Source organism: Triticum aestivum, chromosome 2B, assembly GCF_018294505.1.
Source record: "Triticum aestivum cultivar Chinese Spring chromosome 2B, IWGSC CS RefSeq v2.1, whole genome shotgun sequence".
In the NCBI taxonomy this organism is placed as follows: domain Eukaryota; kingdom Viridiplantae; phylum Streptophyta; class Magnoliopsida; order Poales; family Poaceae; genus Triticum; species Triticum aestivum.
Window position 1 is genome coordinate 19,991,119 of NC_057798.1, and position 122,291 is coordinate 20,113,409.

Genomic DNA, 122,291 nt, shown 5'->3' on the forward strand with positions numbered 1-122,291 from the left:
AATCTCGAAATACGCCAACTCAATATGTACCTTTGGATACACCTGTAGAGCTCCTTTATAATCACCCAGTTACGTTGTGACGTTTAGTAGCACACAAAGTGTTCCTCCGGTAAACGGGAGTTGCATAATCTCATAGTTATAGGAACTTGTATAAGTCATGAAGAAAGCAATAGCAACATACTAAACGATCAAGTGCTAAGCTAACGGAATGAGTCAAGTCAATCACATCATTCTCCTAATGATGTGATCCCGTTAATCAAATGACAACACATGTCTATGGTTAGGAAACATAACCATCTTTGATTAATGAGCTAGTCAAGTAGAGGCATACTGGTGACATTAAGTTTGTCTATGTATTCACACATGTATCATGTTTCCGGTTAATACAATTCTAGCATGAATAATAAACATTTATCATGATATGAGGAAATAAATAATAACTTTATTATTGCCTCTAGGGCATATTTCCTTCATCCACTCCCGCCATGAAAATCATAACAACATCAGTAGTTCAGTACTAACTGTAAATCAAACAATGCAACACAATTTAACTGAAAATTCACAACAAAAAAGGTCCTATAGAAGTACTAATTCAACATATTAGCGCTTAGTGAGTTTTTTGAAACAGGTTTCACCTTTACTGAAAATTCACAACAAAAAAGGTCCTATAGAAGTACTTTCACTACACAATTTAACTGTGCTAATTTTGTTAATAACCCAGGAAGAACTTACACTAACATTACATACTGCATATAGGTATAAATTAACCATTTGTAAAAACCCATGGAAAGTGACCAATTGACATCTATAGCGGCACGAGAAATAAATTTGCACATAGTCTGTCTCCCTCATTAACGAAAATAGAGAATGGACAATTAATAGTAAATCTGATGAAACTATTATGTTTTAGCAATAATAAATAATCCAATAAATAGCACGGTCGAATGGATTTACTGAAAGATTTGCTACATATACTATCAGGCGCACGCGCGCGCACACACAGAGTTAGCTTGCATATTTAACAGTGCTAGGAGAAATTATAGTCGGAGAACCGGCAGAGCACTCACCGGCAGCTGTCGAGGTGTTGTTATCTTTTCTCTTGGTGTGGAAGGCAATGCAGCCAAAGACGGCTTGCAAGTTTGGAACCATCTCCCCTCCTTTGCTCTTCCTCTGCAATTTCTCTCTGGCATAAGCTTTTTCAAACTTTGATTGTTGATCTTCTACCAATGATGTTATAAAATGCTCCATAATCCTGCAAAATACACACTCAAAACTGTACAAATGACAGACTAACAATGAAAACCTAACAAATTTGGTGCCTTTGAAACAGTACGATGGAGATGTGTGTCAATGTAATGACAACCCTATCAAAACAGAAATGAGCAATAGGATAAGAAAAAAAACGCCAGTATTAAAGAGTCATCATTTTTTTGGTTAAACACAAAGTATATATGGTTGGACCCTCCTCCTTTATCCGGGCTTGGGACCGGCTATGAATAATGTTATTAAGCATAAGCATAACATCAGTATCATAGGCAGAGTTCCCCCACCTCCCACGCCCCTAAAAAAAATCCACCCACAGGCCAAAACCCAAATAAAATAAAACTACAAATTGCATAAAACCTAAAACCTATATATTTTTGGATTTTCTTTGCTTGAAGCGATATGACACCAGGGGTTACAAAGCAAAAAAAAATACATTTTGGCTTACAAGATATTTAAAAAACAACCAGTAATAATTCAGCAAAATAAAATAGATAGAAGTATATATATTCTGAAAAATGCAAGCTCCTCTTAAGCGAGAAAAAAAGGAACACGTAGAACTATAAAAGATCTTTATTTTGTTTTTTCACACACTCCCCGCCCCCCTCCCACTACCTTTTTTTTGTGTAAGAAAAGAAGCAAGCTCAACAAAAAGTGCGTGAATTTTTTTTGTTTGTTTGTAACTTTCCCCTTTTTTTGTATTTTTTTTGTTTTGCCCCTCTGAGCCAAGAAAGAAGCGCAAGGAATAGCAAGTATCGTCGATCGATGTTGCCGTCAGCCAGATTCCAGACGCACTGCGCAAGTCTCCAGTAAACAATGACAGCCTAAAAAGAACACGTCACAAAGTATAAGCATGGATTTATGAACAAGACAGGGAAACAAAATATTTGCATGGGGTACGTATATATACATAGTCTGAGATCTTTAAATGAGTTATTTTCTAACAGGAAAACACACTGTATGTAACAACCTGCATACAGGTTCTTCACTCCCACTCATCGTCGTCGTCACTGTCGTCATCTTGGGAAGAAGAAAGAAAGAAAGAGGGAGTAAAGGTTGATCAGTATATATGAAGACAAGCATTAAGGAAAACTAGCAAAAGCATCATGGACCTCTCTAGTTACGTACCTTGTACGGAGGCGTAAGAGGGTCTGTTAGGATGGGCACGGAGTGCAGTCCCCAGTGCAGAATTCGCTTTCTTGACGTCCCGTCGTGGCAGCGAAGGGCAGAATTTGAATTTGACATTGACACTCCGAAGGGACGGAAGGTTCCCGATACCCATGTCAAACAAATCACCATCGTCGCCAGCTGCTTCCTGTTTTGAAACCTGTAGACCGACATGGAGCAGAACCATTACCGCCTTGGGCAATGCTCCTGGCTGGAATATGACTTGGCCCGGCGAATTGGACCACAAGCAGAATATTGTTACACAACGGAACCCATCAGCATTGACAAGTAGCAGCCCTTGGCGAAGGCTCTGCAATGCAAGAGTATGAAGAGCCGGCAATCTTCCAAGCAGTCCCACATCCACCTGTTGCACCTCCTTCACACAAATTTGTAAGTTTGAGAGATGTGAAAGGTGCGAGGGGTTCTCTCTTATCCATGCTGGCAGCCTAGAGAATTTACATCCTTTTTTACCATGTGATATCAATTCCCGGAGACCTTGAGGGGGAACCCACTTTTCCCCCAAGAGATCCATCATCTTAGATCCACCATTTTTTATACGAATGGTTACACTTTGGACGTTGGACATTTCCTCTAGTGATTTCGCAAAAGCTTCCTCCAACTCCAAGCTCATTTGCTCAAACAAAATTTCAAACTTCCTCAATCTTTTCATGTTGCCTATCTCTTTCACAATGCTTAGAGAGTCAGCATGGATACAACTCAACTCTTCCATTGCTGTCAGGTTTCCAATACCATCTGGAAGCTGATTGCATCTTTCCTCATAAAGTAGGCACATCAATCTTCTCAGTTTAGTAACACTCGATGGCAGTCGTTCTATACCACGGTTTCGACTCACATCCAACACCTGTAAAAACTGCAACTTTCCAACCTCTTCCGGGAGCTCACAAAGTCCTGTATTGGATAGGCCTAGGTACCTCAGGTGAACTAAACTCCATAACCCCTGAAGATTATGATCACCAAGTGCACATGTACTCAAATTCAGTACACGTAAAACAGCAAAGCTTGAGAGGCGAGACATTAGACTAATAGCAGGTTCAAATGTTGCAATGGACCTCAGTTGTAGCATATTCACAGATTCGAGCGGTGTGGTTTCATGTTCTTCTTCGGTAATCTTCTGGAGGGACAGCCGGCGGACATTGCCCTGAGATGAAATGCTACCATTCAATACACTGACAAAGTTCTCTTCCCTTGACAAAAGACAAATTAGATCCAACACACTATCGTGTACACGGCAGGCATGTACAATGCCATGACCATCGTATACCGGCTGGAGAAGGCTTCTATTCACAATCTCATTAAAGTAAGTTTCTCCAATCTGAAACATACTAGATGTTGTTGTTTCACATTGGATGAACCTTTCGGCAATCCACATCCATATCAACTGATCTTTCTCGATCCTAGTATCTTCTGGAAACATGCTTAGATATAATAAGCATGTCTTGAGATGACTAGGCAGGTCATAATAGCTGAACGATAGTATCCTCAACATCTCCTCTATACTGGGGTGTTCGATAAGTCCACGCCCAATAGACTCTAGCAAAATATGCCACTCATCATGTGAATTTACTTTCTGATCACTAGCCAAAACACTAGCTATTGTAATGATGGCTAATGGCACACCACCACATTTCTTCAATATATCTCTAGATACTTCTTCAAAATCACGAGGACATCCATTCTCTTGAGAAAATATCCGTTTATGGAAGAGCCTTTTGGAATCGTCATCACTAAGAGGTTCCATTTGATAAACTGAATCATTAGTAGATGAGCAACATAATTTAGATACATCCACTATACGAGTTGTCGTGATTAGCCGACTACCAGCATTGTTACCCTTGGAGAATGCGTAGTTGATGACTGTCCATAATTTTGCATCCCATATATCATCAATTACAACGAGGTACCTATATATGACCACATTAATGTTATTCGTGTGTAATGGTAAGGCTACAAGTGTCCCATTAAAGATAATCTGGCTTTATGAACGGGAGATATGATTCTGGAAGAAACAATTCTAAATAGTTAAGATGCAATGAAAAAATATGAACTAATTGATGGATTAACTCTCATGTCTCGATAAAAGTACATTTAGGTACATATTTTTTCATATCGCCACAATGATAAGACCAATCCTCAAGCTACAATGATGTCTAGATTATTATAGTTTCCTTCTACAATGAGAGAATATCTGGATATTTTTATGGATTGTTGTGCATATATATATAGAATATCCTACCAATTATTTGTATTAATATATAAATGTTTTTGTATACTCTTTGTTATTTTATATCCTTTATAATAAAATATTTGCACGTGCAAGGTTTGTATTGCCGTAAAGGCCATATGGTAGGGAATTTTCCCGTGCAATTCACTTTGTAGTATCTTATAATATGTAATATAATATAATCAAAGTGATAAAATTGGTACAACTGATGCATTTTTTGCAAGGGGGATATTCATTTATTGATCAACTATCATGGCAGTACAAAGAACACCAAAAGTAAAAAAATACATCCAGGTCCATAAATCACTTAGCGATGACTACAAGCACTGGAGCGAGCCGAAAGAGAATATGTGAGGACACGACAAGGAGAAAAAAGAGTTGAAAGGGGATCAGTGTGGTAGGTGTTCTACTTAAGGTGCGTGTATCAATACATGATATAAGGGCAGTCCCAGTGTTCCATCCTAGACTATATCTTAGTTATGATGCATAAACCCAGAAAATTATTTAATGAGTAAGAGCATCACCAACCGGAGCCCTCAAATGTCTCACCGGACAGCCCGATAACTGTATGGACATGAGATAGAATAAAAAAAGCCACCCAACCATATTCCTCACTTTGTCCGGGCGTGTCCGGTCCGTCTACAAATCCTCATATCCAAACCATATATGGGAAGGATATGGGTATGTCTAGGCGTGTCTGGGTAGGGTGCCACGTAGGATTTGGCCCGGCGTGGACCACCTTTTTCTCTCTCTTCATTCTTTCTTTCTTTTCTCATTCTTCCTCTCCACCACTCATATGCTGGTGACTGGACAATATGAGGATAATGTGAGATGTGCGGTTGTTTTGCATGGAAAGTTAGGGTCCAAAACGGACCGGTGGACATATGGGGAACCGAATTAAGCAATTATGGTTGTAGATGCTCTAAAGAGAGAGTTGCCATATCTTAATCTGATACAGTTCTTAGTGCCAAAAGCAAGACAACTCAAACGCTTTCACTCATGAAATAAATGAAATGAGAGATTTTCTAGATATAATGCATTGGATGCCATATTTCATTCATATGGTATAATCTAAGACATAATGCATCGGGAATGCTCTAATACAAGGTATTTTTTCAGGTTAATTACGTGACACAAAGGAATCAGCTACTCTAAAATCTTTGACATTATGTACTCCATCAGCCTTACACTTGATTACTTCATATAAAACATATAGTCAAACATCTCTATTCTCTAACACTATTCAATAAAAATTACTACCCTGGAAAAAATATTTCAATTCATATGGTAGGGATTACGCTATCAGATTTTTCATGAAAAATACTATTTTTATACGATTACTCACTTACATGTTAATGAAAAAATTAACCGTCAAAGCTGGTCATCAGAGAGTATGCAAAATATTAACTGGCATACATCTGATCGGAACATCGGGAGTAACTTCATGATTAATTTACACATTATTCCCAACCTACCGTAGGAAACGAATTATATAGTTACCATCTTTAAGCAGGAGAGAGCTGAATATGAGCATACCTTTTTCTGTCGAGATATTCTCGGAGTTTCTTGATGAGCTGTGTTTCATCCAACAGTGTGAGTTGACTTCCTCCCACATCAAGATCAATAAGGATGTCCATCAAAACTTTTCTTGGCTCAGCCTTTCGCCCGACAGAAACAAAAGCCCTGCAATCGAAATCCCCCTTGATCTTGTCATAAACTGCTTTGACAAGAGTAGTCTTGCCCAATCCTCCAAATCCAACAACAGAGACAATCTTCAACTTTTGCTTGGACACATTGTCCTCGTTTGAGAGCAACTTCATTAGCACTTGGTCCCTTTTCCCATCAATGCCAACGAGCTCTGTCATTTCCGTGTACAGAGCCTGAAGGAGAGGATTGACTGTGACGGCTGCAGGCCTGATGACAATATTGTCGAGATTGTACCTTGCACGCCTTTCAGCAATCACTTTGACTTGCTTGTTGATGTCAGTGATCGCATGTGCAATATCGTGGCGATCCTTCCCCTTGGTGAACAAGCTGGCCATCTTCTTGGTGAGCCGTTTGAGCTTGTTCAACTTGCCGGCAGGCTGAGAACCGTCATCGACATGTACCAGGAACTTGTCAACAACGTCTTCCATTTTGAAGGAAAGCTCCCTCACCTCCCCTGCCCAGAGCTTGACCTGGACATCGAGCTGGTCCCGTGGCACCTCGCCCACCACTTGGAGGACAGCTTGCATGCTTCTCATCTCTTCCTCAAGAGATCTAACACCTTCCTTGACGCCCTTCTGCAGCTTGTACTCCTTGCTGAGGAGCTCGGCCAGCTTGGGCAGCAGGGTGCCCATGGCGCCCGTTGCCAGATCCATGGCTCCCTTTCACGTAATTGTTTGGTGTGTTGTTTGATTGATAAGGGCCCAGTGGTTGATGTACGTTTGGGTGTGCAGGGTTGCTGTTCTTTATAGGAACTCGGCCGGCCAGCCAAGTTCACAATTTTTTTAACGCATTTCGTCTTGCCAGGCCGCTCCGTAGCGTGCGGTGATAATATTCCTGTAAACAGATACTCCAAGTGCAGGCTTAGCGGGCAGTTGTCTCTTTGTGCAAAACTTCTGTAATTAATGTAGGAGAGTACGACTTGGTTAGGGCCAAAAACCATACATTGTTTAGTTAACACCCAACGACTGATTGCTTAGCAACAGGATAAGATCAAATCAATTTCTTTTACCTGTTAGTTGTTACTGCCAGATAAAATAAATCCACGTCTGCTACCCCAGCATGACAGGGACATGTGAATTGAGATTGTGCGCTACAGCGGACATTCGAGTGCAATATATCTTTGCATCAAAATTCCACATAAAAAGTAAAAAAAGTTGCACATATATTGAAACTTTTTGATACGATAAATTTTTCCCTTTCCCTGCAAGATATTTTGCCCACATGATAATAATAGAATTCTGTGTTCACGCACTCCTCCCACTCGCCCCCCTTCATCCTGAATTTTACTGTGTGGCTCAAACTTCCTCTCTTCCTTCAGCTCCCTCTTTTTTTTTCCTTCGTCTCCACTCTTTGTTCTAGCAATTGTGTGTCTAATGACCATTCTGTATGAGGGCGCGAAGACCTCTGAATTAGTGCACTACTCGATGATAACTAACGTGCATAATCCCTTTCGTTCCCTTTCATGAGGCTTTGGTTTTGCAACCGTTGTGCAATTACTCAGTAATCATGACCATAAAGCGCTCCAATAATTATCCCAGATCAGAAAAATATATGCAAGTGCAGCTTTAGTTTGTCTGACGGCCCAACAAACAAGACGACACATTTGCATACGACGGCGGTAGGTAAACCCATCGTGATGCCAGCCTATTTGTTTACTTTGGGAGGCGAGCTGTTAAGCTGTCCATGTGAATAAAAGACCAGGACTCTACATTGGTCTTCGAAATATACATGCACTTGCTAATATATTAGGGTGCCACTACTAAACAAGTACTAATACTCAATCATGCAAGTTTGTTGTATTGTGTTTGTCGTGGCTCATGACGCAATTGACATGTGTTCGTCAACACAAATCGAACGAGTGTAAAATAATCAATGTATCAAGATCTTTTCATACGTACCAAGATCTGTATATTCATAATAGTCTTGATTCGTAGGCACACCTAGAAGGCGATGTTTCAGTGATTGAAACAAATAAGCGAAGACGTCTGACCTAGCAAGGAAGCTGACTTGTTCAAGTGTAGAGACTTCTTCCCAACATACTACTCCTTCTATCCCACAAATAATGTAAGATGTTTTGTGACACTAGTGTAGTATCAAAAAAGTCTTATATTATAGGACGGAGGGTGTAGCATAATCCTGGACTCCGGTGTTGCCATTTTCTAGAACAAAGCGAAAAATATATCAGTAAGTTTTGTAATTTTAAGAGAAATAAAATTGATGCACTCGTATTGGTTAGAAAGTTGACCATGCCAATTTTTGTAGAACACAATATGACCCTATGTGACTTACATGTGAATGAGACCTACAGTTTGAGTCTGGAAAACATAGATTTGCCGTAATTTTTTTACATGAGTAGGTTCTAACCTATAGATATTTGACGTGATTTTTTTTTAATTTTTGAAACTTATAAAAAATTGTTATGTTTAAGAAGAGGGGTCGGTAGCCTCTAGGATCCACAAATCCTCTCTCCTTTCTTTCTCATATTTTATTTACAAATGATGTCGTGGCACGTGACCCTCGAATGTTGGTCGCCGGATTTTGTGTTTGTAGCAGCGCCCGTAGGCAGGCCCCGAGGATGTAGCCATGATGGTGAACCTCGTTAATAAATCCCGCTGTTGTGTTCGTGTGATTGCTTGATCCTCGGTAGATCGATGGAGTGCCTCGGATTTATTCTAACACAATCACATGTCGGTCTATTCGCCAAGGTTCGACAGCATGGACGAACATCCTGTAGTGCTCTCCATCCAAATAATCTTGTGTATTGGAGATACAAAACGAGTGCACAAGAAAAAAGGAACTGAGTCAGACTTAGGGAAGGCAAGTTAGTTATCACATGAGAGCCATCAGAGCTCTCCCTGGAGAGTGATTGCCGGTGGTGTGACTGATCCAATTTAGAGAGCGATTTCCGTAGTAGCGGCAAGCCAAATGGGAGCAGCCTAAACGGTGAAAACAGGGTTGTGGGAGATCAATACAAGCATTGTGCTGCTAGGCAAAGCGGTTGAACTCGCGCCGCACCTATGGCTAAACTGCAGTAGCCGAAAGCATCACTAGCTTACGCCCCCGTGGCTTTCTATTCTCTCGGTGCTAGCGGAGCCTAAATATATGTGACCAAATGTCTAACCTTGCCTACTTATTCGGCTGAGATGCTAATCTCGCTTGATTAGGCACAACATATTTCCATAAATGCTGATATTTAAATAAAGTGGTTGTTCTCCTCAAAAAAGGGGAATAAGAGCAGAGTAGAGCAGAGCAGTTGCCCTGGACCCCAGCCTCGTCCATCTAAGACCTCGCCCCAACAAACTACACACCCCCCTACTATCCGTGGCCAGGGTACAACGAGAGCTTCATCAACGACATCATTGCGGAGCCGATGTAGAATGTGAGCTGCGACGTCGGGGAACAACCAAGGCAAGGACCTGAACCACCCAGTCGTTCATGGCGACCCTTACACCGGCCGCGCTGGAAAGCATGGCCTTTGAGGCGAAGCTCAAGAGAAGCGCCAATGGAACCGCAAAGACAGTCTACGGTGGGTCCGCAGCCCGACCGTTGTCCTCTTGCCGAACTGACTGATTAGCATGGTACTTGTGTGTCGGAAAATAAATTCAGGCTTGGGTGAATCACGGTTTATATACCTGCAAGAGATCACCGATGTTCAAGATAAATTCTCCAGCTGTTGGCATGGCATCCACCGAATGGAGAGTTCAAGCTGAGGGCAGGGAGGGTAGCAGTGGCAGAGTATGATCTGTCCTTGGTTGCACTCTATATCTGTCAGGTAGCAATAAAAGCTTTTTGAGCCCAGGAGTTTCTGAGTGCAGCTAGAACAAAGTGTTCCTGAAGTTCTCCACTTGTTGGGCATATTCAAACAACGGATCACTGCACATCAACATATTAGTGCCGAGTGATTATTTTTGGAACAGGTGATTTAAGTAACCTTTCCTGAAATTCATGACAAAAAAGAACTAAGTAAATCTATATTCATTGCAAAATTTTGCTCGTCATGTTGTCAATAACCAAGGAAGAACTCACACTAACAATTACATGTATATTGTTCGAAAAAAAAATTACATGTGTATGGCTCATGTCAGCATGTGGTGTAACCGTATAAGTCTGAAATTACCAGGTGTATTTATAGGACTAACCAAGATATCATGGCTATATATAGGAATATGAGAAGAAAACAAAATCATTGTTTGTACGTATACAACTATACATACTATGGAATCTTTAACGCTGGATGACGGAAATCGAACTGTGTGTAACCTGCAGCTTCTTCACCCCGAATCGGTCGTCTGATGGCTTCCTCGTCACGAGAACCAACCTGATGAAAGAGAGACTAAAGATCGATCAGAACATAAAGAAGACAAAGAAGACATGCATGCATAAAAGCATCATAGTTTTTAGTTACCTACCTCAGTAGTGACAGCCTGATGGCTCTGCGTAAATGGAGACGTAAACTTTGGGATGATTAGGATGGGCACGGAGTGCGTTTTCCAAAGTAGCCTTCCCTTGCTCGGCCCCGGCGTCGCCGCTTATCACTCCCGGCGACAATCTGATTTGGACTATGACCCTCCGAAGGGACTGCAGGTTCTCCAAGCCCAGCTCAAACCAATCACGACCGTTGGCAGCACGGAAATATATCAAGATATCAACATGTTCAGTCTTGGGCAAAGCTTCTGGCTGGAACACAATTCGGCCAGCCCAATTGCAAATCAGCTTGAGTCTTGTCAGGCAACGGAAACCGTCAGCACCGACGAGTAACGGATCTTGGCGCATTGTCTCCAAGGAGAGGTCACGGAGGGCTGGTAACCTTCCAAGGAAGTCCAGATCCTCCTGTCAAACTTTGTCGACAAAAATATCTAACCTGGAGAGCTGTGACAGATGCGAGGGGTTCCTCCTTAACCATGTTGGCAGTTTGCTGAAGACGAACTTGAACTTTGCAGCAAATTCTCGAAGACTTTGAGGGGGCACCCAATCGCTCCCTAGGAGATCCATGAATACATAATGATTATGATAACCAAGGGACCAAATATGTACACTCTGGATGTTGCGTAGTTTCCCTAGTGACTCCACAAAAGCTTGCTCCAACTTCAAGCTCATAACATTAAAGCAGATATTGAGGTGCCTTAGTCTTTCCACGTTGCCCAAATCTTTCACGGTGCCTAGACAGTCACCACAGATAGAACTGAGATTTTCCATTGATATCATGTTTCCAATTCCATCTGGTATCCGACTGCAGGAAAAATCAATTTGTAGGCACATCAATCTTCTGAGCTTAGTAATTGCTGATGGGAGTTCTGTTATATCATAATTCCCTCTCAAATCCAGCACCTGCAAAAACTGCAACTTTCCAACTTCTTCTGGGACCTCAGAAATTCCTGATTTGTATAGGCCTAGGTACCTCAGCTGAAGTAAACTCCACAACTCCCAAAGGTTAAGATGGTTATGATCACTAACATCACATTCAGTCAAATCCAATACACGCAAAAAAAGAAACCTTGAGAAAGGAGGCATGAGACCAATATCAACATCATCAAATGTAGCAATAGACCTTGCAGATTTGAGATGTGTATTTTGATGTTCTTCCTTGATACTATTTTGGAGGGACAGCCTACGGACCTTTCTTTTAGAAGAAATGCTATCCCGAGTATCATTCAATATAGTAGTAAAGTTCTCTTCAGTTGACAATGTGCAAATTAAATCAAGAACACTATTGTGTACACGACAAGCAATTACAAACCCATCAAAATATTCCGGCTGGATTAAGCTTCTATTCACAAGCTCATTGAAGTAATTTTCTCCGATCTCAAATAGACTAGTTTGTGGATCTTCACACTGGATAAAACTTTCAGCAATCCACATCCATATCAATTGATCTTTCGTAATATAGTGATATTCCGGAAACATGCTTAGGTATAGCAAACATGTCTTCAAATGAGAAGGCAGGTTATAATAGCTAAGCGTTAGTATCCTCAACATCTCCTCTACACTGGGGTCTTTGGTATGTCCATGACCAATGGAATCTAGCAAAACATGCCACTCATCCTTCGGTTTTGGGTGATGATTAATAACTAAGATACCAGCTATAATAATGATGGCTAATGGTACTCCACCACATTTCTTCAATATATCTATGGACACTTCTTCAAATTCAAGAGGACAACCACTCTCGTGAGAAAATATCCTTTTATAGAAGAGCCTTTTGGAATCATCATCACTAAGTGGCTCCATTTGATAGATTGAATCGTCAGCACATGAGCAACATAATTTAGCTACACTGACTATATGAGTTGTCATGATTAACCGACTACCACAATTGTTGCTATTAGAGAATGCCCTTTTGATTATTTTCCATGGTTTTTCATCCCTTATATCATCAATTACAATGAGGTACCTATATCAATTATGAAATCATTAGCAAAATGCAGGTGCAGATGATAATATAATCTAGCATAATGAGCAAGAGATAAGATTCCTGAGAAAATAATTAAGTATAATTAATTTGCAAGGAATAAACATGGACAGATTTTGTGGATATTAGGGCATGTACAATCGTTCTACATTAGGAGTGCCATGTAGGATAAATGTTGAGGTGGGGGAAAGAGAAACCTAAGAAAAAGCTTGCCTGGTTCTAATTAAATGATGATATCTTAACAACAATATCTCTCACACATATTTAGGGATATTTGGGTAGTAGAGATAACACTAAGAGATGACCCATTATACATCATGTTTTTGTTGCCATCTCTATATATATTACGTGGCAGATTTAAGATACAACTATCTTATCAACCACTAATACATCCTTAATGATCCTGTTTTAATCAAAGTACCTTTATGCACTCATTTTCTTGCTATCTATCTATCTACATGAATTGGTAGAGTGCATGCCTTTCGCTGTAAAAAAGTATACTATAGAGGCGACATGAAGTACGCCTTCCGTTTTCATAATGTAGTGCATTTCTCAAATGTCAAACTTTGCAAAGTTTGACCAAGTTTAGAGATAAAATTATTTGTACCTACAATACCAAACATTTACAATATAAAAATAATTCTCAAGATGTATCTAATGAACCCCTATGTATGTTAGTGGTACACCGTACCTAATTAATACGCACTGTTACAAAATTGCCGAACCAAAGACGACGAACTTTAGGATATTATATTTTTCTTCTAAACCATTTCAATATTTGAAAACTTTATGGATTGACAAATAGATAAATATTCTACCAATTATCAATATTAAAACTGTAGATAGATACTCTCTATATCCTATATCTAAGTTGGTGATCCCATTTTCAAGGAGATGCAAGGCCTCCACATCATCAAGTATAGGAAAATCATCCACTTTTTATTTTTCAGAATATTGCAACACTTCAAATCAGCAAGCACATGCAAGCACTCAAAATTATAAATTTTTATTTCCATTATTCCAATAACAAATAATTTAACCATAGCAGAAAATCATACGACACTATAAAATGTTCATTCAGTGCTAGGTATTTTTCCATTCGTATGGCGAGAATGTGAAGGAGTCTTATTCTCATATATTATGTTATATTCCCAATTTTGTTAGTATAAATTCCCATAGAAACGCATGGGGGGTATTATCTACTTATATTAAACACACATGTGTAATTACACCTGGTAGTAGCCCAAGAAATATACTTGGGCTAGTATGTATGCTACATTTATCATTGTGAGTATTCTGAGTACATGCATATACTCTTTTAATGCAAAGATACCACAAATAATATACCACAAAGCCAATAACATGAGACAATTGCAAGTAAGTCCATATTTTTAGCATATTTTCAAATGACGTCATATTTTAAAAAGTAGTACTCCACATATATATATGAATAATACCTAGGTGGCCTCATATTCCTAGTTATGATAGATGATACATCCTAGAATGCATCAAATGTACGTGGAAGTAGCAAGAATTGTTCCTATATATCTGATTCTATTTTGCTCTACATGCGGCCACCCTATCATTGTTACACTCCTTAGCTTTTTTTTGCTGGTGGAAAAAATACACGATATAAAATGCGGTGATTTTTTTAACACGATATAACATATCACCCTATAGTGTTAGTGTGATATGTCATATCGTGCTTAGAAATAGCATCACATTTCATACTATGTCTATGACCTATCACAATTTACAAATTATACCATAACATATATAGACACGTACCTCGTGTTTTCGAGAGTTTCCTTGAGTTTGTCGATCAGTTGTCTTACATCCAACATGGTGATCAGACCTACGTACGTGTCAAGATCACAAAGAATGTTCAGGAGAATCTTCTTTGCGTCACCATTTCGACCGACAGGAACAAACGCACTGCAATCGAAATCTTCTTTGATCTTGTCATAAACCATTTTGACAAGAGTGGTCTTGCCCAATCCTCCAGATCCGACAACAGAGATAATCTTCAACTTTTTCTTGGAAACATTGTCTCCCTCCGAGAGCAACTTCATTAGATCTTGATCCCTTTTTCCAGCAATGCCAACAAGCTCTGTGACTTCTGTGTACAAAGCCCGAAGACGAGGGTCGATGGGAGCCACCGCTGCAGGACTAGAGACAATATTGTCAACGGGGTACCTTCCGTGCATGTTAGCAACCTCTTGGAGTTGCTTATTGATCTCCTCGATCGCACCAATGATCTCATGGTGAGCCTTCCACTTGGTGAACAAGCCGGCCATCATCTTCGTGAGCTGTTTGAGCTTCTTCGAGTTGGGTGCAGGCTTGGAGCCGTCATCGACACGCACCAGGAACTTGTCGACGACGTCCTCCATGTCAAAGGATAGCTCCCTCACCTCCCCTGCCCAGAGCTTGACCTGCTCGTCAAGCCGGTCCCACGGCACCTCCGCCACCTTGCGGAGGGCAGCGTGCATGCTCCTCATCTCTCTCTCAAGAGACAGGACGCCTTCCCTGACATTCTCCTTCAGCTTGTACTCCCCCTTGAGGAGCTCGACCAGCTTGGGGAGCAGGTCGCCAATGGCGCCGGTTGCCAGATCCATTGATATGGGTTGAGTAGTATAGTTGCTTTGTTGCTTGGTTGTGGGGCGAACAGTGGTTGATGTACGTTTGGGTGCTTGCACCGCTACTCTTTATGTATGTACTACATCTGGTTTTGCTGATAATACACTATTCAGCAATAGTACAATCACATTGATCTAGGCGTTGAACGCACATGGATTCCTGTAATCACATGCACTTAGATCGGGGCCGGCGTTATGTGCGGTTGGCTCTCTCTGCAAAAAATTTATACAGAGACTGCGTCAATTAATTTGGATCAGAGGGAGTTACGACTTGGTTATAGTCTAAAAGCCATTATCAAACGGTCAAGTGACTGGTGATATTGGACTCTCTAAAAACGGGCGAGATTGCCGCCTAAACATTTGATAATAAGCACTTCTCGTAATGTTAATGTTAAATACCTAACCATTTGATTTTGACTATCACGAGAAAGAGTTAATAAAGTTCTTCATTTTTTGTTTTTGCAGTCATCATCTAGATGCCTGAGCGTGAAACTTCAAAGTGCATGCATTCTAGGCGTTCACAATCATCTGCATGCAGTGTATGCATTCAAACTTCAAAGTGGTCGGCCGGGGTACGCTGAGCTTGCAGAGATAATATCCAGTTATATAATCGCACTGATCTAGGCGTTGAATGCACATGGAATGACGTGCAATGATTCCAGAAATCACATACTCCCTCTGTCCTTTTTACTCTGCATATTAGATTTACTTTGCAAGTTTGATCTAATTTATATTAAAAATTATCAACATCTACAACACCAAATATATAATACTATGGAACTACATTTTATAATGAATCTATCAATATTGATTTGGCAATATGAATATTGATACTCTTTTTTTATAAGTATGGTCAAAATAAAGATAGTTTGACTTCAGACAAAACTTACATGCAGACTAAAAAGGACTGGAGGGAGTACTAGTACATCAGGGCCAGCTTACCACGAACTTTAAAATAATGCTCACATCGCACCATCATGACCTCCCATACATTCAAAATAATATCAACCACTGCAACGACTGATTAATTAGCAGTGAGACTGGAATAAATCAATTTTGTTTGGAGCCTGTCAATCTACTGTATTTAAGAAACTAATCTTTGTTACATATGTCACAACTGCGTATGAGTGGTTAGAATTATGATTATTATATAACATGATTTTTGTTATCGTAGATAAAGTGAAGGGCGAAAGAGATATACTAGCCTTTTAACAGGTCATTGCCCTAGTGATTTCTTGGTCGTGTTTGAGTAGCAACCAGACAAATCTAGAGCTCTGCAGGGATTAACGTTTTGTTTTCTGCAATCAATTCCCACCTTACGAAGATTCGTGAATTCAAAATTAAAGTAACTGAACTCAAATGCAACCATTTAAACGTTTTCAGGAGAATAAATGACTATACTTTTTTCTTCTTTTCGGGTTGTCATGTCGAGTGAAAATCGGCATCATCTACATCAGCAAGCCTCTATATATTATTTTTTTCCGGATAAGCAAGCCTCTATATCTAATCACCCTCTTATTTTTTCTTCATTTTGGGTTGTCGTGTCTGATTGTCGATGTGTTTTCGATGGGGGCTCCTTTGGGATGTTGTGCTCCATGGGCCGGGGGTTGTGCTTGTAGCGGGTCGGGGGTGTTTGTTGTCAGCTGGTGTGGAGTAAACGGTTGAGTATCCTTTAGGGGACTATGTTTACTCCACTAAAAATGATCATTTCTAGCCGATTTTCTGAACTTCGGCTTGTGTATTTCGTCGAACACTTACTGTGCAGCACACAAAACACACCGAAGCACCGGAATCTCAACACGCACTGGAGCACAGGCACATCCAGCCAGCCTAGTCCTGTACCCTCCGTCGGTCCGTCCCATTGTCTCAAATTCAGGAAACTAATCAAATTGTCGGACGTGTATAAAACGTCGCAGCCGGGCCAGCTCACAGCATGAGACGACGGGCGGCCGGCTTCTTGCACAGGCCGACGAGCTTGGTGTCGTCGATGATGGCCCCGCAGAGCGTGCTGTGCTATTGGCCTTCAGCGTGCGGTCCCTGACGGCCACGAGGTCCTCGGCTTTAAGTGGATGCTGGCCTGGTGCCTAGCCCAGCCACACACAACACACGCACAGGGAGAAATCAAAGCGAGTCAATTAATTTTTTTTAAAGTTCGGCGAAGTTCGGTTAAACCAGGCTAAATTTCGGTAAATTTCGGCATATATTAGACATGTTCACGACGCGTTACATAAAACTAAAAAAAGAAATCGCCGAACGCGGAGTAGTCGCCATCCTCGCCGCCGTCGTCGTCGACGGCCTTCTCCTCCTTGACGCGGCCGTCCCTGCTGCACCCCTGCTCGGCGTCGTCATGGCGGACAGGTGCCGCCGCCGGCGGCCCGTCGTCATCGCTGTCGTCGAGGACGACCACTCCTCCATCTTCGCGGCCCCGGCGGCACTGCTCGAAGCGCCGCAGTGCGGCGACCTAGCGCTCCCTCTCCATCCCGAGGAAGTCCTTGCGCGCCCATTTCAGGGCCGCGTCGTCGTCGAGCTCCACCTCGCCGGGCTCCGCCTTCACGGCGGGGAGCCCCGGCTCCGTTTTCACCAGCGCGAGCCCCGACTACGTCTTTGGGTTGACGAAGCGCGGAGGAGCAGACGAGGGGGTGCGCCGTCCGCCTTCGTTGATGACGATGCCGGCGCTGCGAGTGCGCCGGCCGAGCGGCGTCTTCGTCGTGGGCTCGGCCTTGATGCCGAGCAGCACTGGAGAGCCAGAGGAGTGGGAAGAGGATCGCGACGAGGAGGAGGAAGACGATGAAGAGACGAACCTCCTAGGCGGCCATTGCCCGGCACGTCGGCGGTGGGCCAGGGCCGCCGGGGGAGGGTATGCCAGTGGCGGCTCGTTGCCACCCTCAAGGTGCGCCAGCACGCCGTCGAGCGTGCGACCGCGGACGCCCCACCACACGCGGCGCCCCTCGCTGTTCTTTATGCCGCCCACCACCGACGCCTCATTGGTGGACGCCAGCCTCTGCTCCTGTCGGCGCTCGAAGTATGCCGCCCACGCGAGTGGTTGTCGGCGGCGTATTGGGGGAGGGCGCGCTGCTCATCGGTGAGGTAGGTGCACGCGAGCTCGACCTCGTCGACGAAGTAGGCGGGCCGCGCCGCGGCGTCGGGCAACGGGGAAACGAGCACTCCCTCGTTGCTGAGCCGCCACCCCGACGGCCCGGCGCGCATGTCCGGCGGCGCCGGGATGTTGGCCTCGAATAGGAGCCAGGACTTCTATTCGCGGAGCGAGCGGCGGACGAAGCCGCTGGGCCGCCGCCTCGTCGCCGGGGAAGCGTTCGGCCATTGAGGGGCTGGCGGAGTGAGGGAGGGCTCGGAGGCGGTGCACAGGAGAGGGAAAGGGAGGGATCGGCAACGGCGGTGCACGGCAGGGAGAGAGCTCGGCGGCTAGGGCTAGTGTGGCCTGAGGCGAGGGAGGGCACCGGCTTATATAGCCGTGTCGCGCCCGTGTGTACGCGTGGAGGGAGGAGGGGAGGCGTCGCCGCGCCGCCCCGTGACGCGCCGCCCGTGAGGAATCAATGGCAAGGCTGACCGGCGGTGGCAGCGCAGCAGCCTTGGCATTGATTCCCGCGGGAACCGAGGAGATGAGGGCAACGAAGCGCCCGTCTCGCTGACGTGGCGGGCCCACGGTTGCTTCGCGCCAAAACCACTCGCCCCGGTGCCCCCGGGCGCCCCCAGCGCGCCGGGTTTAGCCTGGGTCCGCCGGCGCTAATTTCGGCCCAGGCCGGCAAAAATCGGGCTCCTGGGGGCACGATTGGGCCGTTTTTCGGCGCCGGCCCGAAAAAATCGCCTGGGGAGGCCGTTCTGGGGGCGCGGCTGGAGATGCTCTAAGGAGTGCTTCTTCGGAGCCTCCCCAACGATTACTTCAGGTGGGCTGAGAGCTTGCCACTCTGGCCGCTCTCAGCCGCCGCCACGTGCTACGCTCTGGACGTTTCCTCGGGATTTTGTTTTTTTGCACGTGTTTTCGGCTTTTAAATGATTTTTTCTTTTTTTTGGCTTTTTGGTTTTCCACTTTTTTTTTTCCACCAGAGGCATGATTTTGCTTCCGTGAGAGGCACGGTTTTTCTTTCAGAAAAGGCATGGTCATGCCTCTTTCAAAAAGGGAAAAAATGGCTTACGGTCCAGTTTTTTTGTCCGTTTTTTCTCGTGAAAAAAAAGTTCGTCAAAACCTATCAACATGGGATCGAATTTTAAAGATGTCGACGGAATGAATCCAATAATGAAAACTGTTTGTGATTTGGACGCAAGGTTTGAAAGATAAAACATTTTAAATAAATAGATCTACGAAAAAGGAAAAACTCTTAGGCTGTGACAAGTGGCGCGTATGCAGTGCGCCACTTGTCGCAACCTGGGTGGGAGTGATCTTTGGAATGAGTACTCTGATGTCGACCTCGTGGCAACGATCCAAAAAGGCCCCATGTTCATACTTCTTATTGAGTGCCTGCTGCGGCGTTTTCTTTGTTATGCGTACGCGGGGCTCACCCTCTCAATTACTGGGCCGGCCTATTAGTCCTGCAGCTAGCTTCCTATACAGAAGCTACTAGATGTTTCCAGTGTGGTTTTTTTCTAAGTTTTTTCCATGTTTTTTTCTTACTGTTATGTTTGTTTTTTCCTCGTTTTTGTATTTTTTATTTACATTTTTTGTTTTTCTATACTTTCCATTTTCATTATTTTTTAAACAGTCTTCTATTCATGAACATTTTCAATATTCTTGAACTTTTTGCAAATATGTAAACTTTTTCCATGTTCTGATTTTCAAATGCATAAACTTTTTACACATACGGGAAGTTTTCTCAAATATGTGAACTTTTGTTCAAATCCATGAAATTTTTTAAATTCTTGAATATTTGCCAAGTTCCTTAACATATTTTGGAATTTTTGAACATTTTTGAATTCCTGATTTGCTTCAAATTCAATAATACATTTTAAATCCATGAGCATTTCTTGAATCAATTAATTTGTTTTGAACTTGCAAAAAAAAGTCAGGACTGAATTTTTCATTTCCAAAATGTCAACTGTCAATAATTGAATAGTCAACCGCGATCCGAGAGAGTGCTATCTTGCTATCTTGCAAACTTAGCGAATGGCCATTCTTTGTGCGACCTATCTGATGGGTCGCCCAAGCGCTGCCAAACTAAGTGGCGCATCGAGCGCTTACTAGGAGGTCTTGTCTATGTCTGGCTTGCTATTTTTTTGAGAAAAGTTTATGTCTGGCTTGGGTGCCCCTAGTCCCCGCGCGTTCGGCACCGCGTAGGTCAACCGGTGCCCACTGCAATGTCTAGTGGGCCGGCCCATGAATGCACCAATGCAGTAAACTATTTCGCGAAAAAAGCCCTGAAAAAATGCCAATACGAAGACTCAAACTCGTGATGGTTCAGCTAACCACTATAGCTTCTGAATGATAGTGATTGACTGCAACTTGAATTCTTTAAGAACTATCGTAGCCACGCTATTTATTACGCAGTATCACTTAGATTCTTTTATTACTTTTATAGAAAAAAGTTCATCAAATTTTGAGAAAAGTTCACGAATTGAAAAGCTTTCATTGGTTCTGAAAAAAGATCATCAAATTGGAAAAGAAAACTCATCGATTTGAAAAAGAATCATCAAATTTGAAAAAAGGTCATCAATTTTTGAAAAAGGTCATTGAATTTGAAAAAAGTTCATCCATTTTGAAAAAGTTCACCGTGTTAGAGAAACAAGTTCATTGACTTGAAAAAAGCCTCATCAAATTTGAAAATAAAATCACTGGATTTATAAAAATAAGTTCATCAATTGAAAAAAAGTTCATAAATTCTGAAAATGTTCATCAAATTTGGAAAAGGTTCATCGATTTAAGAAACTTCATCAATTTAAAAGAAGGTCATTGAATTTGAAAAAATAATCTCTGAAGTTGAAAAGATCATCAATTTTGAAAAATGTTCATGCATTTAATAAAAAAAAGAAAAAAAATGAAAAGAACAAGAAAAAAAAGTTTGTCGGTCTGAAGAGAATAAAAGGGAAAAACGAAGTACATTGGCACATTCATTCTAGCTGGCAAGTGGTTACAACACTATGCATTAGTCGAGGGGTCTCAAGTTCGAAACCTGCCATCCGACCGCGGAGGGGGTGTTTCAACAGAAAAAGGAATTAAAATTAATTTATAATGTGTGCGAATATAGCCATTAAAAACATATATTGAAATAAGTTATACGTGTATTTCAAAAAATATTAAATGTGTATGAAAAATGTTTCACTGTATAGGAAAAATCAACATGTATGAAAAAAATTAGACATCCATCCATAAAAAATAAAATGAAAATAAAAGACGGAAGAATATCAAAGCAAGAAACAAGGAAAACCAATGAAAAATAAAAAATAAAAAGGAAAACTGAAGAAAAGAGAAAACCCAAGAAAACAATGCCAAAACATTGGAATACCGACAATAAAACTAAAAAACAATAACTTGCTCTGAATTACAATGTTGGACCGGCCCCGCTCTAGGCAATTCCAAATTGGAATCAACACAGGAGAAACATTGCTCTTATGGAGAAATCCATCCCCAAATCGAGCGAGATACCAAATCGGCCAATCACCAAATACCAGGAATTTGAGATGAAATGAGAAGGCCAGAAATGTCAAGAGATTTGGCTCGTTGAAATCATTTTTCTCATCGTACAAAAAGGGAGGGCATTCAAGGAATCATGGCATAAAGACTATGATTGGTTAAAGTAGCGATGACAAGGATGCCACATATTGCTTGCACAACTACAACTTAAATGCTTTGAAGAACTGTCGAAATCATTTACCACGAGAACCTCGTCTTATTTTTTCAACTACATCTTAAAGATATACTTCCATCTTATGAAAAGCTACAACCATTATCACATTTGTGCTAAGATCTACATTCATAATTCATCGTTTCACATGTTGTAGGTGTGACTTGGTTTTGTGGAGTTCTATTATGGCATCAAGTTCACATTGCAAGGAAAATACGATTTTATTAGTTCTGAAGAACATCTTTTTTTTGTTTTACCCGTTGTTACTAATTGATCCCATGAGTTTTAGTTATATAAGCTTGCATTTGTACAAAAAGATTTTAGACCCTAAATGTTCGCCCCGACCATGTTCAATCCCTGGATCCACCACTGGCCACGACACAAGTTCTTGGAAAACTGCAATTCCTCGCATGTATGCAAGTTTACTATCCATTTCTTAGCATTGCATATTGCTCAATTCTTCATATTATACGTATACATGGTTGTCGTTTGCACCAACAGAGCACAAACTCTCCTTCACATACCACGATTCATAACTGGTAATGAGAAATAGCAGCTTTCGCATCTAACCCAATGGAGTAGTAATGTTTGATGTAATCACTAGCGAGAGTTTCCCTATATAACGGTGGGTTCTCGTCAAACAACAACTCCTTAATTGGACTGTAAATCCTTGTCGAGGTTGGATCGATGTGTGTTACAAAGAAGTACGCGATTGAGACCCGTGGAGCAACGTTCTTCGCTAAAATCCTATGTTCAATGCTACTAAACCCATCATTGGAGATCAACTGCACATTTTTATAACATAAAAGGGGGAACTCTTAGAGCTAGACGTCCGGATACTAACAAATCATCAGATTAGTGCTGGTCCGTTGATTTATTTCCAATACCATGGCTGAGAGGCTCCAACATATCCGTACCAACCACCCATTTATTCCCTCATAAATTAAGCATGTACATTATCTTCCCCTAATCCCGCACCTTCCTCCCCCTTGTTTGGTTTCTTTCCTCCCAAAATTGCTACAGATTGATGTTCCCTCCTCCGCCTGAGACCACGACTCTCTAACATTCTCCACCACTCCACCTCTGGGATCGTAAATGACATATCAGCTTCTTCATCAGCCTTGATCCACATACAACAGCACCCTCGGTGAGGTAAGGCGGCCATGTGCTCTTCACCCGCAGGTAATAGGCACACCGACGAATCGCCTCTGGTACATACTCACCCGACTTAATGTTTTCAGTTCTCTTACGTTGATACACTTTTAATCTGAAGCATTTGAGTTGATCTGGGTTACTTCTGTTCATATCCTGCTTCAGTATCCAATGTGTATTTGATCACCGTAAAATCTATGAATTTTGGTTAAGTACGTACGCATATCACAATAATATCAGTTTTCTGTACAATTTCAATTTTCCATGTTTCCATCTAAGACTAGTTCGATTCCCAAAGTACCATGTTCATGTTTCTTTGTTGTGTCGCATCTAAATTGCAATACATATGCTTCTGAACTATATTAATTTTGCTTCCATAGGTTATAAATTTTTGATCCATTTGTATATTCGATACACATAATATCCATCCTTTGTTGCCCACAATATTAGTTTGCTTAAATTTTCGTTGTTTTGTGCTTCCACTGGAGCTCCTGTACATAACACATGTTCTATGTCGCCTATAAATAGCTTATTGTCATGCATCTTGCAATTGGAGCTTCCTGTGTTACACTTGATTTGCTTCTATGGTTGCTGATCCAAGCTACCTTGTTTGCTGCTACTTAATTATTTAATTTGCAGTACAACTTTGAATTTTTTTGTAGGTTATTTGCTTCCGTGCATCCTTGGAAAATGAATGTTGAGCCGTGCTTTGCCGATAATGTTTATTTCTGATTATTTGCTCAACATCCAGATTATTAGTTTTGTTGTAGCTTGCTACCCTTCTTATGTTTTTCAGTGGACCTGGGATAATGAAGCAGCCCAAAGCATAGTGGACATTGAACAGTCATTATGCGGCTCTCAGTTAAAAGAAGGCCTCTTAAATTTGCTTGGAAGGATCCCGTCCGAGAGAAAGGCTGGGCTAATCTTTTGAATGTCGTTTGTTGTTGTCATGGATGCAGTGCTTCAGGGTTTTATGTATTGAGTTTACTAGTTTATCTCAAATAAAATGTATTAAGTTTACTAGTGCCTATATATATGCTTCATTTGGTTTAGACTACATACGTGCTTCGATATCATATGCGACATGTATCCTATGTATGTACAATATGTTTCCAAGTACATACATGCCCATGGCAATGCTTCGATACTATTCTGTACATGCTTCAACAATTTGCAAACTATGTACTGATGGCTCACTGTTGACATAAGATGCATTAGTTGGAAGCAACATTTATTCCCGATGTAGCAATTATCTCCATTTGTTTGGTCGCACAATATATTTCTTCCGAAGCAAAATATTTTTTCTTTGGAAGCAAATTATATAATCTGTTTGAAGCACCGTTGATAGTAGGGGAAAACAATGGGAGCATAACTCCATGTTAAACGAAAACACCGCTTGACCGTTCAAAGCACATTTTTCCATGTTGGAAAACAAAAATACTAATCAAAATAATCTTGAGTTCGAAGCAATCTCGTTATGACATGGTAACAAATATTCTTCGTAGGAAGCATGATTAATTTGCGCTGGGAATAAATTCACCCAGTTGGGAACAAACTTCTTGGTATGTAAGCAAATTTTATTCGTACGAAGCATGATTAGTTTGCGCTGGGAATAAATTCACCCAATTGGAAACAAACATCATGGTATGGAAGCGCTAGAAGTTAGGCCTGGAGATATTTACGGGAATGGTTTATTACCAAAAAAGTTGCCATTAATAGGCCGTTGCATGGAAACTAATTAGGCACCTTTTTTCTGTCCCATTGCATGTTCCAGATGATTCCAATCCTACGGTGGAACACTAGTATGATGGGAAGCTAAGAATAAGTAGTCTGATTCCTAGCGGTTCCCAAAGAAATAGTTAATGATCAGCCAAAGCTCTTGTGCTGAACAAAAAACAAATAATTACGGGTGGTTAACCATGATTTAAATACCTGCAAGAGATTACCGATATTCAAAATGAATGCTCGAGGCGTTGGTGTGACGTCTACCCACTGATCCTCATTGAAGATCTGGAGGCTGTCGTTTTCACCTTGGAGGAGTATGGTCAGGAAACCACCGTCCGAATGTCGGCCTGTCCCGATGGCGAGTTCAGACTGGGGGCAAGGAGGGTAGTAGTGGCATAGTAAGACTTGCCCTTGGTTGCACTCTATATCTGTCAGGTGGCTTGGTTTGAGCCCAAGAGCTTCCAAGAGCTTCCAAGAGCAGCTTGAACAAAGTATTCCCCAAATTCTTCACTTGGTGGGCATATTCAAACAATGCGTTGTTGCAAATGAACATTTAAGTGTTGAGTGGTTTACTTCAAGCAAGTGATTTATGAAGAATTCCTAAAAAATCACAACAGAAAGATGTCCTATGGAATTTGACTACACAATTTTGCTCAAATAAATTAGTCAACAACCAACTATGAACTCACACAAACAATGCATACTTCATATAGGTATAAATTATGTTACATATCTATTGTATACTAATAAAAGGGGAAGAAAAAAATAAAGATGTGCTATAGAGCAAAACATCCGATCGAGGATTTGGCGGGCCTATTACAATCATTAGATCTACGCAAATGTAACTAAACAGATTAAATCCATTAGATCAACATAATTGATACATATTGTATCCGCTAGGTCTTCATAATTGTAGCACACATCTCATAACCGTTAGTTCTATATAATTGTACTTAAACAGATTGTACCTTTTTGATCTATATAACGGTGCCTAAATATCAGAAATAATTTGCTACCCATGGTGGTAGCTTTTTTTTGAGGGGGACCCATGGTGGTAGCTACGCACGGCCCCGAGTTTTATCTTTAATTATTTTGATAAATTATTTTGGACTATCAAAAATAACTGTGCAATGAAAATATCGTGACTTTGGACCAGCCGGGCAAGCAAACGGGCAAGTATGCCAAAAAGGCAAGCAAAACGGCGGAGATAACTGAGAAAAGTCCCTTTCTACGCAACGATAATGCACTTGTGTCAAAAAGGTATTAAAAAAGACCAACGTAAGTGAGAAAAGGTCATTTCTATACAACAAAAATGCACTTGTGCCAATGCCATAAGAAACCCGACACCTCATATATATAAAAAGGCACTTATGACAAAGGGTGTGTAGTTGACACCATGCATAGGAAATCGCCTCTCACCTAAATATATCGTATCTGTTACATCTACATAACCATACCTAAATAGCTTGCATATGTTATATCTTCATAACATATAGATCTTCGTATCTAAAAAAATCACGATTGTAGATCATCATACTTGCACTTAGTTAGATCTCACACAATTATTTAAGTGGACATGTTAACTATTAGTTGAAGTATAAATGGCGAGTACATATATGATTTAACCATGTTAGTCATCACCCTGAATATCTTGTAAAAAACTACCAACAATGAAAATATCTCTTACCACAGGCGCTACGGCTAAAATATCATGTATTAGAGAATCTAGATGAGCTCCTAAAAGGCTTTTAACTCCTCAAAAGATTCCTTTTGGTTCTATTTGGAGGAGTTAATAAAGATAATTTTTACATGCACGTGAACTTCCAATGTTAGTGTATGTGTAATTCGTGTGTTAGTGTTTGTACTTTTCATATTATTGCATTTGTGTACTTCCATGATTAGTCTATATACTTCACATGTTAGTTTTCCTGATACAATACAAATAGCAAAAGGAATATAGATATTGCCTGTGGTTCTTCGTTCCAGTGTTTTTTATTTATTCAATAAAAATCTCCGTAAAGTTTCTGGTCATTTGGAGCTCCGGAGAATAGCTTTCTTTTGGGTCCAGAATTATAGCTGCCTGCAATCTCCCTCTTCATGTAGAATGATACGTCCAATTTGCATCATGTTTTTCTATTAATATTTATAATGTATTTGGTCATTATTTCACTTTATGGTGCAATTCTTATACCTTTTCACTCTTAATTTGCAATATTTATATGAAGGGGGAGATTACCGACAGCTGGAATTCTGGACCTGAAATAACTACAGCAGATATACCTATTCTAAAGAGCTCCAAATGAACCGAAACTTTATGAGGATTTTTTATTCAATATATAAGAAATATTGGAGGAAAGAAATATCAGAGGGGGCCCACTAGTTGCTGCTACCTCTTGAGCTTGCGTTGGTTTTTCCCTTGAAGAGGAAAGGGTGATGCAGCAAAGTAGCGTAAGTATTTCTCTTAGTTTGAGAACCAAGGTATCAATCCAGTACGAGACAAGGCACAAGTCACCAAATACCTGCACAAACAATCAACAATTTTCACACAACGCGATAAAGGGGTTGTCAATCCCTTCACGATCACTTGCAAAAGTGAGATCTGATAGAGATAGATAAATGGTAAAGTAAATATTTTTGGTATTTTTGGTTTATAGATTGGAAAGTAAATATTGCAAAATAGGGAACGGCAACAGAAATTGGCAAGTTGAATAAGATGTAAACGAGATTCAATATAATGTAAAAGAGACACAGGGGCCATAGGTTTCACTAGTGGCTTGTCTCAAGATAGCAAATACTATGGTGGGTGAACAAATTACTGCCGAGCAATTGATAGAAAAGCGCATAGTTATGATGATATCTAAGGCAATGATCATGAACATAGGCATCACGTCCGTGTCAAGTAGACTGAAGAAGAAGCCCTCCATGATCGAATCCCCCTTCGGCAGGACACATGAAAGGCCCCTAGATGGGATCTCATGGGTACAGAAGGTTACGGCGGTGGAAAAGTGGTTTCATGGTTTCCCTGGATGTTTTTAGGGTATAAGAGTATATATAGGCGAAGGAGCTAGGTCAGGAGACCGACGAAGGGCCCATGAGGTAGGGGGCGTGCCCTACCCCCTGGGGCGCGCCATACTGTTGGGGTTTCATAGTAATTTCAAAAAATTTCCTACGCGCACACAGGATCATGTGATGCATAGCAACGAGAGGAGAGTGTTGTCTACGTACCCAACGCAGACCGACTGCGGAAGCGATGACACGACGTAGAGGAAGTAGTCGTACGTCTTCACGATCCAACCGATCAAGCACCGAAACTACGGCACCTCCGAGTTCGAGCACACGTTCAGCTCGATGACGATCCCCGGACTCCGATCCAGCAAAGTGTCGGGGAAGAGTTCCGTCAGCACGACGGCGTGGTGACGATCTTGATGAACTACAGCAGCAGGGCTTCGCCTAAACTCCGCTACAGTATTATCGAGGAATATGGTGGCAGGGGGCACCGCACACGGCTAAGGAATCGATCACGAGGATCAACTTGTGTCAACTTGTGTGTTTAGAGGTGCCCCTGCCTCAGTATATAAAGGAGGAGAGGAGGGGAGGCTGGCCGGCCAAGGGGGGAGGCGCAGGAGAGTCCTACTCCCACTGGGAGTAGGATTCCCCCTCCAATCCTAGTCCAACTAGGATTCCTCGGAGGGGAAAAGAGGAGGAGGGGGCCGGCCACCTCTCCTAGTCCTAATAGGACTAGGGGAAGGGGGGGGGGGGCGCAGCCCATCTAGGGCAGCCCCTTCTCTTTTCCACTAAGGCCCACTATGGCCCAAATAGCTCCCGGGGGGTTCCGGTAACCCTCTCGGTATTCCGGTAAAATCCCGATTTTACCCGGAACACTTCCGATATCCAAATATAGGCTTCCAATATATCAATCTTTACGTCTCGACCATTTCGAGACTCCTCGTCATGTCCGTGATCACATCCGGGACTCCGAACAACCTTCGGTACATCAAAATGCATAAACTCATAATATAACTGTCATCGTAACCTTAAGCGTGCGGACCCTACGGGTTCGAGAACAATGTAGACATGACCGAGACATGTCTCTGGTCAATAACCAATAGCGGGACCTGGATGCCCATATTGGCTCCTACATATTCTACGAAGATCTTTATCGGTCAGACCGCATAACAACATACGTTGTTCCCTTTGTCATCGGTATGTTACTTGCCCGAGATTCGATCGTCGGTATCCAATACCTAGTTCAATCTCGTTACCGGCAAGTCTCTTTACTCGTTCCGTAATACATCATCTCACAACTAACATATTAGTTGTAATGCTTGCAAGGCTTATGTGATGTGTATTACCGAGAGGGCCCAGAGATACCTCTCCGACAATCGGAGTGACAAATCCTAATCTCGAAATACGCCAACCCAACATCGACCATTGGAGACACCTGTAGTACTCCTTTATAATCACCCATTTACGTTGTGACGTTTGGTAGTACCCAAAGTGTTCCTCCGGTAAACGGGAGTTGCATAATCTCATAGTCATAGGAACATGTATAAGTCATGAAGAAAGCAATAGCAACATACTAAACGATCAGGTGCTAAGCTAATGGACTGGGTCATGTCAATCAGATCATTCTACTAATGATGTGACCTCGTTAATCAAATAACAACTCATTGTTCATGGTTAGGAAACATAACCATCTTTGATTAACGAGCTAGTCAAGTAGAGGCATACTAGTGACACTCTGTTTGTCTATGTATTCACACATGTATTATGTTTCCGGAAAATACAATTCTAGCATGAATAATAAACATTTATCATGATTATAAGGAAATAAATAATAACTTTATTATTGCCTCTAGGGCATATTTCCTTCAGTCTCCCACTTGCACTAGAGTCAATAATCTAGATTACACTGTAATGAATCTAACACCCATGGAGCTTTGGTGCTGATCATGTTTTGCTCGTGGAAGAGGCTTAGTCAACGGGTCTGCAACATTCAGATCCGTATGTATCTTGCAAATCTCTATGTCTCCCACCTGGACTAGATCCCGGATGGAGTTGAAGCGTCTCTTGATGTGTTTGGTCCTTTTGTGAAATCTGGATTCCTTTGCCAAGGCAATTGCACCAGTATTGTCACAAAAGATTTTCATTGGACCTGATGCACTAGGTATGACACCTAGATCGGATATGAACTCTTTCATCCAGACTCCTTCATTTGCTGCTTCCGAAGCAGCTATGTATTCCGCTTCACATGTAGATCCCGCTACGACGCTTTGTTTAGAACTGCACCAACTGACAGCTCCACCGTTTAATGTAAACACGTATCCGGTTTGCGATTTAGAATCGTCCGGATCAGTGTCAAAGCTTGCATCAACGTAACCTTTTACGATGAGCTCTTTGTCACTTCCATATACGAGAAACATATCCTTAGTCCTTTTCAGGTATTTCAGGATGTTCTTGACCGCTGTCCAGTGATCCACTCCTGGATTACTTTGGTACCTCCCTGCTAAACTTATAGCAAGGCACACATCAGGTCTGGTACACAGCATTGCATACATGATAGAGCCTATGGCTGATGCATAGGGAACATCTTTCATATTCTCTCTATCTTCTGCAGTGGTCGGGCATTGAGTCTTACTCAATTTCACACCTTGTAACACAGGCAAGAACCCTTTCTTTGCTTGATCCATTTTGAATTTCTTCAAAATTTTGTCAAGGTATGTGCTTTGTGAAAGTCCAATTAAGCGTCTTGATCTATCTCTATAGATCTTAATGCCTAATATGTAAGCAGCTTCACCGAGGTCTTTCATTGAAAAACTTTTATTCAAGTATCCCTTTATGCTATCCAGAAATTCTATATCATTTCCAATCAGTAATATGTCATCCACATATAATATCAGAAATGCTACAGAGCTCCCACTCACTTTCTTGTAAATACAGGCTTCTCCAAAAGTTTGTATAAAACCAAATGCTTTGATCACACTATCAAAACGTTTATTCCAACTCCGAGAGGCTTGCACCAGTCCATAAATGGATCGCTGGAGCTTGCACACTTTGTTAGCTCCCTTTGGATCGACAAAACCTTCTGGTTGCATCATATACAACTCTTCTTCCAGGAATCCATTCAGGAATGCAGTTTTGACATCCATTTGCCAAATTTCATAATCATAAAATGCGGCAATTGCTAACATGATTCGGACGGACTTAAGCATCGCTACGGGTGAGAAGGTCTCATCGTAGTCAATTCCTTGAACTTGCCGAAAACCTTTTGCGACAAGTCGAGCTTTGTAGACAGTAACATTACCATCAGCGTCAGTCTTCTTCTTAAAGATCCATTTATTCTCAATCGCTTGCCGATCATCGGGCAAGTCAACCAAAGTCCATACTTTGTTCTCATACATGGATCCCATCTCAGATTTCATGGCTTCTAGCCACTTTGCGGAATCTGGGCTCACCATCGTTTCTTCATAGTTCGTAGGTTCATCATGATCTAGTAGCATGACCTCCAGAACAGAATTACCGTACCACTCTGGTGCGGATCTTACTCTGGTTGATCTACGAAGTTCAGTAGTATCTTGATCTGAAGTTTCATGATCATTATCATTGGCTTCCTCACTAACTGGTGTAGGTGTCACTGAAACAGTTTTCTGTGATGAACTACTTTCCAGTAAGGGAGCAGGTATAGTTACCTCGTCAAGTTCTACTTTCCTCCCACTCACTTCTTTCGAGAGAAACTCCTTCTCTAGAAATGATCCATTCTTAGCAACGAATGTTTTGCCTTCGGATCTGTGATAGAAGGTGTACCCAACAGTTTCCTTTGGGTATCCTATGAAGACACATTTCTCCGATTTGGGTTCGAGCTTATCAGGTTGAAGGTTTTTTACATAAGCATCGCAGCCCCAAACTTTAAGAAACGACAACTTTGGTTTCTTGCCAAACCACAGTTCATAAGGCGTCGTCTCAACGGATTTTGATGGTGCCCTATTTAACGTGAATGCGGCCGTCTCTAAAGCATATCCCCAAAATGATAGCGGTAAATCAGTAAGAGACATCATAGATCGCACCATATCTAGTAAAGTACGATTACGACGTTCGGACACACCATTACGTTGTGGTGTTCCGGGTGGCGTGAGTTGCGAAACTATTCCACAATTTTTCAAATGTACACCAAACTCGTAACTCAAATATTCTCCTCCACGATCAGATCGTAGAAACTTTATTTTCTTGTTACGATGATTTTCAACTTCACTCTGAAATTCTTTGAACTTTTCAAATGTTTCAGACTTATGTTTCATTAAGTAAATATACCCATATCTGCTTAAATCATCTGTGAAGGTGAGAAAATAACGATATCCGCCACGAGCCTCAATATTCATCGGGCCACATACATCGGTATGTATGATTTCCAACAAATCTGTTGCTCTCTCCATAGTACCGGAGAACGGTGTTTTAGTCATCTTGCCCATGAGGCACGGTTCGCAAGTACCAAGTGATTCATAATCAAGTGGTTCCAAAAGTCCATTAGTATGGAGTTTCTTCATGCGTTTTACACCGATATGACCTAAACGACAGTGCCACAAATAAGTTGCACTTTCATTATCAACTCTGCATCTTTTGGTTTCAACATTATGAATATGTGTATTACTACTATCGAGATTTAGTAAGAATAGACCACTCTTCAAGGGTGCATGACCATAAAAGATATTACTCATATAAATAGAACAACCATTATTCTCTGATTTAAATGAATAACCGTCTCGCATTAAAAAAGATCCAGATATAATGTTCATGCTCAACGCTGGCACCAAATAACAATTATTTAGGTCTAATATTAATCCCGAAGGTAGATGTAGAGGTAGCGTGCCGACCGCGATCACATCGACTTTGGAACCGTTTCCCACGCGCATCGTCACCTCGTCCTTTGCCAGTGCCCGCTTATTCTGTAGTCCCTGTTTCGAGTTGCAAATATTAGCAACAGAACCAGTATCAAATACCCAGGTGCTACTGCGAGCTCTAGTAAGGTACACATCAATAACATGTATATCATATATACCTTTGTTCACCTTGCCATCCTTCTTATCCGCCAAATACTTGGGGCAGTTCCGCTTCCAGTGACCAGTCTGCTTGCAGTAGAAGCACTCAGTTTCAGGCTTAGGTCCAGACTTGGGTTTCTTCTCTTGAGCAGCAACTTGCTTGCCGTTCTTTTTGAAGTTCCCCTTTTTCTTCCCTTTGCCCTTTTTCTTGAAACTAGTGGTCTTGTTAACCATCAACACTTGATGCTCCTTCTTGATTTCTACCTCCGCAGCTTTCAGCATTGCGAAGAGCTCGGGAATAGTCTTGTTCATCCCTTGCATATTATAGTTCATCACGAAGCTCTTGTAGCTTGGTGGCAGTGATTGGAGAATTCTGTCAATGACGCAATCATCCGGAAGATTAACTCCCAATTGAATCAAGTGATTATTATACCCAGACATTTTGAGTATATGCTCACTGACAGAACTGTTCTCCTCCATCTTGCAGCTATAGAACTTATTGGAGACTTCATATCTCTCAATCCGGGCATTTGCTTGAAATATTAACTTCAACTCCTGGAACATTTCATATGCTCCATGACGTTCAAAACGTCGTTGAAGTCCCGATTCTAAGCCGTAAAGCATGGCACACTGAACTATCGAGTAGTCATCAGCTTTGCTCTGCCAGATGTTCATAACATCTGGCGTTGCTCCAGCAGCAGGCCTGGCACCCAGCGGTGCTTCCAGGACGTAATTCTTCTGTGCAGCAATGAGGATAATCCTCAAGTTACGGACCCAGTCCGTGTAATTGCTACCATCATCTTTCAACTTTGCTTTCTCAAGGAACGCATTAAAATTTAACGGAACAACAGCACGAGCCATCTATCTACAATCAACATAAACAAGCAAGATACTATCAGGGACTAAGTTCATGATAAATTTTAAGTTCAATTAATCATATTACTAAAGAACTCCCACTTAGATAGACATCCCTCTAATCCTCTAAGTGATCACGTGATCCAAATCAACTAAACCATAACCGATCATCACGTGAGATGGAGTAGTTTTCAATGGTGAACATCGTTATGTTGATCATATCTACTATATGATTCACGCTCGACCTTTCGGTCTTCCGTGTTCCGAGGCCATATCTGCATATGCTAGGCTCGTCAAGTTTAACCTGAGTATTCTGCGTGTGCAAAACTGGCTTGCACCCGTTGTAGATGGACGTAGAGCTTATCACACCCGATCATCACGTGGTGTCTGGGCACGACGAACTTTGGCAACGGTGCATACTCAGGGAGAACACTTCTTGATAATTTAGTGAGAGATCATCTTATAATGCTACCGTCAATCAAAGCAAGATAAGATGCATAAAAAGATAAACATCACATGCAATCAATATAAGTGATATGATATGGCCATCATCATCTCGTGCTTGTGATCTTCATCTCCGAAGCACCGTCATGATCACCATCGTCACCGGCGCGACACCTTGATCTTCATCGTAGCATCGTTGTCGTCTCGCCAATCTTATGCTTCCACGACTATCACTACCGTTTAGTAATAAAGTAAAGCATTACATCGCGATTGCATTGCATACAATAAAGCGACAACCATATGGCTCCTGCCAGTTGCCGATAACTCGGTTACAAAACATGATCATCTCATACAATAAAATTCAGCATCATGCTTTGACTATATCACATCACAACATGCCCTGCAAAAACAAGTTAGACGTCCTCTACTTTGTTGTTGCATGTTTTACGTGGCTGCTACGGGCTTAAGTAAGAACCAATCTCACCTACGCATCAAAACCACAACGATAGTTTGTCAAATAGACTCCGTTTTAACCTTCGCAAGGACCGGGCGTAGCCATACTTGGTTCAACTAAAGTTGGAGAGGCAGTCGCCCGCAAGCCATCTCTGTGCAAAGCACGTCGAGGGAACCGGTCTCGCGTAAGCGTACGCGTAAGGTTGGTCCGGGTCGTCTCGTCCAACAATACCGCCGAACCAAAGTATGACATGCTGGTAGGCAGTATGACTTGTATCGTCCACAACTTACTTGTGTTCTACTCGTGCATATAACATCAACATCATTAACCAGGCTCGGATGCCACTGTTGGGGTTTCGTAGTAATTTCAAAAAATTTCCTACGCGCACACAGGATCATGTGATGCATAGCAACGAGAGGAGAGTGTTGTCTACGTACCCAACGCAGACCGACTGCGGAAGCGATGACACGACGTAGAGGAAGTAGTCGTACGTCTTCACGATCCAACCGATCAAGCACCGAAACTACGGCACCTCCGAGTTCGAGCACACGTTCAGCTCGATGACGATCCCCGGTCTCCGATCCAGCAAAGTGTCGGGGAAGAGTTCCGTCAGCACGACGGCGTGGTGACGATCTTGATGAACTACAGCAGCAGGGCTTCGCCTAAACTCCGCTACAGTATTATCGAGGAATATGGTGGCAGGGGGCACCGCACACGGCTAAGGAATCGATCACGAGGATCAACTTGTGTCAACTTGTGTGTTTAGAGGTGCCCCTGCCTCAGTATATAAAGGAGGAGAGGAGGGGAGGCTGGCCGGCCAAGGGGGGAGGCGCAGGAGAGTCCTACTCCCACTGGGAGTAGGATTCCCCCTCCAATCCTAGTCCAACTAGGATTCCTCGGAGGGGAAAAGAGGAGGAGGGGGCCGGCCACCTCTACTAGTCCTAATAGGACTAGGGGAAGGGGGGCGCGCAGCCCATCTAGGGCAGCCCCTTCTCTTTTCTACTAAGGCCCACTATGGCCCAAATAGCTCCCGGGGGGTTCCGGTAACCCTCTCGGTATTCCGGTAAAATCCCGATTTTACCCGGAACACTTCCGATATCCAAATATAGGCTTCCAATATATCAATCTTTACGTCTCGACCATTTCGAGACTCCTCGTCATGTCCGTGATCACATCCGGGACTCCGAACAACCTTCGGTACATCAAAATGCATAAACTCATAATATAACTGTCATCGTAACCTTAAGCGTGCGGACCCTACGGGTTCGAGAACAATGTAGACATGACCGAGACATGTCTCTGGTCAATAACCAATAGCGGGACCTGGATGCCCATATTGGCTCCTACATATTCTACGAAGATCTTTATCGGTCAGACCGCATAACAACATACGTTGTTCCCTTTGTCATCGGTATGTTACTTGCCCGAGATTCGATCGTCGGTATCCAATACCTAGTTCAATCTCGTTACCGGCAAGTCTCTTTACTCGTTCCGTAATACATCATCTCACAACTAACATATTAGTTTTAATGCTTGCAAGGCTTATGTGATGTGTATTACCGAGAGGGCCCAGAGATACCTCTCCGACAATCGGAGTGACAAATCCTAATCTCGAAATACGCCAACCCAACATCGACCATTGGAGACACCTGTAGTACTCCTTTATAATCACCCATTTACGTTGTGACGTTTGGTAGTACCCAAAGTGTTCCTCCGGTAAACGGGAGTTGCATAATCTCATAGTCATAGGAACATGTATAAGTCATGAAGAAAGCAATAGCAACATACTAAACGATCAGGTGCTAAGCTAATGGACTGGGTCATGTCAATCAGATCATTCTACTAATGATGTGACCTCGTTAATCAAATAACAACTCATTGTTCATGGTTAGGAAACATAACCATCTTTGATTAACGAGCTAGTCAAGTAGAGGCATACTAGTGACACTCTGTTTGTCTATGTATTCACACATGTATTATGTTTCCGGAAAATACAATTCTAGCATGAATAATAAACATTTATCATGATTATAAGGAAATAAATAATAACTTTATTATTGCCTCTAGGGCATATTTCCTTCACATACTGCCTCGTGGCCGCCTCGATGTGTCTTTGACTTCATCTCCAAGTCTTCTGGTTTCCTTCTGGCCCAACAAAGATCATCGCGAAAGTTTCATTCTGTTTGGTATTCCTTTTCTGCGAAACTCTAAAATTGGCAAAAAAGAAGAAACTGGCACTGGGCTCTCGGTTAATAGGTTAGTCCCAAAAATAATATAAAATAGCATATAAATGCCTATTGAACATCCAAAACAGATAATATAATAGCATGGAGCAATAAAAAATTATAGATACGTTAGAGATGTATCAGTTGCCAGGGCGTGACCACTCCCTGGGCGCGCCCTGATGCCTTATGTGGCCCAGATCAGCCCTCTGGTCCCTTCCTTCTGCTACATAAGGCCATTTACCCTAAAAGAAATAGGAGAGGACTTTCAGGATGAAGTGTTTCCGTCTTGAGGCGGGACTTGGTAAGGAGCATTTTTGCACTCTGGAGGAGCGATTGCGCCAGGTATAGTTCCCTACAGGAGGGGGAAATCAAAGCCATCGACATCACCAACGGTCCTCTCATCATGGTAGAACCAATCTTCATCAACATCTTCAGCAACACCATCTCATCTCAAATCCTAGTTCATCTCTTGTATTCAATCTTTGTCTCAAAACCGCAGATTGGTACATCTGGGTTGCTAGTACTATTGATTACATCTTGCAGTTGATGCTAGTTGGTTTATTTCATGGAAGATTATATATTAAGATCCATAATCATATTCAATACCCCTTTGATCTTGAACATGAATATTATTTTTGAGTAGTTACGTTTGTTCTTGAGGACATGGGAGAAGTCTTGTTATAAGTAATCATGGAAATTTGATATTCGTTCGATATTTTGATGATATGTATGTCATTGCTTCTGTTAGTGGTGTCATGTGAACGTCGACGACATGACACCACCATATTTGGGTCTAAGGAAATGCATTGTGGAGTAATAAGTAGATGATGGGTCGCTATAGTGACAGAAGCTTAAACCATAGTTTATGCGTTATTTCGTAAGGGGTTGATTTGGATAAATATGTTTCATGCTATGCTTAGATTTATTTTAATTCTTCTTTTGTTGTTGCAGATGATTGCGAGAGAGGGTTACCATAAGTGGGTTGCTTGTTCAAGTAAGAACAACACCATAGAACCGGTCCACCCACATATCAAATTATCAAAGTAGCGAACGCGAATCAAATAAACATGAAAGTGACTAGACGATAATTCCCATGTGTCCTCGAGAACGCTTTGGTTTATATACGTTTTGGCTTGTCCTTTGCTATAAAAAGGATTGGGCCACCTTGCTGCATTTTTTTACTATTGTTACTTGTTACGAATTATCTTGCTACAAAATTATCTGTTACCTCTACTTTCAGTCCCTGCAGAGAATAGTTTGCTGAAAACCACTTATCATTTCCTTCTGCTCCTCGTTGGGTTCAACACTCTTACTTATCGAAGGGACTACGATGACTCCCTATACTTTTGTGTCATCATGGAACTTGCATAATCAGAGAGAAAATACACTAAAATTGCATCATAAAGTGAAATAATGATAAAAACACTATAAATAAAAGTAAGAAAACATGATACAAAATGGACATATCAATCGTTCGACGGATTGTCTAACGAGGAGGAGCAATCGGATGAGATGGCATTGATGCAGGCGGTCCTTGAAGACGCGGGGCATGCGGAGGAGCATTTTCTCAATTTCAAGAGCTCGATCAAGGCTGATGAGTGCTCAACCGCCACCAAGGCGTGTTTGGCCAATTAACACTGATGGCCGACTACTTTGCCCCTGATGCACTCTTTGTTGACCATTTTTGCCAGCGTTTTTGGATGTGCAAGACTGTCTTCGATCATTTGTACCATGGTGTCTAGTCCTATAATGACTACTTCGTCTTAAAGAAGCACACCGTGGGACCTATTGGCTTCTCCGGTTGCCAGAAGTGCGCGAACGCACTACAAATGCTTTCATATGGCACAACCGCTGATTCATGGGGCGAGTACCTATGGATGTCTGAGAGCTCATGCGAAGATGCCATGGTCAGGTTTGCAACTGCCGTGGTCGAGGTGTCCGGACATTAGTACCTGAGAGAACCAACTGCGGCAGACACCAAGAGGCTGTTGGCAACCTCAGAAGCAAGAGCGTGGCTAGGTTTACTTGGATCTCTTCACTGCATGCATTGGAAATGGAAGAACGACCCAAAGTCTTTACAAGGGTACCAGGGCCATGCTAAGAAGCACATCATTCTTGAAGCAGTTGCATCACTAGATCTTTGGATCTGGCACACTTTCTTTGGCATTCCCGGTCTCACAATGACATCAATGTGCTGGAGCGATCACCGTTGTTTGCGAGGCTAACTGAAGGAAAGCTCCTCCTTGCCATTATACTATAAATGGACATGAGTACAACATGGGCTAGTATCTGGTTGAAGGTATCTATCCTCTGTGGGCTACCTTTGTTAGCACCATCTCTAACACAGTTGGCCAAAAAAGGCTCACTTTGACAAAAGATAAGAAGCAGCTAGAAAGGATGTCGAGAGGGCATTTGGAGTTTTGCAATTTTTCGTGGTCCTGCTAAACAATGGGATCCGGAGACCTTGTGGGAGATAATGACATGTTGTGTGATCACGCACAACATGATCATCGAGGATGAGGGTGGTAATGCTGCTACAGCTTTAGAATTTGAAAATAGGGGTGATCCTATCAAACTTTCATACCCGAATCCAGCCACATTTGAAGACTTTATTCAAATGCATGAATAAATTTGGTATCGGCCAACTCACAAGCAGCTTAACAAAGATCTGATTGAGCATCAATGGGTGGTTAAAGGGGACAACAATGTGTGGATGTAATATTTGAACTTCTTAACATTTGAACTAGTGCTGCATGCGCTATTTAAACGTCTAGACTCTATGAATGCGGCTATTTGATCGTGCGGACTTAAAAACATGAGGAAGGCCGGATATATGTGACTACCATTGAATGACGGTCTCCCTCATTCGTGTCCACGGACTAGCCCCCCGTCCACGGAGGGATGCAGGAGGAAATTTGTGGGTTGCCGTTGAAGATGCCCTAAGCACTACTAGGAAAAGGGCTATAGATAATATGGACATTAATGGCGCACCACATATGTGGTGCGCCACTGCTATATAGCAGTGGTGCACCATGTGTTGGTACGCCACTACTAACAAATTCTTTTTTTTTCCAAAACTAGTAATGGCGCACCAGGGCATAGTGCGCCATTACTAGTTTTAACTAGTAATGGCGCACCACACACCCCGTGCGCCACTACTAATATTTTTTTTCTTTTTTTTTCAAAACTAGTAATGGCGCACCAGAGTATAGTGCGCCATTATTAGTTTAAACTAGTAATGGCGCACCACATCCACGGTGCGCCACTACTAACATTTTTTTTTTGCAAAACTAGTAATGTTGCACCATCTAACAGGTGCGCCATTAGGTGGTGCGCCATTAGTAACCTGAGACCAGCTAGATATTTTGGACAGCCACCTACTACACTCACTTTCCTCACTTCATTCTCTCCACCTCCTCATCCAAGCTTGTCTCGGCTGCCTCCTCCTCCTCACCTCATTTGCACCATAGATTCACCCAAATTAAGTGCTTAAATTACCTTTTTTGATAGGTAAGTAAGGGGAAAGCTTTCTTTATGTTGTAGATTTACTTTTTTCTCCCTCCAACAACGTGCACATGCACTTTTTATGGCCTAGCTAGATCTACGTACGTTTGTGGTGTTGCATATGCTTGTGGTGTTGCATATATGTTTGTGTTTGCAGGTACCGGTATTTGAAATGCGGTAGTTGCCAATATTTTGTCGGAATGTTGACTCATTTCCGTTTCGGCGAGAAATTGGCACTATGCATTCTTTTTGCTCCTATTTTTAGGCAAAGTCATGCCAAATTTTTTCTTGGTTCTAAAATATCGTTTTGATCTACCCCGCAGGCGACCATGGTCCGCACGATGACCGAAGGCATCGTGAATAGGTTTTTGAGCTCCGCAAAGGCTGAGATGCTTCAAAAGAACGAGACGGAGATAAGATGTCCGTGTCGAAGATGCAAGCTGAGGAGCCTTATGGACCCGGATTCCGTATAGGTGCGGGACCACCTGATCTTGCCTGGTTTCATGGATGGCTATCAGTGGCAAGGTGATAAAGATGATTATGAAGTCGTCCATGGGGACCGGGCAAGAAATGAGGAAGGGCAGCAGGACAACCGCGGCGAGGGCGGGTGAGAAGACGAAGAATCTTCAGGACATGATCATGAAGTAGATGCAGTACACAATCATCATGTAGAAGATGCCGTACATGATGATGAGGAAGATTCTGGAGCAGACGAAGGGCATGATCATGAAGATGAAGATGCTGGAGCAGACGACGATGGACCATCGATGGGCTGGGTGCAGGACCCTCATATTCAAGAGCTGCTTCTCAAGCAGACGGATAACGCAAGAGCTGGCGCCCAAGAGAAAGCCAAGGTGGATTAACTGGAGATAGACGTGGTTACTCCATTGTATGAAGGATGCAGGCCCGAGGATACCCGCCTGAAAGTAACGCTCATAGCGCTGGAGATGAAGGTAAAACACAAAATGACCGACGCATGCTTCGACGAGAACATGTCATTCTGGCACAAACGTCTTCCCAAGGGGAACAAGTGCCCGACCAGTTTCGAGGAGGCGAAGAAATCGTGTGTCCTATGGATTTACCGCACGTGAAATACCATGTGTGCATGAACAATTGCATCATTTATCGGGACGAAGAGGAAGAAAGCTCATCGAAAAGTGGTGTGGTACTCTCCGATCACTCCACGTCTACATCGGTATTTCGCGGACCCTAAGGTAGCAAAGCTCCTGCGTTGGCACGCAGATAGGGAGGAGAAGAAGCGAGAAGATGACGGAAATTATCCGGAGATAAATAAAAAAGACAAGATGTTGAGTCACCCTAAGGATGCGAGCCAGTGGCAAGCGTTGAACTTTGAATACCCAGAATTTGGGGACGATCCAAGGAACATCATGCTGGGCGCGAGCACCGATGGAGTCAATCCGTTTGGCAGCCAGAGAAGCACACATAGCACTTGGCCTGTGTTTGTGTGGATGTACAACCTTCCCCCTAGTTGTGCATGAACAGGAAGTACATTCACATGAGTATGCTAATTGAAGGGCTGAAACAACCAGGGAACGACATCAGTCTGTATCTGGGGCTGCTGAAAGAGGAGCTAGACACGCTGTGGAAAACGCCAGCCAATACGTGGGATGCCGTAGAGAAATAATATTTCCCTATGAGAGCCGCACTGCTCACGACGGCGTAGGACTATCTCGGTTACGGATATGTCGCGGGGCAGGTGGTCCACGGATTTCCTGGATGCGTCAGGTGCATGGATGACACAATGTATAGCCAGCTAGATAGAGATCCCGGGTCTTCGAAAACCGTGTTCATGGGACATCGAAGGTGGCTTCGCGACGATGACTCATGGAGAAAACACAAGGATCTGTTCGATGGTGAAACCGAACCCCGAAGATGCCCGCGTACGAGGAGCGGCGAGGAAATAGACGAGCTGTTGAAAAATTGGAAAGATTGTCCACTGCCGGGAAAGAAGCAAAAGGCGCCAGAGCCTGGAAAGAAGCGAAAGGCGCCAGAGCCGCTGCTGAAGGTATGGAAAACGAGGTCTGTTTTCTGGGACTTGACGTACTAGAAGATCCATTGTGTGCCTCACAGCCTTGATGTCCTGCATATCATGAAGAATGTGTGCGAGAGTCTGCTTGGTACCCTGCTCAAAATGCCAGAGAGGACCAAAGATGGCTTGAAAGCAAGGGCAGACTTGAAATCAATGGGCATCAGCGAGGAGCTTCACGCTAATGATGATGATGATGAGGCAAAGCAGGACAGGAAAGTCGTCGCAAAGACAAAAAGGCCAAGAAGACCGGAGATGACTACCCTCCCGCGTGCTTCACTCTAAGTCAGGAGGAGCTCGAGCAGTTTTTCACCTGCCTCATAGGAGTAAAACTTCCTTACGGTTACGCGGGGAAGATAAGCATATACCTAGACTCAGCGAAGCAGAAGTTCAGCGGGATGAAGTCTCACGACTGTCACGTGCTGATGACGCAGATACTTCCAGTTGCAATCCGTGGTATCATGGACGCGCACATCCGTGAAAGCTATTTGGCCTATGCAACTTTTTCGACGTCATCTCTCGGAAGTTGGTTGGCGTGAGGCAACTCAGAAGGCTACAGGAAGAGATCGTGGTGATACTATGTGAGCTTGAGATGTACTTCCCGCCCGCATTCTTTGATGTTATGGTGCATCTGCTGGTCCATATCATGGAGGATATCATCCAACTCGGGCCGACGTTCCTGCACAGCATGATGTCGTTCGAAAGGATGAATGGTGTCATCAAAGGATACATTCGCAACATGTCACATCCAGAGGGAAGCATAGACAGGTGCTTTCCGACCAAAGAGTGCATCTCCTACTGCACGAATTATCTAGGCATCGAGAACCCCGTTGGTCTACCCATCAACAGGCACCTTGGCAGGCTCGCTGGATGGGGTCACCGCGATGGTCGCCGCAAAATGCATGTCGACTTCGAGGGTCGACTCGCCGACTTTCAAAGAGCAAACCTAGTCGCGCTACAACACATAGACGTGGTCGATCCTTGGGTGGTAGAGCACAAAACCTTTATTGAGAAGACGTACAATGACCGAGGCCAACAGAGGACGGACGGAGATATAATCAAAGATCACAACTCATGTTTCACGCGTTGGTTCAAGGAGAAGTTTCTGTCGTACCCTTTACATGAGGATTCTTCCGCGGAAGAAAAACTCATATTCGCCTTGTCATAGGGCGCCGATCACAACCTGATGACCTATGAGGCATACGATAACAACGGCTACACATTCTACACCGAGGGAAAGGACATGAAGAGCGATGGTTATCAGAACTCCGAGGTAACGATGGAATCCTACACCGGTAACGACAAGGACAGATACTATGGAAGGATCGAGGAGATCTGGGAGCTGAGCTACGCTCGAGAGAAGGTCCCGATGTTCCATGTCAGATGGGCCAAGAGCGTCCTAAAAGAAGACTGGTATTTCACCACCATGGTTATACCCGAAGCCAAATCCAAGACCGTGGGCGCAAACGTCACCGCGAAAAATGAGCCATGGGTACTAGCTTCCCGAGTGGACCAATGCTTCTTCATTACCGACCCGTCAAAGCCCAGTCGTGTTGTCGTGAGGAGAGGCAAAAGGAAGATCATCAGAACGAATGGAGTCGCCAATGAGCAAGACTTCGACAAGTACGGCGACCCGAAGATGGAACATGACGATGATGATGAAGTACCATACACCACAAGAAGAAGCAGGACCACCCTACCTAAAGGACGTTCGTTCAACAGAAGAACTCCATTTGCGAAAAAGAAGGGCAAGAAGATTGTGAAAAGATAGCTAGCTAAGATCGATTGTATTTAAATCGTAGTCTTCATTTCTCGATTGTATTTCGACATATTGAAATGATATTTCTTTTGTTCTAGTGTCCTCATGAATATTTATTTATGTTTATTATGGTATTGAATTTCTAACTCACAAAAAGTATTGAATTTGTTAATATTTTTTGAACTCATGAATATTTTTAAATTTCATGGGCACTTTTTGAATTCATGAATATTTTTTCAAATTTGATGATATTTTTTCATATTCATAAATGTTTTACCAATTCACAAATGAATGCAACTAAAAATCCAACAAAAAATATTGATGATATTTTTAAATAACAAATTTGATGATATTTTTTCATATTCATAAAAATTTTGAAATAACAAATTTGATGATATTTTTTCACATTCATAAATGTTTTCAAATTTGATTGTCATTTTCTAAAAAATTATTAGATGCAACTAAAAAAAATTAATAATGGCGCACCAGGAGAAGGTGCGCCATTGCTATCAATGTACTTATGGCGCACCCCTAGGAGGTGCGCCATTGGTATACCAATTTTTATGAATTTTTTTCAAATATTTTCAAATAATAAATTTGATGATATTTTCAAATAACAAATTTGATGATATTTTTTCATATTCATAAATATTTTCAAATAACAAATTTGATGATATTTTTTCACATTCATAAATGTTTTCAAATTTGATCGTCATTTTCTAAAAAAATATTAGACACAACTAAAAATAATTTAAAAAAGTTACTTATGGCGCACCCCTGGGAGGTGCGCCATTGCTAACCTTTCCCCCTTTATCCCTTTCCCCCTCGCCCCCCGCATCAGACTCCCCTCCATCTCGATCGCTATCCCCCTCGCCAGATCCCCCTCTCCGCCGACGACCCCCCGCACCCTCCCCCGCTCCGCCGTCGCCGACGACCCCCCGCACCCTCCCCCGCTCCACCGCCGCCGCCGACCCCCCGCACCCTCCCCCGATCCAGCTTATCTATGGAAAATATTTGATTCTTCTCTGAATTATTTTATGTATGATTAAGTTATCTTTGCAAGTCTCTTCGAATTATCCGTTTGGTTTGGCCAACTAGATTGGTAGTTCTTGCAATGGGAGAAGTGCTTAGCTTTGGGTTCAATATTGCGGTGTCCTTACCCAGTGAGAGAAAGGGTTGCAAGGCACTTATTGTATTGTTGCCATCGAGGATAACAAGATGGGGTATTTATCATATTGCATGAATTTATTCCTCTACATCATGTCATCTTGCTAAAAGCGTTACTCTGTTTTTAACTTAATACTCTAGATGCATGCTGGATAGCGGTCGATGAGTGGAGTAATAGTAGTAGATGCAGAATTGTTTCGGTCTACTTGTCTCGGACGTGATGCCTATATACATGATCATTGCCTGGATAACCTCATAACCATGCTCAATTCTGTCAATTGCTCAACAGTTATTTGTTCACCCACCGTAGAATACTTATGCTCTTGAGAGAAGCCACTAGTGAAACTTATGGCCCCCGGGTCTATTCTCATCATATCAATCTCCATCACTTTATTTACTTGCTTTGCTTTTACTTTTTACTTTGCATCTTTATACCAAAAATACCAAAAATATTATATGTATCAGATCTCACCCTCGTAAGTGACCGTGAAGGGATTGACAACCCCTAAGCATTGGTTACGAGTAGCTATCATTTTGTGCAGGTACGAGGGACTTGCGCGTAGTCTCCTACTGGATTGATACCTTGGTTCTCAAAAACTGAGGGAAATACTTACGCTACTTTGCTGCATCATCCTCTCCTCTTCGGGGAAATTCAACGCAGTGCTCAAGAGGTAGCAAGAAGAATTTCTGGCGCCGTTGCCGGGGAGGCTTACGCAAAAGTCAACATACCAAGTACCCATCACAATCCCTATCTCTCGCATTACATTATTCTCCATTTGCCTCTCGTTTTCCTCTCCCCCATTTCACCTTTGCCGTTTTATTTGCCCTCTCTTTCCCAATCTCCTCCTCTTTTTTCCCTTTGCCTTTTGTTTGCTCGTGTGTTAGTTTGCTTGCTTGTCGCTATGTCTGAAATTGGGGAAATTATCGCCGATATGGGTGATAATAATATGGAAAATTCTGAAGCTCCTGCTGAAGAACCCCCTACCTATCACACAAAAAGATTTCGAATCGGTAGTCGTAATATTATTGGAAAAGGAGTTATTCAAGATTTCTTTACTTGTGCTGGTGCTTTACCCTCTATGGGTGGTTCTATTCTCCATAGAACTAGTAGTCTTGCGGACGCTATTGCTATGCTTATCGTTGAACTTGAAAGGCAATTTATGCATATGCACCCTTCTAGACAAAGAATTTTCCTAGAATTTTCTAATATTGAACAATCCTCTGTTAAGCGTGCCGCTACTATCTTTTTGGCTCATGAATTCAAATTTATAATAAAAGAAGCCAAATAAATCTTTGCGCATTATAGGGTGGACGCTGGCCGTCCTCCCATAGAATCTATCCTTTTTGATCAAGAAGAAATAATGCGTTTTCAATCTATTGACTATGTTGCTTTCAATGAAAATCTTAGGAAAAAAGTGCCTACCAATATTTTAATTGATATAATCTCTGACCTCAATGATGATTTGGCTATTCGAAATAATGAGCTAGGATGCTCTCTTGAGTATAGGCTTACCAAATCCTGTCAAAAGAATGCTTATAATGATGAATTGGTTGTGCAATACGAAGGGCCGAAAGATTACCCTATACCTCCTAAAATTGATCTTGGGGGCTTTTGTCCTATTAAATTTAGCCCTTTTGATTACTTTTGATTGCCTCAAAGGAAACTTGCTACCGAACGTAGAAAATATGAAATGAGTTTCACCGATCTATCTTATTACTACGGTACCACCTAGATCTATCCTTGCTTTTATGCCTAGCTAGGGGCGTTAAACGATAGCGCTTGTTGGGAGGCAACCCAATTTTATTTTGTGTTTTTTGTTTTTGGTTCTGGTTAGGAATAAATAATCCATCTAGCATCTGTTTAGATGTGGTTTTATCTTTTAATTAGTGTTTGTGCCAAGTTGGACCTATTGGATCTTCTTGGATGATAGTTATTTGATCTTGCTGTAATTTCCAGAATCTTTGTGCTCAGTGCCCGAATTGTTAAAAATCACCAGAACGTGATAAAATACTGATTCGAATTGATGCTGATCAATAAACAAATTTTCCAGGTCGTATAATTTTGGTAAAATTTTTTGGGTTCTAGAAGTTTGCGTTAGTTACAGATTACTACAGACTGTTCTGTTTTTGACAGATTCTGCTTTGCGTGTGTTGTTTGCTTATTTTGATGAATCTATGGTTAGTAAAATAGTTTATAATCCATAAGAAGTTGGAATACAGTAGGTTTAACACCAATATAAATAAAGAATGAGTTCATTACAGTACCTTAAAGTAGTCTTTTGTTTTCTTTCTCTAACGGAGCTCATGAGATTTCTATTGAGTTTTGTGTTGTGAAGTTTTCAAGTTTTGGGTGAATTCTTTTGATGGATTATGGAACAAGGAGTGGCAAGAGCCTAAGCTTGGGGATGCCCATGGCACCCCCAAGATAATCCGAGGACACCAAAAAGTCAAAGCTTGGGGATGCCCCGGAAGGCATCCCCTCTTTCGTCTACTTCCATCGGTAATTTACTTGGAGCTATATTTTTATTCACCAACATGATATGTGTTTTGCTTGAAGCGTCTTGTATCATTTGAGTCTTTGCTTGTTAGTTTACGACAACCATCCTTGCTGTACACACCTTTTGAGAGAGCCATATATGAATTGAAATTTGATAGAATACTCTATGTGCTTCACTTATATCTTTTGAGCTTGATAGTTTGCTCATAGTGCTTCACTTATATCTTTTTGAGCGTGATAATTTTTGCTCTAGTGCTTCACTTAGATCTTTTAGAGCACGGTGGTGGATTTGTTTTAAAGAAACTTGATCTCTCATGCTTCACTTAGATTATTTTGAGAGTCGTTAATAGCATGGTAATTTGCTTAATATTAATATACTTGGTATTCAAGATATGTGAAACTTTCTTTTGAGTGCGTTGAATACTAAGATAAGTTTGACGCTTGATAATTGTTTTGAGATATGGAGGTAATAATATCAAAGTCATGCTAGTTGAGTAGTTGTGAATTTGAGAAATGCTTGTGTTGAAGTTTGTAAGTCCAGTAGCATGCACGTATGGTTAAAGTTATGTAACAAATTTGAAGCATGAAGTGTACCTGGCTTGTGCATCCTTATGAGTGGCGGTCGGGGACGAGCGATGGTCTTTTGCTACCAATCTATCCCCCAAGGAGCATGCGCGTAGTACTTGATTTTTGATGACTTCTAAATTTTTGCAATAAGTATATGAGTTCCTTTGACTAATGTTGAGTCCATGGATTATACGCACTTTTACCTTTCCGCCTTTGCTAGCCTCTTCGGTACCGTGCATTGCCCTTTCTCACATTGAGAGTTGGTGCAAACTTTGCCGGTGCATCCAAACCCCGTGATACGATACGCTCTATCACACATAAACCTCCCTATATCTTCCTCAAAACAGCCACCATACCTACCTATTGTGGCATTTCCATAGCCATTCCGAGATAATATTGCCATGCAACTTTCCACCGTTCGTTCATCATTATTATGCCATACATTACTTTTGTCATATTGCCATTGCATGATCGTGTAGTTGACATCGTATTTGTGGCAAAGCCACCATGCATTATTTTTCATACATGTCACTCTTGATTCATTGCACCATCCCGGTACACCGCCGGAGGCATTCATATAGAGTCATATCTTGTTCTAGTTTCGAGTTGTAATCCTTATGTTGTAATCAATAGAAGTGTGATGATCATCATTATTAGAGCATTGCCCAAATAAAAAAAAAGAGAAAGGCCAAAAAAAGAAAGGCCCAAAAAAGAAAAGGGCAATGCTACTATCTCCTTTTCCACACGTGTGCTTCAAAGTAGCACCTCGTTCTTCATGTAGTGAGTCTCATATATTGTGCTTCAAAGCAACACCATGTTTTTCATATAGTGAGTCTCATAAGTTGTCTTTTTCATACTAGTGGGAATTTTTCATTATAGAACTTGGCTTGTATATTCCTACGATGGGCTTCCTCAAATGCCCTAGGTCTTCATGAGCAAGCAAGTTGGATGCACACCCACTAGTTTTCTTTTTTTTGAGCATTCATAGCTCTAGTGCATCTGTTGCATGGCAATCCCTAATCCTCATGTTAACATCAATTGATGGGAATCTCCATAGCCCGTTGATTATCCTAGTCAATGTGAGACTTTCTCCTTTTTTTGTCTTCTCCACACAATCCCCATCATCATACTCTATTCCACCCATAGTGTTATATCCATGGCTCACGCTCATGTATTGCATGAAGGTTGAAAAAGTTTGAGATTATTTAAGTATGAAACAATTGCTTGGCTTGTCATCGGGGGTATAGAAGTTGGGAACATCTTTGTGTGACGAAAATGAAGCATAGCCTAACTATATGATTTTGTAGGGATGAACTTTCTTTGGCCATGTTATTTTGAGAAGACATAATTATTTTTTATTAGTATGCTTGAAGTATTATTATTTTTATGTCAATATGAACCTTTGTCTTGAATCTTTTGGATCTAAATATTCATATCACAATTAAGAAGATTTACATTGAAATTATGCCAAAGTATCACTCCGCATTAAAAATTCTCTTTTTATCATTTACCTACTCGAGGACGAGCAGGAATTAAGCTTGGGGATGCCTGATACGTCTCCAACGTATCTATAATTTTTGATTGCTCCATGCTACTTTATCTATTGTTTTGGACTATAATGGGCTTTATTTTCCACTTTTATATTATTTTTGGGACTAACCTATTAACCGGAGGCCCAGCCCAGAATTGCTGTTTTTTGCCTATTTTAGTGTTTCGAAGAAACGGAATATCAAACGGAGTCCAAATGGAATGAAACCTTCGGGAACGTGATCTTCTCACCGAACATGATCCAGGAGACTTGGACCCTACTCCAAGGAGTGCATAAGGCGGTCACGAGGGTGGGGGCGCACCCCCCTGCCTCGTGGGCCCCCTGACGCTCCACCGACGTACTCCTTCCTCCTATATATACCTACGTACCCCCAACAGATCGGGGACGGAGCCAATAACCTAATTCCACCGTCGTACCTTCCTGTATTCCTCGTGGGCCTGTTCCGGAGCTCCGCCGGAGGGGGCATCCACCACGGAGGGCTTCTACATCAACACCATAGCCCCTCCGATGAAGTGTGAGTAGTTTACTTCAGACCTTCGGGTCCATGGCTAGTAGCTAGATGGCTTCTTCTCTCTTTTTGGATCTCAATACAATGTTCTCCCCCTCTCTCGTGGAGATCTATTCGAGGTAATCTTCATTTTGCGGTGTGTTTGTTGAGACCGATGAATTGTGGATTTATGATCCAGCTTATCTATGGAAAATATTTGATTCTTCTCTGAATTCTTTTATGTATGATTAAGTTACCTTTGCAAGTCTCTTCGAATTATCCGTTTGGTTTGGCCAACTAGATTGGTAGTTCTAGCAATGGGAGAAGTGCTTAACTTTGGGTTCAATCTTGCGGTGTCCTTACCCAGTGACAGAAAGGGTTGCAAGGCATGTATTGTATTGTTGCCATCGAGGATAACAAGATGGGGTATTTATCATATTGCATGAATTTATTCCTCTACACCATGTCATCTTGCGGTGTCCTCTGTTTTTAACTTAATACTCTAGATGCATGCTGGATAGCGGTCGATGAGTGGAGTAATAGTAGTAGATGCAGAATCGTTTCGGTCTACTTGTCTCAGACGTGATGCTGGATAGCGGTCGATGAGTGGAGTAATAGTAGTGGATAATGATGTGATTTGAGTTTACACTGCTATAGCAACACTACACAATGTCATTTTACACAGTTTGGGCATTTGCGGCAGTGCTGCCAGTACAGCGTAAGTCAAATCACATTATTACTAACTATCTTATCTGATAGGGTGCTTGAACGAGGCTATTTAAGGCGGTCGGGGCGTCCTTCGGCGGGCGAGGTGGGACTAAACAATTGCGCCTGCGCCCTGCGCCCTGCACCGCTCGCGTGCGCGCCTTCCAGCGGCCCACTCGGCCCACGGAAATCGGCCAGCCTAGGCGGCCCGCGCTGCGCCGCGGGAGGGGACGCCTAACTTTAGTCCCACCTCACCTGCCGAAGCGCGCCCGCACCGGCTTAAATAGCACACCCCGCCCTACCATGCCGTACTCCTTAAAAACCAACAACTCGCCTGCTCTCTCTTCGCCGGGTTGGGCCCGTGGGCCTTGCAGGGCCGAAAAGCGGTCCCTTTCGCCGTTGGCTTGATCGGTATCGACTTACTACGCCTCGCTCGGCTCCGGGCCAGCGGTCTATTTTTTAAAATTTCTTTTTTTTGCAAATATTATTTAATTTTTTCATTGTTTCGAATTTTTATTTACTTTTGTGATTTCTCATTTAGTACAATAGAACAATTTCAGATAACCGTATCCATTCAAACTCTTTTTAAAACATTTTTTTTATTTTATTTGCTAATTTTACTTATTTTTCCATTTTGTTTTGTTTTTTATTTCCTTCCCAATTTTCATCTTTGTTTTGCATTTAAAGTTTAACTCTTTTCTTTTTATTAATTTTTTACAATAATTTTGTGCAATAAAACAATTTAAAATAACTATATCAATTCAAACACTGGATTCTTAAACAATATTTTAAACCCAACCACTCAAACACTTGATATTTCATTATAGTTTTCATAAATATTTTACATAGTACTAAAATAAGCAACATTATGAAAATAATTAAACATTACTAAACGACATTCCGAAAGTAACCTAAACTAAACTACTCGTCCACGACGACGCCGAAGTCTGCCTCGTCATACATCTCGTCGTCATCGTCGTCGTCGTTGCTGCTGCTGCTGTCGTCGAGGGGCACCACGAGGGCCGCGGGGGCAGCCATCGAGTCCTCTACTGCGATGTGATACCCGGGGAAGTCCGACGGGTCCTCCGGGTGGACTGCGACCGAGGCGAGCGGCATGTACTCCTGGACGAGCGGCGGCGACTGCGGCATGTTCTCCGACTCCTGGACCGCCATCAGGTAACCCGGCATGTCCTCCGGGTCGCCGGCCTCCGTCGCCAGCCGCCTGTACTCGGCCACCAATGCCAGCTCTGGCTGCTGCTCCGGCTCGGGCGGAGGTGCGCGGCTGGACCCGGCGTCGTTTCTACCCACGGTGCGGAGATCGCCTGTGACGCCCGCGTAATTAAGCTACAGTGATCCTCTGCTAGTGATGCCACGTCACCTCGATTATAGTTGCTAATCTCGAGTTAATTCGAAACCGATTCAAATTCAAATTTAAAATTTGGTAAATAATAAAAGTTTTCAAACATTAAAATAAAATTGTTCGGTTTGTACTAGATATTACATAGATAATTATGGTGTAGAAGACACAGTTTTATAAGATGCATAAATATTTTAAATTGAATTAAAACAGAGGAGAAAATAAATAAAAGAAAACAAACAAAACAAACAAAAAAACAGAAGACCAGAACCCCCCCCCCCCGCTGGGCCATGAGGCCCAGCTAGCTAGCCAGCCAACCGGCCCACCCCGGCCGTGGCCTATATGGCCTGCCTCTCCATTCCCCAAACCCTAGCGCCCCACTCCCTCACGATCCCCACTTCTCCCTCGTCTCCCTCCCAGCGCCGCCACTCGCAACACACACACATACGCATCGGCACAGGGAGAGGAGCGCCCCACGCTCGTGCCTGATGCAAACCGCCGCCGGCGCCGCCCCTCCCGGACTCCTCCGGGCCCCTCCTCTCCCTCGCACGGCGCTCGCTTGAAGCTGCGTCCTCGCCTCGTCACCGACCCGATGTCGTCGCCCGTCGTCACGCCACCACCGCCCGGAGACCTCGCCGCCTCGACCTCATCTCCGTCGCCGACCCGACCCCGACCTCGTCGTCCCTGTCCTCCCCGAGCCCATTGCCATGACCCTGCAACCCTTTGTGAGGACCCCCCTCCTTCTCCTCTTCCCCGCGCTCCAGCAGCGCACCTGCACGCCCGCGTCGTCCGCGCCGGCGCATGGCTCCCTGCCATGCTCCGACCCCCTCCCATCGCCGTTGTTCTCCGCCACTGACGCCGTCTCTCGGACCCCCCCCTGCCGGACCGCCTCCTCGACCCCGCCCCGGCCCTTCCCCCTCGCCCCAGTACTTCGTCGATGCTCACCGAGGCCCCGGCTGGCCGCGCTTGGAGCCGGCGCCCGCGCTCACCCCCGCTCTCCCCTGCCGCACTACCGCCGCCGCATCCCTCCTCCACTGGTCCATCCGGCGGCTCCCCTCGTCGCCGGCGACCACGCCCCGGGCGGTGCCCAGCGCCAGCGTCCCGCCTTGCTTGGGTTCGCCCCCTCCTCGGGTACGGGCACCCACTTCCACGCCCCTGTGCCCGTTCGCCCGTCGCCAGATAGGCTCTATGGGCCACTGCCCAGTGGTGCCCACGCCCCCCTTTTCTGAAAAAAAAGGGGTTAAAAAAAATAATATTAACAATTAATTAATTAATTAGTTAAATATTTAATTAACTTAATTAATTAATCTTAGTTAACCTAATGAAGTAGAATAGTTATTTTAAAACTGCAGTTAGCTAGATGAGCCAATGACAAGTGGGACCCAAACCCTCACTGGTGGAAAAAGGGCCTTTGGTCGCGGTTCGCAACTGCCATTAGTCGCGGTTGCGCAACCGCGACCGCACGGGCGCGACTAAAGGCCCCCCCTTTAGTCGCGGTTGCTTAAGAACCGCGACTAAAGGCCCGTCCACGTGGGCGCCAGGTGGCCTTCGGGGCGGAGGACCTTTAGTCGCGGTTCTTGTGGCTAACCGCGACTAAAGGCCGCAACAGGTTTTTGAAAAAAAAAATTGAATTTTTTTTTCAAATTTCTGAATTATTTTAACCTCTAGTCTCTAATCACCACCCCTCATCACTTCTCAATTTATTCTTTTATCACCCCTCATCATTCCAAATCATCTAACTTCCCAACCGGTCACCCATCCCTCTCACTACTCCAGCCCAAGCACGCTTAACTTCCGGGTTCTATTCTCCCACGCTCCAAGTCTGCACTTGTTGTTTTCCTGACAATAATAAGATGTCAATCCTATTAACCTTCAAGAATTTTGCTTCAGCATGAAGTGACACATTTCACTGTTTGAGTTTGAAACTATTGTTTTAAAAAACAATAATTATTTAGTAACACTAATATTTCTTGAATAATTAGTTTGACCATTGTTTGACCACAGTTTGACCACAGTTGACCACAGTTTGACCAGATTTGACCAAAATTGAAATAATTAAAATAATTATTTAGTAACACTAATATTCTAGAATAATTAGTTTGACCATTGTTTGACCATAGTTTGCCCACTGTTTGAATATTTTTCAATTTTTTCCACTCTAGATCTTACAAGCCCCGTAACTTTTTTTCTATTAGGTTTTTGAGGATTTTGAAAATGTTTAACGGGGTTCCCCCGGTTAAATTTGGATGTAACTTTTCGAGTAGATGATTTTTCATATAAAAAACTTTTTCATCCGAGTTAGTATGCAAAAGTTATGCCCATTTTTACAAATTTCAGAGAGATTTTGCAAATAAAGTCAAAATTCACATTTGCAAATTTTCCCAACAACTAGACCACATATCACATGAGAAACTTATTTTCTTTTATTTTTTTAACATTTCCATTATTTTCTTTTATTTTTTTTAAAACTGAAAAGGCGATCCCGGGGGGGGGGGGTAGAGTTTGAAAATGGGACCTTTAGTACCGGTTCGTGGCACGAACCGGGACTAAAGGTCTCAACCCCATTAGTTCCGGTTCGTGCCACAAACCGCGACTAAAAGGGAGGAGCTTTAGTCGCGGTTGGCCTGGCCAACCGCGACTAAAGGCCTTTGGGCACCTTTAGTCGCGGTTGGCCTGGCCAACCGCGACTAAAGCCCGCGAGCGCCCTGGGCCCAGGCATTTGGTCGCGGTTCATCTGCCGAACCGCGACTAAAGACTTCATTAGTCGCGGTTCCTACAGTTTCGCGACTAATGGGGCTGGACGGAAGCCTCTTTTTCCACCAGTGCCTATTGACCTTTTGACCGGTCAAATGTTGACTGGGTCAACTCTGCTGACTGGAACCTCCCTGGCCCGCTGTCAGCCATACGAGCACTCCGGCTGGGTACACTTTTGGGTGTATCTAGCAATTAACCATTTTATTTTCGAATTAAGAATAATCCCGGAAATTGCTTAAATCTTTGGAAAATCATATAAAATAATCTGTAACTCGGATGAAAATGTTTTGTACATGAAAGTTGCTCAGAACGACGAGACGATTCCGGATACGCAACCCATTCATCCGCCACACTCCCCTAACCTACCGAACTCGCAACTTTCCCCCTCCAACTCCTCTGCCCGAAAACACGAAACACCGGGAATACTTTCCCGGGGGTTTTCCCCCCTTCACCGGTATCACCTACTACCGCGTTAGGGCACACCAAACATCGCGTATTGCCTTGATATATTTTGTGGTGCTTTGTTTGCTCTGTATTCATTATTTCTTCCCCCTCTTCTCTCCGGTAGACTACGAGACCGACGCTGCTGCTGACCAGTTCGACTACGGAGTTGACGACCCCTCTCTCTTGCCAGAGCAACCAGGCAAGCCCCCCCCCCTTTGATCACCAGATATCGCCTACTCTTCTCTATACTGCTTGCATTAGAGTAGTGTAGCATGTTACTGCTTTCCGTTAATCCTATTCTGATGCATAGCCTGTCATTGCTGCTACAGTCATTGATACCTTACCCGCAATCCTAAATGCTTAGTATAGGATGCTAGTGTTCCATCAGTGGCCCTACACTCTTGTCCGTCTGCCATGCTATACTACTGGGCTGTGATCACTTCGGGAGGTGATCACGGGCATATACTATATACTTTACACTGTTACATTACCTGTGATATTGTTCGGAGTTGGGGGCTGAAGGGGCAGGTGGCTCCATCCCGGTAGAGGTGGGCCTGGGTTCCCGACGGCCCCCGACTGTTACTTGGTGGCGGAGCGATAGGGCAGGTTGAGACCACCTAGGAGACAGGTGGGCCTGGCCTTGTTCGGCATTCGCGGATACTTAACACGCTTAACGAGATCTTGGTATTTGATCTGAGTCTGGCTACTGGCCTATACGCACTAACCATCTACGCGGGAGTAGTTATGGGTATCCCGACGTCGTGGTATCAGCCGAAGCACTTCAGACGTCAGCGACGGAGCGGCGCGCGCCGGATTGGAACGTAAGCCTGCTCTTGTATTAAGGGGGCTAGTTTTGCTTCCGGCCGCCCTCGCAACGTGCAGGTGTGCTATGGGCGATGGGCCCAGACCCCTGTGCGCTTAGGTTTAGACCGGCGTGCTGGCCTCTCTGTTTTGCCTAGGTGGGGCTGCGACGTGTTGATCTTCCGCGGCCGGGCATGACCCAGGAAAGTGTGTCCGGCCAAATGGGATCAAGCGTGTTGGGTTATGTGGTGCACCCCTGCAGGGAAGTTAATCTATTCGAATAGCCGTGATCTTCGGTAACAGGACGACTTGGAGTTGTACCTTGACCTTATGACAACTAGAACCGGATACTTAATAAAACACACCCTTCCAAGTTCCACAGACAACCCGGTGATCGCTTTTCTACAGGGCGACGAGAGGAGGATCGCCCGGTAGGATTATGCTATGCGATGCTACTTGGAGATGCTACTTGGAGGACTTCAATCTACTCTCTTCTACTTGCTGCAAGTCGAAGGCTGACAGAAGCGTAGTCTTCGATAGGACTAGCTATCCCCCTCTTATTCTGGCATTCTGCAGTTCAGTCCACTGATATGGCCCTTTACAATATACCCATGCATATGTAGTGTAGCTCCTTGCTTGCGAGTACTTTGGATGAGTACTCACGGTTGCTTTTCTCCCTCTTTTCCCCCTTTCCCTTCTACCTGGTTGTCGCAACCAGATTTTGGAGCCCTGGAGCCAAACGCCACCTTCGACGACGACTCCTACTACACCGGAGGTGCCTACTACTACGTGCTGCCCGCTGATGACGACCAGGAGTAGTTAGGAGGATCCCAGGCAGGAGGCCTGCGCCTCTTTCGATCTGTATCCCAGTTTGTGCTAGTCATCTTATGGCAACTTGTTTAACTTATGTCTGTACTCAGATATTGTTGCTTCCGCTGACTCGTCTATGATCGAGCACTTGTATTCGAGCCCTCGAGGCCCCTGGCTTGTATTATGATGCTTGTATGACTTATTTTATTTGTAGAGTTGTGTTGTGATATCTTGCCGTGAGTCCCTGATCTTGATCGTACACATTTGCGTGCATGATTAGTGTACGATTGAATCGGGGGCGTCACAAGTTGGTATCAGAGCCGACTGCCTGTAGGAATCCCCCTTTCCAACTCCTTGGCCGAAGTCGAGTCTAGTCATTGAAAAACTTTTACTAACATGGCTGTGTGGCCCATGGGCCCACGTCGCCATCGGGAGGTATTAGGATCTTTTATTCCTCGACCTTTACTCTGGGATTCTGAACCCTCTTCTATTCGGGTTAAACGATTTTTACTAAAAACTAACTTTAGGTTCTCGAAAATACTTTCTCCTGGAGAGCCCCTTCAGTCCAGATGGTCATCGACTGCACCAGAAGATTTCGGAGATACTCTTTGATATTCTCTCGAGACTTTGTGCCCATCACTTTTGCTATTCCCGACCACCGATAAATCCTTATGGATAACTACTTACACTTGCCATTCTTACGATCATTCCCCATTGTTCTTGTTATTACAAGATACCCGAAGTTTTCTCTATTGTTCCAAGAATACTTCGTGCCTATTGCCTAGCAGTTCTTTGCCACATGAATACCCCTTCAAATAAATCGCCGCACTTGTCAAGTATCCGCTCATCCCCAGTTGTTCATGAGTTTCACAAAAGTCTTCAAAATACTATTCGATCTTCCGAAAATCCTCTGGAGCCTTTGGCTCTTGAAATTCTTGTTTGCTCGCATTATGGTTAATCCCATAAGTCTCGTAGTCTTAATGACATTCCTTGTCATTATTATTTTGAGTCTGTTGACTCAATATGTTTGCGAATGCACGCAATCATCATTGATCCTTATAAATTACTTCTCCGGCTAAGCTGCCATTCTTTTAACTGGAATTGGTTCTCGACCAATCCAATTGTCATTGATTGTACCCTAAGGCTATTCAACTTATCCATCCCTACTCAGAGCATTGCTTCTGATCCCTTGATTTGGAAATCATAATTCCTTTGCATTTGACAATTGAGTTAGTCAGTTGTTTCTATAATCTGATCTTCTTGCAATCTTCTTCCTCTAGTTGAGTACCGATGCTCACGTCAGATCCCTTGTGGACCACCAGATCCTTTGTTGGATTTTATCTGACAACGCCCTTCATATTCAATAACCTTGTGAGCCTTTCCTCTGATACATAATGCCTTTGGTAAATTGTATCCTCTGCTTTCTCAACCATGCTCTGCCTTTGAGCTTGAGTTAATTACTTCTGAAGATTTGGTATATGATTCTAAGATGCCCCAATGGGTTGAACCTATGCCTTCCTTAATAGGTGTGAACTCGAAAGTTTTCACGAGTCGTACTCTTCTGGTATTTTGCCAGATAAAATTTCAAAACTACAACTTCATTGAGCGCGAGAAGTGAATGAAAGGTTGTGCATTGGAGAAGTGGGAGTCGACCTTGAACTTGTGTTCATGCCCATGGACACGATGTAGATCTTATCATTAAAGCTTCTCTTAAATGAATTATTCCTTGGTATAAGTTCATCTTATATCTAGGATCTGGCCTTCTGCAATCATGGTTCCGACCATGATTGTTCTTCTTTGATCTCTTTTCTCGGACAAGTTAAAACAATTGTCTTCTATGGATCAATACACCAGTCCAACCTTTACTTTGATCTGTCGTCGAGTATTACCCCCCTGGTATCTCGAGATTATCATGGAACTGCATAACTTTTTATGAGTTCTTCATCAAGTGCTACCTTCCCACCGATTCCAATTTTTCGTGGGCTCTGAGTTATTGAACACTCAAAGACACCGATAACTGAACCGAGTCCGCTTTTCGGTTCAACAACTCTTCAGTAAGCTTCTATAAGTACGAGTTTGTACCCGATCACGCCATTCCTAGCCTGTTTGGCTAAATCATTGTCGTGACGATTCTAACTGTGCTACCTGGTCCTTATTCTCGGAGCACCAATTTTCGACGATGAACTAACCTTATGTCGATCCTCATCGTCATATCATTTCGCCTTGAACAACAAGCTTGGTTTCGAGTTTGTGTCGTACCCTTGGTTCCAATAACCTTTCACTTCATCATTACTTTGACTTGATGTCGTCGCCGATCGATTACATCTTCATGAACTCTCGCGACAAAGGTGTCGTGATCGTCAACATTCTGAGCTCATCCAGGATATCAATTGGTTTCATGATGAGAAATACCATCCTTGCCTCGATGGATTGTATTATCATCGACCACTTTATTGCCTTCCCACCAACACAAGCTTGTTCATGTTTGGTGTTATACCTTGAGTTCCTTGCTGTCCAGCAATTGATCTTCCTTACCTCGGAAGTATTACCATCTTTTTTTTTCAAGAATGTGGTGAGAATTTCACCACCTCTTAATAATTCTTGATATCATAATACTTCTTGCCATCTTCGTTCATTCCTTGGTCCCCGTATTGTTTTCAACCGGAATACCGACAATGAAGCTATGACGTGTGAATTCAAAACTTCTAGCAACCCTATTGCTTTGAAGTGAATGGGCGATAGTTCATTCTAAGTCCTTCGCTAATTGAATCACCATTCTAACATTGGTAGTGCAACCCAACCCGTACTTCGGGCGCACCCTTCAACCAATGTTTAATTGTGTATGTTTTCCTCGAGCATACTTCCTTATATCAGTTGATCTGACAAATGTTATCTCCTTGTTCACTTAATGGTGGAAATCCATCTTTTGGGAATCTCGGTGAATTGCCGTTGAGTTCACCAGACACCTCCTTGTCCTCTCCCTGGTTTAATGGTGAACTATTGCTTCAGAAACCCGCTCCCATAGTTCATTTCCCGAGAAGCTTGCAATGCCATTTCAACGATTTGTGTTGCGCCTTTTCTTCTCGGACATCCTGAGTCTCAGGTATCCTGACACCAATCGGATCTGAATCTCGGTCAGATATGATGGTTGGGACAACTTTCCAAGAGTTATGACGTTGATCCTTTGATGACCCGGTAACATGATGTCATGCCTAGCACCCCCCCCCGGCTGGAGGACCTATCATTATAGATTCCTTTTCAGCAAGGTTATCCATTCATCCATGAGGAAATTGTAAGACTTATTCTACAAGTTATTCTTGATGGATCCTTCGTGTTTCCAAAGTCTGATCTTCACCTGAAGACCATGTCACTGCTATCTCGAAGCATGTCAATGGTACTCCGATTTTCAACAGGCACGTTTGAAGCACGATGCTATATTTTAATTATCAATTATCCTAACACCGTTGTATGTGTAATATCATGAGATTCCTCCCCCCTTACCTAAATGGTTTTCTACTTTATATCCTGTCATGGATATCTTGCTCTGCTTGTCCTTGGGAAGGATATACCCTCGAAATATGTGTTTAAACATATTTTCCATTCCATTGTTCTATTTGATCTGATGATCACCTTTTCCTTTCCATTGTTTTGTTTAACCTTTCTTGTGGTCTATATGATCTAAGCAGTAATGTTCTCCTGCTTATGTAAACACCTCGGTGTACAACTCTGTCAGCAAGACCCTGTTACTATTGTTGAAAACATTCCGGTAACCACCGATGGACGAGAACTTTGCCTATTGGCCCGCCTCGTTCAACGAGCAGGAAAATGGTTCTCTTCGTCCCTCGCCCTTGGTATCGATGTTGTTGCCGACATATCTGACAGGCTACCCTTTGACACACCTTACTATCATGACCGTGCAAAATGTCGGCCCCCTTCCTACTTTCAACCACATGGTGGGCCCATAACCCACAGTTCCACAGGATCGAAACCTGACTCTCCTGCACCCCTGTTACTAAAGCTAATCCTCACGCTTGGCTTCGTATGAAAGATCACGAGCCACCTTCCTAGTGATCTATTCTGGTATCAGACGCAATGCTTATTCCCGTTGCTCTGAACCCCTTTCACGCCTTGTAACAGGCATCGAATGATTGCCTACCCGCTTGGAACTTCTCGTGGTACTTACTTACTTTGCTCTCGATAATTCGTTAAGTTTCAATTCGAGAGTTACTTCCGCCACCTTCCCCGATCTTATCGACCAGATAGTTAACCTTGCAGAGGTTCGTTCTCCCTGTATGCCCACCCTTTATTCCTTCGTAAGTACGATGGAGTTCCGGAAGAAAGGACGCCGACTTCATCTTGATGACCTAAAGCAGCGAAATGAAGACATCAATGTATTGGACCGGCCTCTTCGGGAAGAGCAAGCCAGGATGAGAAGACCCGCTAGATTCGTTACCAAACTTCCCCCCTTACACCCCTCTTAAATCTCGGGACGAGATTTCTTGTAGTGGAGGAGAATTGTGACGCCCGGGTAATTAAGCTACAGTGATCCTCTGCTAGTGATGCCACGTCACCTCGATTATAGTTGCTAATCTCGAGTTAATTTGAAACCGATTCAAATTCAAATTTAAAATTTGGTAAATAATAAAAGTTTTCAAACATTAAAATAAAATTGTTCGGTTTGTACTAGATATTACATAGATAATTATGGTGTAGAAGACACAGTTTTATAAGATGCATAAATATTTTAAATTGAATTAAAACAGAGGAGAAAATAAATAAAAGAAAACAAACAAAACAAACAAAAAAACAGAAGACCAGAACCCCCCCCCCCCCGCTGGGCCATGAGGCCCAGCTAGCTAGCCAGCCAACCGGCCCACCCCGGCCGTGGCCTATATGGCCTGCCTCTCCTTTCCCCGAACCCTAGCGCCCCACTCCCTCACGATCCCCACTTCTCCCTCGTCTCCCTCCCAGCGCCGCCACTCGCAACACACACACATACGCATCGGCACAGGGAGAGGAGCGCCCCTGTTCGATCACCTCCCCCCGCAAGCTCGTGCCCGATGCAAACCGCCGCCGGCGCCGCCCCTCCCGGACTCCTCCGGGCCCCTCCTCTCCCTCGCACGGCGCTCGCTTGAAGCTGCGTCCTCGCCTCGTCACCGACCCGATGTCGTCGCCCGTCGTCACGCCACCACCGCCCGGAGACCTCGCCGCCTCGACCTCATCTCCGTCGCCGACCCGACCCCGACCTCGTCATCCCTGTCCTCCCCGAGCCCATTGCCATGACCCTGCAACCCTTTGTGAGGACCCCCCTTCTTCTCCTCTTCCCCGCGCTCCAGCAGCGCACCTGCACGCCCGCGTCGTCCGCGCCGGCGCATGGCTCCCTGCCATGCTCCGACCCCCTCCCATCGTCGTTGTTCTCCGCCACTGACGCCGTCTCTCGGACCCCCCCCCTGCCGGACCGCCTCCTCGACCCCGCCCCGGCCCTTCCCCCTCGCACCAGTACTTCGTCGATGCTCACCGAGGCCCCGGCTGGCCGCGCTTGGAGCCGGCGCCCGCGCTCACCCCGCTCTCCCCTGCCGCACTACCGCCGCCGCATCCCTCCTCCACTGGTCCATCCGGCGGCTCCCCTCGTCGCCGGCGACCACGCCCCGGGCGGTGCCCGGCGCCAGCGTCCCGCCTTGCTTGGGTTCGCCCCCTCCTCGGGTACGGGCGCCCACTTCCACGCCCCTGTGCCCGTTCGCCCGTCGCCAGATAGGCTCTATGGGCCACTGCCCAGTGGTGCCCACGCCCCCCTTTTCTGAAAAAGGGGTTAAAAAAATAATATTAACAAATAATTAATTAATTAATTAATTAGTTAAATATTTAATTAACTTAATTAATTAATCTTAGTTAACCTAATGAAGTAGAATAGTTATTTTAAAACTGCAGTTAGCTAGATGAGCCAATGACAAGTGGGACCCAAACCCTATTGACCTTTTGACCGGTCAAATGTTGACTGGGTCAACTCTGCTGACTGGAACCTCCCTGGCCCGCTGTCAGCCATACGAGCACTCCGGCTGGGTACACTTTTGGGTGTATCTAGCAATTAACCATTTTATTTTCGAATTAAGAATAATCCCGGAAATTGCTTAAATCTTTGGAAAATCATATAAAATAATCCGTAACTCGGATGAAAATGTTTTGTACATGAAAGTTGCTCAGAACGACGAGACGATTCCGGATACGCAACCCGTTCGTCCGCCACACTCCCCTAACCTATCGAACTCGCAACTTTCCCCCTCCAACTCCTCTGCCCTAAAACACAAAACACCGGGAATACTTTCCCGGGGGTTTTCCCCCCTTCACCGGTATCACCTACTACCGCGTTAGGGCACACCAAACATCGCGTATTGCCTTGATATATTTTGTGGTGCTTTGTTTGCTCTGTATTCATTATTTCTTCCCCCTCTTCTCTCCGGTAGACTACGAGACCGACGCTGCTGCTGACCAGTTCGACTACGGAGTTGACGACCCCTCTCTCTTGCCAGAGCAACCAGGCAAGCCCCCCCCCTTTGATCACCAGATATCGCCTACTCTTCTCTATACTGCTTGCATTAGAGTAGTGTAGCATGTTACTGCTTTCCGTTAATCCTATTCTGATGCATAGCCTGTCATTGCTGCTACAGTCATTGATACCTTACCCGCAATCCTAAATGCTTAGTATAGGATGCTAGTGTTCCATCAGTGGCCCTACACTCTTGTCCGTCTGCCATGCTATACTACTGGGCTGTGATCACTTCGGGAGGTGATCACGGGCATATACTATATACTTTACACTGTTACATTACCTGTGATACTGTTCGGAGTTGGGGGCTGAAGGGGCAGGTGGCTCCATCCCGGTAGAGGTGGGCCTAGGTTCCCGACGGCCCCCGACTGTTACTTGGTGGCGGAGCGACAGGGCAGGTTGAGACCACCTAGGAGACAGGTGGGCCTGGCCTTGTTCGGCATTCGCGGATACTTAACACGCTTAACGAGATCTTGGTATTTGATCTGAGCCTGGCTACTGGCCTATACGCACTAACCATCTACGCGGGAGTAGTTATGGGTATCCCGACGTCGTGGTATCAGCCGAAGCACTTCAGACGTCAGCGACGGAGCGGCGCGCGCCGGATTGGAACGTAAGCCTGCTCTTGTATTAAGGGGGCTAGTTTTGCTTCCGGCCGCCCTCGCAACGTGCAGGTGTGCTATGGGCGATGGGCCCAGACCCCTGTGCGCTTAGGTTTAGACCGGCGTGCTGGCCTCTCTGTTTTGCCTAGGTGGGGCTGCGACGTGTTGATCTTCCGCGGCCGGGCATGACCCAGGAAAGTGTGTCCGGCCAAATGGGATCAAGCGTGTTGGGTTATGTGGTGCACCCCTACAGGGAAGTTAATCTATTCGAATAGCCGTGATCTTCGGTAACAGGACGACTTGGAGTTGTACCTTGACCTTATGACAACTAGAACTGGATACTTAATAAAACACACCCTTCCAAGTTCCACAGACAACCCGGTGATCGCTTTTCTATAGGGCGACGAGAGGAGGATCGCCGGGTAGGATTATGCTATGCGATGCTACTTGGAGATGCTACTTGGAGGACTTCAATCTACTCTCTTCTACTTGCTGCAAGTCGAAGGCTGACAGAAGCGTAGTCTTCGATAGGACTAGCTATCCCCCTCTTATTCTGGCATTCTGCAGTTCAGTCCACTGATATGGCCCTTTACAATATACCCATGCATATGTAGTGTAGCTCCTTGCTTGCGAGTACTTTGGATGAGTACTCACGGTTGCTTTTCTCCCTCTTTTCCCCCTTTCCCTTCTACCTGGTTGTCGCAACCAGATGTTGGAGCCCTGGAGCCAAATGCCACCGTCGACGACGACTCCTACTACACCGGAGGTGCCTACTACTACGTGCTGCCCGCTGATGACGACCAGGAGTAGTTAGGAGGATCCCAGGCAGGAGGCCTGCACCTCTTTCGATCTGTATCCCAGTTTGTGCTAGTCATCTTATGGCAACTTGTTTAACTTATGTCTGTACTCAGATATTGTTGCTTCCGCTGACTCGTCTATGATCGAGCACTTGTATTCGAGCCCTCGAGGCCCCTGGCTTGTATTATGATGCTTGTATGACTTATTTTATTTGTAGAGTTGTGTTGTGATATCTTGCCGTGAGTCCCTGATCTTGATCGTACACATTTGCGTGCATGATTAGTGTACGATTGAATCGGGGGCGTCACATCGCCGGGGCCGAGGCGGACAGCGCCGCGGTCACGGCCTGGGCCGCCGCGGGGGGAGGGGGGGCGTCGAAGTCATGGCGGGCGCGGGTGGAGCGCGCCTCACCGCGGCGGAACAGATCATAGTCGTACCCCGGCGGTGCGGGCACGGCGCCGGCGGCCGCCTGCGTGCGGTACGGCGCGACGACCTCCTCGAAGGTGCGCCCATCCCAGAGCTAGTGCCGCTGCGCGCGGTTGTGCTTCACGAGCGGGCGCGGGCCGGCGTAGGCGTGCAGACGACGCTCGTGGTCGTCGGCGAGCCGGTCCGCCCACCCGGGGTTGTTGGGGGCGTAGCGCGTGTCCTCCAACTCCTCCACGACAGTCGCGCCTGATAGAGGCCGCCGGCGCGGGCGAAGAGGTGGGTGCCGACCTCGGGCACCGGCGCCACCGGCACACCTTCGACACTCAGGCGCCACCTCGCCGGCAGGCGCACGTCGGGCGCGACGGGGATGACGAAATGGGAGAGCTCCTCGAGGGTCAGTTTCGGGCGCGCCATCACCGGCGAGAGGGGAAGGAAGCGCGCGAAGAGAGCGACGCCGGCGACAGAGGGAGAAGGAGAGGGGAGGCGAGAGCAGTGTGCGAGCGACAACGGGGGCGAGGCGCCTTTTATAGGGCGTCTGGAGGGCGGGAGGGTACCGGCGATTAATGGCGGGGCAGCCGAGCGGGCGGCATGCGCTGGGCGGTCAAGGGCGCAGAAGCTCAGGCGGTGTGTGTGAATCTGCGCCGGCGATTAATGTCTGACGGCGTGCGCAGGCGGTGAAGCTGTGGCGTGCGCACGCGGTCAAACTGCGGCGCGCGCAGCCGCGCGGCAGGCGCTCAGGCGGTGGCGTGTGAACCTGCGCCGCCCGCGGACCGACGCCGGCGACGGGATGTGCCACCGCGCCGTCCTTAATGGCGTCACCCAATCCGCGCCGAATAAATTAGTTATTAGATCGGCGATGGTTAGGGTTTAAGTACGCGTGGGCCCACCCTTCTCCTCATGTGGCATACACCGCCCTCGTACGGGCGTACAGCGGGCCGTACGGCCTCACGCCTCGCTACTCCGGGGTACGCCGCCCCACCTAGATTTCCCATTCTACCCTTCCTCACTAATCCTCACGAAGAGGTATCTTCTAATCTGGGCCGTTGATGTGTTCAAGGGGATTGTACCGAAGCGGATCTCTTCTCGAGTATTCTACTTACTCTGATATAGTAAAATGCACCAGGACACCAAACTAGTGCACTCCTGTAGTAGCATTTAGGTCTGCATTCAATATTCTGGTACTTGTACTACCATTTTACTGTAACTTTTCTTAGCATGATCCAGCTAGATTGATATAGTCTATAATATGCTACCAGTACCCAAACTCTCCTTCACAATTCACAACCGGAAACCAGAGATAGCAGTTTTCGCATCTAGCCCGATCGAGTAGTGAAGTTTGATGTAATATCTGTGAAGCGTCCCTCTGTACAATGAAAGGTTCTCATCTCTGACAAAGGTCTCTTTGCAATGAAGGGTTCTCATCAGACAATAAGTCCTTGATCAGACCATACAACCTCGTCAAGGCCGGATGGAAATACGTGCGAAAGAAGCACGCGATTGAGACCCTTGGTGCATAGTTCTTCGCCACCACCCTATGCTCCTCCCTCTTCAACCCATCACTGGAAATCAGCTGAATTTTCTTTTTTAAAGAGTCCACCTGAAATTTTTGAACGGAACAATTAGTTTAGAATAATCAAGCATGAAAAAAAAGGACTTGGGAGAATCGCAATGTATGTACCAATAAGAGATCACCGATGTTCACGATGAATGGCGTGATGTCTACCCATCGGTCCTCATGAAGGATTTTCAGGCCTCCGATTTCATCTTGGAGAAGTATGGTCAGGAAGCCAGAGTCTAGATGTTGGCTTGTCCCAATGGAGAGTTCAGTCTGGGGGCAGGAATGGCAGTAGTGGCAGAGTATGATCTGTTCTTGGTTGCACTATATTTCAAGTATCTTGATCTGTGCCCAATATCTTCCGAGCGGATCTCGAACAACGTGTTCCCCAAATTCTTAACTTGTCCAACGTATACAAATAGCCCATCACTACAAATGAACATCTTAGCAGTGACTGTTTTTTTTTCTACAAAAACAGGTGATTTAAGTACCCTTTCTGAAAATTCACAACAACAAAAATCCTATAGAATGTAATTTCACTGCTAGTTCTTGTCATGTTATCGTTAACCAAGAAAGAATTACACTAATAGTACACACTCCATGTAGCTATAAATTATACCATTAGTACTAACTATGCATTGCTCGATTTGTAAAAGGGCACAGAAAGACAGCACCCGACATTATTGTGGCAAGAGAAAAACATTTGCACACCGACTCTATCATTTAGAAAACAGAGAATAGATAATTATTAGTAAATAAATCAGTAATCCTTTTTGATGCTTGTAAATCAGTAATATCATTACCCTGCTATGGTTTAACAAGAAGTAATTTCATTTCAACAAGAAATAGCATACTCCAATGGAAATCGCACACTCTGTTCAGCACTGTTCTTAAGAATATAAAGGTGGTTCCACTCCAACCATGAAAATCATACCAACATCTGTAGATCAGTACTAACTATAGATCAAACAATGCATCACTGCAATTCAACATATTAGCACCGAGTGAGTTTCTTTGGAACAGGTTTCACCTTTACTGAAAATTCACAACAAAAAGAAGGTCATGTAGAAATACTTTCACTCCACAATTCAAATTTGCCAAAAAATTTAATAGCCAAGGAAGAACTTACACTAACACTACATACATCATATAGGTATAAATTAACCATTTGTAAAAACCCATGGAAGGTGATCAATTGACATCTGTTGCGGCATGAGAAATAAATTTGCACATAGTCTGTCTCCCACATTAATGAAAACAGAGAACGGACAATTAATAGTAAATCTCATTAAAGTATTATGTCTCAGCAATAATAACTTATTTAATGTCAATAAGAAACACTCCAATAAATAGCATGGTTGAATGAAATAATTGCTATAGATACTATCAGGCGCGCGCGCGCACACACACAGAGTTAACTTGCATAATTCAACTGTGCTAGGGAAATTACAGTTAGAGAATCGGGGGAGCACTCACCGGGCAGCTGTCCGGTAGGTCGCCGGAGACAGGCGCCATGCGAACGGTCGAAGTTGCAGTGGTACTTCATCGCCCTCGCCGGCTCGCCCGGGTAGAGCCTGGCCTGGTCTCTTCCCTCGCCGCCGCCGGCCTCGTGGAATCCTAACATGTATCCGTCGCCGCGGACACCGGAGATGGTGGCCTCCAGCATGCGGAGCTCAGCCGTGTGGACATAGGCGCCAGCCGGGCCAATAGCTCCTGTGCGACGTTTTTGATGTGAATTTGCTTGAGTGCGACGTTGTTCGAGTGAATGGCTGTGATGCGACACACTTGAGCGTGTAAATAGCTCCAATGCGACATGGCTCTGTTTAACCGTGAAATGAAAAACACGAGGGTTAGCGATTTGAGTTATGACACGCGGGACCCACCAGTTACTCGCATGCGGGTGGGACCCACAACTTATCCACACAAGCATGCCCGTGCTCATCAGCGTGCCCCGACCCGAGCCAGCCCGCCCCCCTCCATTGCTTACCCTGCCCCTTTCCTTTCCCACCTTCTTCTTCCTCTACTCCGGCAACGAAGCGCGCCGCCGGCGAGTGATGTCTAGCTCGACTTCAGCCACCTGCCAACCATGGACGCAGTATGGTCCACTGCCGTTGACAAGATGCCCCGATTGCCCACGCATGGAGCCTCTCAAGCGTTTGACTTGTGTGAGGGAAGAAAATGGCAACCGTGGGCGCGAGTTTGTGAAATGTTTGAGCAAGCCACAGCCGGGGCAGGTTAGATCTGTGTTCTTGACCAATTCTATGGTCTAATTTCTCCCGATTTCTTTCTTTTTCCCTCGAATTAGGGCGGTGGATCTGGGTGGTGGATCTAGGATTCATGCGCCGCCGGCCCCCTGTTTTCAGGTTCTGAAGAAATGTGGGCATTTTGAGTGGCTCGATGAATATGTTGAAAGGTTGAAATTGGAGGGATCAACCCCAACCCAAGAGCTCAATTTTGGGGGGCGGCTTGCCGTGGAACAAGCCCCCAATTTGGCGGACAGAGCCGATCCGATGATGCACAGTGCAGAACTGAAGTGTGAATTGAAGAAAATCGGCAAGCAACTAAAGCATCTGATCGATTTGAAGCAACAAGCAAATATGATGGCGGGAGCATTTTATGGTTGTGTCATTGCTATGGGTTTATTTTACTTGATGTTCATCAATCGCTAGAATTTGTTATAGTTTCAGTTAGTTAGTCAGCTAGTTTCAGGGGTGCCCAGTAGTTTGAGTTAGCCAGGGATCATTTGTTAGATGAACTTGAATTCGTGTGAAGCAAAACTTGCTTGAATTATTGTAATGATATTCTCAGGGGCCATATTCAGTGTTGATGCTCTGTTTCCTCTGTTTTTGTTCTTCAGTTAACAGAGTACACACCCAAATTCAGTTTCTAGTAAAAAAACAAAACTGGGCTGCCGAATAGATGTTGGGCCGTGAGAAAATGGACCCTGAGAAAATAACCATGCCCAAAATAGAGACCAGCCCGCCCGCGTAGGGGCACCAGCCCACCCGCGTAGCGGCACCAGCCCACCTCTAACTTCGGCAAATAAAATGTTACTTATTTTTACTTTGGCCTTTTTCTTGCACTAAATTTTGTGATGGATCATTTTTTGATGCAATAAAACCAAATGTTAATTGTTTTTATGCATGTCTACGGTTCCATGAACTAAATGAGTTGCATGAAGTAAATTAGTTTGCATTTCCTAGTGGCATGTCCATAGTGGGTTTGCATGGGGCTCCTAGTTGCATGTCCATGGTTTGGCCAATATTTTGAAGATGGTGTGTGTGTGGTGAGATTGAGGTGTAGCAACCCGGGCTCGTAGCAACCCATAGCAATACACAAATAATAAGCAAGAACAACCCATAGCAATCTTCAAATAATAGCACGAAACACACAATATATATAGTAGCATAACTATTGCAACCCATAGTTCCACGATAACCTTACAACTCCATGATAGCCTTACAACTTAAAATACTAATACAACTTAAAAAAACTAATACGATAAGCTAGATAGATCGGGGGGCACCAAACGCGGGTTCTTCTTCGGGCTCTTCTTCTCCTTCTCCCGGGGAACAACGCCACCTCGCTCCTCCGGGCGCCGTCCTTCACTCCTCCCCGTTGTTGATGGGGTACGGGAGCGTGTGCATAACGCCGTTGTTGGGGAAGATGCTCTGGAAGTCGGTGAAGATATTGTAGGTGGTGAAAGCTATGAACTCACAACCAACCCAATACGCTCGCCCGAGGAGATGGAAAGCATCGAAAGGGTTAGTGAACGTGGCGAGGAGCCCAACCACAACGCCGTTGTGGTTGACCTCCTCAACATGGTACATCCGAGGAGAGCCGCGGGGGAGGTGGCGGAAGCCGGCCGCAAGGAAGAACTCCGTTAACTCCCTTGCGCCCCTCCATCTCGAGATCGCCCAAACCCTAAGGGTTCTCTCTACATACACTCCGGCCGGGTAGAGCCTTTCCGGCACGGTTGGGGGGAAGCGGTAGGTGGGGGCGGTGTACTGCATGGTGGCGGGGTGGCTCGAGTGCTCGGTCGGGTTTGATGGAGAAGAATGAAGAAGAAGGGCAGAGGAGGCAGAGGATGGGGTATGATGGATGAGGAGGGAGAGGACGATAGTGCCCGGCTTAAATAGCCCAAGTGCGACGTCGTTTCACCCCGTCGAAACCCTAGAATTAATGGGCGGGCGGCGTTTGGTGGCGCCCCATGAAAGCATGTACACGAGCGTGGCCGTGGGAAACGGACTGCTACGCTTCTGTGCCACCGGTCGTGGGTCAAGGGGGACGGGCTCACGCACGCGTCTGTGCCGTCGTGGGTCAAGGGGACACGCCTTCCCCGGGTTCTCTGCGTGTGCCGCCCGTGCATGCATGCCGTTGCCCATTAATTTGCTCATCTTGCTAGGGCCTGGCTAGAGGGCAAGGTTCGGTCGATGGGAGACGTGACAATAATGTACGCCTTCTTTTGCCCATCTTGTAACGGGCAGCACGCCATTTGAACTGCATCGATACCCACATCGATACGGCCCCATGCCAGTATTGCGTCGTCAAAGAGGAGCACGCCATGCACAGCGTGCACACCACGCCATGCAGCGTTGGCTTTTTGGTTGTCTTCATCGGGCTGCTGCATTGTGGCCGGGTGCATGCTTTGATGCGACGCTGCATCGGTTCTAATGGTAGGCATGCGACAGGTTACTGCGTTGATAGGGGTGGCGGAGCAGGGCTACGTCGAGGCATGCATGCAACGCACGGGCGCAGTCCTGCGGGTGGGCATGCATGCTGCGGGTAGGCACGGGCACGCATGCAACGATGGAAAGGGCACTCCGTAGGCTTGGTCCATGCACCGCGTCAACTCTTGCCGTTGGATTCAAATGAACGGTCCTGATGCTCCAACGAGAGAGGCTGATCCAAACCCCACCGCGTCAACCAATCAGCGCGTCTCATGCGGATCGCTGCACACTGTAGCTAACCCTAGCGCCTGATCTCAACCGTCCACGCACAACGATCGACGACCAGGTAGTGTGCGGGGTTTTGAGGGGTTTTGAGAGGGGTTTTGAGGGGTTTTGAGAGGTTTTGACTGATTAGGGTTGAGCATAACTAATTCAAAAAAAATCAAAAAAATATAAAACTTGCGCACATAGTCTTATTATGTCGTATAGTAACGAGAAAAAAATATAAATATGGTTTACATACATTTTTACGAAAAATCCTTCACAAAATTGTTATTCCTCAAACAATGTAGTATGGAGTTGAAGGGAGAGAGTAGTGGGCACCCGAGAGTAGGTGGAGTTTTGAAAATGAAAAGTGTGAAAACCTCACCAAAACTTCATTTTGGATTGACTAAGAAAGATCTGAACTTACTTTTCTCATTTTCATGTTTTAAACTTGTTTTATATATAATTTTCTATTAAACCTTGTTTTTTCAAAAAGAAAAGAAAAAATAGAAAATTAATTCAATAAATAGTGAGACTTTAGATTTACACTATATAGGTAGAATAGATGTGTAGAAAAATTATTTGGCTGGTTTAGACAAGGTGCCAAAAAAACTTGCTTAAATATGAGGCCGTTTACCCTACCTTTGGAGGTCATTTGAAACACACTTTTCATGACTATGAGTTCAACTTACCAAAAGGGCTCGGAATGATCAGCAAGCAAACATATTTCAGTTGAGGTACTTTAGATAGCACTAAAACATCAATAGCCCAAATTTAAATTTAAATTTGAATTTTATTTGGCTGGTTTAGACAAACAAGTTCGAATAGAAATATGGGGATACATAGTGACTACCAGTACGCACCAAGTTACAAATATTATTACATGTCCCAAATTTTCAAACTATTCTCTGTTCTACTTCTTCCTACCACGTCGTGTGCCCTTCTTCGCCTTAGCCCTTCTTATTTTTGGTTCTACTACACACACAAGTTCACTGATCATCTTGGTTTTCTTCACTGGTCTTTTCAACACCTCGCCAATACCCTCGTGATCAGTGTCTTCAGTCTCAATGTTGACAACAGTTTCAGTTTCTTTGGTGTGTACCTCAACATGGGTTTCTTCAGTCTGAACCTCGACACGCTCAGGTTCAGTTTCTTCAGTCTGAACCTCGACACGCTCAAATTCAGTTTCTTCGGTGTGCACCTCCACATCAGTTTCTTCAGTCTGAATGTTGACTGCAGCAGGATTTTCTTCAGTCTGCTCAGGCTCAGGCACACTTCTCTTCTTTCTACCGCCATTGACTCTTGCTTTTTTGGTTGGCCAACACTGTTCAACAACAAGGGGCTGACTTGCTCGCTTCCTCCTGTGCAGAAAATGTTATAGATATACTAATTGGAAAAAAGCACCAAATCAAAACACAGACAAATAAACAAGAACATACTTTGGCTTATCAGGAGTGTAACGGCATTTGATAGATCCCACTCTGTGCCCAAGTTCCTGGCACAACTTGCATCTATTTTTGTTACCTTTTTGGGCCCTTTTTGGCTTTTCATCTTTCTTTCCCTTCTTACTACTCCCACCTTTCTCAAACCATGCCTTGAATCTACTCTGTTTAGGCCTGCCAGCCTTTCTTTTCGTCAAGGGAGGACACATGGAAAATTCAATGTCCACTTCAGGCCACTGAGACTGATCTGTAAGTGCTGGAATTGGAGTAGCATATGCAGCTTTGAATCTTGCTACCGAATAATATTCATGCAGATATGGGTGCATGTTTATCTTCGGTTGGGATGCTAAGAAAAGAATGGCATGCTCACATGGTTTACCAGTGTGTTGCCACTCGAGGCAAGTGCAATCATGCAATTCAGTGTTAACAACATGTCTCCTTCCAGTTTTGTTATCTCTAACTTCAGCACCCCAAGGTGAAGATTTTTCAACAAACAAATGTGAAAGACTTCTGCTCCTATTGACCACCTGTTGTACCACTGCTGGAAGCTTATCACCTTGCAGACAATCACCTATCCTTCTTCTCAATTCCCACAACCGCATGAGCATGATCCTAATTTGGTCAACCATGTCATGCACAGGCAAATCTTTTAACTCCTTCACCTTATTGTTGAAACTCTCTGCCAAATTGTTGTTGATGTGGTCACACTTGATGGCAGTGTTGAATGCTGACCTGTACCATAACAAAGAATGGTAGGTGTTCAGCCATGGACCAAACTCATCACATGCTGCCATTATCTTATCAAGATGATATTTGTGTGTCTGTCTAGTGTAAGATCTTGCTGCTGGCCACATGCGCCCAAATTCTTCTCCTCTAAATTTTTTGATCAAATTCATCCACAAATGACCGAAGCACTCCCTCTGCTCAGCATGTGGGAAAACATTTTTCACTGAATTTTCAAGCCCCTTACATGCATCTGTGTGTATAGCCAAAGGTGACACTGGCCCTAGGCATCTTTTCAACTGGATCATGAACCATGTCCATGAAGCCTCTGTTTCTGACTGAAACAAGCCAACAGCAATAGGAAACATCCAGTTGTGTCCATCTAGAGCATTGCATGCTGCCAACTGACCATTCCACTTGCCTGTCAAAAATGATGAGTCTATGCTCAAATATGGACGGCACCCTGCTTTGAAGCCATCTATGCAAGGCTTCAAAGCCATAAAAAACTTGGAGAACTTGACTTCACCTTTGGCTGATACCTCTGTATCTATCTCCACAACACTACCAGGTGACCTCTTTTCCACCTCTGCTTTGAAGTTGTAAAGCATCCTAAATGTATTTGCCCAATCACCATATAAGTTTTTCATTGTCCTTTGTTTTGCCTTCCACACTGTGGTATATTTCAGTTTAATGGGGTACATCTTTTCCAAGTCTACTTTGAGTTTCTTGGCAGTAGTGTTTGGTGTTTTGGCTAAAATTGGGGTGATCTTTTCTGCAACCCAAAGTTGTGATGTCATGGTTGATACTCTCTGTGAACTTGTAATACAAGTATGTTGATTGGGGATTTGGTTAACCCTGACAGTACTTCCATCAGGTTGCAGTCTAGCAGATATGTACCACTTGCAAGGCTTGACACTACCATCAAATCCTCTGCACCTCGCATAAAACTTCTTTCTATCAGTCCAAACAGTCTTGGCATCAAACTCATGTTTCACTGCATAAGTCTTGAAACACATCCTAAACTCCTTCATGCTTGGGAAGAACTTGCCTACTTCAATGACAGGGTTTTCTTTGTCATACACATGCACCAGCTCATCATCATGTGCATCATCTACTTCATCTGCAGCTTGTTCCATCAATTGTCCATCTACATCTTCATCAACATTAGCAGGCAAACTAGATTCTCCCCTCTCCTGCTTATCTCTGTCATCGACTGGAATGCCAAAAAGTTTGGCCATCTCAATGTCAGGCATTGGTGCAATGACCAAATCAGTAGGCTCATCTAATTCAACTACATTCCAATCAACAGTTGCTGCAGTTTCAGTTTCAATTCCAGTCACCTGTCCCTCTTCGGCTATTACTGTAAGTTCAGTACACATGGGAATCAATGGCCTCTGTGTAGCCCAATCATCATCTACCATCTGCGCAGCCAATTGTGATGGCACATATCCAACCTTCGAAAAAATATTCAGATCAACCAGCTCAGCAAAAAAATTAGCTCGTTTGCTTGTCCAGCCGTTTTGCCGATCGATTTCATCAACAATCTGTTCACCATCTTCCATTCTCACATACTCTCCTTTCCAATCATCAAACCGCAACAGTGATACTTCTTGCTCTGGACCCCAAACAACATTCTCCCCAATTTTTTCCACCCATTTCTTCACTGCCTTCTCTCCCATGTTCTGTAGAACTTGTGGATCAATCTCTGTAAACTCAACCTCCCATTTAACAATTGTGTCTCTCTCAATGTTCTGAATGCTACCATCAACTAATTTTGCCTTTGATGGAAAGAAATTGACCGTCAATTCGAAGGTCCGAGCGGCAGCATCCCCTCTGTCAGTGGCGGACAGTGTGAGCCCGTGAGAAAGAGCAGACTAGGCCCTAATTGCATGCAAAATTGGATCAGAGAGAGGAGCATTACCTATTCGAAGTTGAATCTGGGGGCTCCATCTCAGTATGCCCACGGGCTCCCCTCACAACCTATCGATTCAACAAGCGAAAACAGAGGAAACGAGCTGAGATCTACGGGGCCGAGAGAGGAACGGGAGGGGGACTAGGGTTTTCACTCACCATTTTTTGAGGACGAAGGCTCCGCCGCCGTTGAGAACGAGGGCTCCGCCGCCGCCGTTGAGAACGCAAGATCCGCCGCCACCGGAGAAGAAGGGGGGAGGGGGTAGAGTGGCGGGTCCGGCACGGTCGGGCGGCAGGGCACGGTCAGCTGTTTTGAGGAGCAATTAAGTTGGACCCACATGTCCTAACATAAACGGGCTTGGTTGACGACCAATTTAACCACATTTAACACCCCATGTGGCCCTGGGCTATTTACCTGCTTAAATGTGTCGCACCACAGCCATTCGCTCGAACAACGTCGCACTCAAGCAAATTCACATCAAACACGTCGCACAGGAGCTATTGGCCCGTTGTTTTGCATGGGTGAGTGCATCATATAAGGCGATCTTATCTTTATTGATTGGATGTGATACGGATATATTGGTGCCCCGAAGCACCATTTAATGTTTTTCCATGACAGTAACCACGATCTTACCTTCACTAGTTGGATCCGACATTTATTACGCTGTGTTGTCTCCTTGATGAAGATGTTGCCTTCTTAAGTTGAAGGTCTATACATTGTTTTTGGGCGGGCAACAAGGGTATGTGCCATCAAGGATAAAAACTCCTGATCCAGCCTTCACTAATTGGATCTAGCAAAATCGACACATGTGTATTTCTTAACTTGACATCCTTCGCATAAAACACCTTCAAGAAGGAAGTACAAATAAGTTGCGTTGACATCGTTGAGTCCAGCTGCTTGAAAGGCCGAGGCAAAGATTTTCATCCTAGTCGCCAGGTCCAACATATCAATTGCAGAGCATCCACAGGATAACATTGTCTTACCCAAGGAGACACCACACAAAATTTGGTGTTTGATCCAACAATCAGTCCGGACATGGAGTGGTGTTTCAATCACCATCTTGATGGTAGTAGACCTTCCAACATTTGCTCCACTCATTACTCTTAGTGAAGATGCCGTGGTGTCCTCCAAAGATGGCCACCAAGGCCACCCCCAAAACTCCGCCTGTTGTGCTCCACTTAGTCGGCCAAGGTCATCAACGATTAGATGGAAACACTACACCACCACTTTCCAAAAGAGGGGAGAGGGTGATGCATTGGGCAACAATCAGGATTTGTTGATCTAGCTTCACTTGTGGGTTCACAATATGTATGCATGTGGTAGCGGTGTGTCATGCCGCAACATCACCACAGATGAAGAAGAATGAGCCACTGCTTAGAAAAGTCGATATGACTGCGCGGATAGGCCTCCGTGATTGACCCCATACCAGACCCCTGCTACCCTTGACACAGAATACTCATGCAGCACAAAAGCACCACCATCGTTTAGCCTAGATCTCGTGGGCACGTGCCTCGCCACAAAAGGATTGTGCGTGGCATGCTAGCCAAATGGCGGCCCGTCGTTCACACAGTCAGAGCACCGTCATTGTTGCCCCAGATGATAACGAGAAAATGATGATGCTTCACCGGTACGGAGGAGCTAAGCACCCCTTTGGGTGCAGTTCTGCCACCTCCTCAGGCAGGTCGAAGGCGCACTAGATGGAAAGAGATTAGCATGCACCCTAAGATGGAGAGGTCCCTATTGCTTCCTAGTAGGCGGAATGAGGGTACAGAGGGCCGGGATTCGGAGGGAACTGGCGAAGGCGGTGAAATATTGGTGACGGCAGTAGGCTTTTAGGGTAGACTATTTTGGTTGTGTATTCATTCTTTAGGATTTCCAACTATATATCCATTGATTTGTTTTAGCAAAAAAATTACTAAAAAAACATCCATAGATTCATAGCTAGCTTGCCAACCCTTGGTATATTCGAGTCTTTCTTTCATAAATACTAAATATGGCAAAATGAATTTGGTGAGACCCCATCTTTATCGGCTTTAAACTATTAATCACATCTTTATATGGAAACTAAGGTCGTGCAACAGTCCTATATTTGCTGAGGAACGCTAGACATACAGGGAGTTTACAGGGCTGATGGGCTGTGATTGGTGGAGATTTAATTAGGAGGGCGGGCCCATCAGTAAAAATCAGGGAGGGCCAATTAGATGAGGCCACGTTCTCTCCCTGTAAAGTCTTGTATCAATTAGCCTGTACGTCTAGTATTATTGATATTTGCTACAGTGTTATTATATGTTTATCTTATGAAGTAAGTCTGAGTGGTAGTGGAACCCATGCATCTTTCCTGCAGACGCCGTCGAGGTGTTGTTATCTTTTCTCTTGGTGTGGCAGGCAATGCGGCCAAAGACGGCTTGCAAGTTTGCAACCGTCTCCACTGCTCTGCTCTGCTCTTCCTCAGCAATTTCTCTCTGGTATAAGCTTTTTCAAACTTTGATTGTTGATCTTCTACAGTGATGTTATAAAATGCTTCAAGAAAGAAATATATTCCTAGTCCTGCAAAACTGTACAAATGACAGACTAGCAATGGAAAACTGAACAAATTTGGTGCCTTGAAACATTATGATGGAGATGTGTGTCAATGTGACGACAACCCCATCAAAACAGAAATGAGCAATATGATAAGAAAAAAATGGACATTATTAAAGAGTCATGATTTTTTTGTTAAACACAAAGTTTATACGGTTGGACCCTCCTCCTTTATCCGGGCTTGGGACCGGCTATGAGTAATGTTATTAAGCATAAGCTTAACATCAATATCATAGGCGGAGTTCCCCCACCTCCCACACCCCTAAAAAATCCACCCACCGGTCAAAACCCAAAGAAAATAAAACTACAAATTGCACAAAACCAAAAACCTACATTTTTTGGATTTTCTTTGCTTGAAGCAATATGATGCCAGGCTTTACAAAGAAAAAAAATACATTTTGGTTTTAAAGATATTAAAAAAAATCAATTGAGCAAAATAAAATAGATAGAAGTATATATATATATATATATATATATATATATATATATATATATATATATATATATATTCTGGAAAAGGCAAGCCCCTCTTAAGAAACAAAGAAAACACACGTAGAACTATGAAATAATTTTTTTTTGGATTTTTTTTCATACACTCCCCGAGCACACGTAGAACTATGAAAGAATTCTTTTTTTTGGATTTTTTCATACACTCCCCGCCCCCCTCCCACTACGTCTTTTTTGTGTAGGAAAAGAAGTAAGCTCAACAAATAGTGTATTTTTTTGTATTTTTTTTCTTTTGTCCATCTAAGGCAAGAAATAATCTCAAGGAATAGCGAGTGTCGTCGATCGATGTTGCATCGCCCATATTCCAGACACGCCGTGAGTCTCCAGTAAACATTGAGAGCCTATAAAAGAACACGTCACAAAGTATAAGCATTGCTCTATGAATATGAGAGGGAACGAAAATATTTGCATGTGGTACGTACATATACATGGTCTGGGATCCTTAAATGAGTTATTTTATAAAGGGAATGTGCGAAGCGGAAAACGTCTTACCTCTTCGAGAGGGGACGCCGTACGTGTTATATGCAGGGGTGCGAGGCCCTGGTAGCGCGTACAGTTTGGATCTCGTACAGGAGAGAGGTTACAACTTGGAGATCAAGCTAGCTAGAGATAGCATTATGAGCTAGAGATAAACCTCCTATCCTAACTATCAAGATACGTACAACTCCTGTTAAGATACGTTACATATGGCGCACAATGAAGGTTGACATACGGTTGACACATACTGCCTGTTTAACACCCTCCCTTAATCACAACTTCATCAAGTTGAGATTATGTTTGAAGTCTTCAAAGCTTCTTGTAGGCAAAGGCTTTGTGAATCCATCTGGAAGTTGATCTTTGGAGTGCACAAAGCGTATATCAAGTTGCTTCTGAGCAACTCTCTCTCTGACAAAATGAAAATCTATCTCTATGTGTTTTGTTCTAGCATGGAACACTGGATTTGCAGAGAGATTGTAGCTCCAAGATTGTCACACCATAAACAAGGTGCATGTTTACTTTGTATGCCAAGTTCCTTCAACATGGATTGAACCCATATGATCTACGCTGTGGCATTTGCCAATGCCTTGTATTCTGCCTCTGTGCTCGACCTGGATACAATTGCCTGTTTACGTGCACACCATGATATCAAGTTAGGTCCAAAAAATACTGCAAAACCACCAGTGGAACGTCTATCATCAAGACAACCTGTCCAATCAGAGTCAGAGAATGCACTGACTAAAGTAAATGGTGATTTGCTGAAGTTCAATCCTAAGTTCAGAGTGTGCTTAACATATCGAACTATGCGTTTTGCAGCTGTCAGATGAACATTGGTAGGTGCATGGAGGAACTGGCAGACTTTATTAACAGCAAAAGAAATATCAGGCCTGGTAAGTGTGAGATGCTGAAGAGCTCCTACCAGACTCCTGTATTTGGTGCTGTCTTCTTGACTTAAGGGCTCGCCTTCTGCAAGGGATAGCTTTTCTGAGCTGGATAATGGAGTGAGAGAGGGTTTGCATCCTTGTAGCCCAGCTTTCTTGACCAAGTCAGTGGCATACTTTTCTTGAGAGAGAACAAGTTAATCCTTGTGCTTTTTCACCTCAATCCCAAGAAAATAATGCAAGTCACCAAGATCCTTTAGAGCAAAGTCTGCACTCAAATCCTTAAGAAGTCCTGTGATTGCTTCATCAGATGAGCTAGTCACGATAATATCATCAACATATATTAGAACAAATACGCAAGTGTTGGACTTGTTGTAGATAAACAATGATGTGTCAGACTTAGACGGAACAAAACCAAGTGCTTGCATTTTGTGACAGAGACGAGCATACCATGCCCTTGGAGCTTGCTTTAACCCATTCAGTGCTTTATCAAGCTTGCACACATAAGAAGGAGCATTCTTACTCTCAAACCCAGGAGGTTGTTTCATGTATACTTCCTCTTCCAAAACACCATGGAGAAACGCGTTCTGAACATCGAGCTGTCTGAGACTCCACCCTCTAGAGACAGCAATAGATAAGATAAGGCAAATAGTGGCCGCCTTTACTACTGGACTGAAGGTGTCCTCGTAGTCTATGCCATACCTCTGTTTGAAGCCTTTTGCAACCAATCTAGCCTTATAACGATCAATGGTTCCATCAGCTTTCCTCTCGATCCGGAAAACCCACTTGCAATCAATCAATTTTTTACCTTGCTGTGGGGGAACCAAGTGCCATGTTTTGTTTCTCATCAATGCCATGTACTCTTCATGCATGGATTTCTTCCACTTTTCATCACACAATGCTGCTTCAAGGGTGTTAGGCTCATCTGGTTCACCAGTGGAACAAACCATACCATACTTGGTTATATGCTTGTAATTAACGGGTTGAATTACCCCTTGTTGTAGCCGTGTACGTCGCGGTTGAGAAGCATCAGGATCGGTGGCCACAGAGGATCCTGCAGACTGCTCATGTGTGACCACATCAGATCCCAATGAAGATGCTGTCGGATTTTCTGCGGCCGACTGTTGAAGCAGGGCACGTGAATTTCCCGCAGAAGATCCCGCCGGTGCATGTGCATGTGCATGCAGATCATCATTGCGTGATGATGGCATATCTGCCTGGATCGCCGCGCCGGTCGGGCCATCCCTGCGTCGCGCGTCGCTACGCCGCGTGTACGTCACCGGGTTGGTGGCGTACCTCGTACCGCAGGCTGATGGAGACCGGTGCGGGCCCGCATCCGCCCGACCGCACGGAGACCGGGGCGAGGCCGCGTCCGCCCGACCGCGTGTGTCACGTGGATGTGGGGAAAGCGCGGCACGCACGCCCACGCATGCGTCTTCTCCCGCGGCTGCAGCTGCCCCGTCTGCAAGGAAGGATCCCGAGGCTCCTGCACCTGCCTCGTTCGCAGGAACCGATCCCGAGGAGGATCCGATTCACTGCAGTTGGGCAGATCCCGAGGCGGATCTGTCTCCCTCGGGGAGGCACATAAAATATGGCTCGATATGAGCCATTTTTTCTGTATTTTCTGCATCTGCTTCTGTAGTTTCCGCACTACTTCGTTCTATTGCATCAACACAAAACTCATGCACATCATTAGATGGGTTAGTCAATAGGTCATCAATATTTGGTCCCCCTTGATCAAAACTAGTGAGATGAGAGGGCAAAAGAAGGATTTCTTTGCGAAGGAGTGCATCAGCATTGGGATGGAGGTCAGCAAACGGAAACTTTGTTTCATCAAAGACCACATCTCGTGAGATTTAGACACGGCCAGTGGACACATCTAAACACTTGACCCCTTTATGTTGTGCACTATACCCTAGGAAGACACACTGTTTTGAGCGAAACATGAGTTTGCGGTTGTTGTAGGGACGAAGGTTGGGCTAACATGCACACCCAAAAAAACGAAGAGACTTATAGTCTGGCTTAGTGTGAAGAAGTCGTTCTACTGGAGTTTTATTGTTAATGACACGACTAGGTAGCATGTTGATAATGTGAACGGCTGTGAGAAAAGCTTCATCCCAAAACTTGAGAGGCATGGATGCGCCTGACAAAAGGGCAAGACCAACCTCGACAATGTGCCTATGCTTGCGTTCGGCGGAACCGTTTTGTTGGTGAGCATGCAGGCATGACACGTGGTGTGAGATGCCAAGATTTTGGAAGAAGGAATTTAATTTTTCGTATTCCCCTCCCCAATCGGATTGGACAGCGACTATCTTGCTATCAAACTTTCGTTCAACAAGTGCTTGAAAGTTTTGGAAAACTTGAAACACATCGGATCTCCTTTTTAGGAGATAGATCCACGAGAATTTGCTATAGTCATCAATAAAACTGACGTAATATGTGTGTCTACCAACGGAGGTAGGGGCTGGACCCCAAACATCGGAAAAAATGAGTTGCAAAGGTTTGTTAGAAACACTAGTTGAGATGGGATACGGCAATTGATGACTTTTAGCTCGTTGACATGAATCACAAATAGTTTCAACATGACGCTGACCAACAAACGGGAGCTTATTTTTTCTAAGCAACTTTTCTACTAAAGAAAAAGAGGCATGTCCTAGAAGATCGTGCCATCGTGTGGACGAAAGCTTGATAGCACCACAAGCTTGTTTATTATATCTTCTAAACTCCGGAATCAACGGGTAGAGCCCTCGAACACATCTACCTTGATAGAGGATTTTCCTCGTGACCTGATCCTTAATCAAGAAGAAAAAACGATGAAATTCGAGAAAAACATTATTATCAAGGGCAATTCTATGAACGGAAAGAAGATTTTTGTGTGCACTAGGGACATGCAAGATTTTCTTAGTGTGTAGTTTTCGACTAGGGTTACGAAATATAGAGTGACCAATGTGACTTATACCCATACCTTCTCCGCTAGCAGTATGGATTTGATCTTTGCCGCGGTATTTTTCCTTCATGGTGACCTTCTCAAGCTCATTTATGACGTGGTTTGTGGCACCGCTATCAACGTACCAATTGGTGTCAATACCGTAGGAACCATCAGCGGCAGCAGCTACCTTGTCATCGTCTTGAAAGTCCTCATCCTCATCATAACGGTACCAACAATCCTTTGCTGTGTGACCGGGCTTCCCGCAGATTTGGCACCGCGGAGTCTCTGGATGTGTTTTGTTTCCACCACCGCGCCCGCGCCCGCGACCTCGGCCACCCGAGCGCTGAGGAGAGTGGCCGCGATCATTGCCGCCGCCACCAGATCGCCCTTTGTAGCGCGGGGAGCCACGTGAGCAGGAGCCACCACCCCGGCCACGTGACGCCAGGTTTGCGGAAGATTTGAAACCACCGTCGGATCCATGGAACTGTGCCATGCGCTGGTCGAAGTTCGACAGCATGACGAAGAGCTCGTCGAGGGTTGCAAGAGTAACATGGGCGTCGAGGGCCGACACCAGTGGCTGATAGTCCGCCTCCAACCCGTGGATGATGTACGGGAGGAGCTCATCGTCCTGGATGGGCTTGCCCGCTGCGGCCAGCTCATCGGCATAGCCACGCATGGCGGCGAAGTAGGAGGCAACCGAGAGGTTACCCTTCTGCGCATTGATGAGGGAGGTGCGTATGTTGTTGATGCGACTCGCCGATTGTGACGAGAACATGGCCGCGAGCGTCGTCCAGAGCGCGCCCGCCGTGGTGACCGTGGTCACCGTGACCAGGACCTCTTTTGTGAGGTTATTCAGCAGGTAGCCAAGGACCTGCTGGTCCTCCCGTACCCATAGGATGGAGAGGGTTGGGCGATGAAGTCTCCTTGCCCTCCTTGACGGTGACGAGGAGCTTGGCCGGCTCCGGGTTGGTGCCGTCGACGTAGCCGAAGACGCCGGCACCGCGCAGCTGAGGTGTGATCTGCGTGCGCCATAGCACGTAGTTCGCGCGTGACAGCTTCTCTGTGACCTGATTGTTGAGGTTTGGTGAGAAGGCGCCGGAGGAAGACATGGCTAGGCTAGATGGGTTTGACAGAAACTCTAGATGGGAAAAGGAAGGCTCTGACTACCATGTGCGAAGCGGAAAACGTCTTACCTCTTCGAGAGGGGACGCCGTACGTGTTATATGCAGGGGTGCGAGGCCCTGGTAGCGCGTACAGTTTGGATCTCATACAGTAGAGAGGTTACAACTTGGAGATCAAGCTAGCTAGAGATAGAATTATGAGCTAGAGATAAACCTCCTATCCTAACTACCAAGATACATACAACTCCTGTTAAGATACGTTACATATGGCGCACAATGAAGGTTGACATACGGTTGACACATACGGCCTGTTTAACAGGGAAAACAAACCTGCATGCATTTTCTTCACTCCCACCAGCCGTCGTCACTGGATATGTCTTGGGAAGAAGAAAGAAAGAGGGAGTAAAGGTTGATCAGTATATGAAGACAAGCATTAAGGAAATTAAGGAAAGACTGGCATCATGGCACTCTTTAGTTACGTACCTTCTACAGAGACACGATAGAAAGGGTTGTTAGGATGGGCACGGAGTGTAGTCTTCAGTGCAGAACTCGCTTTCTTGGCCTCCTGTCGCTGTAGTAGCGAAGTGCAGAATACGACATCGACCCACTGAAGGGACGGCAGGTTCACTATGCCCGTGTCAAACAATTCACCACCGTTGCCGCCGGCTGCTTCCTCTTTTGCGACCGGCAGACCGGTATAGAGCGTAACCTGTTCCGCCTTGGGCAAAGCTCCTGGCTGGATCACGACTAGGCCCGGCGAATTGGACCACAAGCTGAATATTGTTACACAACGGAACCCATCAGCTTCGAATAGTAGCGGCCCCTGGCGGAGGCTCTCCAAATCGAGAGTATGAAGAGCCGGCAACCTTCCAAGCAGTCCCAGATCCCCCTGTTGCACCTCCTTCAGATCAATTTGTAACCATGAGAGCTGCGACATCTGCAAGGGGTTCTCTCTTATCCATGCTGGCAGCCTAGAGAATCTACATGCTTTGTTCCAATTCGACTTCAATGCCTGGAGACCTTGAGGGGGAACCCACTTTTCCCCCAAGAGATCCATTATTTTACATCTACCATCCATAGAAATGGTTATACTTTGGACGTTGGACATTTCACCTAGTGACTTCACAAAAGCTTCCTGCAACTCCAAGCTCATATGCTCAAACTCAATTTCAAACTTCCTCAATCTTTTCATGTTGCCCATCTCTTTCACAATGCGTAGAGAGTCAACATGGATATAACTCAACTCTTCCATTGCTGTCATGTTTCCAATCCCACCTGGAAGCCGATTGCAACTCTGCTCATAAAGTAGGCACATCAATCTTCTCAGTTTGGTAACACTCGATGGCAGTTTTTCTATACCATGGTTTCCACTCACATCCAGCACCTCCAAAAACCGCAACTTTCCAACCTCTTCCGAAAGCTCACAAAGTCCTGTATGGGATAGGTCTAGGTACCTCAGGTGAACTAAACTCCATAACCCCCGAAGATTATGATCACCAAGTGCACATGTACTCAAATTCAATACACGTAAAACAACAAAGCTTGAGAGACGAGATAACAGGCTAATAGCAGGTTCAAATGTTGCAATGGACCTCACTTGTAGCATACTCATAGATTCGAGAGGTGTGGTATGATATCCTTCTTTGATAATCTTCTGGAGGGACAGCCTGCGGACATTTCCCTGAGATGACATGCTACCATTAAATACACTAACAAAGTTCTCTTCCCTTGACAAAAGACAAATTAGATCCAGCACACTGTCGTGTACGCGACAGGCATGTAGAGTGCCAAAATCATCATATAGTGGCTGGAGAAGGCTTCTGTTCACAAGCTCATTGAAGTAATTTTCTCCGATCTGAAACAGACTAGATTGTGCTATTTCACATGGGATAAAACACTCGGCAATCCACATCCATACCAACTGATCTTTCAGGATCTTGCTATCTTCCGGAAACATGCTTAGATATAATAAGCATGTCTTCAGATGACAAGGCAGGTCATAATAGCTGAATGATAGTATCCTCAGCATCTCCTCCATACTGGGGTCTTTTGTAAGTCCATGACCAATAGCTTCTAGCAAAGCCTTCCACTCATCATGTGAATTTACTTTCTGATCACTAGCCAAAACACTAGCTATTGTAATGATGGCTAATGGAACACCACCACATTTCTTCAATATATCTCGAGATACTTGTTCAAATTCATGGGGACATCCACTCTCATGAGAAAATATCCGATTGTAGAAGAGCCTTTTAGAATCATCATCACTAAGTGGTTCCATTTGATAGATTGACTCATTAATGGATGAGCAGCATAATTTGGCTACCCTGACTATACGGGTTGTCGTGATTAACCGACTGCCATTATTGCCATTAGAGAATGCCCAACTGATAATTTTCCATAGATTTTCATCCCATAAATCATCAATTACAATGAGATACCTATATCAGTTACGAGATCATTAATGGTAAGCCTGAGAGGGCAGAGTTAAAGATAATCTAACATTATAAACCAAAGATAAGATTTGCGAAGAAAATAATAAGGGTAATCAAGATGCAATGGACAAAAAGACAAAGGAGGGGACCCAGTTCCTAGAATAACAATCATGTTTCAATAAAGATACCTTTAAGTACACATTTTTTACCTATCTATTTGAGTCAGCAAGAGCCTATTTTTTCATGATTGAAAACTATACTCGTTTTCTAATATCATAACCATGATAAGATAGATCCTGGACATGTGTGGTTGTGTATATCATCCTACCAGTTATTTGCATCAATATATCTTGGAACAGGCTTTCGCTCTGCTTTATATATAAAGTAACAACACAACAAAGTACTCGGTCGAATGATACAATACGTTGAGAAGATCCCTTACAAAAGCAGGTCAAAAGATAAAGATGAACCTAGAACAAGCCTAACACCTAGTTGAGGCCCGACCGAGCACTCCCGAGCTCCCCAACAGAGCCTGCAAGAGGATGACGGCACAAAGCATCGTCGTAATCTCGTCCAAATCAACAGACTAGAGTTTTCACCCGAAGCTTTGTTCCACGACGACGTCTTAAAGAAGCAAGTGGTACCCACAAGCGTCGACGCGACATACGCAAAGATTTCGGTCAAAACCTCGCCAACGCCACGGGACAGGTTCCGGTCACTACCGCAACGAGGGTCAGCTCATCCACACTAGATTTGGGCACTACCAAAGTAGTCCAGAGCTCCCCACCATTACACCCCTTTGCGCCCACACGACCAAGAGGTGAATCCACCACTGCTACCACGGAGCCTGCCGGCAAGCCAACAATGGAGCCCATCATCTAGGACCGCCGCACTGGCATCCATGCCCTAGGCACCGCCAGTCATCCATATCTCCAACAACCAACCACGGTAGTAGCAACGAGAGGAACCTCCTTTCACTGCTAGCCCGACATCAGCCATCGAGCCTGGGTCGACGCCCCAACCGTAGGAAGCGCACACACCCGCGTCCCTAGCCGGTTCCGGTGGACCGGGGGAGATATAACCCAATGACTACCGACGGCCACCACCAAGCACACTTGAGCGCAACCAAACCCATGGTCCTGAGCGTCGATCCGCCTGATGACACGGCAATAGCAAAAGCCCGTACTCAGACCGACGTCACGAACAGGAAAGCAAGTGGGCCATAATGTGAAGGCTTACGCTAACACAGACCAAATAAGCCCCCAATACATGCTCCCCATCGGACACCGTCCACCACTACAGACCAGAAACTCCGCTGCCACCCCAACACTAACGCCATAACACCCACAGACCCCAACTTGAAATTACTGGAGATGTCCAGGAATCAGGTAGTGCCTTTGACCATCTACAGGACAACACAACTAGGAGGAGCAGATACCTCCCCATCGGATCTGACTGTTCAGATCCAAACGTGGATGCCCGAGGCAGCACGCACCAGGCCATCCCTGCCTTCCAACGACACCCTTCGCGCCACCACCTCGCGAACTGCCACGGTTCCTCTCCACACGCCCACAGCTAGAGAAGGAAGCTAGCCGTGACCACGCACATGCCACAACCCCATCACATGTGCGCTCCGACGCCACAACACATGACCATGCCCCCACAGACCACCTCCCAGCAGAGTGTCGACATCTCCCGGCCCATGCGCCGCTGCCGGCCTCCAGGCATCAAGACCAGACATATCTGACCGGAAGATGTACCTGCACACAGTCGCCTCCGAGCTGAACGATCGAATCCTCCACGACACCCCCCCCCCCCCCCTCCACGCCACTTTTCCCCGCGTTCGATCCCTTGACCCTACATTAACTGGTTTTCAATACTAGTATTCTGTCCCATCCATTTTTCTATAGTCTCAACTCTCAAGGAACTGGGGAGTATTGCATCAATATATGGGTGCTCCCTAGGTTGTATGAAATGGATGCGGGTATAACTACACCCTACAGTATGCTACTTCTAATATACAACTGTGCGGTGTCACGTATAATACCTCATCATTACAAGTATCTTCATATACAATTTCTAAGTCTAGGATACCAGAAAGCCAACTATGTGCATGAAAAATTTGCAAGCGATGCCATATATAGTTTTTCCAAAAAAAAAGAAACAGTATGTATTTTTAGCATATTTTTAACTTCCTTGATATTTCTAAGTAATAAAGGAGTGTGAACCAATTTCACACCAAAAACTTGAAACAAGCTTTGGACCCACTTTGTTAAAGCGACAACCACTCATACAACATCAACCCCAAGATAACCGAATCACGCAGATCTCATGCGACTACGCTACCCAACGAGAACATAGAAATAACTAAGAACAACACCACACTACGCCCTATAGCACCTAAGCTTTGCCATAACCTCTTGAGAAGCGAGAACGACACTAAGCATCGCCGCTGTTGAGTCCAGAACAGACAAGGGTCTTCACCCGGAACCCAGACATGGAGAGTAGCACCATGATGACGTCTTCAAGATGAGAGCAGCGCCCGCAAGCGTCACCTCGTCAGCGGCATAGCACGGAGCTTATGCTCGGCAGCTCTCCTGTAACACCACAAGGTCTCCAGTACAAGCACGACAAGTCCAAATCCCCACGTCCAGATAGAGTCGACGCCACTACCGATGATACCGAGTGTGCCTGAGCCATCGGCCACTGCACCTCTCACTGCCTACATGGCCAAGAGGGAAAGCCACCACCACTGCCATGGTGCCCTTCGGAGAGCCAACCATGCGGACCGCCATCCGAAGCCGCCGCCCTGCCATCTGTGTCCGAGACCCCATCAATCCTCCACTTCACGATGCACGGATAATGGAAGGAAGAAAAGGCGGCCTGTTACACTCCTTGCCCGGCATCACTCAGGGAACATGGGTCTATGCCTCCACGGTAGGAGGCACCCACACCTGCGTCCCCAACCTGTCCGAGTGGACGGTAGGGGACGCAACCCCGTGACTACTGAGGACCGCCGACGAGCAAGCTCCCATGACGCCAAGCCTGTGTCTTCATCAACGATCTACCCGACAGAAAAATGGTGTCCCGACCACCACCATCGCCCACTGTGTCCGTGAGGGGATAAATTTCACCGCCCATGGGGACCACCCAGGCCGCAACTAGCCTTGCCTAATCGGAGCGAGATCCCCGACCCACCATGGGCCTAGATCTAGTCCACCCTTGAGCACATGCCCTAGGACAGCCACATCCGCCCCATGGAAAATCCGAACATCACCGACCAGGAATCGGGAGAAGGAAGACCGCACGACCACCTACACCTTGCCGCCAAACGCCAAACGCCGCCACCATAGCCGTGAGCATGCCGATGAGCCATGCAACCACCAAGAGCTCCTAAATCCACGCGGTTGAACCAGAGCGAATCCTAGCCTCGGCCAGGTGCAACGCCATGGACAGCATCACCAGACCACCGCTGGCGGGAGCCCTCGCGCCGCTCCCAGCCCAGGCGGCCTTCTTATATACTTCCATAGTATCACTAGATATTCCCATTTGCACTAGAAAGTACAATATTGCATGGGTCACATGTATGCCTATCTACAGCCGGTAGTGGCAAAATTGGTTACAAATACATATATCATGCTATTTTGTACCAACATTTATAATAGTTTATTGTATGTTGCTCTCACCCCTCCTTTATTTCACATTCCTTGGATTGTACCCTATTTTAAATTCATGCCATTTTACAATTTAGGTATGATTATTATTACTTTTATATCATTTTATTGCTCCCTAAAACAATAAGAAGAGCTGCGGTGTCAGAAATTGGGATTACATGGCAGCCAGTTGGACGGACAATTTAGGCCTATATTCTTTGATGGTTTGACATAGTGCATGGGCAGTATGGTGTAGCTAGCGGCCCATTTACGGCAAAAGTAACACAATCTTATGGGATTTGCATGAATTTAATTAAATTTGACATAACAAGGTAAACCTCAAATAAATGCGCATCAGAGCTATATGACCTACTAACAAGTCAATCTATCTTTTCAGTCAGGGACAGATAGTAAACAGGTAAAATCTTAAGTACAAAATGTGATGAGATATTAAAAACAACCACCAGAAGGTAAAAAGTAAGGAATTTACTCTATAAAACGTTAAATATTTTGGAGCTCCATAATACTATCACCGTTTGAAAATATAAAGTGTAGTTTGACTGCTAAAATTAATGCTTTGACCCATAATTAGTCTGATAGTAAATAATTTATGTTATACGGAATGTGCAGAATTAGATTTGATTAAAAAGAATTTCTATAAGATTATGATTTTTTAACCAATGACTAAATGTTTTACATGAAATTAAGATCTAAGCACCAATTTGAAAAGTCAAAGTTTTTTAATTATATAATATATTTTAGAGCCCAGGGAGTTATTTACATGTAACTTCACAACTACTCCCTCCTAATCATAGTTTTAAAAATGGTCTTACATTTTAGGGCGGAGGAAGTACAATTGAACAAAATTATCTAGGTAAGCTATAGGTGCCACCACTAAGTGACTGACATGTGATATGTGCGTACCTCTTCTTCTCGAGACCTTTTTGAAGTTTGTTGATGAGTTGTCTTTCATCCAACATGGCTAGCTGACTTTCGTACAAGCCAAGATCAAGAAGGATGTCCATTATAATCTTCTTCACGTCAGCATTTCGACCAACAGGAACAAAAGCCGCGCAATCAAAATCTCCCTTGATCTTGTCATAAACCATTTTGACAAGAGTTGTCTTGCCTAATCCTCCAAATCCGACAACAGAGATGATCTTCAACTTTTTCTTGGACGTGTCGTCCCCCTCTGAGAGCAACTTCATTATCTCTTGATCCCTTGTTCCGGTAATTCCAACAAGATCCGTTACTTCCTTGTACAGAGCCCCAAGGCGAGGATCGATGGGAGTCACGGCAGAAGGCCTAGGGACAATATTGTCAACATTGTACCTTGCCCGCCTGTCTGCAACCTCTTGTACTTTCTTATTGATGCTCTTGATTGCATCGGCGATCTCATGGCGGGCCTTCCCCTTGGTGAATAAGCCGACCATCTTTTTGGTGAGCCGTTTGAGCTTCTTCGGATTGGCAGCAGGCTCAAAGCCATCATCGACACGCACCAAGAACTTGTCGACGATGTCCTCCATCTTGAAGGAGAGCTCCCTCACCTCCGCTGCCCAGATCTTGACCTGCTCGTCGAGCTGGTCCCGCGGCACCTCGCCCACCTTGCGGAGTGCGGATTGCATGCTCTTCATCTCTTCCTCAAGAGATCGGACGCCTTCCTTGACGCTCTCCTTGAGCTTGTACTCCTCCTTGAGGAGCTCGACCAGCTTGGGCAGCAGGGAGCCCAGGGCGCCGGTTGCCATACTCATGGCCATGGCTTGTTGATTAGTATAGTAGATTTGTTGTTTCGTTGAGGAGTGTATAGCGGTTGTTGTAGGTTTAGGTGCTGCAGAGCTGTTCTTTATAGGACCCGGGCAAGTTCACATCAACATCAAGGTTATGGAGTAGACAGTACTGTTTGTTTTTGGCCGGCCAGGGCGCGGTAGAGTATTAAGCAATAGTACAGTTGCACTGATCTAGGCGCTGATTGCACATGGCACGATGTTACATTGATTCATGTGATCACATGCATGCATGCACATGGATCAAGGCCGGCTTAACGTGCATTTGGCTCTGTACTCGTACAGGCGGAGGACGAAAAAAAATTAAGGTGTGGCGAACTCTTAAGTAAAAAATTTGCTGCCGCAGACGCCGCTTGTTGCCTGTGTGGCAACATCCAGCCACCCCTCACTCTTGCTTGATGCGACGTCCATAGCCGCCGACGGCCGTCTCATCATCCGGCTGCTCCTGGTTAGCCGCCGCCCACCACGCTAGCTAGGATTGCTTGTTGTTCTTTTTGAGGGGTTAAAACCACTTTATTCAATTGCTAAAGAATTTGGGATTACAACAATATCAGGTGTTCCTAAAAACCAGGATCAAGGGAAGCAGCAGCTCTTGCCAGATCATGTGCTTCGAAATTCGATCTCTTTTTCGTCCTCTTAGATTGGGTTGTCGTTGTGGGTTGGGAGATGCCAGATATCTTGTGTCGAGGTGTTCGTGTCAGGGGTCCCTTGGCGTAGTAGCAATGTTGGGGTTTATGAATGTTGTGTATTCGGAGAGTCTGGCGGGGTCACCTGTGTGGTGTGGGGTTTCTTGTCATGTGAGTAGTTAGTCTGTAATCCGTTTATATTAATTTTTGCCTGATTTTACGTAAATTAACTGGACAATTCTTTTCTTTTTAATCAATCGATGAGGCAAAAAATTTGCCTCCGTTTTGGAAAAGAAATCGACTCTCTAGTTTCATGTTCGATCTTGATCGTATCAAACTCCTCTTCTTGCTTGAATGTCTTGAATGATGAAGGATCAAACGCCACTGTCAGGATATTTCATATGCTTCACTGTCGATAAGCAAATCTGTAGGCTGTAGCTACTTGTACTTTACAAGGTAGAGATCAGATGCCAGATCGATACCTTCCCACATGCCAGGCCCAGGAAACTAGCGAACGGCTGTCTGACTGTGTTGGCGAGTTTTCCCATCGAGAGATGACGGCCGATTAGCAGCAGCTAGTTATCCATAGGTATAGTTCTTTTTCATCAAATCAAGGTATGGCGGCCGCCACCCCTTGCCCATAGGGGTCCTCCGCCAGTGCTCGTACCAGACCGTCCCTACTATTTTACTCCGTGCTCGACCGCTGATGACCGTTGCATCCATCGATCTATTGTCTCCCCTGCTCCAGTGGACGTCTGCCTTCACAAAAAATGCTACACGCACGGGCTTGTTACGGGCTTGCAACCGACCCTTCCAACTAACTAATTATTATTTTTTCCAACCGGGCCTTCTCCTTTCCTTTCATTTCTCAACGGAAAGATAACAAAATCCAGAGTGTAGCCAATTTATATACAACCAAACGCAACACCCTCGCAAGAGCAGATAACCAAGAACTAGGAAAACTCGGAAACAAGGGAGCGAGCTGTTATTGGTTCTACTCCATAAAAAGCAACGCTAATCTCAATACCTACCTACTCAGTACAACGACTCAATCGAACGAATGTGCTGCACCTTGGCTTAAGCATGGGCGGTTTGATTTGTAGCTAGATTAGCAGCATTTGAATTTGCAGACAGGGCTAATAAGTCCGTAGCTAGATTCATTGAATAGTGATGCTTGTGTTTGTGGCCTCACGTGGCTGTCATTCTTGTAAACATATAGTAGTATAAAAGTACTAAGTACCTCGGAAATAATATAACATGATGCCCAACATGCATCGCGATGCATGCGCACAAGTCGCAGGGCACACTGGTGCTCCAGCACCAGAACGGTTTTATAATCTTTTGTCCCGCAATCTATTTGAGGCTCACGTGAAATCTTCTTGGCCTCCTCATCAAATTAATCTAACTCTCTTCATCGTGAGGCTACTGGCCCACACACTAAATCAATGGATTATATTAAGCAAGTGCAAATTGGACCTGGTGCCAGTGATACTAGCAAGCTGTACGTAGCTCCGCCCCTGCTGCCTTGCGTGCTAATCTCAATCCCATTCATTTTAATGAACGAAAAGCAATGCTAATTTAGGTATTCCTTTCGATCCATATCAATTATTGCTGCTTTAGTATAACTTTATACAACGACAAGTAATATGGATCGGAGGAATTATTATTGGTGTTGCACCTTGTCTAAGCATGGGCGGTTTGGTTTGTAGTAGTGTCGTACTGTTATTGGACAGAAACTATATCATATACAGTATGTATGTATAGCAGCACTGATTTGAATTTGGAGACAGGGAGAACAAGTCCGTAGCTAGATTATTGAACAGTGACGCTTGTGTGGCTGATCAGTCTTGTGCACATACTACACTATAACGTACTACTCCTGACGGAAATCCTAACATGATGCCCAACATGATGCCCAACATCGAGATGCATGCGCACAAGTGGCAGGGCACACTGGTGCTCGAGCACCAGAAGACTTTTATAAACTTAATTCCTGCAATCTATGCGCGGCTCACGTGAAATCTTCTTGGCCTCCTCATCAAATTAATCTAACTCTCTGAACCCGTAACTTTGAGTCACTTGTTTATCCCCTGCTGGCCAACTTGTGTTTGTACCAGTAGTTCGTCTTCATTTGGAGGCTACTGGCTGGATGTCCAAATGATGCTTGTCTATCTTTTCTCCTTCTCTTTTGTGAAACTTGGTTGTCGGAACATGCGTGCTCTGCGAGCCTCGAGACTCGCTGCACGGTGGCTTCGTCTTTTTGACTGGAAAAAAGGTCAGGACCCCATTGGTCCTTTCAATACTCACATTCGGTAGTATTGGTGCGATCCCTCTGCTTGAGGCGTTTATTTGAGCAAATCTGTCATAGCCCGTGTCTCTCTTTGGAAGCAAACGGAGGAGCCTGCTGGTACGACGAAACAGAGGTCCTGTTTTCCAACACCTACATCAAAATTCAATAACATGATTTACCCACATAAAATCAATACGCAAGTGTTTGGTTTCAGTTGGTTCCTTCAAGTTGCGACATGAGGGTCCAGCTTATTTATTACTCAACTAATGGAATCTCGCCCTTTCAAGAAGAATAATTAAGCACAACTTTTTGAAGGTGGAAACATTCATTAATTATGCCGCCTCATTGGAAAATATGAGAATGCATGCGTATATATACGAGTATGACATTGATATCCAAAGTTTGCTTGTCCGTAACATAACTTGACAAGGTATCATGGTGTTAAAGGATTATTGCTAGTATTATCTTGGAATCTGTCAAATGAGAATATATAGTTTATACCCACAGGGCGGTGTCAACAGGCGATCAACTGCCGAAACAGTGCAAAGGTCCAGGCCAGTTCCTTCCCTCCACATTTGGTGGAACTGCAGGCTATAAGTTCCAAGATGAATATGTTTGAGCAACCCATCAAAGCTAGGCTAATGTGGCTTTAGCCAGCCGGCCACCTCCCCAAAAACTAGGGTTCCTCTGCCTCCCGCCTGCGCCATTGCCGATCCGCCCCGTCTGCGGTGGCCTTAGGGCCATGGGAGCAGTGGAGGGCTCCGTTTTTAGATATTTTTTTTAAGTTTTGTTAGTGTTTATGTCCTGCTCAGAAAGGTGAGACGACGGCGACTTTCTAAAGATGGAATAAATGTTTCCCTACCTAGTCCCTGTTTCATTGATGTGTCTAGCATCGTCAGTGGGTGTGTGGAGGTGTGTCTCCGGCAGACCTGACTTTGATGGATTTGTTCGGATCAGTTCATTGTTCATTTATGTTCTTGTGTCATCGGGTTGAATCCTTTTGATCTACACTCTTCATCGACGGTGGATGTTGTTTTGGTGCGTTGGTTCTATGAGGCCTTAGTAAGACAATTTTTCGACTGTCTACTACAACAAGGTTTGCCCGGCTCAGGTGAGGAAGGGGCGATGACAGTGGCGTGCCTTTGACACGCTTCAGTGCTTGTAGTCGTCGCTAGGTGGTCTACGGATCTGGATGTAATTTTATTTTCTAATGTTCTTTGTACTACCATTATTGAAGATGAATAGATCAGAAGTTTTTCCGAAAAAAAAGTTCCAAGATGAATAGCAGGCAAACAACCAAGTAGTATTTGGTTTGGTGAACAATGCTTGTCCGTAGCTTGATTATTGAATAGTGATGCTTGTGTTAGTGGCATCGTTGTGGCTGATCAGTCTTGTGCACATACTATTAAGTACTACGAAGTACCTCCGATATACTAAGATGACGCCCCAACATCGAGATGCATGCGCACAAGTGGCAGGGCACACTGGTGCATGCTCGAGCACCAGAAGGGTTTTATAAACTTCTCTCCCGCAACCTATTCCAGGCTCACGTGAAATCTTATTGGCCTCCTCATCGAATTAATCTCTAACTCTCTGAACTCGTAGCTTTGGGTCTATTCGCAAAAAAAAAAAGCCATAGCTTTGGGTCACTTGTTTATCCCCTGCCGGCCAACTTGTTGTACTAGTAGTCTGTCTTCATTGGAAGGCTACTCCGTGAGCACCGCGCGTCCGAGCCGAAACTCGAACTTGGGCGGGCTGGCAGCTACCCAGCTGCTCAGCCAACGGGTCGACGCCCCGTCCTCGAGATGCCGAACATCGAGATGCATGCGCACAAGTGGCAGGGCACATTGGTTCTCACGTGAAATATTCTTGGCCTCCTCATCAAATTAATCCAACTCTCTGAACTCTGTAGCTTTGGGTCAGTTGTTTATCCCTTGCCGGCCAACTTGTTGTACCAGTAGTTCGTCTTTCATCGGGAGGCTACTGGCTCGATGTTCAAATGAGGTTTGTCTATCCTTTTTCCTTATCTCTTCTGAAACTTGGTTGTCCCAACATGTGCTCTGCATTGGGAGCCTCGAGACTCCCTGCACATATTCCGTATATTTATTGAATTTGAGTAAATAGCATAAAACAATTACTCTACAGGCTAGGGTTTCAAAAAATTACCGGTTTTCAGTTTTTCTCACATTACTACCAAATGGGTGGTCGGCTGTTTCAAAAAACCCAAATCGTCGAGTATTTATCAGTTGATCATGATTATGACAGGTTGGGCTCACACCTAAGCAAACCGTTAGTTTGACCGTTTACTTTGACTGCTAACTTACATGTGGGGCCCACATGTAAGTTTCTTCTTCCCTCTTCTCTATCTTCTTCCTCTCTATCTCTTCTCTTCCTCTCACTGCCCACACGCGAGCCGGCGACGACACTCCCTCTCCTCCCCAGCGTCCTGACGATCGTGGTAGGTGCTCGCTAGAGCTCCTGGTGGTGACGAGGTCGGCCTCGTCCACAACGATAGGAGGTGCGCACTCCAGCAGTGGCGCATGCCGTCCACGTCGAGCTTGAGGAGCTCGCGGCAGGGGATGGAGGCGGCTGCAGGCGAGGCACGGCATGGCGGCGGCTGCGGGCAAGGCACGACGTGGCAGCGACTGCGGGGCAGGTGAGGGACAGCATGGCGGCGAGGCACGGCGTGGCGACAACCGCGGGGTAGGCGAGGCACGACGTGGCGGCGAGGCACGGCGTGGCGGCGAGGCACGATGTGGTGACGGCCGCGGGCGAGGCACAACGTGACGGCGGCCGCAGGACAGGCGAGGCACGGAGTGGCACGGGCCAGGCGCGCAAGGCACGGCGTGGCGACGTCCGCGGGCGAGGCATGGCATGGCGGCGGTCGCGAGGCAGGCGAGGCACAACGTGGCAACGGCCGCAGGCGACGCACGGCGCGGCTCGCCGACCGGAGGAGGCAGCGCGGCCCTGCCGAGCGGGATCGAGCTCCTGGCGGTCACGGGGACCCGGTTGCTTTTTCAGAAAACTCATGGGGACCTGATTGCTTTTTCAAAAAACTTGTAGGGACCTGATTGCTTTTTACAAAACTTATTTTTGGGACCCACATGTAAGTTAACGGTCAAAGTAAACGGTCAAACTAACGGTTTGCTTAGGTGTGGGCCCAACCTGTCATAATCATGATCAACTGATAAATACTCGACGATTTGGGTTTTTGAAACAGCCGACCACCCATTTGATAGTTATCTGAGAAAAAATAAAAATCGATAGTTTTTTGAAACCCTAGCCTATAAAGTACTCCCTCCATTCCCTTATACAAGGCCTTGAACTCAAATTACAGATACCTAGGTAAAATTTAATGACTACTTTGAAGCCAACTTTTCTTCTTGTTATCTGGGATCATAAATACGCCCGCATGCATGCATGGAAGGAATGAGAAGGAAGTAGCACAGTGTCATTATGACTACATGCATGCAAGTATTAAACAAGTTGCTAGTACAAGAAAACATCATTAAAGTTTGCCTCGGTTACTGTTAGTGGCCTTGTATAGATCCAAATGTATTTTTTATTGTAGTTTTATGCTATTTACTCATTGAATTTGAATCTACTTCCAACAGGGCGTCAAGTGTCCGAAAACCTGTACGACAAGGCGATCAAATGAATATGATGCACCTTGGCTTAAGCATGTACGGTTTGAATTCCATATAGTGTTGTTCGGACAAAAAAGTATATCAACTCTGATTTGAAGTTGGAGACAGGGAGAACAAGTCCGTTGGTAGATTCATTTGACAGTGACGCTTGTAGTTCATTATTTTAAAATGACTGCACACTTTAGGCCACAAACTCGGGATGTGATTGAATTTAGGTCAGAAACTCCTTTACGTGATTAAGAAAAACCGATTCAAGATGGGGAAAAACGTCCATGTGGCTGCCACGTTGGCATACCTTGCACCGCTCATATTGGATTAATATTTACAGGGAGCTTTTTTGTGAACTCATCCCCTCCAATATAAAGAGGCACTCTCTCGCTATCGTCATTTACAAATATTAAGGCATCGGTGCAATTAACGGGGCTCAAACGCACGCCCTTGGGACTGAACCAACAGTCGTTGACCACTGGAATACTAAGTGTTTTGTGGCAATCATCAGAATCACCTCTTAAAGAGCAATATTTTGAGTTAACAAATTAGTGAAGCATTTCACTACTCAAAAATCTGATGCAGAAGCTTAATTAAGAAAATCCTGACGTCGAGTAGATGCTGGGCACAACTGTCAATCGATCCACTACTTTTTTGCCTGCGCCATGCCACCATCAACAGCATTATCCTCCTCGTACCAACGGCCAGGGCAGGTGTCGTCAGTTGCCACGCATCATGTGCTGACCTCCACAACCCGTTGGCGCTCCAAGTCCAAGGCAAACATTGTATGCATTTTGCGCTTCATTAAAAGAAACTACAAATAGTTTGTAGTGAAGAAAGTCATCTACAACTCCGGTTTTCAGACCTGTTAAACATAATGTGCGTGACGTGAACGACAACGTGACAGAAGGATGCGTGGAGACCAAACATTGAGCCGCACAAGATAGATAGGTTGTTAGACTTGATAGTTATCTCATGTAAACCGAATGTATCTATCTCCTCTATGTCTTGTTGTCAAGTTTGTAATCTCAACAAACATGTATGCATATCCAGGGACCAACTCCTGGATATTTAACACGCACGCGTCACCCTCGGTAGGGTACAACGTTTCTAGCTGTTCCACAAAACCAACCTACGATATAGGGTTTCCACAAAACCAACCTACCACGACAAGTTTAGAATCATGTGCATTTAGTATAGCGTGCGGGCAGTGATGCATTTCAAAATCACCGGCCAGGGCACACAACATCGTGCAGTGGTAATGTTCAGTTTTTTTTTTTTGGAAATGAAGGCATACCCCTGGCCTCTGCATCATGATGATGCATACGGCCCTCTTATTAAAAATCCAGAAAGTATCGTCATAAAGATCTTACAGCTCGCAAACGGAGCACAACAAAATAAATAAACCGAAAAATTACACGCGAGCAAAAACAACCGGTACGGTAATAATAAGGATAAGCTCTCTAGACTCCTATCCTGTTATATGAACGCCATCCGAACCGGTTGAATATAACCCGAGCCACCATCTTCCATTGGTTGCACCCAGTAACCAAAGGTTTCCTGGAGTCCATATGAATGAGTAAGGACCACGTACGGATCCAAGCTGAAGCTCTGAAGATAACCTGCAAAACAGTTAAGTTGTGTTGTCTGTTAAAGATCATATCATTTCTGCAGTTCCATACGCACATATTCCAATCCCAATAAGAGCTGCCGTGATCTGTTCCACCCCAGCTAACCACGTCCCAAACAAAGACGCAATATCTACTGGAGGATTGATATTGAAAGTTATATGAATCGTTCTCCAAAGTAACTTGGCAAGTGGGCATTCAAGAAATAAATGTTGTATTGTTTCATCCTGAGCACAAAAACAACACCGCGAATTGCCTACCCATCACCTCTTAAGTAAGTTGTCCTTTGTGAGTATTACTTGCTTGTGGACAAACCACATAAAAATTTTAATCCATAAAGGAACCTTAACCTTCCAAATATGAAGTGACCTTGAGAGTGGGCCAGAATTAATCAGATCCGTATAAAAAGATTTCAACGTATATATCCCATTTTTAGTTAACTTTCATTGTGTTGTGTCCGGCAGGTCGGAGAGTCGAACTTCAATCAATCTCCGAACCAAGTGCATCCAAGTTGTCCATCGCTCGCCCACCAACGTTCGTCTGAACTGGATGTTCAAGGGAATAGTTTCAAGGACAGTGCCTACTGTGACACCCGGATAATCAAGCTACAGTAACCTCTGCTAATAACGCCACGTCACCTCCGTTATTGTCGCTAATCTCACTTCGAAACCGATTCAAATTCAAATTTAAAATATTGACAAACAATAAAAGTTTTCAAACAATAAAATAAAAATGTTCGGTTAGTGCCAAATATTACATAGGTAATTGTTGTGAAGAAAACACATATTTAGAAAATGCTAAGATGCCTTAAATTAAATAAAACAGAAAAGGGAAATAAATAAAATGAAAAAAAATATATAAAAAAAGCAAGCAGAAAACAAAACAGAAAAAAAAGAAACCCCAAAACCCCCGGGCCAACCAACCCAGCTAGCCAACCGGCCGGCCCAGTCGGCCAGCCCACCCCGGCCGGCCCACCTCTCCCCGCATAACCCCCCCCCCCACCACCACCCGCAAACCCTAGTCCCGATTCCCCACTCCTCTCGCTCCCTCCCCCACTCCCCGATCCCCTTCTGGATCGGGCAACCACCTCAACGCCCGACGCCTTCTGCCTTCCCCGGCGCTCCGCCGTTGCCAGGCACTCGCCGACCCCCCCCCCCCCACCTGCACCGCCGCGTCGCCTCACCTCATCCCCGCCAGCCTCCCCGGGCCTCGTTGCCCCATCGACGCTCGTCGTCCCCGCCGGCAACCGCCCCCGACGCCGCCCGGATCGACCGTCGCCGCCGAACAGGACCACCTCGCCGGACTGCCTCCCGCTCCGTCGTGTCGTCCCCGTCGGCCTCCCCGAACCTCCCCGCGCCCACTGCCCAGACCCCACGACCCGTGGTGAGGCCCCTCCTCCTCCCTTCCCCGCATCGCCGCGCCTCTGCTCCCCCCTGTCGGACGCCATCCGTCGCGCCCGACCGCGCCGTCGCTCGGGCCAAGCCCCGTTTGCTGCTCCTCCAGCTCATGCGTCGTCGCCTCTCGCCCGTGCGCGCGCCCGACGCCGTGCCCGCGCATGCCCAGGGCGCGCCCCTATCTTGGTTGGCCGCCCTCCTCCGACCCTGGCCGCGGCCATGTGCACCCGCTGCTTCCGCCGCCTCTGCTCGCGTTGTCGCCTCCCTGATACGGCCCCGCGTCGGCGCTCGACGCCGCCCGCGACCGTGCTCAGCTCCGCCCCTCGCATCTTCGCCACGGGACGCCGAGTGCTGGCCGCGTCGCCTCGGGTCCGTCCCGACGGGCGGTGCGCCCGCTGCCCGCACGCCCATTCGGGCCACGCCTGTTAGGTCCCGCTAGGCCTATGACAAAGGGGCCCCACCCCTAGAACGGTTTAAAAAAAGGGGGTCAAAAGAATTAAAAAAATAAATAATTAAAATAATTAAAATATTAATTAGTTAATTAATTAAGGAATTAATTAGCTTAATTAATCCTGATTAGATTAACATAATCACCTAGTTTAGTTAATTAATCTGTTAGGTTAGTTAACAGTCAATGACATGCGGGACCCACACGTCAGATTGACCCAGTCAACCCCTATTGACTGTTGACGTCATGGTGACGTCATGATGATGTCAGCGTACGCTATTCTGGATAATGTTTATTTAAATAATTAAATAAATCCTAAAATGTTTTAAATCGTTAAAAATTAATATAAAATAAACCGTAGCTCAGATGGAAAAACTTTCTACATGAAAGTTGCTCAGAACAATGAGACGAATCCGGGTACGCACCCCGTTCGTCCGCTACGCACCCCTAACCTATCGAACTCGCAACTTTCCCCTCCGGCTCCTCTGCCCGAAAACGCGAAACACCGGGAATACTTTCCCGGATGCTTCCCCCTTCACCGGTATCACCTCATACTGCGTTAGGGCACCCCTAGCACCTTTACTTGTCTTGTCATGCACAGTCATGCTTATGTTTGCATTATATTTATTATTTCTTCCCCCTCTTCTCTCCGGTAGACTACGAGACCGACGCTGCTGCTGCCCAGTTCGACTACGGAGTTGACGACCCCTCTCTCTTGCCAGAGCAACCAGGCAAGCCCCCCCTTTGATCACCAGATATCGCCTACTCTTCTCTATACTGCTTGCATTAGAGTAGTGCAGCATGTTACTGCTTTCAGTTAATCCTATACTGCTGCATAGCCTGTCCTTGCTACTACTGTTGTTACCTTTACCTGCTATCCTACTGCTTAGTATAGGATGCTAGTGTTCCATCAGTGACCCTACACTCTTGTCCGTCTGCCATGCTATACTATTGGGCTGTGATCACTTCGGGAGGTGATCACGGGCATATACTATGTACTTTACACTATTACATTACCTGTGATACTGTTCGGAGATGGGGGCAGAAAGGACAGGTGGCTCCATCCCGATAGAGGTGGGCCTGGGTTCCCGACGGCCCCCAACTGTTACTTTGTGGCGGAGCGACAGGGCAGGTTGAGACTACCTGGGTGAGAGGTGGGCCTGGCCCTGTTCGGCGTCCGCGGATACTTAACACGCTTAACGAGATCTTGGTATTTGATCTGAGTTGGGTCGTTGACCTTATACGCACTAACCATCTACGTGGGAGTAGTTATGGGTATCCCGGCGTCGTGGTATCAGCCGAAGCACTTCAGACGTCAGCGACGGAGCGGCGCGCGCCGGATTGGACTGGAACGCCTGCTAGGCTAGGTCTGCTTCCGGCCGCCCTCGCAACGTGCAGGTGTGCTATGGGCGATGGGCCCAGACCCCTGTGCGCTTAGGTTTAGACCGGCGTGCTGGCCTCTCTGTTGTGCCTAGGTGGGGCTGCGACGTGTTGATCTTCCGCCGCCGGGCATGACCCAGGAAAGTGTGTCCGGCCAAATGGGATCAAGCGTGTTGGGTTATGTGGTGCACCCCTGCAGGGAAGTTAAATCTATTCGAATAGTCGTGATCTTCGGTAACAAGACGACTTGGAGTTGTACCTTGACCTTATGACAACTAGAACCGGATACTTAATAAAACACACCCTTCCAAGTGCCAGATACAACCCGGTGGTCGCTCTCTCTCAGGGTTACGAGGGGGGATCGCCGGGTAGGATTATTGCTATGTGATGTTACTTGGAGGACTTCAACCTACTCTCTTCTACCTGTTGCAAGACGGAGGTGACCAGAAGCGTAGTCTTCGATAAGACTAGCTATCCCCCTCTTATTCTGGCATTCTGCAGTTCAGTCCACTGATATGGCCCTTTACACATATATCCATGCATATGTAGTGTAGCTCCTTGCTTGCGAGTACTTTGGATGAGTACTCATGGTTGCCTTGTTCCCCCTTTTCCCCCCTTTCTTTACCCGGTTTCTGCGACCAGACGATGGAGCCCAGGAGCCAGACGCCACCGTCAATGACGACTACTACACTGGTGGTGCCTACTACTACGTGCAGCCCGCTGACGACGACCAGGAGTAGTTAGGAGGATCCCAGGCAGGAGGTCTGCGCCTCTTTCGATCTGTATCCCAGTTTGTGCTAGCCTTCTTAAGGCAAACTTGTTTAACTTATGTCTGTACTCAGATATTGTTGCTTCCACTGACTCGTCTATGATAGAGCACTTGTATTCGAGCCCTCGAGGCCCCTAGCTTGTATTATGATGCTTGTATGACTTATTTATGTTTTAGAGTTGTGTTGTGATATCTTCCCGTGAGTCCCTGATCTTGATCGTACACGTTTGCGTGCATGATTAGAGTACGATTGAATCGGGGGCGTCACAAGTTGGTATCAGAGCCGACTGCCTGTAGGATCCCCCTTCCACACTCCTTGGCCGAAGTCGAGTCTAGGCATTGCAAAAACTTTTACTAACATGGCTGTGCGGCCCATGGGCCCACGTCGCCATTGGGTGGTACTAGGATCTTTTACTCCTCGACCTTTACTCTGGGACTCTGATCTCTCTTCTATTCGGGTTAAATGAATTTTGCTAAATCTAACATTAGGATCTCGTTATCACTTTCACAAGGAGAGCCCCTTATTACTGATGATCGTCTGCTGCACGTGAAGACCCTGAAGATACTTTCCGCTGTTAACCCGAGAACTTGTGTTCATCGCGTTTGCAATTCCCCTTCCACCGTCAACCCTTATGGATAACTACTTACAGTTGTTATTCTTATATCATCCCCAGTTGGTCTTGTTATTACAAGATACCCCGAAACACTCGTCGTTGTTTCGATAATCCTTTAAGCTTACTGCCTTGCTGTTCCTTGCCACCTGAATACCCCTATGGATAATTTCTCGCCCTTATCGAGTATCCGTTCATCCCCAGTTGTTCATGTGGTTCACATTGGTCTTCGAAATACTATTTGATCCTCCAAAAATCCTTAATAGCTTATTGCTCTGCAATACTTGTCTGCTTGCATTATGGATGCTTTCCATATGTCTGGCAATATTCGTTAGTATCCTTAGGCACCGTCATTTTGATCCTATTGATTCAACATGAGTGTGAATGCACGCAATCATCAGTTGATCCTTTTAAATTATCTCTCCGGCTCAGACGTCTTTCAAACATGAGCTGGTTCTCGACCAAACTATCTGTCGTCGATTGTGCCTCTGGTATATTCAATTGATACGTCCTTGATCAGAACGTCTGCTTCTGATCCTTTGTTTTGGAAATCACAATTCCTTTGCATTTAAGCTTTGAATTATTCAGATGATTCCATAACCTGTTGCATTTTCATTCCTTCCTCTTCTGGTTGAGTATCGATACTCACATCAGATCCTTTGTGGACCATCAAGTCCTGTGTTGGATTGTTATCCGACAGTGTCCTTCACATTTGATCACTTTGTGAGTTCTTCCCCTGATACATAATGCCCTTGTTAAGTTGTATCCTCTGCTTGGCCAACCATGCTCTGCTTTCGGGCTTGTGTTATTTACTCTTGAAACTTGTGGTATATGTTTCTAAGAAGCCCCTATGGGTTGAACATATTCCTTCTCTAAACCGTGTGAACCCGAAAGTTTTCACGAGTCATACTCTTCTGGTGCTTCGCTAGATAAAATTTCAACACTGCAACTTCATCGAATGTGAGAAGTGAATGAAAGGTTATGCATTGGAGAAGTGGGAGTCGACCTTGAACTTGTGTTCATGCCCATGGACACGATGTAGATCTTATCATTAAAGCTTCCCTTAAATTAATTATTCCTTTGGTATAAGTTCATCTTATATCTGGGATCTGGCCTTTTGCAATCGTGGTTCCGACCATGTTCTCTTTTAAATACCATTTCTCGTGCAAGGTTAAGCACTTGACTTCTATAGAGCAATACCCCAGTCCAACCTCTACTTTGATCTATCATCGAGTATTACCCCCCTGGTATCTCGAGATTATCATGGAACTGCATAACATCTTATGAGTTCTTCATCAAGTGCTACATTCCCACTGATTCCAATTTTTCACGGGCTCTAAGTTATTAAACACTCGAAGACACCAATAACTGAACCGAGTCCGCACTACGGTTCAACAACTCTCCAGTAAGCTTCCATAAGTACGAGTTTGTACCCGATCACGCCATTCCTAGCCTCTTTGGCTATATCATTGTCTTGATGATTTCAAACTGTGCTACCTGGTCCTTATTCCGGGAGCACTAGTTTCGACGATGAGCTAAGCTTACGTCGATCTTCCTCGTCATACCATTTCTCCTTGACAAACAAACTTGATTTCGAGTTTGTGTCGTACCCACGATTTCAATAACCTTTTGCTTCATCATTCCTTTGACTTGATGTCATCGCCAATTGATTACATCTTCATGAATTCTCTCGACAAATTGTCGTGATCATCATCAACATTTTGACTCCTCCTAGGTTCCCAATGGAAGTCATGATGAGAAATACCAGCCTTGCCCTCGATGATTTGTGTTATCATCGACGACATTCTTGCATTTCCGCAACACAAAACTTGTTCTAGTTTTGCGTTGTAACTTGAGTTCCTTTCTATCCAACTTATGTTATGATTCTACCGCGGAGTATTACCATCTTTGATGTCAAGAATGTTGTGAGGATTGCTCCACCTCTTCAGAATTCTTGCTATAATGATACTTCTTGCCATATCTGTTCATTCCTTGGTCCCCATGTTGTTTCTAACCGGAGAACCGACAATTGAACTATGATGTGCGATTTCAAAACTTCTAGCAACCCTGTTGCTTTAAAGTCAATGGCCGATAGATTCATTCTGAGTCTTTTGGTTATCGAGTCACCATTCTAACATTGATCATGCTACCTAAACCCATACTTCGGGTGCATCTTTCAACCAATGTTTAATTGTGTATGTTTCCCTCGAGCATACATCATTATATCATTTGATCTGACGAATGTTGTCTCCTTGTTCCCATAATTGAGGAAATCCATCTTTTGGAAATCTTGTTGAATTGCCGCTGAGTCCATCAGCCGCCTCCTCATCCTCTCCTTGGTTTACTGATGAACTCTTGTTTTGGAACTCACTTTCATAGTTCATCTTCCGAGAATCTTATCATGTCATCTCAACAATTTGTGTTGCACCTTTCTTCTCCGGCATCCTGAGTCTGAGGTATCTCGACAGCAATCAGATCTGAATCTCGGTCAGATATGATGGTTGGAACATATTTGCAAGAGTTATAACATTGGTCCTTATATGACCCGGTAAGGTGATGTCATGCCTAGCACACCTGGCCGGAGGACCTATCATTACAATTTCTTTTGCAAGGATAACCATTCTTCCTGGAGAAAATTGTAAGACTTATTCTATAAGTTGTTCCTGATGGATCCTTTGAGTTTCCAAAGTCTGATCTTCACCTGATGACCATGTCAGTGCTATCTCGAAGCATGTCGGTTGTACTCTAATTTTCAACAAGAACATTTGAAGCCCAATGCTAAATGTTTCCTTCTCAATTATCCAAACACCGTTGTATGGGTAACATCATGAAATTCTCTCCCGTCACCTAGAGGATTTTCTACGGTATATCCTATTGTGGATATCATGCTCTGCTTGTCCTTGGGAAGGATATACCCCCTGAAATATGTGTTTAAACATATTTTTCCTTTCCATTGTTCTGTTTAACCTAATGATCACATTTTCCTTTCCATTGGTCTGTTTGACCTTTCTTCTGATCTATATAATCTAAGCAGTAATAATTCACTGCTTATGTAAACACCTCGATGTACAACTCTGTCAGTGAGACCCCGTTTCTACTGTTGATGACATTCCGGTAGCCACCGATGGACGAGAACTTTGCCTATTGGTCCGCCTCGTGCAACGAGAAGGAAAATGGTTCTCTTCGTCCCTCGCCCTTGGTACCAACGTTGTTGCCGACATGAGCGACAGACTACCCTCTGACATGCCTTGCTTACATGATCGTGCAAGATGTCACCGACCTTCCAACTTTTAACCACCTGGTGGGCCCATAACCCACAGGTCCCAGGATCGAAACCTGACTCTCCTGTACATCCCTGTTTCGAAGTTATCCCTCGTGCTTCGTTTCGTATGTAATTCGCGAGCCACCTTCCTAGTGATCTATTCGGGTATCAGACACAAAACTTATTGCCATTGCTCTGGACCCCTTTTACCCTTTGTTTCAGGCACCGAACGATTGCCTGCTCGCTCGAAACTTCTCATGATACCTCCTTCCCTTGCTCTCGATATTTTCTAAGGTTTCAATTCGAGAGTTACTTTCCGCCACCTTCCCTGATGTTATCTACCAGATAGTCGACCTTGCAGAGGTCCGTTCTCTCGGAATACCCCCTTTATTCTTTCATAAGTACGACGGAGATCCCGAAGAAAGGATGACGACTTGATCATGATGACCTGGAGCAGAGAAATAAAGACATCAACGAAGAGGATCAACTACTTCAGGGAGAGCAGACATGAATGAGAAGATCCGTTAGAATATCGTAACCAAATCTTTCCCCTTGCTCTACCTCTTAAATCTCGGGACGAGATTTCTTGTAGTGGAGGAGAATTGTGACACCCGGATAATCAAGCTACAGTAACCTCTGCTAATAACGCCACATCACATCCGTTATTGTCGCTAATCTCGCGTAGAAACCGATTCAAATTCAAATTTAAAATATTGACAAACAATAAAAGTTTTCAAACAATAAAATAAAAATGTTCGGTTAGTGCCAAATATTACATAGGTAATTGTTGTGAAGAAAACACATATTTAGAAAATGCTAAGATGCCTTAAATTAAATAAAACAGAAAAGGGAAATAAATAAAATGAAAAAAAATATTAAAAAAAGCAAGCAGAAAACAAAACAGAAAAAAAAGAAACCCCCAAACCCCCGGGCCAACCGACCCAGCTAGCCAACCGGCCGGCCCAGTCGGCCAGCCCACCCCGGCCGGCCCACCTCTCCTCGCATAACCCCCCCACCACCCGCAAACCCTAGCCCCGATTCCCCACTCCTCTCGCTCCCTCCCCCACTCCCCGATCACCTTCTGGATCGGCCAACCACCTCAACGCCCGACGCCCTCTGCCTTCCCCGGCGCTCCGCCGTTGCCAGGCACTCGCCGACCCCCTCACCTGCACCGCCTCGTCGCCTCACCTCATCCCCGCCAGCCTCCCCGGGCCTCGTCGCCCCATCGACGCTCGTCGTCCCCGGCGGCAACCGCCCCCGACGCCGCCCGGATCGACCGTCGCCGCCGAACAGGACCACCTCGCCGGACTGCCTCCCGCTCCGCCGTGTCGTCCCCGTCGGTCTCCCCGAACCTCCCCGCGCCCACTGCCCAGACCCCACGACCCGTGGTGCGGCCCCTCCTTCTCTCTTCCCCGCATCGCCGCGCCTCTGCTCCCCCCTGTCGGACGCCATCCGTCGCGCCCGACCGCGCCATCGCTCGGGCCAAGCCCCGTTTGCTACTCCTCCAGCTCATGCGTCGTCGCCTCTCGCCCGTGCGCGCGCCCGACGCCGTGCCCGCGCGTGCCCAGGGCGCGCCCCTATCTTGGTTGGCCGCCCTCCTCCGACCCTGTCCGCGGCCATGTGCACCCGCTGCTCCCGCCGCCTCTGCTCGCGTTGTCGCCTCCCTGATACGGCCCCGCGTCGGCGCTCGACGCCGCTTGCGACCGTGCTCTGCTCCGCCCCGCGCATCTTCGCCGCGGGACGGCGAGTGCCCACCGCGTCGCCTCGGGTCCGTCCCGACGGGCGGTGCGCCCGCTGCCCGCACGCCCATTCGGGTCACGCCTGTTAGGTCCCGCTGGGCCTATGACAAAGGGGCCCCACCCCTAGAACGGTTTAAAAAAAAGGAGGATAATAAGAATTAGAAAAATAAATAATTAAAATAACTAAAATATTAATTAGTTAATTAATTAAGGAATTAATTAGCTTAATTAATCCTGATTAGATTAACCTAATCACCTACTTTAGTTAATTAATCTGTTAGGTTAGTTAACAGTCAATGACATGCGGGACCCACACGTCAGATTGACCCAGTCAACCCCTGTTGACTGCTGACGTCATGGTGACGTCATGATGATGTCAGCGTACGCTATTCTGGATAATGTTTATTTAAATAATTAAATAAATACTAAAATGTTTTAAATCTTTAAAAATTAATATAAAATAAACCGTAGCTCAGATGGAAAAACTTTCTACATGAAAGTTGCTCAGAACGACGAGACGAATCCGGGTACGCATCCCGTTCGTCCGCTACGCACCCCTAACCTATCAAACTCGCAACTTTCCCCCTCCGACTCCTCTGCCCGAAAACCCGAAACACCGGGAATACTTTCCCGGATGCTTCCCCCCTTCACCGGTATCACCTCATACTGCGTTAGGGCACCCCTAGCACCGTTACTTGTCTTGTCATGCACAGTCATGCTTATGTTTGCATTATATTTATTGTTTCTTCCCCCTCTTCTCTCCGGTAGACTACGAGACCGACGCTGCTGCTGCCCAGTTCGACTACGGAGTTGACGACCCCTCTCTCTTGCCAGAGCAACCAGGCAAGCCCCCCCTTTGATCACCAGATATCGCCTACTCTTCTCTATACTGCTTGCATTAGAGTAGTGCAGCATGTTACTACTTTCAGTTAATCCTATACTACTGCATAGCCTGTCCTTGCTACTACTGTTGTTACCTTTACCTGCTATCCTACTGCTTAGTATAGGATGCTAGTGTTCCATCAGTGACCCTACACTCTTGTCAGTCTGCCATGCTATACTATTGGGCTGTGATCACTTCGGGAGGTGATCACGGGCATATACTATGTACTTTACAATATTACATTACCTGTGATACTGTTCGGAGATGGGGGCTGAAAGGACAGGTGGCTCCATCCCGGTAGAGGTGGGCCTGGGTTCCCGACGGCCCCCGACTGTTACTTTGTGGCGGAGCGACAGGGCAGGTTGAGACTAGCTGGGTGAGAGGTGGGCCTGGCCCTGTTCGGCGTCCGCGGATACTTAACACGCTTAACGAGATCTTGGTATTTGATCTGAGTTGGGTCGTTGACCTTATACGCACTAACCATCTACGTGGGAGTAGTTATGGGTATCCCGGCGTCGTGGTATCAGCCGAAGCACTTCAGACGTCAGCGACGGAGCGGCGCGCGCCGGATTGGAATGGAACGCCTGCTAGGCTAGGTCTGCTTCCGGCCGCCCTCGCAACATGCAGGTGTGCTATGGGCGATGGGCCCAGACCCCTGTGCGCTTAGGTTTAGACCGGCGTGCTGGCCTCTCTGTTGTGCCTAGGTGGGGCTGCGACGTGTTGATCTTCCGCGGCCGGGCATGACCCAGGAAAGTGTGTCCGGCCAAATGGGATCAAGCGTGTTGGGTTATGTGGTGCACCCCTGCAGGGAAGTTAAATCTATTCGAATAGCCGTGATCTTCGGTAACAGGACGACTTGGAGTTGTACCTTGACCTTATGACAACTAGAACCGGATACTTAATAAAACACACCCTTCCAAGTGCCAGATACAACCCGATGGTCGCTCTCTCTCAGGGTTACGAGGGGGGATCGCCGGGTAGGATTATTGCTATGTGATGTTACTTGGAGGACTTCAACCTACCCTCTTCTACCTGTTGCAAGACGGAGGTGACCAGAAGCGTAGTCTTCGATAAGACTAGCTATCCCCCTCTTATTCTGGCATTCTGCAGTTCAGTCCACTGATATGGCCCTTTACACATATATCCATGCATATGTAGTGTAGCTCCTTGCTTGCGAGTACTTTGGATGAGTACTCACGGTTGCCTTGTTCCCCCTTTCCCCCCCTTTATTTACCCGTTTGCTGCGACCAGACGATGGAGCCCAGGAGCCAGACGCCACCGTCAATGACGACTACTACACTGGAGGTGCCTACTACTACGTGCAACCCGCTGACGATGACCAGGAGTAGTTAGGATGATCCCAGGCATGAGGCATGCGCCTCTTTCGATCTGTATCCCAGTTTGTGCTAGCCTTCTTAAGGAAAACTTGTTTAACTTATGTCTTTACTAAGATATTGTTGCTTCCGCTGACTTGTCTTTGATCGAGCACTTGTATTCGAGCCCTCGAGGCCCCTGGCTTGTATTATGATGCTTGTATGACTTATTTATGTTTTAGAGTTGTGTTGTGATATCTTCCCGTGAGTCCCTGATCTTGATCGTACACGTTTGCGTGCATGATTAGTGTACGATTGAATCGGGGGCGTCACACCTACATAATCCTCCTTACGGTGCACAATATTATATAGGTAGGATATTGTAAGGCCAGAGGCGTCTCTCCTAACCATGTATCCTCCCAAAATCTTGTTGACATCCCATTGCCAACCAAGAATTTGACCCTACGAAAGAACATGTCCTCCGTTCTCATGAGTCCCTTCCAGAACAGCGAATCAGTCGGTCTGATGGTAACCTGGGCTAGCGTTTTTGAGTGCAAATACTTATTTTGCAGGATTTGAGACCACATGCCCTCCGGCTCTGTCTCTAACCTGTACAACCATTTGCTCATAAGGCATTTATTCTTAATTTTCAAATTCTCAATACCGAACCCCCCTTGGTTTTAGGTCGACAAAGGATATCCCATCGCGCGAGACGGTCTTTCCTCTTGGCCTCATGAGACTGCCAAAAGAAACGAGATCTAAAGAAATCAAGTCGCTTTCGAACCCCGAATTTTGAAAAACGAAAGTAGAAACATTGGCATGCTAGTCAGTACTGAGTTAATCAGAACTAGCCGACCTCCATATGACATCAGCTTGCCCTTCCAGCAGCTGAGTTTTTTTTTTCAATTCGTTCTTCAATACATTTCCATTCTTTATTGGATAGCTTACGATGATGAATCGGAATACCCAAATAACTAAAAGGTAAAGCACCTAATTCGCATCCAAACAATTGTCTGTAGGTATGTTCCTCGTCTTTGGCCTTCCCAAAACAGAACACCTCGCTCTTATGAAAATTAATTTTTATGCCAGACAATTATTCAAATAGACACAAAATAAAGTTCATGTTACGTGCCTTAGCCATGTCATATTCCATGAATAAAATAGTGTTATCAACATATTGTAGAATGGACACCCCTCCATCAACTAGATGAGGAACTAGACCCTCTACATGTCCATGCTGCTTAGCTCTGCCAATAATGACGGCCAACATATCTGCCACAGTATTGAACAGAAGAGGTGACATGGAATCCCCTTGTCTCATTCCCTTATGCGTCTGGAAGTAGTGGTAATGTTCAGTTACATGATGGCACTTATCAAGGCGTTGAATGCACATGGTACAATGTTCGTTGATTCCTCTAATCACATAGATCAGAGTCATCCCACTGTAACTTTTATAATAATATAATAGTTTTGTGGCTCCATCACCATATGGGTGGAGACCCCGGCGCTGTCTTGGCTAGGATGCTAGAGGCTCTAGGGAAGTGAGATGAGAGTGTAATCTTTTTTTTTGAACACAGTACGGATGCAAGCGCTCATATACACGCGCATACACTAACCCCTATAAATGCGCACACACATTCTACTCCTATGAGTCACTCTCTTAGCATTACAAACTGTTCGAGCGACGTTGATATCGTCTATACTATGAGGACGCGGAGCCAATTCATAATCAAAAGTCAGAGATAACAACATTCGCATCTAACCTGGTGGAATAGTAATGTTTGGTGTAGTCCCTGACGAGGGTCTCTCTATACAATGGTGGGTTCTCATCGGACAACAGCTCCTTGATCGGACCATACATCCTCATTGAGGCTGGGTGGAAATGCGTGCTGAAGAAGGACTTCATCAACACCTTCGGCGCAGCGTTCCTCGCTATATACCACTCTATGTTCCACACTCCTGAATCTCGTTAGAGATGAGCTGAACATTTCTTAACAAAAAAACCAAAAATTCAAAATGATCAAGCACGACACACATGTGTTTAACATATAATTAAGGATTAGATGAATCACAAAGTAGATACCTGAGATCACCGATGTTCATGATGAATGCTCGGGTGTTGGCGTCACGTCTACCCACCGGTTCTCAAAGAGGATTTGCAGGCCTCCGATTTCATCTTGGAGAAATATGGTAAGGTTGCCGGAGTCTGAATGCCAGCTTGTCGCGATTGCTAGTTTAGGCTGCGAGCAGGGAGAGTAATAGTGACATAGTATGATTTATCCTTCGTTGCACTCTATATCAGTCAGGTAGCTTGCTTTGAGCCAAGAGCTATTCGGAACAGCTCAAAAAGTGCCCCCCAAATTCTTCACTTGCTCGGTATATCCAAACAGATCATCACTAGAGAACAACACAAAGAACAGATGATCTCTCTCATTAATAAAACAGAGAATGTTCAAGAAAACACAGTAATCCTGGTGTACAGAGAATGAGTACTAATAAACAACTAAATCTCTTTAATCCTACATGTGTGCATCAGGAAGTAATTTCATTTCACAAGTTAGCTCTTGTCGATAAATAAGTAACGAAAAAACATAGGTGGAACCACTGCCATCGTGAAAATCATCATAGTAGTAACTGTAGATCACTCCAATTCTAAGAAGAGAGAGAAAGAAGTTGCATCTGTTTCGTCAGCTGCAGGATTAGAGTTTTTTTTTTTTGCGAGTAGCTGCAGGATCAGAGTTTTTAAAACTGTAAAACTTAGAATTGTGTTTTACTCAAACAAGCTATCAAAAATTAAGAGTTGTGTTGTTCTGAGTGACAGTTATTTTCTGAAGCGGGATTACATGTTTGTCAGAAAATAATTAAATTCCAGTAGCTTTTATGTGCGAAATTCAACTAAACATTGTGCTAATTTTGTGTCAAACTGAGGTCGTTGTGTGTACTAATAGAGTACCTCGAACTAGTGGTTGAGAATTTTCAGGGCTTTCTTTTTGTGTGGTTTGTGACAAACAGAAGGATCTGATACTTTCAAGCACACACAATTTCCTAGTCATGCTTAGCTGCACCTGCACATCACAGGATCGCCTTCTGCACCGGCAGCTGTCTGGCTCCGGCAGGTCGCTGGGGTCGGGGCCCATGCTCTGCTCTGGGTCAGGCGGGTCCGGGGCGGGGGCAATGAGGCCAGAGACGGCTTGCTCTGCTCTGGGTCCCTTCTCAGCTCTGCTCCTCCTCTGCAATTTCCCTGGTCGTCAAGCTAATGTGTACTTCGCTGTCAACTTACACAAAATAATCAAACTTTGACCGACTGCTAATATTGATATTTCAAAAAGCAAAACTGTTCCAGACTTTAGCCTGCTACTCTTGTCTTGGTACTTAAAGATTGAAAACCAAACAAATTTGTCCCTCGAAACTGTATGATGGATGATTGCCAGTAATATTACAACCCAGCCGGAAAAAAAAAGAACAACAGGCCGGATAGATGATAGGTGACAATACTAAAAAAACCACGAAACTTTGGCTAAAAATATCAAGCCATGTATAGGTTGGACCCTCCTCCTTTTTCCAGGCTTGGGACCGGCTATGAATAATATTAAGCGTAAGCTTAAAATTATTTGCATAGGCGGAGTTCCCCCACCTCCCTCACCCCTCAAAATCCGAGCACCTATACATATTTTTTGATTTTTTTTATCTTGGGCCAACATGCCTCTAGACACTAGAAAGTAAACACAATCTTTTTTTTAATCTTTTTTTGGCTAAAATGGACACAAGATATTTTTATAAATAAATAAGCAAACTAAAAAGCATAGTAGTAAATATATTCACTCATTTTTTTGTTGGAGAAAATAAGTTGATCTTGAATGAGAAACAATAAACACACACATTAAACTATGAAATGCATTTTTTTTGTTTTTTATATACTCCCTCCCCATTTTTTTTTGCTTAAGCCTAGAAAGAAACTCAACTACTAGTAGCAGCGAGTGAATACTTTAAAAAAATCATTTATTTTTCTCTTTTTTTTTCTTTCTCTCTGAGCCAAGAAATAAGCTCACGGAGGAGTGACGAGTCTTTGGTCGATGCTGCATCCGCCGATACGCATATGTTTTGCAGATGTGTGTATCCACTAAACAATGGCACACGATTAAAAAAAAGTAGTGTCAGAAGGTATAACATGGCTATATGAATAAGTGTGGGAAAGAAAATCTATATGTACTACACAGTTTGCAGCCTTTAAATTATTTTCCATTGAACGGGAAACCAAACTTTATCTAACCTGCCACTAGTAGAAAAAGGACCTAATATGAGACACATTAGTGCCGGTTTAGTTTTGAGCCGGCACTAATGTGTCCATTAGTGTCGGTTCCAACGGCTAGCCGGCCGTTCTCATTAGTACCGGTTCGTGGCGAACCTATAGTACCGGTTCGTGCCACGAACCGGTACTAAAGAGGGTGGTGGCAGGGTGTTGTCAGTCTGGGGCCCGTCCAGCACCTTTAGTACCGGTTCGTGGCACGAACCGGTATTAAAGGTCGACGTACATAAACCCTTCGTCCCCCCCGAGCCACTCTGTTCTTCCCCTTTCCCCTCACTTCCTCTGTTCTTCTCCCTCTCTCCTCGAGCTCCTCACAAATTTTGCCCAAAATTTGTCAAGATTTGAAGGCCCCCATCCATTCAAATGATCACAAAGGTTAGCAACTTTGTCCTTTCAACTCTCATTGCTAGATTAGCTCTTCCAATGCTTTGTATAGTGATTAATTTGGGAGCAATAATTATGTTTGCTAGTATTTGATTTATATGCAATTTGAGCACAAAAATAACACTTAGTTTGCATATGTAGGTGTGGTTTACTTAGTGCCTTCTAAATCTCCGTCGTAACCACCGTCGATCGCCCGCACCGTCCCGTCGCCGGCACCACCTTCTGGTGAGGCTCTTGTTCACGAATGTTTCACATTACCAAATGGATGTTTATGTGATTTGGATATATAGTTACTCGTATAATTAATTATCTTACCCGTACATTGTTTGTTATACATAGTGCCATGGTTTTGATATCCGTCCCCGTCGGCCCTCGTCCTTGTTATGATTCGGATGTGGTATATTCTCTTTTGAAACTAGTTGTTGCATTTCGTGTTTATGACAAATTATGCCCATCAAGTTGACATAGATATTTTTATCTAGGAGGTATGTGAACCGGAAATTCCAACCGACCCTATTGTCGAGAGGTTAAATTTAGTTGAAAGAGAAAACGAGTATTTGAAAGAAAAATTGAAAAGAATTGAGGGGGAGAAGATGGAATTGGAGTTGCATGTTGCCGATGTCGTCGATGATCACAAGATCAAGATGGAGAAAATGAGGTTGAAGATTAGAAAGATTAGAAAATATGACATTGATAGTGTGGCTTGGTATCATTATGATGTTGGATCAATTGTTACCTTAATTGCGATCTTCATCGCACTTGTTGTTGCATTTAAATTCTTTAGCTAGAGAGTTGTTTGTATGTTGCATTTAATTAAGTGTTGTATATGAACTTTATGTATGAACTTTATGTATGAACTTGTATTAATTTGGTCTATTCGGTGTTGTGTAATGAAGATGAGCCGACAATGGATGTATGATGACAGATGCTCTCCCGAGTTCATTAATGGCGTGCATACTTTTCTGCCACTGAGGCAAACAAGCGGGCGGATGGTTTTATGCCTTGTCCATGTGCTGGCTGTAAGAATGGTCACAGTTACTCTACGTCAAGAACCATTCACGTCCACCTATTTGAGTCCGGTTTCATGCCCCACTATAATGTTTGGACCAAACACGGAGAAATAGGGGTTATGATGGAAGAAAATGAAGAAGAAGAGGACGACGACGGCTATCCTGGCCATGGGTTCCCTGAATACGATGATACAACAATGGGGGAAGAAGTTGAGCCAACAATGCAGAAAGAAGCTGAAGAAGAGGCATCAGATGAGCCCGCAGATGATCTAGGTCGGGCCATTGCCGATGCAAAGAGAAACTGCGCAAGTGATCTGGAGAGGACGAAGTTGCAGCGCATGTTAGAGGATCACAAGAAATTGTTGTACCCGAATTGCGAAGCTGACAAAAAAAAGTTGGGCACCACACTTGAATTGCTGCAATGGAAGGCAGAGAATGGTGTATCTGACAAGGGAGTTGGAAAGTTGCTGGTAATGATAAAGAATATGCTTTCAAAGGACAACGAATTGCCCGAGAGTACGTATGAAGCAAAGAAGGCTGTCTGGCCTCTAGGGTTAGAGGTGCAAAAGATACATGCATGCCCGAATGACTGCATCCTCTACCGCGGTGAGTACGAGGATTTGAATGCTTGCCCGGTATGCGGTGCATTGCATTATAAGATCAGTCGCGATGACCCTGGTGATGTCGAGGGTGAGTGCCCCAGGAAGAAGATTCCTGCCAAGGTGATGTGGTATGCTCCTATAATACCACGATTGAAACGTTTGTTCCAAAACAAAGAGCATGCGAAGGTGATGCGGTGGCACGCAGAAGACCGTAAGAAAGATGGAAAGTTGAGAGCACCCGCTGATGGTTCGCAGTGGAGAAAAATCGAGAGAAAGTACTGGGAGGAGTTTGCAGGTGACCCAAGGAATGTATGGTTTGGTCTAAGCGCAGATGGCATTAATCTTTTTGGGGAGCAGAGCAGCAACCATAGCACGTGGCCTGTGACTCTATGTTTGTATAACCTTCCTCCTTGGTTGTGCATGAAGCGGAAGTTCATTATGATGCCAGTGCTCATCCAAGGCCCTAAGCAACCCGGCAACTACATTAATGTGTACCTAAGGCCATTAGTTGAAGAACTCTTACAACTGTGGAATGGAACAGGTGTACGTGCGTGGGATGAGCACATGGGGGAAGAATTTAACCTAAAGGCGTTGTTGTTCGTGACCATCAATGATTGGCCTGCTCTCAGTAACCTTTCAGGACAGACAAACAAGGGATACCGCGGATGCACGCACTATTTGGATGATACCGACAGTATATATTTGAATAGTTGTAAGAAGAATGTGTACCTGGGACATCGTCGATTTCTTCCGAGCAGGTATCCCATAAGAAAGAAAGGCAAGCATTTCAAAGGTGAGGCGGATCACCGGACGAAGCCTCGCCACCGTACTGGTGCTGATGCACATGATATGGTCAAGGATTTGAAGGTAATCTTTGGAAAGGGTCCTCGCGGACAACCTGTTCCGAAGGACGCTGACGGACGCGCACCCATGTGGAAGAAAAAATCTATATTTTTGGACCTGCCATATTGGAAAGACCTAGAGGTCCGCTCCGCAATCGACGTGATGCACGTGACGAAGAATCTTTGCGTGACCTTGCTTGGCTTTTTGGGCGTGTATGGGAAGACAAAAGATACACCAGAGGCACGGGAGGACCAGCAACGTATGCACGGAAAAGACGGCATACATCAGGGTCAGGCCAGCTACGCTCTTACCAAAGAAGAGAAGGAAATCTTCTTTGAATGCCTGCTCAGCATGAAGGTACCGTCTGGCTTCTCGTCGAATATAAAGGGAATAATAAATATGGCAGAGAAAAAGTTCCAGAACCTAAAGTCTCATGACTGCCACGTGATTATGACGCAACTCCTTCCGGTTGCATTGAGGGGGCTTCTAGCAGAAAACTTTCGATTGGCCATTGTGAAACTATGTGCATTCCTCAATGCAATCTCTCAGAAGGTAATCGATCCAGAAATCATACCAAGGTTACAGAATGATTTGGTGCAATGTCTTGTCAGTTTCAAGTTGGTGTTCCCACCATCCTTCTTCAACATCATGACGCACGTCCTAGTTCACCTTTGCGAAGAGATTAACGTTTTGGGTCCTGTATTTCTACACAATATGTTCCCCTTTGAAAGGTTCATGGGAGTCTTGAAGAAATATGTTCATAACCGTGCTAGGCCAGAAGGAAGCATCTCGAAGGGCCATGAAAATGTGGAGGTCATTGAGTTTTGTATTGACTTTATTCCTGACCTTAAGCCGATTGGTGTTCCTGAATCGCGGCAGAAGGGCAGACTGGAAGGAAAAGGCACGCTAGGAGGGTATCAAATAATATGTATGGACGGGCATTCTCTCACTGAAGCACACTACACAGTTCTACAGAATTCCACCTTGGTGGCTCCGTATATGGAGGAACAGAAGAATTTTCTATAGTCCAAACACCCGGAGAAGTCTGACGACTGGATTACACGCGAACAAACGAGGACTTTTGCTGGTTGGTTGCAGAAACGTGCCCTGAATGATGGCGATATTCAAAATGACCTGTACTCGCTGTCCCAGTTACCATCTTCGAATATAATGACTTTCGAAGGGTACCAGATAAATGGGAATACATTTTACACGATCACCCAAGATAAGAAGAGCACCAACCAAAACAGTGGTGTCCCCTTTGATGCAACAACCAACACGGGAAAGGAAACATATTATGGTTACATAGAGGACATATGGGAACTTAACTATGGATCAGGTGATTTGAAGGTCCCTTTGTTTCGGTGCAAATGGGTCAATATGACACGAGGCGTGGTAACGGAAGACCCGCAGTACGGAATGACAACAGTGGATGTCAACAATCTTGCGTATGCAGACGAACCATTCGTCCTAGCCAATGATGTGGCGCATGTTTTTATATGAAAGACATGTCTACCAGGCTGAGAAAAAGAAAAGATAAGGAAGCGAATGGATCATACGACGAGCCAAAGCACCACATAGTTCTTTCAGGAAAAAGAAACATCATGGGAGTGGATGACAAGACAGACATGTCAGAAGATTATGAAAAGTTTGATGAAATTGCTCCATTCACAGTGAATATTGACCCGAGCATCCAGTTAAATGATGAAGATTTTCCCTGGCTACGGCGCAAAGGGACACACGAGAAGAAAAAGTTTCACACCCAAATATCTGGGATGTGATCGGCTTCACTATCATCACTTTCTTCTGTGTTTCACACCCAGGAGGGAATGTCTGTAATAGTTAGGGTAGTTAATTATGTGTTTTGGCATTTGAAACGTGAAGAAATTTTATGTGCAAACAAATTCTTTTTCATTCATTTACTGATTTTTTTCCAGCTAAATGACCCTGAAATTGAAAAGCATTTGAAATGAACTCAGAAAAGGTTGAAAGTTGGCATGGTATCATAATTTCATACAAATAGCATGTGCAAAAAAGTAGAGAGGGTTACGGCAAAAACTGGATACACTTCGTGTACAAAATGGACAATCTTGTTTGAAGTATCACTAGTAGAAAAAGGGCCTATTGTCCCGGTTGGTGATGGCCTTTAGTCCCGGTTCATGAACCGGGACTAAAGGGTCGGTACTAATGCCCTGACCCCTTTAGTACCGGTTCAATCCAGAACCGGGACAGAAGGTCCTCCACGTGGCTTGTCCCCTGAGCCCAGGCAGGAGGGCCTTTGGGCATCCACGCGTCAGCGTTTATGTGGCTG

At 45.0% G+C, this 122,291-nt stretch overlaps 2 protein-coding genes, 1 long non-coding RNA gene and 4 pseudogenes across 3 annotated transcripts; all 7 read right to left on the reverse strand.

Annotated features, from left to right (window-relative positions):
* Window positions 1-503: 503 nt before the first annotated feature.
* On the reverse strand, window positions 504-7,032 carry LOC123038796 (disease resistance protein RGA5). The gene is made up of 6 exons (XM_044462256.1): window positions 6,209-7,032; window positions 2,392-4,352; window positions 1,361-1,364; window positions 1,068-1,252; window positions 636-640; window positions 504-521 (listed from the first exon to the last, which is right to left on the reverse strand). The coding sequence occupies exons 1-6, from the start codon at window positions 7,030-7,032 to the stop codon at window positions 504-506; spliced, it is 2,997 nt and encodes a 998-aa protein (XP_044318191.1).
* A 3,757-nt stretch (window positions 7,033-10,789) lies between these two features.
* On the reverse strand, window positions 10,790-15,403 carry LOC123040043 (disease resistance protein RGA5-like; annotated as a pseudogene).
* Window positions 15,404-22,748: 7,345 nt separating this feature from the next.
* Window positions 22,749-26,537, reverse strand: LOC123040045 (1-aminocyclopropane-1-carboxylate oxidase homolog 6-like; annotated as a pseudogene).
* A 40,665-nt stretch (window positions 26,538-67,202) lies between these two features.
* LOC123040044 (1-aminocyclopropane-1-carboxylate oxidase homolog 12-like) lies at window positions 67,203-69,088 on the reverse strand (annotated as a pseudogene).
* Window positions 69,089-76,096: 7,008 nt separating this feature from the next.
* LOC123040046 (uncharacterized) lies at window positions 76,097-76,967 on the reverse strand. The gene is made up of 3 exons (XR_006418040.1): window positions 76,649-76,967; window positions 76,500-76,558; window positions 76,097-76,411 (listed from the first exon to the last, which is right to left on the reverse strand). It is a non-coding gene; the product is annotated as an uncharacterized lncRNA (long non-coding RNA).
* Window positions 76,968-85,187: 8,220 nt separating this feature from the next.
* On the reverse strand, window positions 85,188-92,824 carry LOC123040047 (disease resistance protein RGA5-like). The gene is made up of 3 exons (XM_044462994.1): window positions 91,998-92,824; window positions 85,469-87,426; window positions 85,188-85,362 (listed from the first exon to the last, which is right to left on the reverse strand). Exons 1-3 carry the CDS (start codon window positions 92,822-92,824, stop codon window positions 85,331-85,333), a joined length of 2,817 nt encoding a protein of 938 aa, XP_044318929.1. The 3' UTR covers window positions 85,188-85,330.
* A 21,740-nt stretch (window positions 92,825-114,564) lies between these two features.
* LOC123038798 (1-aminocyclopropane-1-carboxylate oxidase homolog 6-like) lies at window positions 114,565-115,972 on the reverse strand (annotated as a pseudogene).
* Between the last annotated feature and the right edge of the window lie 6,319 nt (window positions 115,973-122,291).

Excerpts from the sequence above, each read along its gene's own strand:
- LOC123038796 (XM_044462256.1), bottom strand. The coding sequence starts at position 7,032 with ATGGATCTGGCAACGGGCGCCATGGGCACCCTGCTGCCCAAGCTGGCC. Across the intron at positions 4,353-6,208 it reads GAATATCTCGACAGAAAAAG|GTACCTCGTTGTAATTGATG; the intron begins GTATGCTCATAT and ends GGTCATATATAG.
- LOC123040047 (XM_044462994.1), bottom strand. The coding sequence starts at position 92,824 with ATGAGTATGGCAACCGGCGCCCTGGGCTCCCTGCTGCCCAAGCTGGTC. Across the intron at positions 87,427-91,997 it reads AAAGGTCTCGAGAAGAAGAG|GTATCTCATTGTAATTGATG; the intron begins GTACGCACATAT and ends TAACTGATATAG. Across the intron at positions 85,363-85,468 it reads CTATCGTGTCTCTGTAGAAG|ACATATCCAGTGACGACGGC; the intron begins GTACGTAACTAA and ends CTTCTTCCCAAG.